This window comes from Phasianus colchicus, chromosome 10, assembly GCF_987193195.1.
Source record: "Phasianus colchicus chromosome 10, bPhaCol1.hap1.1, whole genome shotgun sequence".
NCBI lineage: Eukaryota > Metazoa > Chordata > Aves > Galliformes > Phasianidae > Phasianus > Phasianus colchicus.
The window spans coordinates 12,162,306-12,267,304 of record NC_143445.1 but is presented as its reverse complement, the minus strand read 5'-3'; the positions used below and the strand labels follow the sequence as shown (position 1 = coordinate 12,267,304).

Sequence of the window (104,999 nt, the reverse complement as noted above, 5' to 3'; positions counted from 1 at the left end):
AAAGATCCAATGCTTATACAATTTCCTGTTGCAGTGCATGTTAACACAATTTAAGATGAGTGATGATCAGGGTATGGTGGAAGTTCATGCTCTTCCATGGACCAGTGCTCTCCATCAGTCCCACGTCGACCATCACCATGTGTCACACATGATCTAAAAGCAACACTGGAAAGCTTTGATGGCATTTCTTTCCTTCTGGTGATCCTAGAGGCTCAAAGAAAGACTCTAGGGGAGGGGAAAAAAGGGAACAGAGGGAGGGGTGAAGGGGAACAAGAGAAAGAGGGGCAGGGGGGGAAAAAAGGGGGAATAAGAGGGGTGAGAGAGGGCACACCAAAACTTGTCCTCTTCTCTTCATGCTCTGAAGTATGAAAACTCAGCATGCCAGAATTTGTCATGAAAGTTTGTGCTCTTTCTTCACCATCCTTTTTAATAATTGATACTCCTTCCAAGATCTAAACACTGTATTTTTGTTATTTTTGTAGTGACAGAAAATAAAGCCTACAATAGAGATCCACATATAGTTAAAACGAGCAAAAGAACCCTTCTATGTTGCTTTTACTCATCTTTTTAGCAAAAAAAAGTGTCTTTTCTGAAGAAAGTGCTTATCAAAATATTCAAGACATTTGAAAGCATTACAGACAAGGAGTCAATATAGCTAGGAGCAGTGACTAGAAGGAGCACGTGCTGATTTCCTTTCATGGAAGCCTTATGCATTTTCCTTACCTTATTATATAAAAATATTTGCATTGTTAGGGGAGCAGAGCCTTAGGGCTGGCATCTGTGTAATCCTCCGAACACTGAGAGCGGTGACCGGAAATCAGTTCTTGACTGCAGGATCAAATATTCAATGAAGGAGTTTGGCACCACATAAGTGAGCCATAAGACTATAAGCTGTAGTTTACTTTTTCACTAAACATTATTAATACCAGTAATCCACAAACTCAGCATCATTTAAAACTGATAATAGCAGAATGCTGTTAGTTACAACTAATGTAGACCCTTGGCCCTTGAGGAACTCTGTAAACAGAGATGTCCAACTCTAGAAAGTTGTGTCTGTTTTTTTGGTTGTTTCAAAACTCTTCTTTCAGGCGGAATACCAAAATAAGGATTTCTCTTGCATTTCTTTCTGAAAAGAAATCCTACTAGATGTCAGCAGTGCTGGAAACTTTTAACTCAAGTACATGCACAAAATAAGCAGTTTCAGCCTTGGCACCGAGTGCTGGCAGAGACGCTCAGCTGTGTTTTGAAAGGACCACCTCCAGGAGCAAAATACAAGTTCAACAACACAGTTCGTATAATATTTTCCAGTATTTGCTGTGTGTTGGTGATTCTTCATACTTTTAAGATCTGTTCCATCAAGCAATAGAAGGAAATAGAGAAAATAGTGGTGTTTTTTTTGGTAGTACTTTTGAATCTAGATCTCCTTGGGCAGGGCTGGTTTGGGTCTTTTACATTAAAGCTATAATGGTTAAAGCAAGGTATTTTATCAATCCTATCAGCAAAACATTTTCCAGAAAATGCTCTAAGAGGCCCTAGTAAAGGACAAGATTTTGGGTAGATTAGCAACAGTTTAAAATGTTCATTGGGAGAATTATAATGTAATAAAATATAATAATAAATATATAAATAAACTATAATACAACTCAAAGTTGTACAACAGCAACAGTTATTTGGATGTAGTAATAAAGCCTAATTCACAATAGTACTGAGCAGCGAGAAGTAAAGCATGTTAACTGCAATAATTGGCAGAAACATAATAAGATCTACAGGGGGGCCCCAACAGCAACAGGAAGGGGGCTCATCTACACCCACTTACTCTTAGTGATTCTTCTTTTTTTCCTGGTCCTTTGATTTTCTTTTCCAAATTCCTCATTGATGAGGAAGTAGAATTTCTTCCAGCATTCTTCCTCTTTCCTTAGTTTACCATTGCTTGCTTTGTTAAAATAAGCAGTTTTCAGTGCATTAATATGTGATATCTGTGATGTTTGCATTTTAGTCATTCAATATGAAGTGCAATTTGTATTGAATCAACAACATTCTAGTGTCCTTTCTTGCCCCCACCCATTAAAATTAATCGATCATTTTTCTAGTTTTGCTTTTGAGTTCTTACTAAATTATTTGTTGTTAATCTTTGTGTTTTTTTCTTTTCTTTTTTTTTTTTAAAAAAAAAACTTATGGTAATCATCCTAAAAACCAAATTTCTTTTTCTGTTCATCTATTATATACATTAAGGATATACAGCTACTCTTTAAAGTTACTAACTTCTTTTACATGTTGTATTCTTGCATTACTTCTGCTGCTAAACTAGGATTTCCCTTCTCCTCATTACATTGTTCAGATTCACACTTATTTTGAATCTATTTAGCATTAGCTAAGTTGAGTAAGAGGATCCTCATTTCTTACTTAAAATGTGATACAACGTATATCCCTTGACTATATATCACTGAGTTGTTTTTAATCTTCAATTATTTTCACCATCCATCGCTTTTTGATCTAGATTATATTTTGTAGTTTATGTTTTTATTTATTAAATAAAATTAAGTCACCATTTCTTTGAGCAATGCTTTTAGAAACTATTTGCTTTATCTGACTTTATGGCAGAGAAGGAAATGAATTAAATTGCTCCTATCCAGTTTAACAATCTCACTTGAAAAGTATTAGTCATAGACCAGTAATAAGAAAAAAAAAAAAAAAAAAAACTTACCTTATTCCAAATGAAAGACTCACTGAAAACTTCCAGAGAGACAGCAATCTCCAAAAATACATACTGCCCTCATCCCTGCTGGTCCTTAAATGAGGGAGAAGTTTACCCAGGGTGCATCTGTCCTGTTACGCAGGTGAATTGCCTGCACCTGTGCTCCTAGCGCTAGCCACGCCTCTTACCAGGTGCTCAATCACTAGTGCAGGCTGCGACCTAGTTCCCATACAAACTTTCATATAGATTTTGATGGTTACTCATGGTGATTTTATCAACAATTTTTTTCATCTAAATAAAGGCTTTAGTATTATAGAGGCAGAGAGAAATTAGACTTCTGTTCTTGATACGGTTGTGAAAAAAAACTGTTATTTTCCAAAAAAAAAAAAAAAAAGCAACCATTGGATCTTCTGACTCATTTCACTACTGTCGAGGCTATCTAAGGACAAACTCAGGAAAAACAAAACAAAACAGAAAAACCCAGAAAAGTCAGGATATCATTGGCTTTGGAAAAAGAAATAAGAAAAAAATGAACAGGATTTCAACAACTCTTTTATAGGTGAAAATAAATTCTGAGCACTGTTCAGATTTTCCTCTTTTGAACCACGATTTTCTGATATTATAACTATAATGTTGTCAGCTAGAACTATGTCTACGTATATAAATACCCAAGGTTATTTTTAGATCTAGCTTTAAAAAATGTATTAAAACATTTAATTAACTTGCTAATATTTCAAATCACTCTCACATTTTTTGTTCCTATTTATTAAAAATTACGTTTCTCTAATTTATCCCTTGAGGAAAAGATAGACACTAGCAGACTTCAAGCTATGATTCCTGTGAAATCTTTTATTTCAATGCTAATATATAGAAATCTATTAAGAGGTATAAGATCAAATTTCACTTGCTGACTACCAATGAAGCTGGTGAGGATACAAGTAAAGGTGCATTTTGGGTAGTTTCACCCTGAGAGATTGCTCTGTGTACTTTGATAATCATATACTATTACTTTGCTGAGACTGATGTCTGGCTTCCACATTTGTTTTTCTGCTCTGTGCTTCATCAGAGGGACTTTCAATGGCAAAACCAAAAGATCTAGGCCTTGAAGGGATCAGGTGCAAAGACATCTTCTCATCTTTCACACTGCACCATTCAGTACAGGTTGTTTTGATTTTGGCCTAAATCAAGAGCCTACTTATCATAACATTACCTGGCTACCATCTCATGATAATCTATTTTTCTATTACACTGAAATCTCTGCAGCACAATATTTGACCATCAACAGAAAATATCCCATAGTATTCTGCATTTTCTTTTAGATCCTGCCATGTGGTCATTTCAAAGTACCTTGGGTGGTGAGGAGAAATCCAGTGCTTACTTTGAAAATCCTCAGACAGAAGACGCTGTGGTTTGTGCATGATGTCTAGTAAACCACATCATTCTCTAAGGCACTTACTTTCTCAAATAGAAATATTACTCCTTTCTTCCTGAGGAGCTGCCTGGTTTTCAGGATGGAAAAATACAAAATGAAAAAGACTCCAGGATTTAAAAAAGTCACAAATGCAGAACAACTACTTCTCTGTATTAATAATGTGAAAGAATTTTCTCATAGCTGACCCAGCTTGTATCTTACTTGAGTGCTAGGCAGACAGGCAAGGCTTAAAATCTTGTCATTTCTCTGTTTTGGAGGGTTGCATTTTACAAGTGCCAAAATGTCCTCTGTCTCCCTGTGCCTCACAGAAATTGGAACAAGCATATAAGATGCAAGAGCTGAGTATGGCTGTCAGAATTCAGGGATGTCCTCCGCAGCATGTTCCCAACTTCACCCAGGGAGAGAAGGGGCTGGAACATGGAGCTCATCCGTGCATTGCAGGGGCTGCTGGATAACTTCAGTACCCAGAAAAACTGGATGCAGGGCAATAGGGGAGAATTAAGTGCTTGGCTTATGTCTCTTGGCTGTAAGCATACCTGCACATCCCGAGTGCCCGAGAACTTGCCATATATACATTTAATTCCTTCTAACTTAGCAGATAATATGGGGGTCTTGAATTTACATTGTTCTGCTATTCCACCCTTTTTATATTCCTTCTGGATGAGCTTTAGTTTTGCGTCAGCATTTTTTATGGCCCTGATTACAGACAAGTGGAAATAAGAAACTCACTCCTTGAATGGTTCACAGCTGGACTATTTTGCTGAGATACGCAAAAGTTGGGAGGAGGCAGAAGATGATAGACTCGAATCTGAAGACTTCCCAACTTAGGCGCTGTCCTGCAAGTATCAGATCTGGGATCAAAATTAAATATAAATGTTCCATTTCACTTTCTTGAATATCAGTAGTTTGTTATGAAAATCCACTAGCTGAGGCTCAAAATTAATTTAATTAGCCTAACCTAAATAGGGTAGCTTCAAATATTCATCTACAATATCCAGGGACCACCTAAATTAAGTTGATTGAAAATGGTTCACAGATTGCAAAGGTACATCAATCTTTTCTGTCCATACTCAGTTCTGAGAGGAGTTCATGTGTAGAGAGTGCTCTTTCACTTATAGCCAATCCATACGTTGTAACAACTGCAGTCAATACACTGATAGCATGTGCCATTTTTAAACAGATGAGGATAACAAACAACTTAAAATTTTTCCTCAGGAGAAGTACAAGCTCTCCTGATTGATACATCACTAACGTGCTCCTAATTTAGCAGGCCCAGTTCATTTTTACACACTTTATGTTGGATTCCTGTCATCAATATTAGTGATCAGAATTTTAACAATGAAAAAACAGAATATGTGAAGGCATACCTCCTTCCAAATCCATCAGTGATGAAGCTTAGTCAGCTCTGGGAGACCCCTAGAATACACCATATCCTGTAAGACTGAACCTTCAAGTTTTCCAAACTAATTCAATATCTACTCTGAACAAGCCTAGTAACTGCTTAGACAGATTGCCTCTGAATCAAGTCTTGCTTTATGGGAAATAGCTTGCTAAGATTTGAGAACAAAATAGAATACGATTAAACAAGTCTCTTCTGGCCTTACTTCTTATGGGACTAAGAGGGAAGGCATAAGCTTATACACAAGAAATCAGACTTCTTAGGAAAAGGGCTGCAACCCTGGCCCTTTGTATAAAAGCCAGCTTTCAGCAGAAGACACAGTAACTTCCCATCCTAAGGCTGGAGTGGTAGCTCTGGGCTAGCTGTCATACTCATGCCTGACAGAGAGTTGCTGGCATGTGAGCAACAGGGTATGGGAGGGAAGACTGTGGGTTTCTTTACTAGTGCAAATTTCCTCATTTCAATTAGGCCCCAGTACAGCTCTAAGCATGATGATCAGTGTTTATACCTCCATGCTGCCAGAATAAACACAAATGGTAGTTCATCAGAAGTATGTAAGGGGAAAATTCTGCTTGCAATAATAATGCAGGACTAATACATGCAGTATTTCCAGTAGTGAGGTCATTCAAATATTTCCAGTTCTTATTTACTCATTCTAGATAACCATTCCCACTTTGCCACTCTTGCTGTAAATGAAAGATTAGTTCAGTACATTTTGTATTCTTTAATTTTCCCACTTGACTTAGCCATTTGGAGAAACAACCCCAGAGAAATTAAGTGAAAATCCTGCAAACTACCAGAATTGCAAGTCTAGAGGTACATGTTGAGAGCCAGTAATTTTGGTGGAATAAAGCTGTGGTGCACGTTGCTTTATTTTCATTTGGTCATACCGACTTTCCAGGTTGCTGACACACAGTGTAAGGAACAGCAACACTGCTACTATGTTTCATGTGACATGAAAAGTTCTATTTTCTATTAATTTTATTTCCCATTTGGTCCACGCTTGGCTGCAGGTGGTCAGTCCATTTCAGAGTGTCAATTGCACTGTAGACTTGGTTTCTCTTCCTGCTCACCTTTACTGAAGGAGAACCACAGCTGATTCCCTGTGACATTACCTGAAAATTATTCCTTTTTCTTCTCCATTATATTGTTGTTCCTCCTACAGCGTTCAGCAATGGCAGGAACTTCATCTCTTTCTATGTAATTCCTCCAGCAGTGCTGGATGAAGAATCCAAATGGAGTCACAAGATCAGACTTTTCATTCTTTTCCATTTGTTTCTCAGAGTTCTTAGGTCACAGTTTTCCTTTTGTGCCCTGAAAAGAAAGCGTGATGCACAGGGATGTCCTTCCAGGGAATCATTTAGATAGACATTATAGAGAGGAATTTAAAAGGAAATGTCAGTGAGGCTCACTTAGGTACTGTAGTTTTCCTGGTACAATATCCATGGTATTTGTATTGGACCCGCATAAAGTTGCTGTTAAAGAAAAGAACAGAAATTGCATATCCCACCATCCACAGAAATATATGATAGCAGTCCTCTAAAGCACTTTAAGATATGCTCACTTAGATGTATTGCATCAGATATTCTTACCATGGCGAGAGCTAGTAAATAAATTTCAGATCAATGTAATACTTTTTATTATACATTTTCTCAATTTTTGACGAAAATAAATGGGTCAATAATGCACTCATTAAAGTTTCAATGAATTCAATATTCAGAATTTAAGAAAATGTTTACAAATTGTTAAAAATTACATCCAAATAACAATTATATATATTAAAAATAGCTGTGTAGTTCAGATAATGGACTACTGCTCTGATTTGGTTCTGGTTTCTGATAAAGTAATCAAGAGAGTCTACATAAAAAGTTTTTATATCAATCTTTTATGAAGATAGAAATTTTCTTCATCCCTGATATAATCCTAACTGCTGTTCACAGAAGTGATAGAAGCTGCAGGAACACCCAGCTGTACTGTAGGTGTATTTATGTAATCATATATATTCCTGTTCATAGATAGATTAAAAAACAAATAAATTCAAAGCAGCCATCTAATTCATAAATCCTGCCAGAGAAAAAGGTTTTGTGGGACATACAGAGATTGCAGTACAAAAAACAAAATAAATGTAAAAGTCTACTAGCTTTAAAACCAGATGTGATAGGCCTCTATGAAGTCATTTCCTACTGCTATCCTGCTGCCTAGCTGCACAGGTTGTGTTGTTGGTCTCTGGAACAGATGGTCTTCTCTTATAAACTCCACAGTTACTGGACAACAGAGGTATTTAATTTTGAAGCCCTCTAAAAAAAAAAAAATTAAAAAAAAATCCTGTTTAGATTCGCTTCTTGATGAAGATTCATATAATTTTATTGCAGAGTAATATTTGTCCAAAGCGTAAATCCCTACCATTTTATTTCTGGAATGATTCACAGGCTTTGTTGCCAACTTTTACTGTGTTGTATTGGTCTGGCTGCCAGCTCCAAGTGCTTTGTTTTATTTTCTGTCTGGTGACTGCTACACTCCACCCATCTCCACATGCAACTGGAACGAAGGCAACAAGCCTTGACTGCAATAGCATCTTACAGAAGAGCTCCGATAATTTCTATTTCTCTGCATATTTTTTTTCTTGAGTAAAAAAAGAAGTATTGTTTCAATGAACATGTTGAAAACTTCTAGATAAATATGAACAGTTGCATGAACCATCTCGCTGACTCCAGCTGGTCTCAGTATGATACAATCTACCAGTAAAGTGACAGAATACACAGCTCTTTCACATCTGTCTTTATATAGCACACAGTTTTGCCTGGCAGAATGGATCACAAGTATATATAAGTAATTCTAAATATTTTCTGGCAGTATATAAGACAGGACTGGAACAACTATCATCGCTGGAAAGGAAAGTGAACATTTTACAAACTCAGAATTTATGTTGTTGTTCATTTTGCTTTTCTGCCATGTGTTTTGTAGAAAGCTCTTGAGCTGAAAATATATATGAGTTCCAAGTTAACAACATTACTGCCTAATTTTATATTTTTAAGAATTATGTTGGAGAATTGATACCTGTGAAACTCTGGTAGCTTCAGAGCTACATTCAATACAAGGATTTATAGGGGCACAGCCAGCACATGCCACAGCAGATGTATAAAGAAGTTGTTGATTATATATTCAAAAAAAGTTGCACAAGTAAACACTAGTGCAAAAATTAGGAGTTTCTGATGAATACTGAGACATATCAGGCAGGGTCCCATGGATAAATCCAAGCACTCTTTCAGCTGATCCTGTGCATGAGGAGTTACGCTTGCTTTTGTCCTCCCAGACAAAACTCAGAGAAGCAGCCTTATGGAAATAGGGGCCATGACTTGCTTGAAGGAGTATAACTAATATCTCTCCCCAGATGACTGTATAACTTGACTAACTCTAGATATCCTCACATATCACTTGAGTGCTGACTGAGAGCATCAACAATTTTCTGGACATGTTTATCTCAATCATACAACCACACAGCCGTAAGGAGCGGCAGACACACATATTCCCATGGTAATACAATGCTCTCATGTGTCAGAAAATCTAGCTTTCAAATTTAGACCTGTCTTAATGAAAGGTTAATTCACTCTTTATAAACTTTCTTTGTAGTTAACATTCCTTCCTCATTGTATAAAAGCACATTGGTCTAGCACACTGGATGCTGAAAGCAAAGCTTAATCACGTAGGCTGATCCCGACTCTTTGTTCACAACTGCTTGAAGGAGTTATGTTTTTACTCCGAGACAGTCTTTGTTGAGCACTTAATGGCACATAAATTCCCTGACTCACCGTGCAGGAAAATGGCTTGCGCAAAGGGTGTTCTCTTTCTCTGCCATATATTTTAACAAATTTGGATTCTGATTGTTTTTCTACCTGATTTACTGCCCCTCTTGCACAGGAGAAGAGGCCACGGAAAGCTACCTTTCTTGCATAATTTTTATTACATTCTGAACTAACCTCTTAGCATCCTCCTGGATTTAATTTCTGACTGAGATGAAGCATAGCCATATGAGGATACAGATCCAAAGACAAATTACTGCAACTGAAACTGACCCCATAGCCAAAGCAAAAACTCAAGCTTCATATTCCCCAAAGTTACCACCTTCCACGCCCTGCTCTCCTGCAAGTATTTTTCTCAGCGAGGCTGTGAATGCAAGAGTTGTACATTGTTTTGTGTGTTTCTTCCCTGAAAGAGATGGAATGACTCTATCACATTCCTATTTCCACTCTGTTACCCATTTACAAACTTTGTAGGAAATACAAATCAGTGAATTTTTATTACGTAAATCGAGATTCTCATTCTTTAGCAGGATCTGTCTGTGCATATAATCTGTGAGAAGTTGTACTCCAGCATGCAAACTGTTCATCCTATTTTTTGGTAAGAGAAATTCAGGGAAAAGACAAGCCTGCTTCTTGTATTTATGGTGGTTTTAGTATGCTCTTTTGCATCACTGATTCTCTCTGCTTTTCTCCACAGGGGAGGAATTCCAGTTGTAGAGAGGTGACCTTTGCATTACTATTAATTAACACTTTGACATGGAAGTTAGCACTGCATGCAGAGAACCAGATACTTGAGCTGTGTGACAGGCAAGCAAGCTACTAACAACTCTGTCTAAACATGGATGCTTCCTTCCTACAGCTTTTGCAAAGCTGAACAGATTTGCATACATTTCAGTCTTGGAGACAAAAGGATATTCCTGAAATTAATGAGAAAGTAAAGTATATTGCCAGAACATGTGATCTTTAACAGTGGTCACATATAATTATTTTCTCAAAGTAAGATACAGAGAATGCCAGGGGTCTTGAAAAGTTTTTAACAGCAGGAAGCAAATGGGTTAAAAGCTCTCCTAGGATGTCTAATTACAGGGAAGTTCAGACTTTTACTTCTCCAAGACCCAAAAAAATAACTTTCTTTTAAAAAATTTTCTCTGTTAATCTACACATTTATCTCTTAACATTAGATAATTTAGAGATCTGTATGACTGCTTTATCAAATTTCTTAGGGTTATAAGCAGCTCATAAGTCAGACTCTAGAGGTTGAGCTTAGAAATGATCTCAAGGCTATAGCATGAATATAACTGCTTATTTTTCAGTGTGGCTGTTCCTTGAACCTTCAGCTTGATCACATAACATGGATTTATAACCTGTTCAAACCAGCATTTTCAATATCCTGCAGTGGAGGGCCATGGATCTGTCTTCTCTGGGATTGATCAAATTAGCTTTCTGATAAATAGTAGCAATTAGGCTGCCACTAATCTAAAGTAATACTCAGGGGAAAAAAAAAAAAGAGCTATCTACTGAAAAACATGTTATCCTTTATCTCATAACAATTAATGAAAAAATACTTATGTTGAATATCCACTCTTCTGGCAGTAAAACCTTGTACATAAGGATAAAAAGTTTTCTGGTGTATGAACAGTTTCTTAAAAAGAAAACCACATGCTTCAGACACTAGCTTTTTCCCATGTTCGATGTCCCTGTTTCATGGAGAGATGACTGAAAGAGCACCTTGGACTGGTAGGACCTGCTGGCATCTAATGGCTGTGTAAGCTTTCCTCTCCACGTTAGCTCTCTCACGTCTTCTTGTGAGCAATTCATTTTCCTCCAACCTTCCCTATCCTGGTGCTCCTCAGAGGCTTTGCTTGGAGAGATTTGGCTTCCTTGGTTCTTGGGGCTTGACAACACTCATCAAATCCATATTTAATATTAAATATCTGCACCTAAGGACCAAGCAGGACTACCATGTTGCTGATTCAGACATTGAGTCTGTTGGCTCTGGAGCAGCTGTAGGGGTTTCTTAAGGAGACACTTCCTAGGCTATGTTGATATGGAGACAGAATCCCTGTACCACAGGATGTCTTTTACTCCATGATGGCAACTTTTCTGAAATGAACGTTCCATCTGTTCTCCTGCAGCGCTCCTACAACTCACTGTGCTCCAGTCTTGAGTCTGAATGTTGAATAAATAAATCTCTTAATCAAATTTCTTGTGCAATTTTAAACTTTGCCTGCAAGAAATCCTTTTACTGAATGTGTATTTAGACAAGAGCACAGTGTCACTTTTCTTGTGGAACAAATCTTGCTGACTGAGAGTAAATGGAACTTATACAGTTAGCCTCTGTGACCTATAAAACATAACACAAATGAGTGGAAAAATGCTTCCAGAAAGCTCCTATTTGATTCCTTTAGAGAAGAAACAAGTCTGTGGTTAACATCTATCTGTCTATCTATTTATCTATCTATCTGTCTGTCTGTCTGTTTCTCTCTCTATATATATAATCTCAAACCCTATGAGGTTGGCATTTACTAGCTTTTTGCCAATGCTAGAACAAGTGTGTGCATAGCCAACCCGTCTTACAAAAACGCCATCTCCTCTGGGAGCCAGGAATGTTTCCTATCAAGTGGTATGGTGGAACTTACCACCACAAATGAAGATCTTTGATGAAATCACATGAGTAGATTTGTTCAAACAGCAGTGTATAATTTGCCTGCTCCACAAATGGAAACAAAAGAAATCAGCTCTTGCAGACTGGTGTGCTTTGTGTTGTCTGTTGTGTTGTCAGTTATTCCTGGGATCTACTGCATGGAATTTAATTTATGCTGGAAATAAAAAGTAAATGGAAGATAAATAATTAAGTAGTTGAATAGTAAAAACAAGACAAAGAAACAAACTTAAAACAAAACAAAACAAAACCCCACAATTTTTTGATTTTTTTTTCCTTGCCTGAGGGATATGGTTAAGGGAAGACTTTTCCAGTGGGAGCTAGTAACAATAACAGAAGTATAAGATGTTTGCTCTTCTAGTACTAAGTACCCAGCTAAGCTGGGCAATTTAATCGTTCAACATATATTTTTTCCTTTCTTTCTTTCCTTTTTTCTTTCCTTCTTTCCTTTTTCCTTTCCTTAAGTATCTGTGGGTTTTTTTTTTGTTGTTTTTTTGAGATAAATTATATATATATATATTTTTTTTTTCAGTATCAGTTACTAGCCAGAATGGATGGAAACCTGCATAATGCATTTCATTTTTTTTTTCTTCAATACTAGAAAAAATCAGGAAACATTGGCTTCTTACAATTTCTTCAGGAGATGCCATGTGCAGGGAGTTCAATTTATGGAACTTATCTACTTTTGCTTTCATTTTATGACGATGACAAACATGAAATACGGGTAACTTATTCTTTAAATTAGAGAAAACCAAAAAGCAGCTTTCTAATGAAAATTTGAAGCGTTTCTTAAAGTTCCATGTAGCTATGTCAAGAAAGTAGTCTCTCATCAAATAAACATCAAAAGCAGTAGAAGCAAGTCCATCTCAGCTTCTGTCCAGTAAATAACTGAAAGAGTTGGGATTAAAGTCATCTCAAGCTAAGCAGAGATATTAGGCAACAGAGGTAATATCTCTGCTTTTGTTTTTTTGTTTGGTTATTTGTCAATGTATTTGTCAAGTCAAATGTTTTTGGACTAAAACTGCATTTTAAAGAAATGTCACCACTGTATCCATAAGGAGAGGTGAAATCAAGTAGTATGACTTACGGCTTGTCTGAGATGTGAGATGTACATAAAAGGAACAAGCAACAATATAACATATAAAAAATGATTTGATGTTGAAAATCAAGAGATTTTAAAACCATTTTTTTAAAAAGAAAGTGTGAAATTAAGGAAAAGAAAACTTGATAATACTGCAGTTTCATGGCAGTGAAATGATAGGACCTATCGAATCTGCTGCACCTCCATCACGTGAATAAAGGCCAAGGTGGAGGCTGCAGCACAGCCGGGGCCAGGACTATAGCAGAGTACTGTGTCAGCAGGAGACACAAATGTCTCAAAGGGCAGGGATAGTTCGTAGTGCTGTTGTGAAGGAGCGCTGCAGGTGTGCGTCCTCTGGTGGACGTCTCAAAAAGCTGGCTGCTGCTGCCATTATATAATTATGCGCATCATATTTCTGTACAAACATGGAACAAAACCGCAGCTTAATTCTTGTTGAAGATCCACAGCCAGGATATTCGTGTCTAATAATAAACCCACTGCTAATTTAGAAAAGCATTTCTCATATATCTCTTCATATAAATCCCACCTCTGAGTTGATATCCTAGTGTCCACGTGCCCAGCAAATTCCCATCACATTAACCAGAGGATGTGGGTGGTCTCCAATCACCAAATGCAGTAGTTCAGGCAAAGCAGCTGACACTGTGCTTCTTACATGGACCTGGAAATGTATAATGCTATATAAGTAAGTAATTAGGCTAACTTAAACCAGCTTTTAATCTTTGCTAATGAAAATCCGCAGATAAGATCCTGTTTTTTTTTTTCCCACCATTTTCCAAATGCTTCTGCATCTAGTGTCTTAGAAATGAAAACCTGTCTGGAGAGCTCCACTTCTGCTGGCACATGTGTGCCTATCCCAGAGACTGCCCAGCACAGCAGGAAGCTAAATGCCTGTAGGGGCATTCCAGATCAGCCCAGTTCCCACCAGGTTCACATGAGCCTCCTGCATGGGCCACCAGCACCGCAGTCAGCAGGTACCACACACCAAGCTCAGGCACAGGCACTGGGTGTCTGTGGCTTGGCTCCTCTGTCTGACTGGAAGTGCTGCTGTCACAGCTCAAGTCGCTGTTTCCCTTCTAAAATAATTTTTGCACAACCAGAGCCTCGAGTTTCCATTTTTACAGCAGGAGTAGTTACATACTTGAGGGCTGAAGAAAGACTAATCAGATTTGTCACGTTTTCACTCTTCTGCTAGGCCAGGGTGGAGATGAGCCTCCAAGCAAAACAGCGGCCAGCCTCAAGAGATTTTGGACTTGGCGCTGACTGAGCTCCCCTCCATAAGCATCCCTTTTGCCAGCGTGTCCAAGCCAAAAATAGCAAACCTAGACATGACAGCTGAGGAAAATGAGAGCAGGTTAGGAAGTACTAATTATTGCCATTCACTTTTAAAGAGCTGCCATACCTGAGAGAACAGAGTAGCGAAGTTTGGTTAGAGCAGTGTAAGTGCCTCAGGGCCTTTCCTCCCTCTGCATGCAGCCAGGCTCCCAGGAGGGCAGCACGGCACAGGGCAGGCTGTGTGGGTGCCCACCCCTCATGTCGTGCCCTTATGCCAGGAGGATGTCTGTGCAATTTGATGAGTGAGCTTTAAAGGCATTGATGGTGTCTCCCCATGCTCCAGACGATGGCCATTGGCAGGTCTCTGAGCTGAACCTGCTTTCATCCAAGCATCACTGTGTCACATCTGAAGAAAGAGTGACAGGGAGGACAGCTGACTTATGAGTAACATAGGAAGGAACCACCTCTGTCAGGGAAGCAGGGCCTCCCTCTCTGCAGCACTGTGCCAGTGCTCAAGTCCTGAGGTAATGTTTCAGCAAGCCAAAATAAGCCTTTTTAATGAGGTCCAGGGTGCATTGTACCTCTTGCCAGCTCCTCATTAGTGAGCTGACTGCACCACAAATAGGCAAAGCCCATCAGCTCCATACAGTCATCAGTCGCTGCTGGGGCTGCTGCTGATTTACAGAGATGAGCTGTTCAGGGTTAAGCAGACACATATGGGAACTTGTAGGGAACTTCCTTGAAGTAAGCCCTAAAGTAAGTTACATCTTCCTTGGAGAGAGTTTAAAAATAAAACCATATGAAGAAGCAGGCAGAAATAAGGTCTGGAAGTGGAGAGCCAGATCTGTTTTTATTTTGCTGCATCTCACTGTGAACATCTGCTAAACAAAAACGGAGGAAGAAGTAACTACTAAAAGCAATGCTACTATTTCAAGGGTAAAGAAAATGAAGATTTTTCCAAAATTAACATGAATGATTTTTATTTTTATTTTGAATTATCTTTCCATCGCTTCTGTTTCTCCAGTTGTGGCAAATTGTTGTGACAGTGGAATGAGCAGAAGCCACGCCTGCCACCGCTCTCACAGGACTATTTAAGTATCATATTTTTGCATGTATGAGATCAGAGTAGGTCCTTAATGTGGGTAGTGATTCCAACAAGGACAAGGCTTTGAAAAAATGGGCTGTTTTTAGTGAAAGTATAATCATTTATTTGACCAAAAGAAAAATATTATGTAGAACTGTTTGGTCAGTGAACTCCAGGAGAGATGTGATACAGGGCTCATGGAAGAGTCCATCACTTGTGAACTGTAGTTGAAGGTTATCAACTCAGACAGCTTGTTCTTGACTCAACAGCTTTTTGTTTTGTCTTTAGTTTGGAAATGAAGCTACAGTTCACAAAAGAAGTCTCTTGCAGACAGAGAGACTGGCTTGTAGTCCAGGAAAAAAAAAATTAATTCAGTGGCGGGTGGGGCAGCATTGTGATTTAACCTGGCAAGCAGTTGAACACTGAACACTACACAGCCCTTTCCTCACATTTTCCCTCACCATCCACTGTGGGATGGATGGGAAAAAAAGGTAGAACATGTGATGCACAAAGCAATTGCTCACCACCTGCCAACCAATGCCCAGCCAGTCCCTGAGCAATGGCCAGCTCCTGCAGTTTTACAGTTTCCCCACATGGTGTGGTACAGCACTGAATACCCCTTTGGTCAGTACAGACCAGCTGTCCTGGTTCTGTCCCTCCAACTTCTCGTGCCCCGTCTGCACTCCTTGCTGGCAGGATAGTATTAGAAGATGAGAAGGCTCTATGCAGCCCTGCTCAGCAACAACTGAAACACTGCTATGTTATCAACCCTGTTTTTCTCCTAAAGCCAAAACATAGCATCATACCTAATGTTATGACGAAAAAAAAAATATCTCCAGTTGAAGCCAGGACAGCAGAGAAGACTGGGCAGGCTCAGAGTTTCCTGTACTGTAGTTTGATTCCCCACCTTTTATCCTTCTAGGAAAAGGTTCTACGTATATCAGTCTCACAATGTCATAAATTAATTGCTAGCCACTTGTATATCACTGCTTCTTTTGCCTCAAGATTTGGCTTGAGTTTTTCTCATAATCAACAAGGGTGAAGGAAAACATCTTAAGGGGTTGGCAGAAACGTAATAAGAATTTAGCAGGAAGTTGAGTACTGCATTTCCATAGAAATGCATGAATTGAGATAATTGTTGATGTAGGAAGAAATAAACCTTATGTTTTGCGGGCTTAAAAAATAATTTCCTGTATCTCCTGAATATTCTCTGTAAAGAAAGGGTCAAGAAAGCTAAAATTATTCAAATTGATACGTGCAATTTCACTTATAAATATCTGAATATAAGCCTTTCGTTGGTTGTTAAGTGGTATCCATGTCCTTTGAGGCTTTGCATAGCCTTATTGTCCCATTTTTTTGCTTTTTTTCTTCTGATTATAATGGTGCAGTATATACCACATATCTGCAAGTCTAGAGTGGAAGAAAGCAACGCTAAGATGCAAGAGCAGATGTACACAAGTAGTTCAACCGCCTGGCTGGGATGTGCCCAGAGACTGCTGCAGAATACAGACTTAAACCAAACCTGCCCCTATGTCATGTAAATGATGTCACTGCAAAAAGTAGGGGATGTAGCAGGGCAGTTACAGAGCCTTTACCAAAGAAAGGTACATGGAAGTTCTAATTTTTTTCTTCCTCTGCTATGAAGCATACCAGGTTTGATATTGTGCCAGTTCCTTCAGTATTTTGGATGGATATTCCTTGTGTGAATGCATATATTTCAACCTTGGATAGGACTTGAATGTGATAATTTTCATTCCTGTAGTCTTAGTTCATTAGCCAACCATAGTTTTGTCCCTATATTACACTTTATAGTCTTTACTGGAAAATGTATGCACGTTTTATTTCAGACTGGGGCACGAATTTTATATAATCCTCACAGTATACAGTTCTAGTTTGTTTTTTTTTCCCTTTCTTCCTATTTTTTTTTCTGTATGTTTTGCTAATGATTCTTTTAAGACGTGTTTTAAACTGAACCTGCAAATTCTCTGAGCTTATATATTGGCAAATTTCACTTTATTAATTTTCTTGAGGTCTTTGCTGAAACTTGACCACCTTAATTTCCAGTCTGTCTTTATTTATCTAGAATTTAAATTAAGAAAGACTCATAAATGCAGCAAAGCATATGTGTCAAAATTTGTACTTACTGTATAGAAGAAGCAGCTGAATACATTCTTCATTTTCAATGGGATATTAGCAGGAGCAGACGGCTCTGCAAAAGACACGGGAGCTGAGATTTTTATAGGAAGATGAGTGGATAGCATTTCTTTGACATTAAGTATGCACAGAAAAAAAAAAAATCTTATCTTTCACCTTGTTGACACCAAAGAAATCTAAAACTTTTGCTTCTTGGGCTATAGCAAAACTTGTCTGAAGTGAGAGGATTTTCAGAACACAAATATAAAAGTGTTTTAAATGCAGAATAATAGCTGTTCTTTCAGCCCATTAAGGAGTTAAATTTCTAATTAATATCTTTGCAATACTTTCTGAAGTCTTTTATGAAAGATTAAAAGAATTGCTGGCATCACTTATTTATTGGAAATTGAAATATACAAGATGTATTATCTAAGCCAATGTTATATCAATTTTACTTATGTAGTCATTGATAAAAATGTCTAAAAAGTGCAGACTTCTAGCTTAAGAAACAAAGCCTGTCTATATCTATGCAGATAAATAATGCATGGAATATATATTTTTTTCAGATGACTAATACTAGGCATAAAAATTATTTACTATTTTAAAAAATTAATCATAATACATATTTTGTGCCTAACAAATGGACTCAACTTTTATGTGCCAAGCGACTTATGCCAAAATCCTGTCAGCTGCTAATTTTTACATTTGCAAAAGCACAAAGTGAACAGAGAGACAAGGTTTGAGGTTTCTGAATTCATTGAGAAGCGAGACAGATGTAAACAGGGACTCTAAAATCAGACTGTTTTTATTGAAAATACTGTTTACTCTCTCTGGTATTTGCTTACAGCTGCTGGATGCTGGCAAAGGAGATTAGTCTTGTCCTTGCATCACCTTTCAAGTAGTATGCTGAGCCTTACCAGTGTCCTCCATCCAGATTTCCAAACCCATTGCAAAGGATCTGGAAAATTGCCTTTCTTGACCAGCAAGGGCCAGTTACATTTCCAGGAAACATTATTCCATATAAACTTAGTTACCTTACTAAAAAGTGTAGAAGTCAAAGGAATAATTTTACGTGGTAATACGTTCACCCATCTGCAAGAAGTATTTACAAATAGATCTGACATTACGCACAACAAATCTGACGTTTGTGGCTCTGATGATCTGCTGTGGCAGATACTAAAATACAAAAGAAAAGTCTCTATAAATGAGATTTCCAAAGAGCTAAGGCAATAGAAAAGTCAACTGAAATTTAGCTAGAGGCATCTGAACAGAGTGTATAACAAGGTACAGAGGAGTGACATACGAGAACTGTGGAATTCTTATTAACAGAAAGAGGCCTATTCTGTGTCTTTAGAAAGACTTTTTTTTTCAGACTCCATAGCTCATGTCACCTTGCTATTTCTAACAACATACATGAAACACTGGGACACTCTTTTGTTAGAGACCTCTGAATATTACTGTAATCATGTAACTGCTGGGACTTGGTACCAGTGCTGCTATTAACCTTCTGTAAGCCTCAATAAACAATTTTTATGTATTTAAGCCTAAGTTCAGCAGTTTATAAACTGGTAAACATGATCTTTCTTGGCATCACAGGCTTACCTGTGCTTTTTTTTTTTTTTTTTTCCTGTGTGCAAAATATGATACAGAAATATTTTAATATTTATACTAAAGACCTAAGGACTTTAGGATGATGGGGTGATTGTAGAACAAGTAAGCATGAATCTAATCTCATTCCTTTCTTTGGGAAACTCTCATTGCCCAGCTTGCAAATGACAATCTTTGCCTGCTCTGTTACTTAACATTACATCAGTAACCTTTCTAGTCCATACAGTAAAGAGCACATAACATCATCAGTTTCAGAGTCAGCTTTAACTTTTTTACTTACACATGAATCTTCTACCATTTTACATAAGAATTCACTTTCAATTTCTGCCATTTGAAGTCAGGTCTGTCAAGTCTTCTCCCTTACTCATCTGTTATGAGTACACTGACCTGCGCTTCAACATCTATTTTCTCTGCATTGTTGAGTGCACCAAAATAAGAAACCCGTGCCCCAGCTTTTACACAGATATTCTGTTGTAAGCCTTTCCTGCTTTGGCATTACCACGTAGTAGTGCTGTTCTGAAAGTTATAAAAAGTTAATTATTTATGACAATACAGGTATCAAGCAGAAATATTAACCACTTCACTGTCTGCTCATGCATACAATGATAATATATAACACAAAGACTCTTTGCACAACAGTTATGCTCTACTAATTTCTGTTCAGCACTGTAAAAAGAGCAGAGAGAAAGTTGTTTACCTCAGGATTTACCTGAAAATCCTGAGCAATGAATTACTTATTATAGATTTCATGTTGTGGTGCACTCAGATATACTGTCTTGAAAGCTATAGAGAAGTTCTCCATCCTCTAGAAATCCTGAAATAGATATGATCATAGATTTTGAAAATTTATAAACTTTTTGTTTGCTCCAAAGCAGCCAGGAAATTGTTTGTTGCATTCCAGGGTTACTGAGCTGTGCTAGCAGACAGAAATTCAGGCTGAAGAAAATGACACAAATACAGTTAAAGTAATGGGTTTGAACCTAATTAGTTCTGGGGACTCAATGCCAGATTGGATGAATCATGAGTTTAATGACTTGGAGTACAGGGGCGATGGGGAATCCATCATTCTGGAAAAAGTGCAGTGGGAACAGATTGTAAACAAGCCAAGATAAAACTAGAATTAAATATTCTGAGGATTCACTACAACATTGATGCCTGAGACAAAGAGAGAGTCCAGAAAACTACAATTTGACGATTTCTGTACAGATTACGTATGTCCAATATCTGCTACAATTTCTAATCCACGATGGAGAAAACATCTTAAAGAAGGGGGCTTGGGATCATGAATATTATTGAATCTGGAGATCAATAGAAAAAGCTGCAGGCTTAAAGAAAACTGGATGAAACAGGGCTATGTAGCTCACAAAAGGGATGCAATGATTAAAGTGAGGACAGCACATTGACAGAGAAGACACATCCTGGTCTTTGAGCAGCTCAAACAAGCAGTTATTTGAAATGCTTCCCCAGCAAAAGTATTAAAATTTACTGCAGCAGGAATTGCCAAGGACTATAAGACACAACTGAAGAAACACTCTTCTTTCTTATTAGACTTTCCTGGTTTACCTGTTTCCTCTCTTTAATGATTATCAGGTTATTCTTCAACAGACTACCTATCTATTAAAACGCTTTGCAGAGTCTTGGTTTTTCTTAAAAAAATATGATTCACAATTATTGTTTGTCTCATCACTCTGTCAATCTAAACCATTCTAGAATGACACTAAAGTATGTCAATTAGTTCTTTTTTCATATTTTGAAAACTTTATAACCTTACAGCGTTCTGGGCCACCAATGAATTAGGGTGAAAAGAACACTAAAATGACTAAAAGATTTGGAAAACTTCTTATAGAGAACAAAACAAGAAAGAAACAACTGCCAGAATAAGATTATGCTCTATGTATCTTAGTTTCACAAAAACCTAAACTTTCTATGGTATTCCAGACTCAACATACTCCTCAGAGATGCCTGCTACACTAGATCCTGCATCAGGATGTATCTACTGTACAGTGGATGTATCTACTCTAATAACCTCTTCAGAAAGCTGCTACTGCCCTACTATATCTTAGTAAGATATAATTAATTCTTAGAGACTTAATTCTTTTATTTTTAAGATTAGTTGTTTAGGCAATCAAGTAGAGGAAAATGAATGCTTAGCTACTTAAATTTCTTTTTAAAGCAGTTGTCAAGATACTTATTTTCCCTTTATACTACTTTGTTGGTCTAAATATTTGGCACACAAACTGAATTTTAACAGCTTTTCGTATTGGTGCCTCAAAAGGCAGCAAAGCATACTTTTGTGGATAAAACATCTTTTTAATAGATTTTGTGCCTAATACACAATTCCCATGTTACTCACAGACATATTTTTGCAGTATTTGAAGTATATTTGGAAGTGCACGAGAAGTCATATTTGGTGAACATTATCAACGTGAATAGGATTGCAAGGAACAATGCTGGTGAAGATGCGGTAGGGTAAGCTGAGACTATGGAGGAGCAGCAGTACCTTGAAGGGGCTCTGACTGATGCAGGTACTATGTAATGTCTTACAATAATCTTTTTGCTCCATCCAGTCAAAATGTTATCACATAGAAAGAGCAGGAAAATATTGTGGTTCTGTTTTCTTTATAGGGAATATGTTTCTCATTTATTTCCAAGCATATCAGATACGGCACACTGTTTCTCTCAGAGCACCATCTGCTATACTGCGTTGGAGCTACCATGACTCACGTACTGCAGAGAATGTGCTGATATTTTAGCACTTCAGCAGAAATGTATATACTATTACATTCGTCAGCAATACTATATCCATGCATGGATGGCTATGCATGGAAAGCTACTCATCATTATTAGATGTGTGTCCTCTATGCCCAGCAGTCCATTAGGAGAAGGGGAATTGGCACCTGAACTCAAATTTAAGGGGTATGTCAGATCCAAAATGGGGAGGCAGGGCAAAAGCAAAACTAAACCTTGCCAGATAGGGAATATTCTTTCAGTCTGTAAATTAGTCCCACTCATTTTAACATATAATCAATTGAGTAGCACTTTTTAGAAATATGAAAACATTATTTTATTTTTATCATGAGGCTGAAATAATCCATGTTTCCTGAAGATTTTGTTTTCTTAATTTCACCATGGCTCAATACATCAGTGGAAAATTTCTCCCTCCTAGGCACCTTTCAGGAGGAGCGTGTCTTCCCTCTCTCATTTTTTCCAGTCTATTTAAAGTACTGAGAGACTGAGCACTTCGTATTGTACAGCCACTGCTTTCTAATATCACCTGGAGCGCTTTGATCTTAAGAATACTTTCAAATATGGCATTTCTCTGTAATGGAAGCAATAGCTGACCTTCTTGTTAGAGAAGAAATTCCCAGAAGATGTCTACTTACTTTAATATTAGAGTCTTGTAGTATGCTTCACCATCTGAGGAATACTCAAAAGAACCAACAAGGGAGCTTATCTCACCATTCCTTAGTTAAATAGTTCCCATTTTTAAAGTTGAACCTGAGGGAAAAAAAAAATTAGTACTTAAGTTTAACTTATCTTAAACATACTTTTGTATGCCTACAGCAGGCCTCTTCTGTTCCATTTCTAAAAAAAATATATGAAAATATGTTTTTTTTAAATTGAAAATCTATGAATTTATGAGTGATAGGACTAGAGGGAATGGCCTCAAGTTGCACCAGGGGAGATTCTGGTGGAGTCACTGCCCCTGGACGTGTTCAAGAAACATTTAGATGTTGTACTGAGGGGTTAGTGGGAAATATTCATGATAGAGGAGTGATTTGACTGGATGATCTTGGAGGTCTTTTCGAACCTTGGTGACTCTGTGATTCTATGAATTAAAAAAATATATATTTGATGGCTAAAGTTGTAAATTCATTATCTTTCCTTCATTAGATCTCAGGGAAATAAATCACTGACAGGGTCAGAAACAACAGATGTCTTCTATGCTATGTATCTCATGTACTTTGCTATGAAATTACATGTAAACTCTGTTTCCTCACTTTACATCAGTCTGAAGCAGCCCTGCCTTGCTACGTTTCATAGCACTGATATATGAGATGTCCCACAGGAGCTGCATTTTCAGAGATCGTGAGGAACACTGGAAATATTCTGTAACCTAAAAACATTATTTTGAGGCCAATGAGTTATTCTGTATGAAACAGAGTCCAGTTGAGAAACAAAGCCAAAATATGAGCCATTAAAGAAACATATGATTTGCAAAAATTTCTCTTATGATTTTGTTAATACCATTTGCAAGCCAGTGATACTGCAATGCTAAAGGAGGCTCAATTTTTCACAATTAGTTATCCAGAAAACTTCACACATTACTCAGTGCTTATAGTATGTGCCCTCTTTTAGCATATGCAGCTGATTTGCTTTCTGCGACAGCATCTTGTGAAATCAAATAGCTATAAGCCACTTCCCCAGAGTGATTGCTTGAGCAAGCAGAGGATGGTTTTCCTAACGTTGACCTTCTTGGGGGTAGAATCATGAGGTTACACCAATGGCAGACAGCCTGCCGCATAATCCTGCTCTTACCAAAAAGGACTAGCTCAGGTTTTCCTGTTAAACTCAGTCCTTTCCCATCATATGCATCTGATCTTAAGTAAAGCTTGGGAAGATTAGGATTTCCAGACTAATTGGACCCAGACCAAGCATAATTCAGAGTTAAACAAGCTCAGACTGTTAACAGCAACCTGTAATTCTGCAAAGACTAAGCAAGTGTTGAAATGCACGTCTTAGCTAATGAAATAAATGAAAAAATAAGTTCATCTTCTTCTAATCACTGCAAAGCCTGCCTAGTAATTGCATCTCCTTAGAGGAAACAATTTGGTGGGCAAATCTGGCTCTCCAGAGCCACAGAGACCTAAGGGTGTGGGAAGAATGACAGCTGAGGTTGACTTCGTAATAAACTACTGTAACATTTTATTTATTTGAGGTATTAGAAGACATTTCAAAAAGGCTAAAACTTCAACAATTAAAAGAAAGATGATGATAGCTTTTTTTTTTTTTTTTTTTTTTTCCCCCTGATGTTTCTTAACAAGCAAGAGAAAAGTATTGTAAAGGTACAGAGGAAAAATCAGGGAAGGTGGAGCATCATAAGCAGAGAAATGGAAAATAGAAGTCAGCACGATAAAGAAAAACAATGTTTACGAAACAGAGATCTGACAGTCATTTATGTTTGTGCTGTCTGAGACAATTCCAACTGATAAACCCAGGAAAATTCTTTAGCTAAATGATATAAAACTTTGTTTCAAACTACTTCACTTTTCAGAGTTCCTATGTATGCCATCCATTGTTCTCATAATGCTGGTTTTAATCTAACTGCATGCAGTTTAGTATTTGTATACAGACTTTTGACCCTTTTGTAAGTCTCCTGACTCCATACGAGTTCTGACCAGGAGCACTTAATGTTAAAATCATAAAATGAAATAAGCTCTAGAGCAGAACACAGTTAAGGTACATCACAACACAATTTGCCTTCCCAGAAAAAAAAAGCCATTTGCAGTCAAAGGAATCCATGCAATATATTTTCAAAACTAGGTTAAATGTGCTTTACGCATTCGTAAAAAAAGACTGACTGTCAGAATAATTTAAATGCAGTATATATGATGATTTTTAACACATAAATGAGATTAGATGAGTGGACATTCTGAAGAAAAACTCTAAAACCTTCTAAGTTGAAGCTTACACAATGTGCCAGTTTGAAATCTGATGTGTTTTTCTAGGCAGATATTTCTTTGATAGATATCAAAAGCAATTTTTGACACCTTATTTAAAAGAAAAGATTTCACTCTACAGAATGATTTTGTATTATGTGGAAAATGGCTTAAAGTGCCACCCTTGACTTTTCTATTCAAGCAATGATTTCAGCAGATGTTTGAAATCTTGGCATATATTCCTGTGACTCTGTAACCCAAAGGCAGCTCAGGAACCATGCCACAGTTTAATACTCTTTGAAGCCAATATAAGTTCTTCCACTGACTTCAATAGATTTGGGATTACAACCAAATTTTTGTTCTAATGTGCACTGTACTCTTTCCTCTCTTGTTTCAGATCCATGCATGAATACTTTTTTTCCAATACCAATCACTGAACTCACTCAAACTGCCATAGCTCACTTCTCCCAGTCAGGTATTTCCATCTCTTCTTGACTTATTGTCAGTATTTTCTGAGATGTGTTCAGACACTGTTATAAAGTCCACTGACCTTCTCAGAAAATGCTGAACTCAGCAAGTGTTTTCCTACAGGTGATGTAAATAGGGCAGTATGCACTCAGTGTTGGACGTACCCAGTCTTTAAAAAAAAAGAAGTTTGGACTTCCATGGTCATTAAATTTTATGTGTGGAAAATCATGGGACTGAACTCCTCTGTCTTTTGTGAATTTTCCAACTGTAAAATTACTATATAGTAGAGTAGGTATAATAAATTGTATCCTGTAAAACTATAGTATCAGGCTATGACACTGTAACAGAAATTATCATCTCATATATATTACTGTGATACTGCCCCATTCTCAGTGTTGTGAGAGATCATAATGACAATCCTCCATCTTCTCCCATTGTGCAGAAGAAAGAAAAGCTTTCTAAGGCTAATTGTGCAGCAGGACTGGAATAGGCCTCCACAGGGCAGTATATGCTGCTCCCAGTTTTTCTAGGCATTTTCTTTTCTGTTTACAAGAACAACAATAAACAAACAAACAAACATCCCTCCTTCCAACTCTTGATTTTAAGCTTTGCCCAACAACAAGGAACACAATGAAAATGTAGATATGTTTACTCACACCTAATGAAAGCCTAGAAAAACTGTTTTCAAAACTAATTCTTCAGGAGATGCCCATCATTACAGTCAATCAACAGATTTTTAAATCAAATGATTAAATTCTTTAACCTTTGGTTTGATCTCTTATGAAGAACACTGAGAGAATTATGGCATCTTTCCATTTTTTTTAATACTCTTGCTTTTTTTTTTCCAAGGGGAAATTTGGAGGTTATAAATTGGAGAAATGAGATGTTGTGTTCTTGGTTTTTTTTCCTCCACTTGCAAGCTCTGCACAACTTCCCACTGTTAAAGTTAGCATGTTCTTGCAGTGGAGAAAAGCTGTACTGCTATTCCTCCCTCCTCATGTAGTCAGAGAAGTGTGAAAACCAATGAGTTCAGTTGACATTATTAGCACAGTCAAATCTTACAGCTGAAAATAAGCCACAGGACAATGTCAAGTTTAGAAAAATACATAAAGACACGCAATGGGTGGCAGTGGTGACACAGGGGTGAGATTTCCTCTTAGGTACTGCCTGGAGACATACTGTCATTTTCACTGACAGTTCAAATTCTGACCGTGGCTGTCTTTTCCTGCCTTCCATAGCCTTGGTGAAGACATGAAGACAGTAAATACTGTGAGGGCACTTTGGTGACCTCTCCTTTTATATTTCATAGGATGATAGAATGGTTTGGGTTGAAATTGACCTTATAGATCATCTGGTACCAAATCCCTTGCCATGGGCAAAGACACCTTCCACTATACCAGTTTGCCCCAAACCCTTTCCAATCTGGCCTTGTCTTCAATATATTTCTTCAATAAGGAGAGAGAATAACTGGATTTATTCTGCTAAAACAGTGAAATCTCCTTGAAAGAAACCTGGCATATATAGGAAGAATTTATTTCTTTCCAGTTAACATGTGAAGCTTTTTGCTTTGTACTGCACATTCATTCAGCTGTCATCAACTGTGGGTGGGTTTCCATTTTCCAACCTATGTCTGAATAATTAGTGCCTTGAAGAAAGCTACTTTGGGAACATGCACACACAAAAAAGTGATCTGCAGTAGCCATAAAAACATTCTGGAGCTGGATGGAAAGCCATCTTACCTGCAGGCACTGACATTTCATTTCACACTTCAATCCTTATTGATTAAACGGTTGTAAAAATAATATGCTCTGCTTAAGCTGGCAAAGACTAGAAATGCAATATATACTGCAAATTTCAGTCCTGGGAAAGCAGTAATCCATAACTCAATTACAATTCCAGCATCCTCTGAGACACAGGCCTTACGCACCCTAAATAGCACCTGGACTGGAACATGGGTATCTGCAAATGCTAAATAAGACAAAGGGAATACATAACACAAAAAAACAGAGATATGTGAATCTCACATTCAGAGGTGGAAGTAATGATGATATTTCATAGTGAGATGATTTTATTAATGAATATAAAGAAAAAACAAAAAGCAATGCAAATATAATGCAAATATTGCAATGACTTTTTGACTGCACAGTACTCTGTGTTGAATTGTGTTACTGCTACTAGAGATGGAATAAAATCAAAATAGAAGTTGCCTGTACAAACATTTAATTCTTGATATTCCCTAAGAGTACAACACAGTTAAGAAAACAGAATTAGCTGATAAGTTTCTTTTGCTGGGTTTATCAGTCATCGTACACATATGCAGGCTTAGTGCACATTCAATGCCTGTACCTTACTCTTCCTGGGCTACTGAGGCCCTACCATTATACAGCTGAATAGCAATTTGTGCAGAGTGGAATCTTCATAGCAACAGACTGAAATAGGACAACAAAGACACTGAAACAATATGTTCTTCCAAAGGTACAGAGAGTTTTCTGCTTAAGATTTTATTTTAGCTGTGAATTTTTGAGTCCCAGAAAATTGCAGGACAAAGGTTTCCAGTCTTCATGTGGGATCAGTCATGTTTCTGTTTTTAAAATAGGTATTCTAAACAGCACAAAGCATTAATCACTAAAGCTGTATGTGGTTGATGAAACCCTGTAGGATATTTGGATTCTTCCCATAATTACTTCACTTCTCGGTAAGCTTTCTATATAAACATCTCACTGTTTGGAAAAGCATCTATTTTGGTCTTCTGTATTCTGTGCCTTAATGCTACTTGTATGACTGAAAATCTCTCCTGGACAAAGTAAATTACAAAGACTCATTGGAATGGCTAAATTCCATGGAAAAGGCCCCTAAATGACAGGCTTTGACCAACCACAACATGTTGACAAAAAAACACATAAAAGCAGTACCTTTTCTATTCTATAATACAGTGTTAAAGAAAGAAGGTGAAAAGCAGAGAAAGGAAACCAAGTTCACTCTGCAATCAAACAATCTTCTATCTCAGTGCTAAATCTTTCTCCACAAATGCATTATTTTGTTTGAAATAAAAGTTCTCTGAAGTTTGAGATTCAGAATAAGATAAAAACTGAAAAATAATATTGTTCAGTTAACCTTAGTAGTTGGGAATAGATGGTCTGGGGTGGGTAATACCTCACTTAACTGTGTTTCTTATGTACAATCATGATCCAAGGTGGTGCAAGTGAAGACAAGAGCATCTGCAAGCACTTAGTGTTTTTACTAAAGCCTTGCAGACTTAATGTTTTGTGAATTTGAGCTCTTGTACAAAACCTCACCAGTCTGATAATAGTGAGGACTGAGATGAATGAGAACTAAGAAATCCCCTAAAGCCTTCTTAAAAGAATATCTCAGAAAGGCTTGCATGAACTAAAATACATTTAAGAAAAATAATAGAACAGCAATCATGTAAGAAAAAGCACTTTTAAATTTTCAGGGAAATGCTATAATTAAAATGCAGCCGCGGAGGTATTGCTGGCCTCTTTGTTTTTTTTCAGCTGTCTACATTTGAAAAATACAAGCTATACATTGAAAAAAATATATGAGATATTAAACAGATGTTTGATTTTACTGTGTCTTAAGCCAAACTGTGTTTCATGTTAGATTTTTGCAATTCGCTTCAGAAATATCAAAGTTTTTGGGGGAATGACAGTGATTATTTGTGCAAAAACATCACACTGCCCCATGGAATAAGCCCATACACTCTAAAGGGAGACTGAGATGACATGTGGACACGGCAGCCCATGAATTTACTTCAACAAGCAAAAGATGTTCATGGGTATCCAGAAATTGTAAGTGGGACGCACAAGAGAAGGCTGTGGTTTTCTTAGCAATGCTGAGACTTATCTAACTTAAGACAGGGATGGTTTTGCTTACGATTGGAGAGGAAAACAAAGGGATTCAAAAGGGATATTCTTGAATTTGATTCTGCCATATTTGAACAAATAGTGAAATAAATGCTTTCTATGTCTAATTTGAAAAAGATTTCACTAGATTTGGCACAAGCATACAACTGAGAAATGATCTTCTTGCAATACTTCACTGGCTTACTTCCAGAGAAATTTCTACAGCATTTAGTCTCACGAAATAATTTTCTTACACAAAGCCCACATGTAGATTAAGCATACGCTGGCTGCTCTGCTCCAGCCTATGTGTTTTCATCTAAAACTAAATAAATTAAAGCAACATGGGCATGAACTTTTATTTCAATCCCAATTAAAAAAAAAAAAATAGTTTAAGAGTATATGTTTATTTTGAACAATGAATTGAAGTATATGATTTTTATTTTTGGTTAAAAATAACTTCCAAATAGGCTGCTATTGAATTATAATACTACGTGGCTTATATTTGTCAAAGGCATTGGGCTCATGGGATAAGTATGTATGTCATGAGAAAATATGGGCACATTTTAAAATATTCATTTTATTGTGCAATAAGTGTGCATTATTGTGCATAATTATATCCCAGAATAGAAATAACGTCCACAGACCCTAATGAGCAGTACAACACAGTCCTCACTAAAAGAACAGACACCAAGTGCAACACTGCACAGAAAGACTTCCACTCATAGCAGTGGAAGCAAGTGGAAGCATTTTGGAGTGGACCCTCATCCTGTTTCTAGCACTGCTAACAGAAGGTGCTACCTCAGCTCCCTCAGCCAAGAAGGACACCAAATGTAAGGAACTAAGGGAACTGCTGTTAGGAAAAGATTCAGAGAAGAATGTGTCAAACTAACAGGAGAACATGCTGCCATATTCAACAGTGCAAGAACATCCCCTCCAGCCCTCCAGCAATCAGTTTGATTTCCCATAACACAAACCTGGAGCAGCATCACTGCTTCATGAACTGAGGCATGGAAACCACATAAAAGAAACATGATTTGCTGGTGTAATTATTTTCATTATTTTTTAAATTTTCGCTAATCTTCACTTCTTTTTCCATATCTGTAAACACACTCTAAATGCCAAACACACTGACCAATAGCATATTATTTCTATGAATATGTAACTTGCATATCTGAGCTGAGGAAGGGATCACATTTGTGTGGGAAGTGAGTATGTTTTTTATTTGCTGGCCAGGTCCCACAGATTTTAACTAGTGTTTGTAATCCAGCTGTATGTCTGAAGTTGTGCACATGCTAGAAAAGTGAATAATTCAAAAGTAGAGCTATAGGACTTTGTTTTTCTAAGTAATTCAACAAATAATTACTCCTTTTCATGGCTATTATGCTCTTTTACTATGGTGTCAAGTAACACATTATTGTGCTCTTGCATAATTTTAAAAACTTCTTATGAAGCTGGTGCTCAGACAGTTAAGTTTTAAGATCATTGCAACTAGGACGTATGGCCAGTATTTACATTGCTTAGTTTTTAAGAATAGTCACTAAAATATCTTTAACCACACTTTAGACGTGACCTTAGAAACTAACCTCTGGTCAGTTGACTGACCTCTGTAATTTAGCTTTGTGTTCCTCCTTACTGAATTTGTCTACATCCCCGCAAAAGAGGCTGGTTCAAGACTTGAAGCATTTGAAAGATCTGCAGTCTGATTTTATCTCTGTTCTTTTTCTGTTTTGTCCCTTTTCCAACAACTGACGAGTACTGCAGATGGGAATACAGGTCTGCATGGACATGATTAACGATATAGCAATTGCATGACAGTTCCCTGGCTTCCCTGCACCATGGCAGATCCAAAGGACAGTCACAGATGTAAAGCTTAGCAGATGTATATGCACTTGCAGTCTTGGATTGTCTACAAATTCTTCTGAAGGCAACGGGACCTTTTATGTACCTGTTAAAACATATCTAAGACTATGAACTCAATCACTTTGGGAATAACAGGTCTGTGTACAAAACCTAGAGGTCTGAAACATAAAAGTAGTGAAAATCTCTCTTCTGTCTTCAAAGTCTATGAAACACTCCAATGCTCAAAGTTCTGTGTACATTCAAGTGGATGGTGAGTGAAGGACTCAAATACAGCAGAAGAGCTGAACATCGTAGCTGAAGAGAAGCATGAGTCACGCCAGACAGACAACCCCACTAAAAATAGAATAATGGTTTTTGTGTGGATTTTAATTGCAATCAGTTCACTTCTGAAACCAGAGCAGCACTGGCATGGAACAAGGCCAGGCTCAACAGTAAAATACTAAGAGTACGAATGAGAGGGAGACATCAGTAATAATATAACAGATCTTTGGCAAACAGTTCCAGTGGAAGATGTCCTGGAAAATGGTATTGTTATCAGAACCAGATGATCTTTAAGGTCCCTTCCAACCCAACCCATTCTATGTTCTATGATCTAGATCAGCAGAAAGTAGTAATGAAGCTTCTTCCTGCCTTTATCTGTGCTCATTTCAGAAGAAACATGCTCAAAGAATTGAGGCATGTAGGCTTTGAAGGAGTAAATCTAGTTTGACCAAATACAGAGGGGAATGGTGAAATAACAGAAAAGCTGAAGCTCAGTCAGAATATCATAAGCCAAAACAGAAAAATATATTTCAAAGACAAGGAGAAGGCAGAGAATAACTGGGCAAGAGCCAAAATAAACCCTGCTTTATACTACAGATAATGTTATTTGGCATACATCAGTAAAGTGATGAAGAAGTTTTCTTGGCTGGGACCTAATTCTACAATGATATTTCAATTTGTTTTATTTTGAGCTCAAGGTATGAACATCAGAAAGAGGGCATAGCACGAAGGAGCCTGGTTTTCTGTATGAATTGAATCTAATAAAGAATTTATGATTTTTATGAGCCTGCTTATGCTTACATCTTTCCTCTATCAAACTTCATTTTAATTATTTGTCACTCTCAATAAACTGCTCCATACAGTATCTGCTGTATTCAAAAATATGTATGCAACTCATTATGCTTTACACATTTCTTCCAGGATGAAAAAAGCTAATTTATCTAGATTTTTCTCTCTTTTTTTTCTTTTACTTTTCATTTCTATGGTTCATTCCTCATTCCAATGTTTCTGAAAATATAATAAGATATGCATAGAATAATTAAAAAACATAGCAATTAACCTGTCTCAGGAAAGCATCATAAAGTAAGTGCTGCTTCAGGGAAATTTCTCAAGTCAAAAGAGTATGCAGAGAACAACATAATATTTAAGGCAACATGCCAGTCAAATTATGTCCAGTCAAGTCTGGCACAGTTGATTTAAAGTACCTTGGTCTTTCTATCCAGAGTTATCCATTTGAGGAGACATAAATACAGAGGATGTAAGATGTCATAAAAGCAACATTGCAGTTTGTGATTATATAAATGAAATAGATGTAAAATAGATATATATACTCATAGGAATTGAAAATAAGCCCGATGTAATTAGGCTTACTTATATAATTTACGGAAGGTATTTTTAATAAACAATTTACTGAAGAAACTGCATCACCACATATAAAATGTAGTTGTACTTGATGCAGTACAATGCAATATACTTAATTCTCTGAGGCACATTGGGAAAAGCATTAAAAATAGTTATACTGGTTAAAACCAAGCATTCCATTATCAGTATGCTCTCTTTAGCCATGACCAAAAACATATGCCTAGGACAGACCAAATATGAAATCAGAAACTGCCTTTCATTTTCTGGATCTCTCAGTTGATGTTCTCATGCATTGTGCAACATCCTGTAAGCTGTGTTCAGCAGTAGTTTACAGTCCATTACATTGTATGTGAAGTTACAGTTTCTGTTTTTCCTCATCTTAATCATTTTACATTTACTTTCTTCATCTGCCATTTTAATGACTGTTGACTCATCTCAAAGCATCTTTTTTGCAGTACTTTATTGAGTTTCAAGCTCTATTCCTACTCTTTTTTTTCAATCTTTAATCCTTCAGCTTTAATGAGGGAGATTTTGAAAGCATTTGGAAAGCCTTCTTACATCAAATGGATCTTTTTTACCACACACTCATTTCTCCAAAAAACATATACTCCTCTACATTCTAGTTAATCTCTTATTTTTTCTTATGGTTTCTAATAATTTTTATTGTATGAACATCAGATTCATTGGTTTATAATTTTTGGCTTTCCCATGATACGATTGTCACATTTTCTGTCTTTCAGTCCTCAAGAATCAAGGTGGTTTCAGCTAAACTTATAAAACAACAGTAACTCAGTAACTGCTCTCCAGAGTAACTTTACAGTGGCCAGGGGTGGTCCTGGCACCTTTTTCTCTTGTCAAGACAAGATCACTGGCCTGTTCACCACTGTTTTTACTCATGTTTACGTTGGCATGTTCCTAACTATTCTTAGGTAGTTCATGTATACATGCCCTGCCTCCATAGATGCAGTGGACATAAGAAATGCCACGGTTCCTTCTTCTTAGACTGCAATTGCTGCCTTTAGCAAGTGGACTGAGAACCAAGTCCTGCTTAAAATGCAGGAGAATACTTTCACACAGTCCAGGGGAAGACTGATCTCTTTTGGGTTGAGTGGAAGTTTTGCTGCAAATTTGAATGGATCTAAGTTGCCAAATGCCAGAAGTTGCTTTTCCAACCCAATAGCCAATGAATAAAAGCAACTGGAAAAATCACTTAAGCAGACCAAGGAGAAGCAAAATGTTCTTTCCATTTCTCTTTATACTCATTGAGAAGAAAAAAAAACAAAAAACAGCTTGCATTCATAAGAACAAATATTGAGGAAAGCACAGTACTTTTCCATTCAGAAACATAGATTCTTTTCTCAAGAAATTACTGACAAGAAGACGAATGCTCATTTGCCTTACTGGAACAGTAGCAGAAAGAATACATGGAAGACCCGATCCAGCAGAATTTGTCACTGTAACTTCTTTAATCAAGAAAACACTTTACACCTGAAACGCAGAATGTTTTTCCAAGATTCAGAACCCGACATCTACAGCTACACTGGTTCCATGAAATATTACAAAGGGCCTTCAATAATATAAAAATACTACTGTCCAGCAGCAGAAACCACAAGTTACCTAGCTGCCAAGTCACACAATTAGGCTTAATAAGAAATAACTGGAATGTTTATTGATAAGATAAAAAAAATCAACAACAAACAAATTAAGGGGAGTAAAGTAGGAATTACAGGGACAGCTGAACAGTCATGATCAGAACATGCACAGATGGCACGCACCGCCTGGGATGGTTTGAGTATGTTACACTTTAGTAAGAATACAAATGTGGTTTATGAATGTGAAGACAGTGTAGGTATAGTATGACAGTCAGGAAAAGGGAGGCAACTGTTCTGCTTCAGTTTAGGATGGAGTTTGCTGAAGTCATTAGTGGGCTTGCCTGTAGCACCAGTGACCATGCAGCCCATGTCCTTTGCTATTGGGTAGGCTTCTCAGTTGTGCTCTGGGTGAGGGAACTTAACTAGTCTGGACTGTGAGCTCTCCCTTTCCACATATTGAAGAATCGCACCTATTCTCACAGTATTTATTACCATGCGTCTTTAAGTATCTATTCACATGTATCAGATAGTTACAGCTATTTAGGTGCTGTCAGACAGCAGTAAGTATGATTTCAAAAAAGCGATGAGGGAAATTTAGTGACTAATATCCCAACATTCGCCCTCTAAGATGGAGTGCTAATGTTTGTAGCCAGTTATTTTGTAAGGTATTTTTTTAGGACAGAGATAGCAGTACTGCAGAGACATTCTATTACACTTATCTATTTAATATGAACATTGTGCTGCCAAGCAAATATGTACTAGCAACAGGAGAATGTTCAGCAATTATTTTCACTTTAATCTGTGAATTTTGATCTATTTGACACTTCCATTCTGTGGCCAGCAGGATCCAATCATTTTTATCAGCACTTCAAGCTCTACAATACGCCACCAAGACTGGAGAAAAATGAGGATGTAAAAGTAATCTGTGCAACAGGTAGAAGTGTTTACATATAGATAGCGTGTTTAGTTTGATAAATAATTCTTCCTGTAGTTGGATATTTTTCTAAATATCTGCTATCAAGAAAATATTCTGAAAGTGCCAAGTTCAATTTCCTTCTTCTAGATACAACAAAATGGACTGAATTTATATGTGCCATATGTATGCCACTGGTTTATTGATATTAAACTCTGAAAATCGCAAAGAAGCCTGGCAAATGAGAGGCTATTTCATTTTAATACAGAAGTGACAGTTCTGTGACCTTTTTATGTCGTTTGTCAGATGAACTTACCAAGCAGCTTGAGAGAAATGACTTCTTAGATGAGAGTCCAGCCTACTGAATGTGGTGACATCTGGAGTTTTCTGTTTTTCCCCATTCATTTGTCTTGAAGAAAAAAAGGACACCTGGAAGTAAGTAAGTAAATAAATAAATAAATTGCAAGTAGAAAACAAAACGGAATAAAACTTTCTGATAGAACTATATTAGTTAATCTGCCCCAAAGATAAGTTGGTCTCTTGTTTCATTTTGCATTTCTGTGATGATCTTAATTTAAATAGGCAATGGTACAGTCTGTTCATGAAATGAAGAAGTATGTTAAGTAAGGAAATATGTAGACACAGCAGTAACAAGGCAACAAGGCAGACTCCTAAATTCACCACTGTGTTTTGTGATTTTTTCCAATCCACTGCTACAGATTAGGAAAACAACAACAAAAGAAAAACCCCACAACTCAGAATTGTTACAAAAGGGTTTTAGAATCATTTTCAAAGTATAGCACTGGTGCATGACATTCAGGCATGCAAACAGTATGGGCACAATACAACAGCTACACTATGCTTATTGGATTTCCTCTAAACTGGGATCTGGTTCAGCTGAAGCCCAGGAATGAGTTCACGCTAGATCAGCATCTGCCCCTAGCTCCTCTGCTTGTGTGACAGTGCAGAAACAGCAAACAGTCATGTCAGGTCAGCAGAGCTGGCCCAGCTTCATCCCTGTGTAGCCACAGGCAGTCCAGTTTTACATAGTGAACAGTAAGCAATTGGGATGAATGCTCCAACACCATAAAGTTGTTTTAAAAATGCAAGAACTTATCAATCAAGCTCTAGAGACTCCCCCAGATATTGGCCTCTACAATTCACAAGACTTGTCAAAGTTCATCTGAAACCATTTTACAAGTTAGAGCCATGCTTCCCTACCAGAACATTTTCAACGTTGTATATATATGAGAATATATACATTTACGTATATACATACATGTATATTATATATACATGAACACATGAATTTGGAAGTAAGTACATATATGCAAACACATGAAAAATCTACAAAAGAAAAGTAACATTCTGGATTGTTTTCCTGTGATCAGATTGATCTGAGTGCATTCTGATTTATAACAAGATACTCTGCCGAAATCACCATTGCAGTAATTAATTAACTTCAGCCAGCTTTAGTTGCTGGCACTCTGCCCTTTTATATTATTAATGAACTAGTTTGTTTTGTTTTCAAGATGAAGTACCTACCATTCTAGTTTGCAATAAGATCAACAACGAATATCCCTTTCCATACCAGGAACATTTTTTGCAAAATCAAAGCCTTCTCCTTTTTCCCATTTTTCATACTTAAAAAAAATTAAATTGCACATGTCCCACATTTACTATCTTTCACAAGAGAGACTTATGGCCTTCTGGCCCCAGTACTCTGAGGGTAGGAGAGAGGGTAGCAGAAGGGGCAGCAACCAGAGGCTATATTTCCCCAGCAGGCAAGTTTCCTCCCTGCCCTTCCAGCCATTTCCATGCTCATGGTGCCACAAAGTACTATAATCCAGTAGAATATAACCCAGTAAAAAAATTACCTTTTTTTCTTTTTTTTCTTTTTAGAAACTAAAAGGGTTTTAGCAGCCTTGCCAGACTAAATCTTATTTTCTAAGGCTCAGGACCTTTGCTGAAGTCTGATCTGGACAGAAATTTTAGAGATTCTTTAAGATTCTTTAAGAACTGGTAAGTAAAATGGGTTGCAAGCTCAATGTTACATAAGAGTATAAAAATAATTAGTGCGAGGTGCCATTTATTTACAGTGCTTGAAAACGTCTGAGAAAAAGGTGGCAAAAATTATAATTACTAATTAACTTCAAGCTCTGTTCTAGATACATTCATTTTAGCTTTGCATGAAGAAAAGCAGAAGCACTCTGTAATGCATATGAAATATATGATCAGTATTACAGATGCAGACTTTTAGATCATGCAGAGGGTGTGTTATCCCTATACTTGACCCTTCACTGGCAAATATGCATTTGGGACAAGTTGCTTCTCCAGAGACAATCTGCATGGCTGGGAGTGGGCCTGATCAACCGAAAAAAGGACACAACTGAAGAGCTTTGTTTTGGTCAATAGACTTTTGCTTTCCGTTTTTCAGAAACACAGAATCTATCCTGATATCCCCTGCCAAAAAAGCATTAGTAGTTGGCTTTGCTCTCCTTTTCAATCAATCATTCGGGATTTGCTTTTTTGGAGGGGGTGGGCAGCAACAACTGCCTCTTTTGAAGCAATGAGGACTTTCATTATCACAAAGATAATGGTTCTGCTGTCATTTTGAATGATAGCAGGTCAGTTTGGAAAAGAAAAGCAACTTCGGGAGAAATGCTGACAAAGAATCCAAATCCAAGTCAATACACTGTCTTAACAAAGAAAAATTACTTTTTAAGGGTAACACCCATTTCATTGAAATTGAATTTATGGATGAAAAGGTGGGAGAAATGATGCTCCTAAAAGAAAACCTTTTTTTTCTACTCAGGGTTGGTTTTTTTTTTTTCTTTTTTTTTCCCACTTTGGCAATGCTTTTGATCTTTTACTATGACATATGACAGAAAGCGCTTGATAGAAAGTAAAATGGTATCAATATGTATGAGGAGTTTCTTTCCATACTCCAGCAGGAAAAAAAAAAAGTAATGCTTTGAGAACTCCCATAGCTGATGAGAGAGATTTGCATCCTCTCAGATGCAGTAACATGGCACCAGTTGGGCTGTGAATAGCAGCAGTTTTTGAGCAGCACTTGAGCATGACTGGTTCAAAAGACTTTAAGCAAAAGTCTTTGCAAAAGATTGGCTGGCAGTCAGCACTTCTCTTACATCTGAATAAAGATGATCTGCATAGTGATTTCTTAGCATTTCTTCCTTTGCTTCCTCTCCTGTCTAGCAATTCTAGACTTTGTTACATTTGTGAATGTGATGACAGGGACTTGATTTTCTTCCTTTTCATGTTTAAAGATGACCTTGATGGTAACACATGTTTCAAAGGTCCCTCAGCTTCGTTTAATATCCAGACCTTTAAGTGTGGTCTTTAATAGCTGTAAAATGTTCTCATAAATTCCAAGCTATGTATTTTCTATATTGTTTCTTTATGGTTCATTCAGTGTGACATTATATCAAAAATTTTAAAAAGGCATTTCCTTCTCAATCACTTCTGAATGAAGTGTCTGAAAAAAGCACTCCTAAAACTTTCTACTTGAGCCATTAATTAATGCATTGCTTGTTACCTGCTGCCGTAGCTTTTGATTCACAGGCACCAGAACAATTCTGTAGTGATGGATGTTCTGGAAAGGCTTAGACAGCGAGGCTGGAATGTGTGCACATGTCACAGTAAAATGAGAAATGACATTCACTTCCAAATGATCTTTATGTGATAATACTTTAAAGAAGTGGTAAATCGTGCTGGATACTGCAAATGTATAAGTAAATACAAGCAATGTACCATGTGTTTTATCAATATTTGCCAGTGTAATTTTAGAATACAAAATCAAAACATAGTATAGTGCTTTATGATGCAAGGAGCATTCTTGTAGATAGCATAAATAACAAACCAAGAATGTCTGTAGCTATGAATAAAGGTGTCCTGAACATCAGAAAGAGCCTGCTGTGAGGGAAAATCAAAAACCTACATGGAAGTAGAAGGAGCTAATGGTAATCAGGCCTTTTGAGATGGAGAGGAATTTAACGGATCTGGTTTTATTTTCACTACGAAGTAAGAAAGATTTAAATATCCACCAACAATTTTCTACACGAGCTGAGTATAACAAGCTGTGTTCTAAAAAGCTTTTTGTTTAATGAACATTTCCAACCATGAAAAAGAAGAAAGAAACCAGTGAGAGATGTGGGGAAACCAGTAGGTGGGGCTACCAAATGGTCTCCATCCTTTTTCTTGTCCTGGAGGAATTTCAGACCTCAGAATACTTGCTTTGGTTTTCCAAATGTCCTGCAGCACTGCTACAGACAATACACTGTCTGTAGAACTTCTGGTTACTCCAAGTGTGTCTACCATAGCAGTTTAGTATATCTGACCCCACACAAAATCAAAACAGAAGCTAAAGAGCCAGGTATTCCTTGAGTCCCACAACAGCATGATAGACATAAATTGAGCTGCAAAACTTACCCAAGAAAGTGGCTGAAAGAGTCTGTGCCGAGCTCTGGGCTGTCACCTTTGGCATCAACCTGCACTGAAGGTGCTGTGGCGGTACCAGCGAAGTCTGCAACCATCATCCTGGGTACAGGTTTGAATCTGCTGAGAGATTAACAACAAAGTGTTCAGCTTGATACAAATGAAAGGAATATAATTGTACCTCCAAGAGGAAAGGCAGTCAGAGAACAACAGAGAAGCCTCAGCTGGTTAATGCCTTCTGTTTTGTTGGTGACCAGAAGCTATAAAACAGCAGGAAAGAGTAACGCTTACTAAACATCTGTTATTTGGCCATCTTCAGTGCTAGCATTGGAGTGAAAAACCCTCCTGAAAAGCTTCCTAGCACCATGACTTTGAGCAGAGGGATGAGGCTGAGTGGATTTGTGAAACTGATCTGGCAGGAGCCCTGGTGCTGCACCTGTGAAAAGGAATAGCTACACCAGACATGGCCAACCCGCAGCTCAGCCTAGCCCATGCTGCCGCCATTGCCTGCCCCATGCCATCATAGCAATGGCTGTGCCTCATGAAGCAGCCTGGTGACTATGTTGAAAAGCAGTGTTTTGTAGCTGAGAATTTGTTCTATCAAACAGTGTTACTGTGCTCGTTGTATCTGTTGTAGTTGCTGTGGAAATAAATATGAAGCATTACTTTCAGAAAGACTCAACCCAAGACTCTTCCTTTTTACTCAGTGTGGCCCAGGCAAGCCATAGAGTTGGATACTCATGTGTACTATGCAGTGCCATGTCTGCCCATTGGGGTCCAGAGAACAGCAAGGAACACAAGCGGTATTAGTAATTAGTAAAAGCATAACCAGATGCCTCAGAGAAGTATCAGGTACACTGATGAACCACAAAGACACACAGGCCATAGTCCATGGGAGCTAAGAAGAGAAAAAGCAATTTCATTCTGTAGCAGGGTTTCAGAATATCTGGGGACAGACATTTCTTTGCTCTCCTCCTCTCATTGATTTCTACACCTTGTATTCTTGTATTTGGCATAATACTATATTTAGGGAAAGAAAACATCCATAGACAGTAAAAGCACTAAGACTCAGTTGCAAGCTGCTAAAATAAAACCAATGCCAGTCTAAAAGGGCAGTGTTGAAAGAAATAACAGATACATGTGAAAGCTGGATAAATCTGGTGAATAACCCTAGCCAGAAAAAAAAACAAACAAACAGAAGATGTTGTCAATGCCACATCTACTTTCTACAAAATTTTATGTTTTTTAGGAAAACTCAAGTACCTGGGTTTTGGTGGTCCACATTAAATGTAACTTTGTTGTGTTGTTGTGTATCACATCAGGGTAGAAAAGTATTACAGAATGCTTGTATTTACTGTATTCTGCTTGTATCTGTCAGTAAATGATAGCATGTCCTATCTAATTAAATCTGGATTTCGTGTGCATCTCTTCATTTATCTACTGTGCAAATAATGGGAGCTAACACTCTAGTATTAAAAACAGATAAAATCACATTTTATATTAAGACAGTGTATGGAAATATATGAAAGTATCATGTGAAACATAATCTCTTTTACGTATTGCATAGAGCTCTGAAATTGATCAAGATGTCCCTGGGAATGCATAAGCAATGGATAAAAAGAGCAAAATCCTCATCCACCAGGGATCAGGCAGCTTCTTGCTGTTCTTTCCTACTGCCTCCTTGATTGAAAATGAGCTTGTTTGGTTTGTTTTCCTCTTGTCATTTCAGTTAGGTTAGCATCAGAAGGCATTATCATAATATAGCCAACTTCTCTCCACTTAATAATTCTAAGACAGGCAGTTGAACTGCACACATATTTCTATTTCCATTTCAGCCTGGAATTTAGCCTTTTGTATTAAGTTAGCATTAATCTAAGGCTTATGTATAACTTTCAGTAAAGTACATGTTATTTTTGCCAAGTAAAATATAAAAAGTGAGGGAAAAGAAAAAAAAAAAAGAAAAACTGTGAACATAGAAAGTTACATATGGACATGTGTTAGAGTCCACAGAGCCACTTTGCTAAAGCAGTCCATATGTGCTTCAGTAACAGTGCAAGGAAGGGAATACAGCTTATGGAGATGTAAAATAGAGATATGTAAGATGGAAAGGTCATGTAGAAAAAATGGTTTGAACAATTACAGTCATTTATGTATATTTACAAACAGAAGAGAACAACATTACCTAAATCCAATCTAACACTATGCTTGTGTATATTCTTCATATATATTGATCGACCTAGGCTGATGCATCAGACTCCCGCATTAATTAACAGTTAATATTTCAGAAAAATTGTGAAAATAAAAATGCTTTTAGAATGACATGTATTTACAGATTTAGTTGTATTTTTCTGAAATAACTCTAATTATTATACTGGGATTAGACTCAAAGTCTGTCTGTCATGAAACCAGGTAAGCATAGTATAGGCACATCTTGAGGTAAGTTACTGAGCACATAATACATCACAGTTATTCCACTGACAGCAATACAGTAAAACATCAGTTTCTGATAAGATGGTCCTTCCAGCCACTGTATCTGTAATTCCAGCACTATGGGCTGTAAGTATCCAATGGAAAATGCCTCCTATACACATTATATCTTTGTGCTTCATGCATCTCATGGCCATCATTTAATTTAGAGCGACATACTTGGAACCTATTCTGTGCCTACTAAAGTCTGAATAATCTTTTCCTCTGAGCCAGCAAGCATTTGTCCCAATCCTTGCTACCTATTACCTCTGCATTTTAATGTGCTTTATTATTACTAATAATCCTCTTTCAGCTCCATTTATGTGCAGACAAAATACATGTAAAACTCAAATTGACATGTTATACATGTTGAAAATGTATATAATATTTTGCACAGCAATAGGTTATCAAGTTTTCCCTCTGCTTTGATCCTGCTGGAAACAAAACATCCCCCACCTTGCAGACAGTTTCTCAAGACAATTCTTGCTTTATTTTCCCACTTCCAGACAAAGAAATGTCAGGGAAGCCAAGGCTGTGTCTTTTTGATAAAGGCACAAAGAGCAAGCACCTGGGCTCTGGGTTTGAAAGCTGTCCTCTGCAGTAGGAGAGCACTTTGATGTGCAACAAAGCAGAAAAAATGTGCATGCTGCTTTCATATGGCGAGTGCTTGGACACATTGAATGAGCAGGTCAAGGTATTGCAGAAGGATGCTGTACCTTAAATTTTCTTCCAGTTTGAAAAATCAGCATGTTCAGAGATGGGAAAATTCAACTCCTTTTACTGTTTTGCTTATCATGTCATTCACACTGATGTAAGTCTGAGGTCTCTGAGGTTAACGGAGATTGTGTGGGGCATAAATGCAGAACTGGGTCCTGTATGTATGTGTGGGATCTTCTTGTTTCCAGACTGGCATATCAATGACAACTATTTGTGAGCAAGGATTTGTTTTATAAATCAAAGGTTTTACTTGTTACAGAGTCATTCAAATATGGTCAGGCTATGTTAAATTTGTAAATAAAGCTCATTAAAATCATACTTTCTTGTTCTTCATGGAAATATGGCTAATAAACCTGCAAAAACTCTGTGTAGGTAAACTTGAGGTAGGCACTCAATACTTTTCTAATGAAGAAGAGGATCGGAACTTTAGATTTTGATGTTCAAACTCACACACCAGCAATACGGATAGTGGCAGGCGTCTCCTCTTACGCTGGTGTCTGCTGCTCTGGGGACCAAAGGTAAAAATTATGTGATGCAGGACTCTGGAAACTGAAATAATAATAATAAAAAAGAACTCAAAAAATGAGGACGTGAACATTGCTTATATGCCTGGAACAATAATTGCTACAGATTGTTCAGATTTTTTAGCTTTTTTTATGAAACAGGCAGATGCACGTGTTCAAAGAACAAAATTATCTGAGAAAAATGAGACCTTAACTCTTTTCAGTCAGTGTTATGTTTTCCCTTGGAGAAGCATAATTATCTGCCAAGTGTGGGATGATTCCTTTGTTTAAATCCTGACTGGCAGCAAAAAAATCTGCTCTCTGCTAAAATTATCTAATTTTGTAGCTGTCTCAACAATATGCCTGCTTTTATCAAATGATGCCCTTTCTTCCTTACTGGTAGAATACTCATTGTGCTCCATAAACAGTCAGTTTGCATTATGTAGATTATTTCACAAGAAAAGTGAAAAGTACGCTTTTGACAGGGATAGAAACAATGAAGCATGCAGAAATCAAGGAAGATCAAACATGCTCATTAATTCACATGGTAAAGAAATAGAGGCATTAACAACACAGTATCTTTCTTGTTGTATGAAGTCCCATAGTTGTCACATGAGAAAAAGTCTCATTTACTTTTCAATAATCAAATATTTAATAGAAATTCTTATGGTTTATATCATATGCTGTAGAGAAAAGTCCTCATTTAGTGTATTACTTTGATGTATTCTTTTATTACTTGAAAGGCCAATTCAATTTGAAGAGTTTTATGAATATTTTATAGACTCAGTACTCTGACTGATGAGAAATAATGCTCTCTGATGTGATAGAGGCTTTGGGCCTCCATCTCTGTTGTGTTTGAACTAAGCCCAGCACAAGAACAGACTGTGGAGACAAAAAATCCAATTGAGCCATTTTCTATATTTCTTTATTTCCTATTTTAAGTCAGGGCATCCCTAAAACAGCTACAGATGCATCCCAAGGGCTCTGTAATAGCTGAGCATATAAGTAATGCAAAGTGATGTCTTTTGCACATCTCCTCTCTGGCCAGACATGCTTTTATTTAGGGTGAACCCAACTCAGGCAACTCCATGTTGTAATCTTTAATTTAGTTCAACCGTTGACTTAGTCCAGTCTAAAACTAGGTTTGATCTTATTTATTTTCTTGCATTAAATTATAAATGTCTTAAAAACTCCTACTCTGTGGTTTAGCAGTTTTAATATTACTCCTTTCCTGGTACACTTGGGTTTGAAGGATAATTATGATATAACCGGTTTAATTAAATTTCTACCACTTCTTTATGTCTACTTATGATTATAATACAGGTGTGTATAGGTGCTGAATTATTTTGATTGTTGATATTTAGTGCCTTTTCTTCACATTGGCCTTTTCCCTGTGTATCCTGCTAAAGAAAAAGGAAAAACTTTATGTAGGATATGGTGAAGAAATATCATGAGCGAAGTAGTACACGTATCAGGGTAGGACAGATGAAAAGTTTGCTCAAAAAGTGATCCATATATGCTCATTTTATACTCTCAGCATCCAAAGCAAATAAAAATGCATGCTGAAATCCAGTTGGAATATCACTAAGACCCAGAGTACACCTACAGATTGCATGTACAGTAATACAATGGATACAGTCTGTTCCATTCTATTTTCTATTAGAAACAAAAAACTCAGCATTCCTATTTGTTCATTCAAGGTCTGTGTTGTCCACATTGTTCAGAAGACTTAGTATGAAGCACTTGAGATGCTGGCCTCAACTGCATTGTAACACAGTTGAAAAATTAATCTTTCATCCTGTTACAGAGCCAACAGATCCATCTAATTTGTACGTACTAAACAAGAAGTAAACCAGTATAAACGGTATAGACAGTATAGAACATATATATGTCCTATTGATGTTTTGCACTTGTGCTACAAAATTATTGATGCTATTGGGTTTGCCCAGCATTGAAATCCCATCATCTGAGCATGAGTGATCACCATAAGCAGAGAGATTGGTGCCTGTATTTTAAGAAGTCATCCTGTTTTCCTCTTGATGAACAGACTGGAGGCTATGCTAATCTGAAGCTGAGGGAAACATCCAAGCCAAATAGATGTGAGGGTTTTTGCAGTTCCGCTCCCTAACAGTTGTCAATGCAAGTAGCCATTAAAAACAGTAAAATATGGTAAAATCAGTGAAAAACGGGTAAATCTGTACAATAACATGGGCGTACTGTGAGAGAAAGGGAAGGAGGAGGAGAAACAAGATTTTAATCATTTGTGTCTGTCCTCAAGGTAGAGACATACTTTGTGCCATTCAATAGCATGAAGATGATGTGTTTCAATAATAATCTTTAAGATAGTGGTATGAAATATAAACTAAATATTGATTGTCTGAGCCCTACAATTTGATAAGGAAATTAGTTTCTGTTTTATTTGGTAGGAGGTCTTAGTTTGCTCCAGAGAAGAGGATATAAAGACACAATATTACACTGTTACACAGATTTGGTGTTCAAGTTAGGTGCTAAATTTCCTTTAATAAATATGAATACTTGAAAAAAACCTATACTCTGTTAAAAACACAATGGCAAACTCATTCCTAACCTTTTAGCTTATCGAAGACTGACACAGAAAGGAGCCTCTTGAGCACATAAAGCAGAAGGGATTTAACTCCTGTTTACATTTTTCCTGAAAAAAAATTATTAAAACCATGCTTGAGTAATCATTTTTAATGAAAAAAAAGTATCTCTGTGAGTTAAATCCTCATCATATGCCTGATGTTGTGAAATAAGTGCATCTCAAGACTATCATGCCTGATTACTGAACATTTTCACAACATCATTATTAAGGCAAGAAGCTTTTTTTGCGTGTGCTGGTTAACCGTCACACTGCTGATTTGTGAATGTATGCAACTCTTTGATCTTTTTCTCATACCTTCTTCTGATATCCCTTTTTATGCCTCACTACATAGGCATAGAGCCATATTTTCAATAGTGTTTGTCTCCCATCCCTGCAATCCCATTACTTAATGTTAAAAATAGTGAGGGACCTGCATGGTGGGGGTGGGCAGTAGAGCAAGAGGAAAGGGAAATCTGATACATAGCAAAGATTCTTTCAGCTCAGCTGAAGGGCAGAGATGTTTTTAGGATTCTGTAATCCACTCACAGGTAAGATCAGACTTAGACAGACAGACCAAACCAAGGCAGTCCAACAAAAACCAAACCTCAAAGAAATTTTTGAGCCTCTATGTCCCAGAATCTTCAGTATTCTTAGGCACTGTTACTCTACAAATTTTATAAAGCAGAGAACAAGAAGCAAAGCCACGTGTCTGCCTTTTTACTGAGTTCTGCATTATGCTTTCTTGTCATAAAAAACAGCTAAGTCTAATGACTGTAGCCATCTTACAACCTGCAGGCCATTTTTGGCCTCCAAGCTGTGAGGAATGTATAAATAATCCAGAAAAAAAGGCAATCCAGAGCAGGATGCAAGATCTGCTGCAGCTGCCAGCTATCTTGTCTGTGCCCCAGTTTTGGGCAGAAACACCTTTATGCTTGTGCTGGATGTGAGAAGTACTTGAAATAAAGTCATCTCTTTGGATAATAATAATGTCATCAATGAAAATTTTCATAAAAGCATTCCACTTCACTGATTTCATGGCATTCAAAATCTACTTAGAGAGCACCTGAATTTAAATAAGACTCAATCTGTGTCAACTTTTAAATAATTTCTTGTTCTTCAAGATACTGACAACCTGATACCAGAAATTCTGCATCCTTTTATCTGTCTTGAGCAAACTTTATACAACTAGAAGTCACTTTCCCATTCTAGCTGCTAAAAAAAAAATAAAAAAGATTTTAAAACAACAATTATACAAAGGACATGAGAAGTTAGAAGAAAAGCTCTGGATTCTCTGGCTTCAATCACACTGTTCTCTCAAAAGCTTACTGAATGTTATTGCACTCAAACAGAGAAACATCATACCTTCTTTTTTTCTTGTCCTGTTGATATTATACAGGAATAACAGAGCAATAAAATGGCAACCATGTCCTTTTGGGTTTGGAACTGAATACCCGAAATAAACCAAATTTATAAAGAGTTGAAACCCACTAAATAAAATTGCTGATTAATTAGAACTTTTCAAGGATTTTCTTCCGATCTGAAAGCATATCCAAGTCCAAAATCCAAATTCAGATCAGCATATACTTTTTTTTCACATGTCTGTGTGCTTTGGTGTATTTCAGACTCCTGATGATCCAGTTCCGAAGCTGGCACAGCAGGGGCAACATTAGGCCAATTTTTCTTGCAGCTTTGTGGGCCTGGCTCTAATTTCCCTGGAAAACAAAGTGCAGAGAACAGCAAGAAAGTTCTTGTACCAGCTACACACACACTCCTATCTAGATGAGGCCTCATGAGTCAGTACTTCTTACAGGCAATACATGCGACTGGTTAAGCTAGTGCAAAAATTTTGCTGTGAAGCATAATATTTTGATGATATATTTAAACACAGGAACTAACCAGAATAGGAAATTATAAAAAATATAATCTAAAATAATTTTATCTCAGCCAAGACACACTTATTTTATAACTACTGGAAAAACCTTAGATGTCTCTGTATACTGTGCTGTAGACACATATAAAAAAGATGGGAGAGCTCTCTGCATTAAACTTCAATCACATGCCTGTAGTCCAGCTGTAGGAACCTCTTTTTCAGTATTTCCAGCTCATTTTCAGCAGAATTTCATCAGAGGTTTCTACAAGTCACTGACCAAGGTGCAAAAGAGGAAACCCCTTGTCACAACCCACCAGTGAGCCATGAGTGTTCTCAAAAGCACTCACATGCTCTGACAGCAAAACTGGAGTTGTGGTGAGAATGGGAGTGCCAGCTCAGTATGTATTTTGCAGAACAACTGCAATCCAGTACAGAAGAAATCATGAGCTAAATTAATTGATATTCTTAATATGTATTTGGTATTTTGTGATTTATAAGCCCATGGAAACACAAGAATTAGCACTTATTAGCAGTGTAGGAGGAAGTAGTTACCTTATCTGAGATAAAATGGATCTGGGAGAAAGGGAACTGTCCTGCAAGTCTGTAAGAAAAGATGGAGGTGAGCTGCAGGTTAAAGGACAGGCACTACAGACAGAGATAGCATTCAAAAGTAAATAAATAAATAGTAAACTAAAATTTGTAAAGTCATAAACCATGAGCAAGAGAAGGAACTGCATTTCTAAGCAATTTGGAAGAAAAAGAGAAATGAATCCAACCCTTCACTCCTTAAAGCAAGGAAGTTAGAAGTGGTTTATAGTTTTAATACTGAAGACTGGCAATGATAGTAAAAATTAAAAGCAAACTGGGCACTCTGCTCTTTATCATTCTCCCCAGATAAAATCATAGAAGATATCTATATGTTGTTTACTATCACCTGGTTTTCTACAGCGTATAAATACAGCTAACTAAAATACGGATGGCCAATCATAGCAGAATGGTGAAGCTAAGCACAATCAATTCCCTGCTGTTGGCTGCAGCCCATTCATGGTGGTGTCAGAGTGCATGGAATTTCTTTGTGCAGTGGAAAGGGACAGGTTGTGCCTCAGCAGTGGACTTTGCAATCTTCCTGAAGCCATGCTATAATGACATATTGATGGAGAACTTTCTGCAGACTTCAAGGACTCAGATCTTTATTGAAACCATCATGCAAATTGAATGCAATGCACTCTTCACTTGGTGGGTTCAATAATGAACAGAAAACAACAACTTTGTTTGTCTTAAAGTAATAATGAGCAAACTCCCAAATCTCTATATATGGATTCAAAAGCTGAAACACTTGTGCATAGGTAGAAAATTCTCCTGGTCTTGGACTTATACAGAGCACATACTCAGTGCTGGAGTGTTCTCATTTATTTCTTTCCTGGTAAACAGTAACACCTGCTGGGTGCACATTATCATAGTGCAAGAAGCAAAAACCTTTACTGCTGTTTTCTACTTAAGCAATAAATGATATGCTTGCCATTCACATTTTACAAACACAGAAGCTTGTTACAGAGAACTGAAGTGTCTTGCCTAAGGTCACACAAGATTTACTTAGTCTCAGGCAGTAATCATTTAACTCAGTCATACAGAAGAATTTGCATATCAGGTAGCAGCTATTTAACATGAAATATGTCACAAAGCAAAGAACAAAGACTCAGCAACACTGTCATCATCATTCAAAGGAAAGACATCTTAAAAGGGTGGTGAGCCCTCACAAACTGAAGTTCTGCAATAAAGGGGCATTTTAGCAAGACAAGGTCAGAGGCTAAATATGAGTTACAGAAAGCACAGAGAAAAGTGTATGGAAAACTCATCAGTTTGCAAATATAAGTGGTTATGTATGAGTTACATCACAGGTTTCAGATTCTTATCTGTCCTGGCTTCAGACATAGGAAAAATAGTTTTGATTTCTGACTTCATGTTGAAAACATGTAGAATTCCCCTTTTTGTATGATTTTGAAGTGAAAACCAGTCTTATGTATTTCAAAATAAAAAAGAAAAAAAAAAAGAAAAAAAGAAGGATAGCTAAAACTGTGAAGTTTAAGAGCAAAAATAAATTTTTGAGGAGACAGTATGTGTCAATACATGTTTGACCTTAGCAAACCTTTACTGAACATATAAACTTGAGAATTTAAAGATTCCTCCTTCTGTAAATTAGCAAATCCACACTGAGAAAATGGAAATGCAACAAGCCATATAATCATGACAACGTGGAGTCATACTGAAAGCTAATAGCCAGAAGCCATCTGCAATCACAGGCTGTAAAGCATCCTTTCCTTAAAGCATACTGAATAGTTCTTTACTGTAAGTGCATAGACCTTAGCAAGACGAGGTGCATCTTGGAAGCAATAAACAACACTCCTGTAAAAAACAAAGCAAAACAAAACCTATTCTTCCACAGAGCATTGTTTCACAGTTATGTACAAGGACATCCAGTATATAGACTGACCAAAAGCTGTTCTGAAGGCGTCACAATTATTGCAGATTTGAAAGCCAGTAAAATACCTTTGGAAGATTCTTTATAAATGGTACCAACAGAGATTTCTCAATTAAGAAAGCAGTTTGTAATCTAACAGCCAGCTTTTCTTAACCTGCTTTTATTCACTTCATATAGCCTTTTTTGAAATGTATTGTTTTCTATGTTACTAACAAAGTATTTTGAGATTCCAGATAATTGGGTCATACAGGCACGAGTATGTGCTTTGAACTTCATTATTCCAACTGATGTGTGAGCTTGCAATTTGATGGTCAGATGCACAGAAATAACTGGTGTTTATATTCTCCCATGAAATTTTAATGAGTGCCAATAAACAGCTCAACTAGAAAACTTATTATTGGTTTTAAATTGATTTACATTCTTTTCAAGACCATGTTTTTAGTGCCCTCTCATACTTTATAGTATTTTTCACTACTAGAACTTAATTCTTCTAATAAGAAAAAAAAATAGCATGTGTATTCAAAGATTAATTTCACTGCAGAAATGCTTCATCTTCTAAAGCTGGGATAAATTGCAATGAAATACAGCTTATTTTCTAGACCTAATACCTTCTTAGAATAAGAAGAAATGGAACCTCCAATTAGTATGTTGGTGATCCACAGGAATAGCTACACTTTTTCAAGCACTTTCAAACTTTGCATGAAGCACTACTGGCTTCTCTGCCAAAACAACAGGTGTCTTTATTACTAAGGAGGAAGAGAGCCAAAGAAAGGAAACTGCAGGAACAACACTGCAAGTAAAATAATACTTAAATTGACATTTAATTAAATGTTGTATATTCAATATACGAATCTTGTGATGTCTATGAAAATCACTTTTGTCAGGATCTATAGGGAGACTGGCAGACAACGCCAGTAAAGCAACGTATGAGAATTTTTCTAGAGTCACATCTAAACACTACTCTGCAGCAGCATAAATGTGATGATGGCTGTAATCTTTTCAAATTACACTCAGAAAAATGAGGAAAGCTTTTCAACGTGCTTAATGCCATAACACTAATACCAAAATGTGTTGTTTGGTACAGGTAATTACACTCTAGTTCACAGCCCCCAAATATCTATTTGAATTCATTCTCAGAATTCTGATTTGAGTCAAGCTGGTCCGACCTCACAGCTCATAAATGCATCCATGACTCGTCTGAACTGGCCTCATCACTATATAGCATGAAGGGATTTTGGTGCTTTTTATCTGTTTGTTCATTTACTTTTTCCTGGCTGTTCTCTCCAGGACAAATGTATGTTTTGTTAAATTGGTTCATTTAGAAATGGCTTGGAAAGCAACTGAATTGACAGCAACAGTGCTTTGTTAAATTTATTTGAACAACAAACTATTTTGATTTCTTGATTATGAATAAATGGTTATAGACTTTTATCAGTCAATGCCACTTCTGCACTGTCATAACTCAGAGAAAACCATGGAGCTTGCTGAGTACAGCTCAGCTGAAGAACTCAGTCTTTGCTGTATTTGTGAGCTCAGACTATTGGTGATTTTTAACTGAGCTTTTGTTAAGTCAAGGAAAGTTCAAAAGCAGAATGATTTTTTGTCACATAGAGTATCCTTGTGCAAATTTGAAGCTAAATGCATGTAAGTGGAAATACAAAGACCTGTCACAGGTGGATTATACTGAGCACAGGAATGCAACATCTTTTTTTTTTCCTTAATATACCAGAAAATAATCTTTCAAAGTATTCAGAAAAAAAGTTCAAATTATTCATTGGGGCATTTCTAGATTCAGTCAGAGAGTTCAGCTTTGCTGAGCTGTATAAAACTGAACAAGCAGTAAGAAGACTCAAGGAGGAATTATACCAATTATGCATTTGATGAATCTGAAGCATTAGAGATGGACACAACAAATGTTGTGTAAAAGCAGGTTCAGGGCTGCCTAAATCACATCTATGGGACCGAAGGACCCGTGCAAGCCAGACAGCACTTGTGACACTTGGCTGATTCCTACATAACTCCACGAGGCCCTTGCAGGTCGTTAGTTTCCAAATGTTGAGCAAAGTTGACAGCAAAGAGGTAGAGATAGAGATGGTATTTCTACCCATCAGTTTCAACCAAGTATAATCTTATTACATACAAATGCACTTTACATAGCATTTTTTTAAAGGCAAGCATGAATTAGAAAGTCACCCATTTAGGATTTCTCTCTGCTTCTTTTAATCAATATAAAAATTAACTTAAAAAAACCTTAGAAGGAAGACTTTGTGCAAGTGATCACTAGTGTCATCAGAAGAAAGACCTACAACAAAAAAAGTGGGCTAATGTCCAAAATGTCTACCAGCTTCTTCAAAGAAATGCCTTGTTTCATTATCACCTCACTTTCCAAAAATAACATGAGGAATTTTTCTCTCTAGCCAGGGTATCGTGCAAGTTATCATTCATGAGAATGCCACCTGACAGCTCACCAAGCACACCAGTATGCATACTGAATGGAGCAAGCTCTTTTTTTTTTTTTTTTTTTGAGTATTTTTCAAGTGAATGAGGAAAAAGCCTTAGGAATCCTTTTGAGAGTGCTCTGTTTGCACACACCCAATACAATGAAAATGTTGTATACATTAATATTTACAACCTGATTATAATGTTTGTGTTATAGGAGTCACTAATATGATAAAGGAATTTAGAGTATTATCTTTTTGCCACTAATGTGGGATGTAATCTGTTTTCAGTCACTGCTTTAGCCTAAAATATTTACAATTGAAATTAGAAAATAATTCTTTATTTTCTGTAACAATTTGAAAGAGTAGGAAAAGTGACATGGCTTCTTATCTACTTAGGAAAGCAGGAATGACAAGTAAATAAGGGTGCTGCTTAAAAATGTATCCTTAAATAAAGGGATAGCAAGAGAAAAGGTGACCAAGAAAAATCAAACTGAGCATAATATATAGAAGAATATAACCAGGATGGAAGGACAAGCTTATTGCAATATGCAGTATATCTTATTAAAATATTGTCTTACCTCATTTTGCCAGCTTTCAATGTATTTTTATTTACTCATCCACAGCTAAAACTCACTTTCTGTTTCCATCTACTTACTCCTTGTGTTCCTTTTTCTTCAGTCTATCTAAAACGGAATGCAAATGTAAAATTAGTAGTTGAATGACTATTAAATTATTTCTAACCAAATAACTTCTTATTCAAATTCAAATTTCTAACTAGATTATTTCTTCTCCCCCACTTACTGTAAGTTAGGAGAAAATTGGCTGCTTTAGCTGCACTTATAGGTCTCTTCTTAAGAAAGATCTGTTTAGTTCATATATTTGTTAAAAGCGGATGATGGTAGCTTACTCTCTGAAAAGCCTCCTGCTTCAATTAGGATTTTCAAGAAGAGTGATACTATCACCAGTGAATAAGGATTTTCAGTGTTGACTCAAAAAGCATGTAGATACTTGAACTGAGAAAGCTACTGGTACACGACAAGATTAATGGAATCATAACATTTGCGATTTATGTTATCTGAAATTAATCCAAGAGCAACAGAGCCCGTCCTCCTACCAGAAGACTTCCCACAAGAGAGCCTCAAATTCCATCATCCCAACCACTTTTAAATGACTCCCTAGTGACATTTTATGTAATTTAACAGGATGCCACATGAAGATCTGAGCTGTCCCTATGAATCAGCCTAAATTTCCTGGGGCTTGCTTTCATTCTATAGATAAGAGGTCATCCTAAACAAGTTTCCATGGTTACTACCAGCAACACACCTACTGATACCAAACACCTCCTGTGAAGCTTCCTATTGGCATTCTCCTTTTCAGCATCTTCAGTGCTCTGCTGCAGTGGACAATAAGTTAGGCACTGATAAGGGAAATGTTGCAATAACCAGAAAGATTAAAAGAAATTTCTTTAAGAAGGAAATTATTTTTATGTTTGGAAAAAACAAAAAAAAAATTACTAGGCGAGACATGTACCCTTCCAAGTTTTTATTACTCATGAACACAGTAGTATGTTCTGATCATTCATTTTAGACAGACTCAAAATGCTTGTTTGGCAGAATTATTGCTTTACGTAACAGTTTGTTATTTTTGTTTTGATTAATGACTTTGCTGGTTTCTACATAGTAACAGTTCCTGCAGCTGCAACGGAGAAAGAACCTTTTTTGGAAGTGCTGTTACCTTCTGGTAAGAAAATGACTGTCCTGCCAGTGTGTTTTAAAGAATCCAATTAAATATTGTCCTAAAATAGAAAAGTGCCCAATGCAACTTTTTAGTAGGAAAAATTTTTCAAGAATTCTGTTCTTGTTTTTCTACTTAATTTGTACTACATTCCATGTGACTGTCCAGACAAGATAAATTGCTTTTGTTTGAAATTAATTTACGGTATAAACACATTCTCACTAAATATTTTTGGAAGCACTCATACTTCCACACTGCTCCTTTCTCTAGCTCAGTTTTTACAGCTTTCAGTTTTTCTGACTTACTGCAGTAGAAGAACACTGTTCACATGGCTTTTACTGCTTGATCTTTGCCATTTACAGAATTTGGTCACAGAACAAGGATGCATGAAAATATAGCTTTGTGTCACAAGCATATAAACCAAATTGTAGTCTTCAGATAAGGAAACTGAATAAACTTTGACTTGTACAAAGCTGAACACTGCTGTGGTTTTTCTGTCTAAACCAAAAGCAGAAAGCTGGCAGATCTCTGAATCCACAAGATGAGCTTCTTTGAAATGTGATGGACAAACACAACACTACTTCTTCAGCAGTCTCACACAGCTTACCAAGTAAGAGGCAGAAGAACATTTCTAACCACGTACAAGCTTCCAATCCCACCTGCACTTCAAATAAACTGGATTAGGGCAGAAGAGCATTAGGCAAAATTCTGGAGTTTCCATACTTTTTTAAAAAAAGACATTTGTCTTCAAACCTTTAGCTTTCCTATGGAAAACAAGAGGAACTAGGAAAACAAAACATTTAACTGCCAGGTTATCATCATGCTTTGAATGAAAAAACTGGAAACCAAGACTTCAGAACTTTTTTTGGAAATCTACAGCAGAAAAGAAGCTGCTTTTGTTTCTGATTGCCAAAATGCAGAGCTGCAAAAGCTTTGTAAAAAATGCATGGGACAAAAAATGCTGAAGTAGCAGCGGATGTTGAGAGAGCATGTGCCAGAGATTTGTATTGAATTTTATGAAGTAGACACATGGATTCAGTTACATTATGTGAAAAGATCTTGGCACAGAGAAACAACTGTAAACAGCCAAGGAATACAGTGCAGAAGAGCCAGGAGGACAAAGTCTTTCAAATGAAGGTAGAAAGTGAAAGGAAACAAGATCTGAGAGTTGTGGCATGTTGTATCCTGTAATAAAGGATAGGGAAAGTAAAATTCTCAAAGCATTCTCTGAAGAAATCCAGAGCTTAGTGTCATATTCCAAAAACAAATCAGAAGAATCTGTGTACAGGAAGGTTAGCAGCCAGTCTGTTACTATAAACTCATTTGGTTTTGTTTTTAAATCCTATTATTGTGGGTTTTAGTTGCTGGTTTTCTTGCTTGTTTGCTTCGCCTTCTTCTTTAAGAAGAAACTTTTCACTTCATTGGACCAAAGACAACTTCATTAGAGACATTTAAGAAATGGATAGGACAATGTACAGAAAACACCATGGGCTCTTCTACTGAAGCATGGGTAGAGAGGATACAGCCTTCCCGTCAGAGAGCCAGCCCACACTTCAACAGCTTAATCTCTCCATTTTGTATCAGCCTTGTGGTTGGTGGGGGTCCCACTTTCACTTGTACACTCTTGCTTGTTGAACGTTCAGTTTGACTTTCACACTTTGTGCCAACATTTTCTTCTTTTCCAGCTTCTGGCTGCTATTGAACAAGTGAGGATGTCCCAATGCTCAGCTCTTTCCCAAGCTTTCTGGCTTTGGATGGAGGTGAGAGGTATCCTGCATAATTTTTCTCTTGCATAGATCTTACTGACAGAGTGATTAGTTGCAGTACTCTTTATTACTGCTCAGAATGGAGCAAGCCAGAACAACCCTTTATTTGTTTGAAGATTTAAATTGGTTTGCGAGTTTCTATACTCATTGTCATTCAAGTTCTTTAAACTGCTTGCTTTCATTCTACATAATCTTATAATGATACAGGATGGGTAACACATATAACCAATTACTTTTCGTCATAATCTTGGTCTGATCAGAATGATAAAATTTTTGCTGGTGTTTTTCTTATTTCAATAAATACTGAACCAAAGTTTCCTCATAGCCAGATCTTCACTGTACTTCCTCATAAACGGAACAGAAAAATGAAAAGGGTAATGTAAAGGTAATATTATCTGATCACAAGCTTACTTTGAATCCAATAACTACATTGTCATAATCCAAAGCCCATGTACCAAAGTCTGAACAAGTCTAAGAGTGCTTTTTTGTACTAGCTGCTAAATTACTCCTATGGATCCTCCAGTCAGATCACGTGGACCAATGATAGAGGAATTGCAGACTTTTTTTTCCTGGAATTACAGTCCAAAAACACATTTAAAAATGGTAAAAATGGCACTATAACAAAACTCCAAAAAAATTGGAAGTTCCACACTCGGTCTGATTACTTCAGCCTAACTACAGATCAAAAACAGCCCTACGTTTAATATGAAGTCTTAATGTTTATCTATCTATTATTTCTTTGTGTAGCTGTGGACTCAGGACTTCTAAAAAAAGAAGGAGACATGGAGAAAGACAATCACGCAAACAGGACAAACAGTGGCCAGTGTAAGTCTGAGGAGCTGTGACGCACCATAGGAAAACTACAGAGCAAGCTTGGGTGATGACAATGACCAACCCTATCTTTGACCTTTAGTCAGTCTTTATAATTATTGTGATTTTCTTTCATTTTATTGTGGTTTTTCAAAATGTATCTACACTGTACAAATGTTGTTTTCCTCCGTTAAAAGAATCCAAACAAACAAGCAAAAAACCAAGCCAAAAGCACAACCCCAAAGCTTGAAACTACATATTATTCATAGCCATGTGTTCAGAAGGCAGAAAACAAATGAAGCTGACCGTGTCACTATAGTATTTCAACTACGCCTGTCAATCCAGCAAATGCCTGTTACTGTCTACACACCTACCCAGACAAACATGTATGACCTCCAACTGGTCGTGCTCCCTGAAAGCTGATGGAAACGCTGTGCTTGCTGGGTCTGGACACCTGGGCTGCCTTCCCTGCGAAGGGTTCCTGCTAAAGTGAAAGACAAACAGAAGATCTATGGCTGTAAAATCTGTCTCTCTGACGGCAGTTGCAGCATATCCAGAGACTACACCTATTCAACAGCCCAATGCACAAAAATAATGATTAAATATCAACTACTTACCAAAGCAGTGTATTTAAACTACCTGAGAACTGTTTACAGCACAACACAAGAGCAGTGACAAAAAAACCCCGCTCACTCTGAGCCCAGAGTGAGTAACAGCCTTTTTCTCCTGATAACATTACATGTGTCTTAGGACAACAATAGGACAGATCCTGCTACATGATTCAAAGGCTTACCGGCGACTGTGGGAGAGAGGATGGATTTGACACTGCAGTGTCAGGAGGGAAAAGATCATGAGTTATACCCAGATGGATAGAGATACTTACTCTGCTTGAAACTGAGCTCTGTTTAGATTGAAGATCCGGTTTCACAGCATCAACATTTTCAAGTCATTCCTGAATGAAAACTTCCAGGAATTCAACCTGAGTGATTAACTCTCAAAATTTCAATGTTATTAAAGTTTAGAGAAGAAAATAAATACAACCTAAAAAAATCCCTAACTGGCTGTAACTGAGAACTAAGGATTTGAATGTGCCACTGCTTTGAGGCATCAGTGATGATCTGTGCTTGCATTTGGAGGCACTGCAAATCCAGTCAGCCCAGGGAATTGCTGTACTGAGCTCAGTGGATCAGATTAGGCCTAACCATTTTCCAAGTAGATTTATTAGGGGACTAATGTGTTTTTAGCCCTGCCATCGCTCTCAGTGACACTTCTCCATGAGCTGGGGAATATAAGAATATAGGATTTCTGGATGAATGTCAGGTAACTGTTGTATGGTGGAATTCTACAAAAAATCTGGTCCTCTGACATCTCGACAGATGTATTCCACAGAGATAAACTGACAGCACATGTAAAAGGTGTCCTGATGTTGCTGGACGCTGCCCATGAATTTCGATTTCATGTTGGGAGCTGGTGTGCACACCTCCTGAGATGCTATATACTCTTCAAATACACCTTCTCATTTACTCACTCAGTGCAAAGGGAAATTAAATGCAAAACAGGGGTGGATTTCCATCTAAGCAGCTTTGCAGTATCAGGTCTGAAGTTCCTGTAGCTCACATTAAGAATAGCACAATCATACACTTAGGGAGTCAAAGAGCCACTTGTTCTAAAACAACAATTAATTTCTAAGGGACAAACGTAGTAAGTGCAGTTTTGCAGGCCATCTGCCCCCAAATACATATTCCAATATTTCACCACTCTCTGCTCTACAACATCATCACCGTGGCAACACTGGCACCCTAGGAAGTTGCATTAAAATTGCTCAGAAGAACTGATATTTTCCCGTGTTGTAGGTAGTTTAGAGTCTTAACTACAAATTCCTTGCAGCTCTGCAAGCTGAGATGAAAGGTGCAAAAAGCTTTAATCCCAATACAGAAGTCCTAAAGGAAATGTCTCTCTGAAGCAAAGCACTGCTGGCAGAGGCAGTTCTCAGCTGGGCTGTAGGACTGCAGCTTGCAGGCTCTGGTGCTCATAGATGGCTGCATGCCACTGCCCTTGATCCCCTTGGGCCACACCTCTGTCCTGAATGCTTTGAAAGCATTCCTAACACTTAGGAAGGCAGAAAGAGCTCATTTATTAGTCCTCTCTTTCCCAAAAGAATTTATTTTTTTTTTTCTTTTTCCCAAACTGCTGCTACTGCTTAAAAGATGATAGGACGGAAGGAAGACAGCCAGCTGTGGATGTAGGTAGCTACCTGCCTATGCTCTTCAATCTACTACATGTAATTTAAAAATACCAGGATTGGTCTCATCTCTGCAATAGACAAAAAAATGTCTGTTGTTGAGTTTATTGGTAGATCTCATGCTACCTATTTAAGAACCTGTTTTCATAACCATCACTGAAGCAGTAGAACTCTCCAAAAGTACTCACAAATTTTAAGTTAAATATATTTCATCTCTTCAGGAATAGTTTTACCTGACTATATATAAGGCTAGTGCAGTCCTCTTCTTTATAACTCCACTATATTCTTGGAAAGCTTGTAGAAACTTAACTCTTTTACACTTTCCCCTGTGATTTAAATTTCATGCTGCCTGCTATTTTATTAGGTTTGCTGTAAACTTATTTTTACAAGAGATTCAGAAAGAAGCCTTTACTCAAAGCTCTTACATTAAAATTTTCAATAGGGCAACCAAAGTTGACCCCAATTACCTGTTACCATGGTTTGTACGGTATGAAGAAGCCGTACTTAGGAATTAATCTTTCTCTCAGACAGCAATTGCAGCACATCCAGAGAATACACTTAGTCAACAGCCCAACCCACAAAAATAACCATTAAATATCTAACTACTTAGCAAAGCAGTGTATTTAAACTACTTGAGGGCTGTTTACATCACAGCACAAGAGCAGGGACAAAATAATTCCTTACTTCCGTATCTTTGTTTATTTTACCTTTTCTTGGGGTATACACCTCTGTCCTATGGAATGGGCTATTGTATGGTATGTACTTCACACAAGTGCTTACACCAGCAGCTAGTTATGAGCAGGCATGTTGGTGCTGACTGCTAATGCCAATGAGGGCTGTCAGCATTGTTCTCTTTCCAACGCCTGGCTGCCCAGGGAGCAGCATTCTGTACTTAACTGCCTCTCCTGCAGGGACACTGATTCAGGATGGCTCCAGAGATTCAGACGTTTGAGACTCTCTCCAGGCCTGATTGCAACACAGAGACGTTGAACTACAAAACGATCCTCTACTTATTTTAAGCCTGCAAGATTGACTCAAGTCAAAGTGAGTCTGTCTTAAGAAGTTCTATGTGCACTGGGTGCCTGTGAAATACAGCTCCATTCTCTGTCTTACCAGTTCAATTCAACTGCTATTCTGGTGTAAAACATGGCAGAAAGAGGCAATGACCCACCACACCACTTAACCACTTTTTGTTTGCAGTTTCTGCTCTGTACCATTAAAGTTTATGTTAAGCTTCTCCCTGGTCAGACTTACAGATATGCAGTTTGTCAGTTTGCCCCTATCTTCATTTTAATGAATTTTGACACCTCCTGCAACATTCATGTAAATTGACAGTGCACTTTTACATACAGTTGTAAAATCCAGCATGCTCTAGATGGTATAGAATCACAGAATCATAGAATCGCTCAGGTGGGAAAAGACCTTAAATATCATCAAGTTCAACCATGACCTAACCACACTACCCTAATTTTAACAACCGTCCTCTAAATCATGTCCCTGAGCGGGGGTTCTGATTTGGATACCATGGCTGCACCCTTTTTTAAGGAAAAAAATGATCCATTCTAGGCAATTTTTACATTGCTTTCGTTTTATAGTCTAATAAATCACAGTTTGCTAATGTAATGTTACTCTAATGCTCTGAGACAAGTGCTGGTGCATTAGTTATGAAAATAAGAGTTTGTGGGCAAGCACTCATTAACTTTAACTAATGAATCCTCTAACAAAGTCACACACGGTTGAGAGGGGTTTAGGTTATTGACACCCTGATGTTTATTGCACTTATACAGTGGTTTTTCAGAGAAGATTTGTTGTTTCCTTTTTTCGTTTTGTTTTGATTGAATGAAACTATGTGCTGCCTCCCTTGCTTTTAAAAGGCAGCAGTCTCTGAGTAGGTTTCTGAACTGAGCTGCGGTTTATGAGAGACCTTTCTTTTATATGGAGTAAAAGACAGATTTGCCTGAGAGTGATCTAAAATGCAGTCTCGCTATGCGGTACCAGCAGTAAAACGATGTGATTCTGCAGAGATATACAACTGTATTTTTTCTGAATAAGAGAGAGACTTCAAAGCACCAATGAAAGCCCCTAAAAGCTAAATTAAATAGGTCTTTGTGCTGGGAAAAACTATCAGTCCCTGAGGGAAACCAGAGGTGAGTTTTGCTTTCTGCAGAGGCCAGGAAACACAATAGGTTACAGAAGGTACTGCTGAAAGCTGGTATGAGCCACTCTCACTTCAAAATTACAGGATTTCCCCTTCATTTCACAGCTTCCTTATGGCTTTGAAGAGCCGTTCTCTTTGTTTGTTTAGGGAGCACTTTTTTCTTCAGATTCAGTGATCCCCTCTACCTTCCCATGTGAGAAGGACGCTCTACAAGGAGAGCACTGAAACTGCTAAATTTTTGTGTTTTCCATTGTTTGTCATGCTCTTTTCAGAAGTCGGTGGGTCAGGGGAAAGAGAGAGAAGGCAGCACAGTTTCTGGAGAGCTGCTAAGCAAATTCAGGTGAAAAAGCTTAAATACACTTCAGGGACAGTGTGGGCTGAGCTAGAAGCTGGGACCTGCAAGATTTGCTGCAGCTCAGAAAGTTGTGGAGACTAAAACACTAATCAGAGAAGAAAAAAAGACATCTTGCAAAGACTGTCATAGCCAAATGTCATTGGTTTACAAATCCTTTTAATTTCCATTTCCTCATAATTTTCCCCTTTTAAAGAATTTGAGGCTTTAGTCTAAGCAGATCTGTTTTTGAGTTCTGCTTGAATCTGTCTCCTAGAGCTACAAAGGTCTGGCCAAGTACATAGAATTACAAAGCAATTCCGAAGAACACTGTCCTTGGCAATGAAAGAATAGGAAAGCTGAATATGGCTCATAACATCAGTAAGTTCAAAAAGTGCAAAAGTGAGAGGTCTGATGGAATACTATTTGGGCACAATACAGCTGAATACATTTCCAGCTCTGCAGCAATTCACTTAATGTATCTTACAGTCTATGCCTTCACCTATACAATGGGGATGGTGGTGTATTCCTCTGTTTTCTTGGCCTTGTTGCTACTAACATGAGTAAGACTATTAATTTACTGGCTGATATTCATCAGAGGCACTGAGAAAGGTGCTTAACTCTTTGAAATGTTCTTGGAAATCTCCCTTTCCTTTCAGCTTCAAGGGTCCAGAACACAAGTCTTACGAGAAGCAGCTGAGGGAGCTGGGATTGTTCAGTCTGAAGAAGCAGCTCAGAGAAGACCTTACTGCTCTCTGCAGCTCCCTGAAAGGAAGTTGTGATGAGGTGGGGATTGGCCTCTTCTCCCAGGTAACAGTGACAGAATGAGAGGTGATTGCCTCAAATCGTGCTGGGAGAGGTGCAGGCTGGATACTGGAAACAACAACTCAGAAAGAGTGGTGAGGCACTGGCACAGGTGGAGTCATTCTCCCTGGAGGTGTTCAAGAAATGTGGAGCTGTGACACTGAGGGACATGGCTAGTGGGCAGTATTGGTGGTAGGTAAATGGTTGGACTAGATGATCTTTGAGATCTTTTCCAACCTTAATGATTCTATGGTTCTGTGATTCAATTCAAAGCTATGGAGTTGCCAGAAATCATCTCCAAGGTGAAGTGAATTTCCCAGCTTAATTTGCCCCTGCAGCAGGAGAAGAGCAGTTTCCAGCAAGAACACAAAAACACACAAGAACATTTAAGGACAGAATGCATCTTCCTGTCCTTCCTTATTTAGTCATGGATGTACACTTAGCACTTTTGACTGCCATAAAAGTCTTGCTCTTCTTTCAGGAATAGGAGAGCAATACTAGTTGGAACTGTGGGGCAGGAATAATGCTAGGCAGGCTCAGAGGGAACAAATGCAAGCACTGCAACATGAATACCATGCACAAAATGAGGCACCTTCAGAGAGCTGGCTGACAAAACAATAGCCAATCAATATAAATAACACTTTTTGTTAAACAAACTGCAGGATATATGGAGAAACATACCAAGTAAAACACATACCAGCACAAATAAACAAGACTTCAACATTAATAAAGTACATAAAGACGGATACTTCCAAGATTAGCAAAATAATTCTATGTTCAATCCAATATTTACTGAAGATTCGAGTGCTTAGGTTAGAAAACTAATCCTGACATGTCATTTGGATAAATACCATTTTCTTCATTCTGCTCTATATGTGACTGGAAAGTTTTATGTTTCCCTTAACAATCCTTCCTAACCGAGATAGTTTGGAGTTTAAAAGAATTTAAAATGTAGCTGATTCGTAGAGCAATTCTCATGGAAATGGACCCTTTACCATCTCACACAGTAATCCTTTTGTAACACCAGAAAGTAGATCATGGTACAAATGGGTTGAGTGCTGCAGTCTAAGGAACCATTACTACAAACGTTCACTGGTAGGTAACGAGTCCACAGTCTGAAAAGCATGAAAAACCCTTCCATCTTCCCCAAATGCCCGGTATAGCAATCCGCACCATTTTTATTAAAAATACCAATATATATTTCTTACAAAAATAAAAAATTAAAATAAATATAAAAGTAAAGTATTAAGAGCTCCCCTTTATTTTAAGGGATGGGTGAGTGAATACAACATTTGGCTAACAAAGGGAAAAGGAAAACAACGTCTACGGGAATAAACTAATTTACAATCTGCTTGATTTATAAAGAACAGAAGTAGAACTTAATGTGGAAGTTGCAAAAGGATTGAAGAAAAACTAAATACCAACTTTACAGTTTGTAGAACAAAAAAGGAAAAGGAGAAAAAAAGTTCCTGGTGAAGACCGCCCTGGACTAGCAAAGAGCTCCACTTACTGGCAGATGAGTTATTGCTTCCTACTTAATTAAGGAGCCAAAAGTAAGCAACCATAAATCAATTACCTGGTCAATCAAGCCAGAACAAGAGAATTACATTGCTTAAAAATACGTGGTGATAACTCACCTCCTTTCAGATATACTTCCTGGTTTGAAATGAAACTTCTACCATGAAGAAGTATACAAAAAAAACCTGAAGTGGCACTTTAGCTAAGCAGTTAAGCATAGTGAAGAATGATGCAAAGTCCACTGAAACCTCTTCCCTACCATCAATAGGTTCTGGCTCAATGCAGATACCAAGATAGATTATGCATAATCTACCTATGGTTATTTGCATATTGTAGTGCACAATGAATGCAAGATACAGTTTTTTTTTTTCCCAGATAGTGTAATGCTGCATAAAAATATGCTGCTTTTTCGTAAATTGTTTTGTAAATTGCCTTTATGAGTATAGTCCCACATCTTTATCTTTCATCATAACATTATACTTGTCACCTCTGCTGCAAAGTTGAATATGGACAGTGATTTTATCCAACACTTCTTCAGAAGCACTTCTCAGTGCTCACTCATGTGGATGAAATTACATTTCATGGCATACTATGGGATATTTTGCATGTAATGAATGATCAAAAACAATTTTGCTCTGTGCCAGAAGTAAGTATAAAAGTATACCATTCTTGGCATTAATTTCATTAAAAATTAAAATTGATTTTCTAATACCTGACATCATCTGGTGGAATAATAATGATAACACTGCTAGGAAGAAGAAAGGAATGATAAACTTTTATGAGAATCAGCACAAGTATCAAAGTTGAATTAAAAAATATTTTAGAGGACATTAATTATAAACTACCTGTCTATAATCAACTCAAATTACACAAGGTGCAAACATCACTAGCAGCAAAGTTTGCTTAATTAGTTTTGCCAAGATCATTATAAAAACATTCTGATTTTTCTGATTAGCTGTCTCAATTGGCTTGATGCTTTTGTGGCAAACCTTTTCGATCAATCCAGGACAGATTATGGAACAGATTATGGAACAGATTATTGCCAGCACTTCATCCCCTGTATTTACAGCTGCTGTTTCACAGAACTGCTGATAAATGAGGGTTATCTCTGTTGCTTAAGTTAAAGCACACAGCTCCATAAGCAGACTGTCCTGAATGAGCCACTGCAGTAACAATGCTCTCAGGCCCAGAAAGCATCTGACGTGAAAACCTCTTCACAGACAGCGTTCAATGGTGTGGGTTTCACCATCAATGAGGTGCTCTCCTTAAATCGTGCTCTGAGAGCTTTTATCCCAGAAAAGTTTAGAAAGCTCAGTTCATCCTCTTGCTGTGCTGGACTGTTCCTCTCTGCCCAAACTACTCACACCTCAGCTAATTGTGTGTGCAGGTTCTCCTCACCACGATAGCCTGTCGTGTCTTTTACAGTCATTTGACTTTACAAACATACTCAGGAGTAACATCAGTATACCTGAGATCAGAATCAAACCCACAAAGGCCTCTGCTTAAACATGCAAACATGGGAAAGCAATATTATCCCTTTGTCTGTCCAGTTTAATTAGTTCCTTGGCAATGCTACTGCAAATGGAAACCTTTCCTTCTGGTGCACTGATTAGTGCTTAGCATAAAACACTCATTTTTTAAAAAAACAATCTTTGAGGAAACGTGGATAGAGGAATTAAGACTTTGAATTAACGCACCATGAAACTGCTGTGTTACCCAGCAAAAGGTATGAGCTAGTTTAAGGAAGCGCAAGTACAATAATTACACAGCTTTCACCACCCACCAGAAACCTGCTGGCAAGATAATATGCGGTAATAGGAGATAGATAAGCTTCCTTTATCTGCAGACAGAGAATTGAGAGACAAGTTTAATTCTTTTTCCCTACCAAATATTACACAAATGGCCTCTAGAGGGATCCAGGTTATTGCTTTTGTGCTGAAATCTCTAAAGCATTTATTTTTTTTTTTTCTATCTTTTTTTAACAAGTGAATAATTCATCTAGAAATAAAGAGGCAAACATTTTATATTAATGGATGGCAGAAATATAGTGTTCATGACCCAGAAGAAACCTTTTGAAAATCCAGATATTGCAAAAGCTGGAAGATGAGGTTCACATCCAGAAGTCCACTGTCAAGCACTGAGCTCACATCAGATTGAACAAAACAAAGAAAACCACAGCCATGCCTAGACATTTAGCTGTCTGTCTGAAACATAGCTGAACTGGTCAGTGTGCACAATTAGGTTAAGCATGTGGTAAGAATCAGACTCCTGTTTCTGGGGAATGAGGCAATATTTCCTGGTTCAGCTCCTAGAACACCCATGATGGAGTATCCTGCTTCTAAATTATTGTCTCTGGCTCATGCTTTATTTGCCTGTATTATTTCACCCCAGTCAAAATCTTATAGCTTCGTTTTTAATAAAGCTCAGATATATCTAGGACTTCCAAGTTAAGTAAGGGGAAAAACTTTCATCCCGTGTTTATATTCTATATATATACTATATGTTGTTTGACCAAACAATGGACAGGTAGCTTCAAAATTCAGCCTAGTAAGCAGTTTTCACACAATCAAATGTAATTTTGACTGCAGACACTAACTAACTAACTAACTAAGGCTGTCCAAGCACAATTCAGTCTATTAAGTTTAAATTTTCACTGAATTGTATTCCTTCTGTCTGATTACTAATGTAATGTCCCAATAGCACAAAAGCTATTAACACAAGAACAGCAGTTGCGTGGCATAGACAACTGACTGGTACCAGAGGTGGCACTTCACAGAACACTGAACACAACACCAGATCCACAAAGGTATTTACTGCTTCTGATGTGCCTTGTTCCAAACCATAAAGTGCAAATAAATTATTTCCCCTGACAACAATTCTGCAATTTGTTAGTATCTGGGAAAGGCTTAAGTGACAAGACAACAAAGTAGAAACTCTCAACAAATTAAGTTAGACCTTAGATATAAATGATATAAAGATATTGTCACAGGAAAAAAACAAAAACAAAAAAAAAAAAACAGGAGAAAACTCTTAACACTAGTGACCAGTGTAGCATGAAGAGGCAGCATTCTTTATTAAGCCGCTGGATGCACAGGGCATCACTCCACCTAAGGTGCATACCTAGCTTTCAGACAGAAGTTATACATAAATGCTAAAGTTATAAGCATGCATTAGATTTCTGAGAACAATCACACCTAATCACATTGTGTCCAAGAAGTTCTTTGTGTATTTCTCCCCTCTCCCCTGCTTGTGTGTTAGCTGTCATGAGTCTCTCTTGGTGGTTCCATGGACCCCTTTTGATACTGGTTACAACTACTGGCTCTGAGGTTACAATAGAATCCTCCTGCAATAAAAGCCAATCAAAGCTTTTGTCTCTAACTCAAAAGAGAGACTGTGCAGTTAAAGCCTCCTACTGCTGATTTTTGTTTTTAAATTCAGTTTGCAAAGAAAAAAACATTTAATTAAAAGTTCTACTATAAACCAGGCAAAGTTGCCTTATGCTTTATTGTGTGCTTTGTATAATACTAGAAAAGCAGCAGAATTAAGCATTTAAGCTTCCTCCTGAGGGTAAAATAATAAAACAAACAACTATAAATTGGAATCTAAACAAACATTTCCCATTCTACCATGCATGCAGATAGCTAAATTAATTGATTACATCTTCTAACATTTAATAATCTAGACCATGGAATATCTCTTGAACCTACTTCTTACTTACTTCTGTACTTAGTTTCCAATGAAAAATTACACAAACCATTTTCCTATGCATGGATTATATAATAGGACTCCTTACTAAAACAGGATTTTTTTTTTTAATGTCTAGCTGTTATATCCATATAAAATTTTCTCTCCCTTAATATTTGGAAAAAAAAACATAAAAACAAGTACATATTTTTTTCCTGTAGTTCGAAGTCACAGGGTGTTTAAAAGACTGGAGCTATTTCTTTCTTTCTGTCTGGAATATGAGTCCTCTTTCTGCTACATATATATATGTTTATATACATAAAATAAAACTATATAGTCCTCATAAAGGATTTTGATATGGAAATTCTACCCTTTCCTGTTCCTGTGGATTTTTTCACGTTATCTCAGTTGATCCCAGACTGTTTTTATATGAATTTTTGTTTTCTACTCCAATTCTACCTGATTAAATTATCCAGTGAATCCTTTTCATATGTTAGAGAAGGGAAGGAAGCCTCAGATATAAAAAGGAGTATTGTGGCATTGTAACCAACAACATAAAACAGACGCACAGAATGCTGCAAAATATTTGACACATGCATTACCCATACAGCAGTTTACCTTACAGTTGAACTTGGAAACTTCAGTCATATTTGGTCTCTGCTGTGTTCAGTTCAGAGGTGCTGAAGCTCACTGAAACCCATTATACCTTATCAGCTGCAGTAGGCTGTATTTCAGGCCCATGAATAGCCGAAGATGCAGGATTTCTCTCATTACACAGTAGCACAAACCATCCTGGCTGGAGGAAAGAGAGATTATCAGATCACTTTTGTTTAGGAAAAAAAAATAATCCAAAGAGTAGAGAATGCTATTGCTGTGAATTCTCCAACCTGGAAAACCTAATCATGATAAGGGACCCAATGGAAAAATTAACGTGCTGCTACTGAAATGAAATTCAAATAACCATAACATCAAACAGCTAATGGACAAGTCAGGCCAAGGAATTTGCTGTGGAACAACAAAACTGCTACTCTCCAACCTTACAGCAGACCTAAGCCAATATTTAGTAGCACATCTACTAATGACTGTATTTTTTCACTAATGAAAACGTAAGTGCTTTAAAGGGCAAGGGCTGTTGGTAGTGCTTGCACTGTGCATTGTTTTACACATTTTGAGCACTTACAATGATATACTGTCAGAACAAGAAACAAACCTTATCTAACTAACATACCTTAGAACTGACAGGCACAAGCATATTCATTCAGAGTAAGACTTCGTATCTCTCTGAAGGTTCTAAGTTTTTAGCTGGATGATTTCATTCATTTTTATGCTAGTATACATAAGTTGGCAAGAGAGTACAAACTGGTCATGAATTAATGTAAATGTCACAGATAAGAACAGAATAATGTTTATTGAAAAAATGTGGTCATTTCACAGTACTTACCTTTTAAAGTAAAACCCTAAATACTCAGAAATCATTTTGATCTCAATAACTGTTTTGCTAAACACAACCTTCTTGTCTTTTACTTAACTTCAAGAAGGAAAAGAATCACTATGACTAAGCCCTAAATGTCTTTCTTTTTCACTCAGCAACTGACAACACAAACAAACTGAATAACTTATGGCATGCTAGCTTTCACTAGGCTTTATCCATAGAGCTCTTCAGTAAAATTTTCTTAATACAATTTTCCTTTCTAGAACTATTTACTACTTAAATATTTATCCATATCCAAATCTCCTCTATTTCAGATTTTTGCTTTTCAAAATTTGTAATATCTTTTGGAAATACACAATTGGAATATTCATTTTGAGTCACTATTTGCTATGCACTGTTGGGTACCTTTCTCCAACCAACCCCAGTATTTACACAGAAAGAGAAAAATGTTTGTTACGGTGTTCTCTTACAGGGCAGTAGCACTTTTGCTATTTGAAGAATACATGGCCAATGCTCTTAAAGATGCTCTGGGAAACTTTTACATCTTCTTTATACATGAATAGTGTTAGCAGCTCTAGTTGTCAGATAGAATCTGTAGGAAGCAGATACTCATTTGCTGCAATATTTCAGTATATCTCCTTTTTGGTCTATTTTCTCCTATTTTATCTCCTTACCTGCCTTCTGTAACAGACCTTGTATCTTCAGATGAACCATAAGCAGAGAAGCAAAGGGTAAAAGGGTTGTAATTTTAAGAGGAAATCAAACCTGCACATGGTGCACTTCCACAGGAGCCTAAGCTTGGTTAACGATGGATGCAAATAACTGACAGAAGACCCTTCCGTTTTCAGGAACCTTTTTCCTCAGATTTTTAACAAGATTCTGCCACAGAGTACAAAGATCCAAAGATCCACAGCTGAGAAAAAGTTCTCTTTCCATTTTAAAAAATTAATTTATTTCCATTATTTTGAACTAACCTGACATTTTGAATACCAAGTTTCCTTTGCCACTTTTCATCATCAGAAACAATGAAGTCAAAATGTGACAGGTACTGCAGATAAGCAAATCACTTCCTTTAAATTCGATGTCAAGACTTAACAAATCCGCAGCATTTTTCCCACACTTACACACAGTTCACATTTACCAAACAAGGAGCTGGGTTAAAGTTGGAAAAGTAGGAATTAATTTCTGACATCAAACTGGAGTGCAATGTAAAATCAGGAATTGAAATAATGTCTATCATACATTCATGCAATTTGCCACCATAATGGCTTTTATTCTCTTTTCATGATCCTGGGTGATTTCTTACATAATCCCATGACTATTCAATTATTAAGACTTTAGTTGCACTACAATTTCCATTTCATCTGCTAACATTGTTTCATTAGGCTTAGGAATTACAGGAAAACAAAAGACCATCTAGTAGAGAAATTCCCCATTTTTACAAGGTAGGAATGGGAAACTTTAGCTCTTCAGGGGCGTTCATGGAATTCTGCCAGGATCCAAGCAACGTCCTGGAAAACATCCCTGTTAACTGCAGTAAGAATTGTGATCATATTGGCAGACCTGGCACTCTCCAGTTTGGATCCTGTGGCCAGGTTCCACAGCGATCCAAGGTCTGACTGAGCCCTCCCTTTGCCATCATGCTTGAATCATCTCCCTTCAAAAGAGACTCAGGTACCTAATTATAAAAGCAGTCTGATTATTATTTTTTCCTTTAGAGAAGGAACACTAATTCTCCCTCTTCTAACTGGCTTCTTTTCATCAAGTTTACTAATTACTTGCATGAATACATGTGAGACATCGATTTAAGCTAACTAGTCAATGGTTTCAAAAGCTACTAGAAGAATTTATATTCCAGTGACAAACACTCACCCATGTACTGAGGGACAAGAAATGAGTCTCATTAGCATCAACACTAGTTAACACTGCTTGTCTCAGAACAGGAAACTGCCAAATTTAATTGTTTAAGTTTCAAGAGCCTGATTCAGATAAGCTATTTTCTGCAGCTACTAAATGACTGCAAAAGTATTTTTGCTGGTTTGCCAGCGAGACATTTCAATTTCCTGGAATAAGAGTGAACTGTAAAAAAAACAATAGACTTGCATCAAGTAACAGAGATCATGAAGCAGTTTATTTCTAATGATTAAGTCATAAAAAGTTCATGGGAGCATATTAAGCTTTCAAGCCAGTCAAAATGCTTTCTTTGCCAATAGAAAGTACATGCTTAGAAATACTATGAGCAAAGTAGATCTGTGAATACTGGTAAATAATGGGACTTCATTCTTCTTTCCATTCTGAAAACTACTAAATTTTAATGGCATGTCTGGCTGATGTACATCTTGATAATAAAACAAGACTGAATAAATTAAGTTTGCTATATTAAACAAAAGTAAAAGAACATATATATGGTATAATTTCCCATATGTTTTTTTGACACGTTCCCTGGAATGATCAATTGCTTTTATTTCTGTCTCTGTAATGCACATGACATGCATATACATACAACATATTCTGGCTAGTTTTCCACCTAATTGCAGATACTTCATTCTTACCCTATACATAGAGAGAGTAAAGAGACATTTACCCTGCAACACTGGCAATTTGAGTTTTAATATTACAAAGAAAAAGGCAGCTGTGAAATTTTGTGTACTGAAGACTATAGATCTGCAGCTCTGTTACATGATTGTTAATATTAGTGCTCGTAAGATAGAATAAAAAGAGTTATTATCAAAACGAAATGTTTGTATTGGTATATTTTCAGCTCCTGAACAGATGAATACACCAGCTGAGATTACTGCCATAGGTCATTCTAACGATATCAATCAGTTCTTGTCAGGCAGCAAAATACTGAGAGAAAATAATGAACATAAACAATGGGAGGTGTTTTCATGAGTACATGGATATTTAATAAGAAAGACTCAATGCTTCAAGTGTAAATGTAGCATAGACAAAAAAAAAAGACTTAAATTCTTTTTCTTGCATTGCAGACAAAAGTATTCTGAACACTCTGGTTTCTAAATCTTACATTAAACATTTAACTGAATCTAATTTTTTCTAAATGAGTACTTTCAATTTAAAGAGGATAGCTGCATTTCTCCTTTAGGTGGTATGACTTGCCTTCAAGAGCTTTTTGCCTTTTTTATTTTATCTTCTAAAATTATGCTGATTTAAATGCTTCCATGCTGAGTTTGAAACATTGTCTTGGAACCGAACTTAACCACCTGAACAAACTGTGAATGGTACTTAACAATTGCCTAGTTCCCTCTGCTTCAATAGTGCTGTTCACTTGGGCATACACACAAAAAAAGCTAGAACATTCTTAATTAGCTCATCTGAAAGAACTGCCTCCTAAGCATATCTTCCAGTGCTCTGTTTATAATTGAGAAGTTGTCATCCTAAGGGAAAAAACCTAACTGTTTTCATGCTTCTGCTATGTCGTCTTAAGGTAATGAGTTTGCATTTGGATTTATTCATTAACATGTTTTACATTCTTTGTATAAGAAGCTTGTCCAAGACTCTGTTAGTGAGAATTTAATACAATATGTTGAAATTTAATTTTAACTGCCTAAAAAGACTATGGTGATTACTTGGCTGAGTAACGTATGCCCACACTATTGATGAATTTTGAATGCTACTCCCATTGGAAAATGGAAAATGGGTTATTTTAAGCAATCACACTGATTGCTTCTACTTACATCCTGAACACGATAGTGAAGCTTATAATTCTAAATTCTTTTCAGTATTCAGATTAATCACAATCCAAGGTTTAACTGCACTACTATTGAGAACATCCATTCTTGCATTAAGAGAGACACTTCTTACTTTTCAAAAAAAATAAGTCACAAAACAGGGGAGTCATAATTTTTCAGAAAGTAAAATAACCTTTTAACACATGTTTGGTTGTAGCAATGCTTTGAAAATTAGTCTGGTCAATGACCCCCTACATTCCTACATTTTCTGAATGCAGATATACCTTAAATCAATCTTACTCTCACAGGAGAAGTAGAAACATTAAATATGAAAGTGTATATCTCAGCTGTAGACAGTATATAGGGTTGGAAAGCTACAGGTAAAACATACTGCTGCACTGGAAATAGATGGGGCACAATAACATGGGGTGTTAGGAGAAGCCAGATAATTGTCTCTCATTTAGGAATATGAATTTTGGCAAGGTCCAAACTTGATTACCATTAAAGAGAGAGCAGTTTCCATCAGGTTTAGAGAACTTGCTGAACTTGATTTGGGTTGGAGTAAATTACTGAATTCAAAGAAACTTCTTTTTATTTTGGAAAGTCTGTTTTGAGTTGCTTGTTTTACATTACTAGTGTATTTAAGAGGACTGAAAGATAAAAAGCAATCTTTACAGAACATCCAAACCACATATATCTCAGCTACTTTCAGATGTCACAAAGAAAACTCAGTGCAAACGCATCAGAAGTGAGAAAAAGAAACCAACCACAATATTTATGTTTTTGTCAGTTCACTTTCTCTGGAATGCAATGATTTCACAGAATCACTGAATTGTAGCAGTTGAAAGGGACCTCTGGAGAGTCAAATCTGCAGTATGGGTGGACCACAGTACTGTGATCAAGGTAAAAATGCAATTTTCAAGTACAAATATATTGTCTTTTTCATTTGTTACCTTACCACTGAAGTTTAACTTGATTCTGGGACCCGACCATAAATTCTGCTCTGCTATTCTGGAAAAAGGAAGTAGAAATTACCAACCATCTGTACCATACATGAAGATGAAATCATATGTAGCATGGACATCACAATTCTAATGGGGTATTCTTTCAATAAATATTATTGGATCCTTATCCAAGCCATTTATACAATAATTTATGATCGAGTCACATTCAGGCACTGAGGACAGCTGGATCTTATTGTATGCCATGTAGTAATAGCATAGTAGTACAGCTGAGAGTAAATGCAAGCACATTACTGAGTTTTTCCACTGCTAATTCAGCTGCTTGAGCCTCTGAGTGTTTCACATTGGAACATCAAACAAAAGTAACATCATCCCACTTTTATTTTCCCATGAAGTTCCTAACGCTGAGGCCAGGTGGAGTTCCTCCAGCTTGTTAGCGTGTGGCTTCTCTAGAAGGACTGAGGTTAAGGGTTATGTATCCCTAGGATATGTTCAGCAATAAACACGGTTCTAAAAGTCTTTTCAAATTAATCTTAAGGTAAAACTTCTATTCTTGGTTTTTATTGTATCACTGTGTTATTGTAAACACATTTCTGGCATTAGTAGTTGACGTACAATCTATATTTGGCAAATCTCGGTTCAAATAGTGCCTACACCAAGATTTCAATCAATGCTGCTAAGTGGCTGGATAAACTGGCTTTCCTTCTTGACTGTACACTGTTTGAAGTTCCATTCAAATGGATCCAAACCTTCAGGACACTGAATAAGGACTTTCCACACCACTGCACGCATACCCTTGGATGTGAGTTTGGGCAGTCACTGCTGTCAGCCCCCACACGGATGATGCTTACAAATATTCAAGATCTAAATCCAGTCTTAAAATAACCTGTTTGCTGCTTACTCAGAACAGAGCTTGGGTGCTCATAGGATTATGCCTATAATACAAGAGCTGCTCTGAAAGTAATGCCTCCAATTTTATTATGCTGGCCCATGACATTAGCGGCAGATGCTGGTGGGATGGCAGTAGAAATTGATCTTTTCCCCCAGTATTCCAACACATTATTTCTGTGTGACAGATGGCAGCAGAGTGGTAGTCTGACAAAATGGCATCTGACATTAAAGTGTGTATGAAACAAAGGTGTCTCTCTGAATCCCTCTGTGTGGAAAAAATTGACATTCATCAATGCCTGGTGAACATTTATGGAGACCAAACGGTTGATATCAGCACAGTAAGGGGGTGGTTGGTGCATTTCAGTAGTGGTGACAGTGGCATGAAATACAAGCCATGATCAAGACAGCCATGCACAGCTGTCACATCACAAAATGAAGAGGGTCTCAATCAGTTCCTCCACATGAATTGGCTAATGATGGTGAAGGCACTGAAAAATTTTGATCTGTAGCTGAGAATTTCCTCCATCAAATAGTGTTATAGTGCTCTTCGCATCTACTGTAGTTTCAATGGAAATAAATAAGTGCAGTAGTTTTGGACAGACCTACCTAGATACATTTTATTATTTCAATCCAGGTTCAACTGGATTACTAAATAAGATCTGGCAAACTTTTAAAGATAGATTAAATCAAACTGTATCATATGTCCAGTCATTTACCTTTTGCATATTTACTTCATGAAGAATCAACACTACTATGCCTGGATTTAGACATTCAGAGTGAAACTCACTTACTGGTACATCCACAATTGATAAAATCATTCTCACAAAGAACTTCTCAGATATCCAAGAAAGTTTTGCCAAAACCTGGTATTGCATCTGGAATGAAAATTGATTTATATTCAATTATGCATTATCAGTCCCTACACTGAAACTCCGCTAAAAATAGAAAATTTCATAATTTTCAGAATGAAAGCCAACCTATTCTTTGCTTTCTTTTTCTTCCTCCTTCCCTCCCCTTCCCCCTTATATCCTTCTGAAAATTCTGAGTATTCATTTTTAAATAGACACTATTCAAGTATTTCTTTGCTTACTAACACTATCATTTGGAAAGTACAGCTTTCAGCGTGCCACTGAACACAAGTATTTTTCTTGACTGGGGGGAAGGGACCTTTTTTTTTCCTGTTTTGGATTTGACATAGTTATAATTACAGCTCATTCCATTTCATCTCAAATTAGTTACCCTATTAATATTTCACATGAATTGCTTTTTCTGTGCTACTCTTTAACAGTCAATAGTCTTGTTGAAAGGTACCTTCCCCAAACAGTACTCCTGTATGTATGAGAGTATTTTTGAAAGATTTTTATAAATATTTCTTGTAGCTTTATATTTTTCCTCATATTTGGACTGGCAAGAATGCTAGCTATTGAAGCCTTGGAGCCTAACATGATTTTATCACGGATTTCAGCCTTCCTAGCCATTTCTTAAATTATTTTGTTCTTTTTTTCAGGAAAAATTTGGAAGTATTTCAATTGTGGGTTGAAATTCATCCCATCAGACTTCACCTATTTAAATGTGAAGGATAAGATTTACTCTTGATCATCTGAAGACATTCCTCTTGTGAGAGACAATGGTATAAAATAGCCCATGGAAATACCGAAGTGCCCATGTATCTCCATTTTGAAAGACTAGAATAGTTAACAGAGCAATAGTTTCTGAAAGTGATTCTTCTTGTTTAATATTTAGATGTCTATTGGACATTAGATATGGGATGAGACCAAACACTTACCTCTTTTCCAGCTAGTGCCAGGCTGGGGCTTCAGGTATCAGGGATTTAGCTTGCCAATGATTCCCAATGCAGATGAGAAATTCAGAGGTGCTCCAAAGAAATGGATTGTTTTATCTGGATCCACATCATGTGAAATATTGTAATCCTACAAAAGTTACATATTGTCCATCAAAGGCTCTCAAGCATCTGCAATCTTTAGTAGCTACCCAAAATGTACAGCTCATTTGATGCTATGATACCACCCCGTAATAACACAGTTAAAAAATGAGAATGGTTTCACCCAAACATTTTTTGTTCAATTTGTGTGTACCTTGCCTTATATTTCCCATCTTTTTACATCATTTTTACTACTCTTCACCTTCTCAATATGAGGACTTAATAAGGTTCTAAGAGAGGCTGGCCACTACAGTATTTCCAAGCAGTATATTTCATTCCACACACAGTACAGATATAGAAAACAAACAAATAAATAAATACAAATGAAGGTCTGGAGTTGATTGCATTTGAAATATGCTGTTATGATGTGGGTGTCTTTCTTTCCCAAGCAACCTGGACTTCGTTATACACAGGTCAAGCTGTAAATCAGGAGGTATTGGATATTTCCAAAGCTATAGAAGACATAAAATTACATGGCTTCATCTGAAAGAATCATAGGCAGAGAGAAATTAAGGATGGAAGGCTTATTAAACTGTCTAGTTCAATCTCTGCCAGCATGGGATTATTCCATGGAATGTATTTTACTGCATGTTACCCGCAATTGTTTCCATATGTGATTCTGCTCTGGAAAGAGCTTATAAAAGCGATCTGCTACAGTGCTACTCTGATTGAATCACTGATTTCTTCTCTAGTTTCATAAAGCTTAAAGAAATATTTTTTCCCTTCGGTTGGAGACATCCACTCTATCAATCACACACACTATCACTTATAATATATATTCTGTTTGACATCCTTGCCTTTATTTGCATTGTGTAACTCCACATTATGCCTCAGTGCACTCCTATTGCCTTAGGCATACTGGGATGCAGGAAAGAGGATTGAGGTAACAGCAGACGTAAATGCTTTATCAGAGATAAAGCCATACAGGCCATACAGATTTCTTTGTACTGTACATGTCTGCACTGAGACTTACAATGTTAATACTGTATCTTCTTTCCACAGCTGCTCCTCTCCTATTTTTGAGATGAATTTCTGAATCCTGACGTAATGAATCCTTCATTAATCTCAATTTCCTTCTGATATCAGTACTGAACTTATTCAAGTATTACAACCACTCTCTCCAAGAGGCTCATGTTTTAGCTTCAGGTGAAGGAATAGGTCAGTTACCTGTACCATAAAGTTGCTGAGAATATTATTCTGCCTCTTTTTTTTTTTTTTAATAAATTATTCACTGTATTCTTGCTCTTTAAAAGCTTTACAGCTATTAGTATTTCTTTGTGTGTGCTGAATCCCCAAAAAACTCAATGGCATCAAGCTACTTTTTAATTGCTCATAACCACAGGATAGTGTTATATTCTCACCACTGCCAGAACATGTCATCAGTTCTGTCTCTACAACTCTAACACAAATCAACTCTTTTTTTTTTTCCCCCTCAGTCACTGCCACTACCAGTGCTCTCTGCACGTCCCCATGCTATTTCAACACTGCAGCACGCAGGCGTGCACAAGGCATACCACAGACATCTTTGGGAAACCTGCCTTGCCCTCAGCTTGAAGCCTCACAGACAGCCTGTCAGGCACTTTTGTGCTGTCATATACTTCCAAATGTACAGATACAGAAATCTGCCTGTCCTGAGACTGCACTGAGCTGTGCCTACAGCTGTACTTGCTGGCTCTCTACTGTATGATCAGTCAGGCTTAAAAACACAGCATAGATTTAACATTCATTACCTATAGATTCTGTCACCGAAGAGTCATGCCTCTTCAGTTCACTGAAGTCTTCTTTCAATCATAGAGGCATCCATGGGGACGGAGTACTTAGAGAAATCTTGCTTCTCACTTTCCCACCGCGTGTTCTAGGCTGAATCTTGTCTTGCCTGCTGTAGGTTCCTCTGCCTCTTCTTTCATGTCTTACAAGAGTAAAAACATACTTTGTCAGTCCTTATTCATGTTGCAGGCTGTAGTGCAGCTGGAGGCTTCCAGGTGTGTTACAGAGAGAGAGGGCAGTGCTGACTGCAGTGGTTAAAGCATTAAGCAGACACCCTGGGAAGCTCTGCTGTATTTTTACTGTCACAGTCTTGACTGTGGCCAACTCCTGGAGTCTCCTTCTGCTTTGAGGTTCCCAAATTTTTATATGTAAATGGTACTGTATTCATTTATAAAATGCTTTCATGTCTACTGAAGAAAAATAACCTGCAAGAGAAGAGCTATTATTGTTTGACTCACGCAGCTCTTGCTATTTTCTAATCACAGCAAACAGTAGTGTTATATAGCTACAGCATCTGTAAGCTCACCTATACACAGAAAATACACAGGTACCTAAGAGAGGAAGTTCCTTGTAATAATGGGATTGAAGGGCACAGAGCCTTTGGCAGCTGCATCAGAACTGTAGTGGGTTTGCCACTACTGCATCTTTGCAACTTTCAGCTTTCCAATCTCTTTCCAGTTCAAATTTTTAATTTCGTACTGTTGGAGAAAAAAAAAAAAAGGGGAGTGGGGGGGGAAAGGAGAGAAAATAAAAGTTAGACAATTTTCATGTCATACCATCTGTGATTTCTGTTTCTGATTCAGCTACACTAATAAACTTTTCCTGCTGTGTGACCCAAAAGAACTGGAAAAGGTCCATTCTAGTTGTTTTCCCTAAGCTATGCTGAGTGAATGCTCAATTCCCAAAGGATGAAGTGTATCGATGTAAATTTACTGTGATAGAGTCACACTGCTGCTGATTGTTGCAGAACTACCACTGAGTAGTAAATGCTTCACTGCTCTGTTACCCGAGGGGCTGAGCATTAACTACACTATTGAACAGCAAATGCTTATCATCCCCTATAATTCTAACTATATAAATCACTGCAGAGACAGTGTGCCTGCAGGGAACTCACACGGTCTATAAAAATGTAAAAATCTGAACTATATTTAGCTGACAGAGTAATACTTAAAAAAAAAAAAAAAAAGTATTCAAAAATAATCTTAGATATTAGCACATCTTCATTTCAATCTACTGAGGCTTTGGTGGAGTATAATCTTGTCTGTAAACATTTTCATCTTTAACTACACGTTTAAAAAAAGTAGGGATAAGAAATAAAAACTGTTACTCCCATCTTTGCCTACTCTCTCTTCTCCAAGATTTCACACATCACAGACAGTGATATCCTTTAAACTCATTCTTAGAGCCCCGTATTTTTTCTTCATTGAGGAAAACTGTGTCTATTTGCTTAAAAAACACTAACAGAGGGTTTAATCATGGTTGTAAAACATGCATCCATGAAAAGGAGGAGATGCAATTCCCTTCTGTTCAAAGACACAGCTCTTCTAATAAAGGGCTTATGCAAGGATTGCTGTTCTGACAGATGAAAAGCGTGTTACGATGTTCTTCCAAGGAACCAAACTGTGACTGAGCACATAGACATAAACTTTCGTTCCAGAAAAAGCAAACATTTAGTCTGGAGTAGACATAAGTAGGTCTATTATCGTCAATGAATTACTTGTACTTGTAAAGTATCAGAGGAGAGAGCATCAGAGGACTTTATACTAGAGCTGGTGGTGCATATTCCTTAATGTATACATCAGATAACTTCTGTTCCTCCTTTTGGCCTCAGTCATGCAATAACCTCTGGAGAGGCCTCACTAGCCATGCTGTAATTATCACAAACTGCCTATGCTATTACTGCAGAGCTACGGCTTTCAATACTATTCACCACTAGAAAACCAAAACATCCCCAACTGCCCATCTGCATAGAAATAAAACACACATTTAATACTTAAATGAAATTACACAAAAACAGAACAAAACCAGATGAGAAAACCTTCAGGGGAGAACTTGGACTTGCTGAGTGTTCCATCCAGCATCCAGAGCTCTGATGAAAGAGATGGCTCAGAGCAGAGCTGGAAAATGATCAGAAGCAATCAATGTTTCAAAGGGGTCACAGTAAAAATCAAGTAAGAATACTAAAGCCTTCATGTTATTAATCCATGGATAGCTTAGTTTTCCTGACCTTTTCCTGTTCTAATGCAACAAAGATTTTGATTTTTAAAGATTATGTCATAATTTATTAATGTTTAGTATACACTTTTTTGCCTGCACATAGAAAATATTTGTAAATAACTAGCATGAATATACCATAATCCATAAGCCTGAACTCATCAAAAGCAATGGGAGATTTTAAACAGAAACACAATTAAGCAACGTAAATATGTTTGAAGCATTAAAGGAATGAGGTATGAGTTAAAAATTGATTCAGATGAAGCTAGTTTTCCCAGGACAGAAAGAAAGAGAAAGATGGAAAGGAAGGGAGAAAGGGAGGAAGGAAGGCATATATAAAGATTACTTCTTAAAAAAAAGAAGCAAATAGTGCCAACTATTTGCATGATCAGGGTACCTCATTATCAAAATGGAGATAAAAGTCTTTCTGTACATATCCTTAATGTGGCTTGAAGGTATTTCTTTGACTTGCCTTCAGATGAAGAGTAGTTTATAGTAGTTAACTACAAACAAAATGCAGGAAGCTCAGCGAAAACAAACAGAATGGTAGTATTATAAAAGCAACTCTTTGCTTTGTTGCTTTGTCATTTACAGTGTATTATATGCTCATCAAAATGTCAATTCAAGCAAAAAAGCAGAATATAATATAACAGTGAAAAATCTATAATTTGGGATTCATTTCAGAACATTAATGCAATACAGCAATGGTTTAATACACTGGCAAAACCAACACTTACAGGTAATCCTCCAAAACATATACCAGCTGCAGGATTCCAGATGAATTTGAGATGGTAGTCCCATAGGACTACTCAAGTGAAAATGAGCTCATGCTTCAGTATTTTCAGATTAGCTCCATATGCTGTACTAGCACATTTGCAGTATTAGTAACTCGCAGTAAATTTCTTAGAGAATCACTGAATTTAGTTTCCAATGCCCATAGCCAGCAAAACTCTGTCATGTTACTTTGGAGACCACTCTGCAACCAGCATCATCCCTATATAATATTATTCTGATTCTAAATGAAAGCATCATCCTCATCAGAATAAACACTGGACACCCGCAAATTCAGGTGGCTGGGAAAAATCTGAGATGATTGAATTTATTGATTACAAAAATGTTTTTTTGTTGCTATCAGTTATTCGGTGCAAATTGCTGCAGTGCCACGAAGTGAATAAGAGGGGTGACATTTCACACCAAGGAGGACCTACTGGACCTACCAGGTAGCCTATGGCATTAAGCATGCTTGTGAATACTGGCATGAGCACAGCTCAAGTGCTGGTAATCTTCATATGCTCTGGCATGCCACGAAGTGAAGCATACAAGTCCTACAGATTATAATGAGACCTTTTAGTTTACTTTGCTCCTAAAAATTTTTAGTTTCCCCTTGACAAAAAAAAAAAAAAAAAAAACGAAGTGAAGAAAATCAGACATTTTAAAAATCAATCTCAATTGCATTATATTCAAGACCCACTATTACACTCCATGCTTGTTACATTTGAGCTAAAAGAATATTAAAAATCTCAATATTTTGTTGCTGGCTTTTCTACTTAATTATTACCACACCGGGCAGGTAATCATTATGCTGATTACTTGAGACTGAGATTTAAATAGCTCATGTGGAGGTTAATAATCAGATAATAACAGTAAGCACTGGTTCTGTATAATTACATCAAATGACATGATTTACTCTAGGGCAAATTTTCCTTCAAAGTGAAACACTTCAACGTATTACAATCTTTTCAAGGAACTCTACACAGATCAGCATATATGGAGGTTCCTTAAACTACAAAATTTTTGGCATTTGTGAAATTTAAATGGAAAGGGAACATTTTATTCTAAAATGATAATTATCTATTTGTCATTAATGTTGGATATGTTTAATTAAATTCTCTTTTTCAACAGTCCACATTATCACAGAAACACAGAATGGTTGAGATTGGAAGGGGCCTCTGAAAGTCATCCTGTTCAACAAGACACATTTACTTGTTGCCTCCAGAACCCTATTGATCATAATATCCCTATGGGAGAACACTGAACTGCTAATGTGGCCAACGAGAAATCCAGGAATTTTAAAAAATAATATAGAATTTATAATGTGGAGACTTTCTTGTATTGAGAAATCATTAGAAACTGGGCTTACAAACTTTCTTCCTTCTTCTGTTGTACATTTTTCACTGTTATCCCTATTTTATTAGTGCCAGTCTGATTGAAAAGGGCAAAGGGAAAAGCAAGCATTCTGCAGAGTAATTAGAAATAGGGTTGGACAGGGCTTTTCTTAAAATGTCACTGCTTGTAAGAAGCTTGTGACAGCTCAGCATTATGTGAGGCTGGCTTTTACAAGATACTGTTAAATATACACTGATTTCTCTCATATTTTTAGCTTGCTATTTGAATCATCTCTACATCCAGTTATTTTCAATTGCTGTTACAATTCATTGTCATGTTTACTAGCCACTGGAGCAATGCTGTCCCAAATCACGACAAAATAGGAACATTATGGCTGTCAAATGAAGCTACTGATGTCTGACAGGACAGGTTATGGTTTTACCAAAAAAAACCTCCAAAGCCTTCTGTGTGGGATCTGACTCACCGCAAGAACTCAGCGCGATGGGTCTGCAGTGTGAGTGTGCATGTGTTGCTAGAGTACTTTTCAGTTTATCTGCACATGTACACTGACTGCATTATCCCTTTGGGTCAAGACTCAGTTTCCCCACTTCCAGCTGCCATCAGAGACATTACATTTAATGTGAACCTGTCCATAGCATTAAACCAACCGGTAGGATTATTCTAGTTTTCATGTCAGAAATGAATACTGAAGAAATTCAGAGAGACATAAAATGTAATAAAAATTATATTGATTTTGATATATTTACTTTAAAAACTTCAGGAAGGATCTAGATCACAGCTTTTTTTTAGGCTGTTTCCTCTATACACATTTTAAAGTAGTTAAGATTATTTATAAATGTTATTACAATTAAGAATTAATACAAACAACTACATAAAGTTTCATTCCTCACTGTGAAGATTCAAAAGAAAATACTTTTCATATTATTGTTATTTTTTTAAACTAAAATCTAAGTGTTCTGCAGAGAAAACAGCAGATAAACCATCTTCTGTTGGCCAAGGTGACCATTTCTCCAGAGTGGAGTAAGAAGCAACCATAAAGGAAAGCTTTCAGCCTGACTGCCTTCACAGCAGTTCCTCATGTATTTTGTGTTTGGCAAAGTGCTCGTTTTGTTGTTGTTGTTTTAATCTGAAATATTTACTAAAGTTTTTGAAAAGGAAGCTTACAGCCAGGAAAATCTGGCAATGTGACTTCAGCAGCTTTATCTCAGTGGCTGGGAAATTCAGAAAATGAGATGGCTCTGAAAATGCTCTCGAGCTTTCAATTCCTATGCTCTCTTAACATTCACCATCTCCACTACTGATAGAAGCAATGATCTAATTGCAAATCTGTATCAGTTGCATATTGATCCTTGGGAGCTCTGATTGTATTTGTCCAAAATAATGGAGATGAGTAGCTGATTCTAAAGACAACTCTAAACTTCCCCATCTAACAATATAGATCTCAGATTAATGAGCTCTTAAAGTAATTGGGTCAGCCATAAATAGGGTTGTTTGCAAAGACATGAATACATTAATCTGTAAAGGCTATATTGTTAGTATCACAGAAAAGCGTTGTGTTACGTATGTGCAGTTTTGAGGATTGATTGGTTGCAGCCAGATTGCATCTATTTCTTTCAAATATATTCAAAATACAGAGTGCTCAGGAGGTTTTTTTCCATGTAGTCCACAACACAGATGTAATACTTATGTTCAAAGCAGAAAAGTAGTCACACTATTGGCATTAGTATCTTTAAAGGGACTTGGGATAGAATATAGCTCCTATGAAGAGCTGAAAGAAACAGTATTGATTTCGGATGTTTAATTCAGGAAAGAAGAAATAAATGACTTTCCTGGTGTTGGAGTCCAAGGGATTGTAACAGAGAAGAAAAAAATACAGGATCTGTTGTTTGGTATCTCTCTGATAAAGGGTAAAATGTTTTCTACATACTGGGTTACAACTTACAGATAAGCAGAGACCTCTGCATTGTATCCCCATTACATTATAGAGGCCTTTTTTCCTCAGCCTCTAGAGAAACTCTTTTTATATCACATAGAGAAATGAATGATTTATTTCAGGACTTCTCTTCTGCCATGTCTGACTGAATCTAATATCCCAACGGTCTTTGGGAAGTATGAACCATAATAAACCTGAAAGGAATGTGATTTTACAACCTTCTTTGCCTGAACTTGTCATGGGAACATAAGTAGCAGCAGCTTTGTAACACTGTGAATTGAAAATGCTCAGTCTCTGTTGGCTTAGCTCTGTACATGTCCTCCAGTCTGACTGTCTTGTCTCTTTCTGAGCTCCTCCATCAAGCCATTACAGAATGAGAATTGAAAGTGGTTTTCTAAGTCATTAAATCAGAAGTGAACTGCACTCTATACTGCTGTCTTCAGCAGATTTCTGAAAGATTTAAATTCCATTGTTGCAGTCCTTATTTACTCTATGAAAACAAAAACCCCTCAGCATAAGATGCAATAAAACAGGAGAACCAATTCCACAAACCTTAATTTAAATCAAGCCCCGTTCTCTCCTAACAAAAAAGAATAATTTACATTAAAGTTTCACATTGATAGTTTCAAGTTTTGAGTTGGGATGGTCACAGGGGAAACAGTACTGCACAAAAAGAGCATCCAATGAAAAAGAAATGAGGTACAAAAAAGACCAGACGTAGAAAATGCCAGAGGAAAGAACTGATAGCTAAATCTGAGAAAACACCCCATTAAGAATAATTATTTTCACTATTTATAAGCTATACATGAATGACCGGGAAAGTCTCAGATGTAATTCTTATTTAAAATGCATATGAGCAAACTTCTACAAAGCCCCTATACATTATGGATTGCAAGGGAATTTTCAGCACAAACCTTTAAGTGAGGCAGCTGAATCAATGAACTGCTTCAGTAAGACTACAGAGTATATAAAAATAAAAAAAAATCAAACAATAAATTTTAAAATTCCATTTAAGAATACCTGCATATTCAGTATTGTTTGGAGTGTTTTAAATGGATTTCATAAAAGAAAGTATTAAACTTATATTCAAACCCACAAAATTCAGCCAAAAGTATAATGAAACTAAAATGAAGTAAATGCCTTTAGTCAAATAGTCTAACTTCTGGAGAATGAAATTCTGAGTTCTTCAAACATTACGAGTTATTTAATGACAACAGAGTAAATAAAATAAATAAATAATAAATAAATCCAAAGCAATACAGAAATTCATTTCAGCCAAGTCAATTCTGTTCTGCTACACTTTGCAGACAGCACTTACTCATGCTCAGTTTAGGCAATAAAACTTTCATTTTGTGATTAGCAGATTTCAATTATATCAATTAGAGGGAATGTTACAATTCTGCTACATATACAGTCACAAAATATATCTTCGTGAGCAACGCACACCACTACAGCAAACTCGGGAAGGGTCAATAAACTGTGAGTTAATAACAAGATTAACCAACGGAGTCCTGAGAAAGGACTGAGCCAAGATGGAATTCACCAATTACATTTTTTCTGCTGCATCTCAAATCTTCTCACCAGTTATAAACTCTTCCCCACCCTCTCCCCCCCCAAAAAAAAGCAAACAAAAAAAGCAAACAAAGAAAACAGAAAAAATAAACCGCTCACATTGAGATCTCATCATTTGTGAAATGAAATTTGAAACAGCAGTATTACAAGGGCAAAATTTCAGTTTTAAGATTTTGCAGTTACATTTGACTGCTAGACTTGCGCACATTCTTAAGCAGATACCCAAACACCATCAGTTATTTTTGTTCTCTCTTGATCTTGTTATTTGCTTAATAGAATTGTACTAGAAAAGTAAGTACTGTAGGACACAACCATAAGCTGAAGCATCAATATCAATATTCATAAATTGATGACTATAAAAGAGTTCTGGAAAAGAATGATCCTGAAATAATTTCATTAACAGAAATTATCCGCTGGCTTTCCTTGGGGTAATAGCGCTGTCAGCATTCCTGCATCTCAGAGACTGAAGTGATCCACCCTATTTCCATTAAGAAACAATCATACCAAACATCTTTAAACACTTTCTCCAAGTTCACACAGACAGCTGCGTAAGGTCACTGTTCTTTCTTTGTTTTTTCTTCCCTGGAAATTTAAGCACAGAGGTTCCCCTTTCGGAACGCAAGTGATGTGAAAGGAACTGCAGCAGCAGCTGCGAGCTCCGTGGAAAAATGGGCACTGAGACACAATATGATTGCTGTCAGGAAGAGGGGAGGTTCAGGATACCTTCATTTAGTAACAGCAGTAGTGGAGTCCTAATTTCTAAGCTGGTAAGTGCACAAGAAAAATAGTATTTTGTATTCCCAACAGCAAGTGTTTACAATGAAAACTCAAGAGTCATCAGGGCATAGACTGGCCATAAAATTGAAAACACTCAGCAAAAAAGGATAACAGAAGTACATCACGGTGCTTGGCTGGAAGCAGTAACACCATAATGAAACAGGTGGCGCACTGGCCAGGGTGAGTAGCAGGCCAGCAGGAGATCAGCATGCACGGTATATTTATATTAAAAATAAAACATTGTGCATATTGTGATGGTGAATGCTGAAGACTATTTTCCAGTATGCCTTATGACCACACACTCTTTCTTTAAGCAGTATATTTCAGGTTTGTAAATTATGTTGAATCACTTTTAGTAATATTGTTATTTAGTTACCAACTAAGATTCCAGGCTGAACGTATTTAAATGCTCTAAATTACTGGAAAAGTTAATTATTTTCCTGTCAATTCTAAGTCAGAATTACTATTTCTATCTTGTTATAAAGCTTATGTTGTAGTTAGCTCTCAGTACATTCATTCTTTTCAGGTTAGACTTAAGGAAGAACTTTTTCTCTCAGAGAGTGGTCAGGCACTGGAATGGCCTGCCAAGGGAGGTGGAGGAGTCGCCACCCCTGGCAGTGTTCAAGAGGCATCTGGATGAGGAGCTGCGAGATATGGCTTAGTAGCTTGTGATAGCAATGGTAATGGGAGGGCGGTTGGACTGGATGATCTTATAGGTCGTTCCCAACCTTGTGATGCTACAGAATCACAGCATTGCCAGGGTTGGAAGGGACCTCAAGGATCATGAATCTCCAACCCCCCTGCCACATGCAGGGCCACCACCATTCCACCTAATGCTAGACCAGACTGCCCAGGGCCCCATCCAATCTGGCTTTGAACACCTCCAGGGACGGGGCATCCACAACCTCCCTGGGCAGCCTGTTCCAGTACCTCACCACTCTCACCGTAAAGAATTTCCCCCTGACATCCAACCTATATCTCCCTTCCCTCAGCTTAAAACCATTTCCCCTTGTCCTGCTGTCACTCACCCTTTCAAAGAGTTGATTCCCCTCCTCTTTGTAGGCTCCCTTTATGTACTGAAAGGCTGCAATGAGGTCACCCCGCAGCCTTCTTTTCTCCAGGCTGAACAAGCCCAGCTCCCTCAGCCTGTCCTCATAGGGGAGGTGCTCCAGTCCCCTGATCATCTTTGTGGCCCTCCTCTGGACCCTCTCCAACAGCTCCCTGTCTTTCTTGTACTGGGGGCTCCAGACCTGGACGCAGTATTCCAGATGGGGTCTCACAAGAGCAGAGTAGAGGGGAACAATCACCTCTCTGTCCCTGCTGGCCACCCCTCTTCTGATGGAGCCCAGGATCCCATTTGCCTTCCGAGCCGCAAGGGCACACTGCTGGCTCATGTTAAGTTTTTCGTCTACCAAGACCCCCAGGTCCTTCTCCACAGGGCTGCTCTCAAGGACCTCTCCTTCCAGTCTGTAGGGATGCCTGGGATTCCTCCGGCCCAAGTGCAAAACTCTGCACTTTGCAGTGTTGAACCTCATCAGGTTCACCCGGGCCCACCTTTCTAGCCTCTCGAGGTCCCTCTGAATGGCATCCCGTCCTTCAACTGTGTCAACCACACCACTCAGCTTGGTGTCGTCAGCAAACTTGCTGAGGGTGCACTCAATTCCGTCATCAATGTCATTGATAAAGATGTTAAAGAGCACCGGTCCCAAGACAGATCCCTGGGGGACGCCGCTCGTTACCAGCCTCCACCTGGACATAGAGCCATTGATGATCACCCTCTGTCTGCGGCCTTTCAACCAGTTTCTTATCCATCGAGTGGTCCACCCATCAAATCCACATCCCTCCAGTTTGGAGAGAAGGATGTGGTGGGGGACCATGTCAAAGGCCTTGCTCAAGTCCAGGTAAATGACATCGGTCGCCTTTCCCTTGTCCACCGATGCCGTCACTCCATCATAAAAGGCCACCAGATTGGTCAAGCATGACCTTCCTCTGGTGAAGCCGTGCTGGCTGTCACGGATCACACGCCCTTTCCTCATGTGATCAAGCATGTCATCCAGGATGATCTGTTCCATGATCTTCCCAGGCACAGAGGTGAGACTCACCGGCCTGTAGTTCCCAGGGTCCTCCTTGCTCCCTTTCTTGTAAATGGGAGTGACGTGACCCTTCCTCCAGTCATCCGGGACCACACCAGACAGCCACGACTTCTCAAATATGATGGAGAGCGGCTCGGCAACCACCTCAGCCAGCTCCTTCAGAACCCTGGGATGCATGCCATCCGGCCCCATAGACTTGTACACATTCAGTGTCATGAGGCGGTCTCGGACCTGCTCTGTCCTCACAGCAGGGGGGGATTTACCACCCCAGTCCCCACCCAGAGGTGTAGGGATGCAGGGCTCAGGGACGGAAGGAGTACTGGAGTCCTGGCTGCCAGTGAAGACCGAGGCAAAGAACTCATTCAGTACCTCGGCCTTCTCTTCGTCCGTTGAAACCAGTTCTCCTTTTACGTTTACCAAAGGAGGTACACTCGCTTTGGCCTGTCTCTTCTGGCTAATGTACCTATAGAAAGTCTTCCTGTTGTTTTTCACGTCCCTCGCCAAGTTCAGTTCCACCTGCGCCTTGGCTTTCCTGATCCCACATCTGCAAGTCCGGACAACATCCCTGTATTCTTCCCAGGTGGCATGCCCTTGTTTCCAGAGTTTGTACACACCTCTCTTTGCCCTCAGCTCTCTCAGCAGGTCCTTACTGAGCCACGCTGGCATCCTCCCTCCTCTGCCCGCTTTCTTGTTCAGTGGGACAGAGAGTTCTTGCGCTCTTAGGAAGGCATCCTTGAAGAGTAACCAGCTCTCTTCAGCATTTTTGTTTTTAAAGAGAGCATCCCAGGGGATCTCGGCCAACAGTCCATTGAACAGCTTAAAGTTTGCTCTCCCAAAGTTCAGGGTCCTGATGCCACTCTTCACCAGGCCCACAGTTCTCGAGATCACAAACTCGATCAGAGTGTGGTCACTGCAACCCAGGCTGCCTCCGACCTTAACACCATTAATTATTTCCTCCACATTGGTGAGCAGCAGGTCCAGCAGCGCTTCACCTCTGGTCGGTCTGTCCAACACCTGGACCAGAAAGTAATCATCAACACATTCCAAGAGCCTCCTGGACCTCTTGCAACTCGCCGTGTGATCTATCCAGGAGATATCCGGATGGTTGAAGTCCCCCATCAGGACAAGAGCCCGTGAGCACGAAGCCTCCCGCATCTGAAGCAAGAAAGCCTCGTCAACAGTCTCCCCTTGATCAGGTGGCCTATAGTATACTCCTATCACCAGCTGGCCTTTGTTAGACCCATTCCTAATTCTAACCCACAGGCTCTCAACCTGATCATGACTGTTTCTCAGAGGAAGCTCCTCACAGTCTATCCACTCTTTGACATAGAGGGCTACTCCCCCACCCTTCCTACCTAGCCTATCTCTTCTAAAGAGCCGATAGCCCTCAATGGTGGTATTCCAGTTATGGGAATCATCCCACCACGTTTCCGTGATAGCAACAAGGTCGTAATTTTCTAAGCACATCACGGTTTCCAACTCATCCTGCTTGTTTCCCAGGCTGCGTGCATTAGTATAAAGGCACTTCAGCTCGGCTTTCCGTCGCACCGCCTTTATAGATGGTCTAGGTTCCCCTAGAACAGCAGCATCCCCAACACCCCCCTGCCCCAGTCCATCCCTTCGTACTTGACCGTCGTCGCCCAGCAGGTTCGGTACGAGCCCTGGAATGACTCGCTCAAGCTCAACATCCCTGATTTTGCTCCCTTCCCCCTTCATACCTAGTTTAAAGACCTGTCAATGAGTCCTGCTAGTTCCTCAGCTAAGATCCTCCTCCCCCTCAGAGACAGACTACTTTCATTTGCTGCCATCATGCTACGATTCTATGATTCTATGCTATTCATCAGTATTTTAGAAAAAAAATTGTTATCACAGTTATATGGAGCTTCTTTTCAAGTTAACTGGCCACATACCAGTAAAATGTTGTTTCATCATGTCAAAGTTAGTAGTTGAACCATAATAAAGCAGCCTGGGCTTTTACCTGACTCTGTTGAGACACGTAAGTGTTAGAGCTTGGGTTCACTTCTCACGTGAGGAACTTCACTGTATTCATCCAGGAGCCACCCTTCAGTTCTGTGGCTCTCATGAATTAATTATTCTCTTTTTAGTATGGTCTAATTAGTGAGCAAAGCACACAGGATGCCAAAGAGTGCCTTGCCAGAAAATTGCTCTTTCTGAAGCTATAGCTGTAATTTCAGACTGCAGTATATGTGCGCATAGTCAGCACGGGCGACAGGAGGATGCCCAAGACATTCATCACCAAGTGCTGCTGGCTAGAGACACAGAAATGGTGCCTGTAACCTGCAAGGAGCTAGTCCATCATGAGATTAGCCACTACTAAGGTAAGGCCATACATCATTAAAAAAGACAGGCGCAGTGTTGGTGATACAAGAATAATAAGTAGAACAACTTGCACTGTCACTTTGTGTAGGAATGAAGGAGAAGCCATGCAGGTTGCTGGTGATGCAGGAGAGGGTGAATATGTAGTCATTACTTCAGGAGAAAAATGATGAACCTAGTCAGCAGATGTCTTTTTTTTAGTCAAATCTATCTGCACTTACAATTCACAGTGGAAACTAAATACATAAGTTACTCAATGTCTAAACATGCTTTTCCAACATGAAAAATATGTATGGTTATCCTGATAAGAGCTTAAATGCTTTTCATTTAACCTTAGCTTTCTCTACTTTGGCTTTAATGACAAATTATTATTTACATGAATTGTATTCCAGCTAAGCTGCTTTGCACAGGCAGAGCTGCTAGGGAGAACTACAGCATGAGTACAGTGCACTGTCCCCGTTCTCAGCAGGGAATGTCCTCAGGCACTTGCTGTCACTCACTGTGAATAGGAAAAGCCATGAGTTTTTCTGCAGTATCAATAAGGTCTTTAATATAAGATCATTACTTTTGATAATCTTGTACATCCTTTTTTGCATGAATTGATTCAAGGAGAAAAGCCAGAGATGAGTTTCAGAGTAGTGGGTGCCATTTATCAGTTTTTTGTTCCGATGGAAGAGCAAGACTTCATTTTGAGGTCTCCTCACAGAAAGCACAAAGCTATTTACAATGTGAAGTGCAAACTCCTGCAGCACCTACTATTCATTATTACTACTATTAATTTTGATTTCAGGCTATCCCTTTCTTTTCCTTTTGCTTTAAAATTTCATGAACAGAAATGAAAGTACATATATATAGCCAATGTAATTCAACTCTTCCTTCTGCAACTTAGCAGACTATGTGCTTATACATTATCCACAGAATCACAGAATGGGTTGGGTCAAAAGGGACCTTAAAGGATTCAATTCCAATGCCCCTGCCAAAAGCTGCCTGCCACCCACCAGCTCAGGCTACCCAGAGCCCCATCCAGCTGGCCTTGAGTACCTCCATGAATGGGGCACCCACAGCTCTCTGGGCAGCAGTGCCAAGGCCTCACCATCCTCTGAGTGAAATATATTCCAGTCAGATGCTAATATGTTTTACAGTCTTCTAAGATTCTGACTTTTGGTATCTAGATCTACTAGCACATTTGTGCAGTGCTTTTACAAAGCAGATAGTGGTACACTGGCAAAAGCCTTAATCACTTATAACCTTTATGCTCTCACTAAATTCCACAGATTGAAGGTATGTAAAGAAGGCGATCCTAAGAGTCTGTGCCTTGCAATACAATAATTGAACCAGAGCATGTTCCTGTGATGGTGATCTCCAGTACACCAATGTAAATTCTGCAGCAGCTAACACTTAATCTTGACATATGGTCAGTTCAGAGAAACCCCCCTATACAGCTCTGCAAGGGGTGATCTTTCTCCTCTCTTCTCCTTTGTTTTCCCCCTCCCCTCACATACAGACTCCTGCACAACTTACTGCAGGATTAGGCCTAAAAATGGAACGCTGCCTGAATATAATATACTGAATCAGTTCAATTACTTACCAGTTAAGAAACAGTTACTTACTGCTATAAATATCAATAAATTCAAATAGTTGGAGCATTGATGAAGATAAGGTAGACAAACTATTTAAAAAAAATCAAAAGATGAAAGATAACCAAGAATATAGTATATCTACTGATTCCTAAGCAAAAAAACAAAACAGTCAACAATAAATACAACAACAAAGAAACCTTTTATACTCTTTTCTCAGCAAGGAGCAGCCTGCATTTTTGTTTAATCTTTAAAAAATAACAAGAGACAACCAAACAACACTCCCCCAAAAAAAATTTAGTAAGCACACTCTGGAAAAACTTCCTTTACTTCTAATTAGGATGGCATATTATTTACGTATTTAGATTCTAATTGCACTCAGTTGATATATTCATTAAAATTATTTTCATTACAATCAAGCTTGTTACCTTTTTTCTAACTGCAGTAAATTCAAATGTCAAAGTAAGAAAAAAAGTCTTAAACTAAATTCTGGCAGTCGGCATTCCTTGAATGTGAAATGCATCCTATTTCCTTTGATAGACAGAAATAAACATTGTTAAATGAATATTAATAAAGTTCTAAAAGCTGGTGCACTTAGGGCCAGCCCACAGCCATTTTTCCCAAACCTCCATGTTGTTTTGCAGTAACCCCATTAAGATGCTTTCTCCTGGTTGCACACCAGTTGCTGCTGCCCACACAACCCACCCTGACTCTGCAGCTGCTCTCAGTGCAGGCCATGGCCCTTTTCTTCCTCCAGCCTTGGTGATCCCCTATTCCTTAGGTGTGAGACCCTCACCTTATGGGGTTTCCATGGAAAAGAAGTCATGCCACATAGTCAGTTAAAGGTAAGACATCCAGTCGCATACTGTGGAGTTGATTCTGATTCCTTTAGGAATCAATGGCTGTCTTTTAAGTGACTTCAGAGAAAGCTACATTAAAAAATCATGCATGCTACAAGGTGTTTTCACAAGAAAATATGTTTTTACAGAGAGGGTTAGTTATATGCAAATTCTAATTCCTTTCCATTCAAACATGAGTTGCAGTATTTTTATCGGAAATGGTCCCTCGGATGACAACATAACAGTAACTAGTATAAGAAATAATATGAAGCTTGGTAAACCTGTTAAGATCTTGGTTCTATAAAGGGTGTAAAACTAAACATGAAGGCTTACCCACATCACTTTGATTTTTGCAATCAAAGTTTTTTTATGCAAAGAGAACAAGGGGAAATGGCTTAAAGCTCAGGGAGGGTAGATTTAGGTCAGATATAAGGAAAAAGTCTTTTGCAGTGAGGGTGGTGAGGCATTGGAACAGGTTATGTAGTGCTGTGGTTGAAGCCCCATCCCTAAAGACTTTCAAGGTAAGGCTGGATAAGGACCCGGGCAATGTGATCTAGCTGTGGTGTCCCTGTCCACTGCAGGGGAGTTAGACCAGATGGTCTTCAGAGGTCCCTTCCAAATCTAAGGATTCTATGATTCTAAATGCTGAACTGTGCAGTGCAACAAGTCCTATGTAGGTATGCCACATGTAATAACTACATTTTTTGAGTCAGTGTGTTAAGTTCACTGCATTTTTTTGAACATCTGCCTATCCTGTGAAAATGTATAAAAGATTTCTGAATCACTTCTTTTAGAAGACCTAAAATAAATAATGAAAAAAAATATTAGTATAAAGTAAACTTACCAAGAACAACTGCAAATAGACTGTGGATTGTGATATTTATGATGATAATTAAATAAAAAGTATTTTTTGTTTTCTCAATAATACAGTTTGCACCACAGCAGCAAACTAACATTTTACTCCCGAGAGAGCTTTATCCCAGAACCACCCATCATTTGTGCCAGTGAGTGCATGCTTCCCATCTTTCTCAAGCTCATGCATCTCTGGGTAGCTGTAAATCAAAAGACTACATGAAGTGCAATCATTAACAAACATACGGAGTACAGTGCGATGTAGTATCTCTGAGAACACATATTTTACCAAATTTATACCTATGCTAAAATTTTCAAATGAAATATATAAATCTGCTCCCATGTATTTATAATGCATATCTGTCAAATTCAACAGTATTATTTTTTGTACAAGAAAGGATGATATTTGACATCCAGCACTTTCTCAGTTTAACTTCTGCTTCAGCTTCTTTCAGTGAAACATCAGTCCATTAGTTCTCTCAGTGAAAGTCTTCAAAAAATAGTGATATTTTCAGACATTGTTCATTGTATATAAATTGTAATTCCTCTGAAATATATTGCTTCAATAAGGTGGAAAATATTGTGTGGCACAGAAAGAAAAGAAAGCAAAGCATTTGATCTTCAGCATTTGAGCAGCTTAGTTCCTTTGTATTCATTCATGTCGATGGAGATAAGACTTCATTACAGAGTGAGCTATTGGTTCTAATAAGATACTACTGAAGTATGATTTCTGCTTTGAAATCATGTTTAAATGATGCACCCCGTGAAGATAACTTTTTAAGGGCTATCTCATCAGGGAAAAATTGTTTAAAAAGTAATTTAATGGATTCAGACATTAAGATTGGTTCCTCTTGAAGCCTGAGCAAGGACTTTTCTGCAAGGTGAATCAGGCAAATGGCACAGGGGAGCCTGAGCAGTGCATGCCTTCATATTCCTTGTAAAGTGGGAGAATAGGCCCAGGAATAACTTGAAGTTGATCAGCAAACCCCATAACCTTCAATGAGACAGTGTAAGGGCACTGACTTAGAAAAAATGAAGGCACTGCCATCCACACAAAGTGAAAGGTATTTAAAAGTTATTCCTTTAAGTGAGTGCACTCTCATTTCCTTTTACTTCATTGTGTGTCTAGTACTACTTTCAGTCTAGCACATATAATTCAGAGGATCTGACATCTATTGCCCTGATCTCATTTATCACCAACCCATCTCCATTTCAGAAGCCCAGATACTCAGTGTACAATTTTTACTGTAAAATTGGATTTGTTTGTTTTGACAGAGTAGGCTTGTTAAATTTATGATTTAACATTGAGCATCCTTCACCTTGAAAGCAGCTTTCCTGCTGTAAAAGTGAGGCATCTCTCTCATGAGGACGCTATAATATCATGATACAGATGCCCATCCTGTTAGACAAGGTCATGCCAGTAGAAACTAAACTTAATTTCCTGAGACCTTCCAATGCTTAGCTCTATTTTTCACTTCACAAGGATAAATATTGGGAAATACTTTACACCATGAAATAACTGTCCTTTCATCAATAGAATAAAAAAAATGGTTCACTTCAAAATGGCGAGGTTAAGGAAAATATAAAAAGCATGTTGAAAACACATTATTTGTCTATCTGATAGTTACTGCCTTTGTCTCTACATCATAGAAAATAACTAAATTATTTCACATGTACTTTGGAATAAGACTCTTCATTAGGGGTGGGTATTTTATTCATAACTATGTTTTTGACCTTATTTGAATCGTTTGCCATTGAGCGTACCACTTTGTTCTCTATCTGCTCCTCCATGTCCTCACCAGAAGTTCCCTAAAAGAAGTACTCCTCAATTGTTCTTTCCACCTTGTCTTGAAACTTTGACAACATAAAGACTTCAAATCATCTTAGAAACTTTTTCAGTTCTAAGATAACAAAGTTGTTCGCTAATTCAGTTCCTTCATCATACAAAGAAAAGCATCTTTGCTCATCCAGCTCCAGGTGCACTGATGTATCCATCTTGATCTACCTCTGAAATGCAACACAACAGGTTGCAGCTCCAAGAAAAAATCTATTTCCCTGCAATGTCTTTCCCACTATGCGTAGCCTTCCTTTCCTGTTCTAGATCTGTATATACAGAGGATCTGCAGCTCAGCTTCCCCAGTCAGCAAAACAGGAATCACTATCCTTATCTGCTGCAACTTAGCTGTACATTTTCCTTCTCTACAGAAACTTATCTGCTGCCAGTTAAGGTACTTAGTAATTTTCCAGCCATTGCAAACACTTACAGGCTGTAATTACAGCCTGTCAGCACTCCACTCAACCTTAAGGAATGGGGATGTTGCAGTCTGAATCTCCAGAGATCTATCTGGATCTGTTTACAACCCTAAAAGAGTTCACAGTTGGAGATTTTTTTTTTTCCAGCTATAATTTCAATTAGAGTCTGTGGGCTCTTTGGGCAGGTGAATGCGTGTCTGTGGCAGAGTAGATGGAGATGTTATGGAAGTCTTATCTAAATAAAAATATTTATGAAACAAACTAACAAAAACAAAAAACAAACAAACAAACAAACAAACAAACAAAAAACCCAAAACACCAAAACATTCATGTGCGCTCTCAGTACTTAATTCTAGCTCTTTTGCATTGATGTTGATCTTTATCCATAAAACTTCCCTGACTCACAGCAACCACAGGGAGGAAAAACACATGGTGCTTGATGTCAGGCTTTCCTCTTCATTTACGTTCATTAAATTCTGTACTTGCAAGGAACATGAACCATATCTTACAAAACAAACTAGCAGCAAATCAGCCATCACTTGCAAAGGCTTAGCCCAGAGGGCAAGGCCTTTTTAACAAAGAGGTAGACAGCCTGATGTGCTCATGATGTATTTATCCTTCAGCTGTAAGAATGAGCATCCTTGAAAGAATTTTGGTTGATCGTGAAATTGGATCATAGGGCACCACAACGAAAAGATGAATAAATCTAATTTTTTTCTGGGAGGAAGTGAAAGATTATCGTAATAAGGGCTCAACACTTCTCAGAAGTTTTTTTCATCTTCCTTCAGCTTCAAATCTTATATTGCCTAACTTGCCCATTTGATTTCCTTTCTACTACTGTGTATTTATCCCTTACTGAGAATAAATCACTAGAAGAAGTTATTTGGAAAATGGCCTGGATGTGTTTTAACCAACAAATCCAGTGTAATCAGCAGACCCTGATCCTTGAAGTTGAAAGTTTATTTTAGAACAGCATGCCATGTTTAATCAGTTTTACTAACACTGCACAGTACTATCTGCTTTGACAAGAATATGTTGATCGTATTACAGAATGATTACTGCTAATGGAGATCTTTTAGACAAGATTAGATTTTGCTTCTGCCCAGATGTCTCAAAGAACGTTATTAGTTTCTGGTGTCATATTTTCGTAATATTAATATGATCAGCTTATGGGCCTGCTCATATGCTATAACTGCAGCAATTTATCTGACACTTAAATTGTCAGGATTATGCAGCATCTAACCCAATGAATGTTGCTGTAATCTGTATCAAATTAGGCACTGCCCACACAATCCTACCATAGCTGTGATTTGACCAGTGAATATTCTGATGAGCTCCCGACCTCTGAGATTCAAAAAATGATATTGAGCTGCTCAGTAGATATTTCTGTAAAAGCTGATTACTTCAAGATATTATTCCAGATGGTGAATCTACATATTTTTAAAGGACTGCAGCATTTTTCTCATAAATCAGCAAAATAAGATTCAGAGTTGTGCTATTCTGACAGCTAATTAATGTGGCACTGTATAGAAAGCCCATTAGTATAACTGCAGCTGTAATAGTAGCTTTTCTGTAGATACAGAAAGGATGATAAATTACTTTGTTTATAAAGCACTTTTCTTCTTTCAAAGCCAGGGGATAACTGCAAGTACCTTTCCTGACCTGTATTTAGTAGTTAGACATAAAACATTATAAATGTTGAGAACCATAAAGATTAGTTTTAATACATTTTGACTAGAGTGTCTTACAATATCAACCAAGCAATACTATTGCCCTTAAGTTTAATAATACATGCTGATATGCACTCTGATGGTATGCTTCATTCCTTTTGATAATATGCCTTTAAAAACAATGTCCTTTAGGGTCCAATGGACCATGAAATAGTCTCTGCAAAAGTACCAGTGGTGCCAATGCGGAGACAAACATTCATTTTGGCTGTCAGCTTTAAGGACTGAGGAAGAAATGAAGCACATTTATTATAAACTGATGTATTCTGACTAGATAATCCTTTTCAGTTGTAGGCACTATAAAGGCAAGTGCAGATTACTATGGGGGAATAGTTAAAAAAAAATTCAGATGGGCTGAAGCAGTTGTGCTTCTAATTTCACAGTTGGATAATTTGCTTTATAAACTTCTATTTAAAAGAAAGTTTTACTGGCAATGAAATACGCTAAGTAAACAATCTGTAATTTGAAAGTTAGTATATTAGAGATACGTACTCAGAAGCTGCTTCTACTAATACTACACTTATTAATTAATATTTGAGTTTACTTTACTATGCTGTAGGAAAGTAGAAGATTTTTCTTAGATATCCATTTTCATTACAATTCTGTCAAAATTTACCCTTTAAAGTATCACTATTTAATAGCACATCAATACCATGGTTATTTCTGTATAGCTATCATAGTGACTATATAACTCATGATGAAGTCAACAAGGCCAGAATATTCTGAAGAGAATACTTTAATCTTAGTACTCTGGTGCATTTTTCACGGTGTAAACTTCATTTTTTCCCCCATTTTACAGTTAGAAATTGGAGGCAGAAAGCTTAAGAGATTCTTTTTGGATCACACAGTAAAAGGAAGGAGAAGCTGTATCAACAGCTCTTACCTGGCCTTTGGATACCAATATTTGACCAAGGCCTGCTGAGCATGTACTATTGGGTCCCTTATGGAACACTGATGAGCAATCAGTCAAGTGCAACATGCCTGAATGAAAGGGAGAGCAGAAAATTATAAACTAGAAACACTAGTATCTATTGTTATGCTTTAAAAAAAAAAAAACAAAAAACAAAAAACCAAAACCATCCATCAACACCCAATACCAGAGTACTGAAAATTGGAGATAATCTGACAAGTCTAAAAGCAATGCAGTGCTCACAGCACACTGTAACAACACAACACCTGTTGTCTTAAACCCTTTCTTATTAAATACAATTTTTTTCCAAAATCCGTAAGTAGAAATAAAAAGAGAGTTCACCTCTAGGACATGTTATGCACATACAGCTATGTGAAATTAGCCCACAAATAAACTATCCAACAGATTGTAAATGTTCACAGGCATAATTAGATACATTATTTATGTATTTATACCATTCTTGCATCAAAACTTCTGCATGTTCTTCTAATTTAGAAGAAACAGTTTCTACTGGTTCCTTTAACCCAGAGGCAGAAAATACAGACTGGTGATCTATGAAGTTCTGATAATATTTAGATTTCTAGCAGACTGAATACAGACTGAACACTCCACACATTTCTCATCTGCTTTTTTAAAATACAGGTCACAACACAAAAACAATTTTTTAAGCAGCTGATTAATACATAGCAACCAAAAGTTAAAACTATGCTATTGAGTTTTGTGCTTGAGAGAGCAGAAGCAGGCTGCATACTTCTGTAACAGGATGATTTCTATACGCAGTGAAAAGCACACTGTTCTCCAAGTTACTCTGCTAATGCCTGCCACAGCTGAGGCAATGCCACCTCTGGAAAGCCCTTTGTATCCAGTGTTTCAGTTCACTAGCATGCCACATTTCAGAAAAAGCAATTTCTCCCTGTACTTCACCTGTGCATTTCTGCTGTCTGTATGCACTCTGAGATAATACATACTGTTTACAAGAAATGGAAAGTACTGCAGAATTCACTTACCAGCTGTGATCCTGCTTTAAAATTACACTGATGCACTGACCTGCTATTGGTGTTAATACCAGGCTACTGAAAAGGTTGTTATACTTGGTTCTGATTTAATTTCTAGACAAGAACTTCTTAAAGAGTTTAGGCAAAAGTGGTTCCTTGGAAACCAACTAGTGGCATAAGAAAATGCATTTTACTTGCAAAAATAAAAAGGCCTTTTTGAAAACAAAGTTGAGATGGGGCATATTCAGCTTAGAGGAGAGAAGGCTGTAGGGAGACCTCATTGAGACCTTCCAATACTTTAAAGGAGTTAATAAAAATGAGGGAAATCAACTTTTTCCTAATTTGCAGTTGGCACCAGCAGTAAATAAACAGGAAAGTAGAAGCCTTCTTTTGAAGAATTAGGGATTCTTTTACTATGGCTCACTGATACTTATCATCCAGCTAGAAATAAGTTCTGCTTTTTATTTATGTCAATTTTCTTAACAAATTAAGATAGTTATCATAATTACACTGAAACAAAGATTAACATTTAATAGTAAAATAGTTTTACTTTGAATTTATTTATAATCATAGTCTAATGGGGTACAATCTATACTAGGAGGAAATTCTAGTTTAAACTCTGTCAATACTGCACAGCTCTCAGCAGCAGCCTGTATAAACATCTTCAATTTGGGGTTTCTGATTTTGTGCAGTTACTGAACAGAGAAAATCTGTTTTGAATATGCCCATACAGAGATGTTAGTTTTGTTTCCTACTCAAATACAAGTGTGAGAAACAAAACACATTTAAAGTTGAAAAAACATTTCATTCTGTCAAAATTAAATATTTTTTTTTCAAAGTCTCTGGCCCCTTAAACACTGATTTTAGTTAAATGTTGTGGGTATTTTTTCCCAAATGTCACAGCAAAATGAAAACTTGAAACATCTTGTATAAGAATTGTCAAAACACTTATTTTCTGATATTGAACATTATTCTTACTTTGTTTAGAAGCAGTCTCCAAAGGCAGTTTTCAGTAGCAGCCTTCAAAGTTATTTTGAGTAAGGAGCCTGAAATGGAGCTTTATGAAAAACTTTAGCTTCACTAACAGTTTAGACAAATCTACTTAACCAGTATGTATTTCTGTATTGCATGTTCTCTCAGTTTGGAAGATCTACATGATGTTTATTTTCTGTACCACTTTCTACATGTCATGAAGCATATGCTGTAGGAAACTGATTGCTTTTCAGGCTGACAGCTGCTTTGCTTTGCTGTTCCAGTTCTCTGTCACAAAAGAAGATATTTAAGCTGAGAAATTCCTCAGTAATATATTTGGCCACTTTTAAAACTTAACTATTAAAAAGGCCAGGGTTCTGTTTGCCTTCAGTATTCTGATTTCTTCATTGAAATCACTCCTTTATGGAGATAGATAATTCCAATCAATACTAATTTCCATTCTTCTAGAAAACTCTTTCCCATGTGGGAAAACCCTTAACATATTTCAAGTTATCAATTTTAAACATTCTTTAAATTCTTCAGCAATTACCTAGATACTTAGAGTTCATTTAAGTCAGTCAGAGAGCCATACTTCATTTTTAGGCTTGCTTAGTCTTTTTCAGCATTCTTCTGGTGCATCAAGAGTCACAGAGGTTCATGCAGCTTCTTATAAACAGCCAGATCTCTCAGCACCAAGTTCATCGGAGAAGCAGAACAAGCACATGTTCTGAAATGTCTTTGAGGCAGGAGATGCCTAGCTTTTTTACAGATACAGTTAATCTAATTATTTTGGCATTTCTCCCGTGAAGAATGACTTTTCATTTTCATTCTTCGATTTATTATGGGTTGGAAAATTGCTAAAATTCAAGTTTACATTGCCATTCAACTTATAAATTGATTCCACATTCATTTTCTTTTTGGACCTTCTGGCAAGGCTAGAGCTACATAGAGCTCATTCAGTTAACACACAAATGTACATGGTCTATTCAAATCTCGATGTAACATCATAGAGCGCTGCTTAATGATGATTCCTTCCAAACCATTTCTTCCAAGAAATGCAGAAAGGCCTGCCTAGAGTAGGTCATCTCACAGCTGACTTCTTGACAGACCACTACCAAAGGTTTTGCCCTATTTAATATTTCATATGAACGCTTATTTTTGTAATCCAAGAACAGTTGATTACTTTGAATTGCAGGTGCTATACTACTGTGATTGCAGTAATTAAAATAATTTGGGTCGGAAGAGGTATAATTAAGTTATTAATATACACAGTCTTTGTCACATGCAGAACACAGGGCATTTTGACAAGGCAATAGATAAAACATAGCAACACTGCAAAAGGTGAAACTGACCAATCAGGTCAGTAAGTTCAGGATATCTATTTGTTCTTTTCAAGGAGTTTTGTTTTTTTGTGGAAGTTGTACAAAAAGTGTTACTGTATAGAAATTATAATTACTGCCTGATCAAAGATAGGTTATGCTTTTTCCTTTCTGATAACATGACAATTTATTTAGTTTCAGCCTATATTGGCATCTTTTGATGGTTATTTTTCTATTGCATAAAACCTATTACAAATTTACATTATTTAAAAACAAAGTGTGAACACATTTTCAAGAAAGCTTGCCAACCCATTCTTTCCTTCTGTTACAATAATAGGAAAATAACCTTGGCAGAATTTTTAGAAAATGGAATTGCAATCTTCTGTTTCTTAATTACAGAGCTTAGCTGCAACATTCATTAGCCTGCAACTGGCAACATTCCACAACTTTTAGGCAATCCAGCCTTTCCTTGCTAGAAATGGAAAGTAATGTTAAGGACCTAAGCCAAATCCAAAGAAGGAGGCAGTATTTGCACTGGCCTGTGGTCAGAATCTAACAGCACAGCGTCTAAATGCACAAAGGACTTAATCCACAGTGGTTTTCAGTGAATTTCTAAGGTGGGATATAAGAACGTTTGCAGGAGTTTTGTGCATTTTTGGCTACAGCTGTCAAGACATGAGGTTTTCAAAACTTACAAATATCTGAGAGTTGGAAATGATGAGAATAAGGCAAATGCTTCAATGCTTCAAGTCTAATGTTGCAGAGGAATCGGCTGATACCCTCACTGTATGAAGAGATAGTGACCTCCAGGACACGGTGATATTTTGGTGACTAAAACAGAAAAAAGAAGGTAGACTTTTATAAAAAGAGATCAAAAATCTCAAATACAGACTTTAATATATTTTACATGTATCTGAGAATCCCTTTTGGCTTTATTTACTGTTATGATGATTATTTTGCTGCATGGTTTCTTTTTATGTCTACTTCTTTGTGGACATAATTACAGTCTATTTTACCACTGTGTCTCTTACTCACTGCGTCTGAAGGTCATACAAGCTTTTGGATGATCTCCTGCAGACTTTCATTTATGTGCATGAAAAAGAAGGTGAAAGAACACGCAAGCACACAAGTCTTCACTGCAGCTATACACATGCTATGTATTTAATGAACTGTATCTCCTTTTCCATGCAAGCTGAAGACATTTACCTTGACTGAAAAATCATATCTTCTATGCTATCAGTTACATCATGGGTTGAGACAGTAGATTCATCTAGTTTAGATGTTCCCATAGAGAGTAGGCAACACAGTTGCTTGGTTCATGTGCACTCTGTGCTCCACAGTCTTAAGCAATTATTTTTTTCTGGAAGAAACTTACCCCCCAAAGAAGCATCTTGTACTAATTTGGCAGAGATACTTAAATTTAGTCTAAGAACATTAAAATTAAACACTGTATAAGAATGCTTGAAATGGCAAGGTTCCACAATCATTTTGCAATGAATAGGAAGGCAAATAAAATTCCTCTCTGGCTTTTATAGTTGTGAACTATTCATTGTTTTCCTCTTCAGGACTGCTACTAGAGACAAGGTAGTCAAATATGTCTGCTCTGCATGGATGAGAATGACGTCAAAGATGAGCCCTTGAAGGGTAATCAAACATTCTGAGATGAAAGAATACAATCAGTCATTGTAAGGTGGTTCCCACTCAATGCAAAACCCTTCAACTCCACAACAGATCACTACATATTATAAAGCACAATGTATGTCTCAGGTCATATATCAGTTTACCTTGCACAGATCTTAAAGTGAGATCTGCCTTTTCTGATTTGTAGTCTGCCATAGGATGTTTGCATTTGAACAGGTGCTGCAAGATAGCTGCACTTGTATATCACTTTCATTTGCACAGGTAACGTGGGGGTTTTAGATCTATCAGTGCCACTTGCATCATTCTCAGTCACTTGGTCCAGATGAGAAGAATATTTGTCTAAATCTGCCATACTTGGGTAGACTTATCTGGAGGAAGTCAGGCAATATGACATTCAGCAGAAATAGCACATTAAATTTAAAAGCTATGCTT

At 37.5% G+C, this 104,999-nt stretch overlaps 2 long non-coding RNA genes across 3 annotated transcripts; both read right to left on the bottom strand.

Moving 5' to 3' along the window:
• Positions 1–7,361: 7,361 nt before the first annotated feature.
• LOC149916608 (uncharacterized) lies at positions 7,362–69,079 on the bottom strand. Of its 2 annotated transcripts, XR_016469457.1 has the most exons (10): positions 57,384–57,583; positions 53,278–53,382; positions 39,616–39,741; positions 35,483–35,595; positions 22,571–22,685; positions 17,591–17,655; positions 14,490–14,768; positions 13,617–13,748; positions 11,966–12,145; positions 7,362–7,823 (listed from the first exon to the last, which is right to left on the bottom strand). It is a non-coding gene; the product is annotated as an uncharacterized LOC149916608 (long non-coding RNA). The 2 variants fall into 2 exon arrangements; XR_016469458.1 differs by lacking the exons at positions 53,278–53,382; positions 57,384–57,583 and adding an exon at positions 68,365–69,079.
• Positions 69,080–76,512: 7,433 nt separating this feature from the next.
• LOC149916607 (uncharacterized) lies at positions 76,513–103,739 on the bottom strand. Its single transcript, XR_016469456.1, has 4 exons — positions 103,622–103,739; positions 99,614–99,711; positions 78,393–78,571; positions 76,513–76,651 (listed from the first exon to the last, which is right to left on the bottom strand). It is a non-coding gene; the product is annotated as an uncharacterized LOC149916607 (long non-coding RNA).
• Positions 103,740–104,999: the final 1,260 nt, after the last annotated feature.